We start from the raw sequence: 144179 nt of genomic DNA, 5'->3' as shown, positions 1-144179 counted from the left end.
CAAAACAAAAGAAGATAATATGAAAGAACCCTGCAACTTGAAGACCAGAGATTTAAACAAGCAGCAAAGTAGCTGTTTAAACAGCAAATAGCTCCCATTCTTAAATTCTTTACCTTAGAAGGAGGAGTTTTGCTTTTTCCCACCAGCCAAGGAGGGCGTGGAGGAGAAAGCACAGAAATAGGATGTCTGAATCCAGACTGCCCCCGGAGGCCTAATTTATCTCAACATATCAGTGGAGGCTCAAGGAATTTTCAAATTCCAGGGCCCTCCTGGAAGCTTCATTCCAATGCAGATGAGATTCCCCAGTTCCCTCTGGGGAAATCCCTGGTAATAGACCGGCAGCACAGTTGGCTCTGGGTCTGCAGGAAGAGAAGAAACCATTTACCTGGAGGTTTTCTTGCCCCTCAGCACCTCGTAGAGCCACCCGATCTGATTACATGGCAGAAATACCATTGAGCACAATACTGGAGAAAAATCCAAAGTGCATAAAAGAAAACCTATTGTAAGTGGAAAGGGCCATTGTTGCCACCTCCCTTTGGCATTTCCTACCACTGAATCATAACCTGACTGATACAGGAAGTAGGGAAACATGGTTCTATGAGAAACCAGCTGCCCTCAACAACTAGACTTAATATACTGACTTTGGCAATGACTGAATGCCACCTGCTGTATAAGAGGTTAGTGAAAGTGAATTGAATTGAACTTAAGTTTATGTAGATGGAACGGGGTAGGTTAGAACAAAGCTATCATTTTAGCAAACTGTAGAAACCTACCCTCTCCAAATCACTCTTCCTAGCAGACTGCTGAGTGAGTGACTATTTCCTGAAGGCACACCTCAGAGACCTCATATCTAGGAAAACAGGAAATTCAGAGACGAAGCAAATGCCTGTACCCGACTAATGTGCTTACTTTATGTGGAGCAATTGCACTAGATTACCATGGAGACTGGGAGGACAAATGCTTAGTAATAGTCAAAATAGTATGTCATTACTTCCTTCCTTTCTGAGACTCCTGACAACTTACACTCTTTCTACACTATACCTCTAATCATTTGACATTGTTTGGATCTTATTTTAGGGAAATACTTAAGCATCTAATAAAAATAGCATCTCTCTGTGATTGGTGCCCATGTTGCCCATCCATTTCCTGGGAGGAATCATGATTGAGACTGATTTACGGTTTTCAGTTAATACTCTTTTTTTTCCCGGATTTACTTCCAGAAATTTGGCAGTAAATGATAACATTTTGCCAGTCAACCACAATAAACATATAAACAGATTTTATGAAACCAAAATAATGGCCAACTTTAACATCCAAAATGATAGTAATACAGCATTAAACTAGTGTTGAACTACAGATATTTCCGGGTGGAGTTCTATTATTGTAAAGGTCACATTTGTGTCCTAATAGAATCTAGTATCTTAAGAGTTGGAAGAGACATTGTAACTCTAAGCAGCTACCTACCAAATTCAAGAACTTGTTCAAATATTATTTTTTCCATGTCATGTATAAGACCATAGTACCGACTACTGAAATTATAAATGCTAGAATTTGAATTAAATGAGGCAGATGTATTACAGTTGATAAATTACTTTATAGCCCCATAGTTCACATATGGCGTGGGTGTAACTCTTTCCCTTTTACAATTTATAACACATTAGTAAGCCAACTCTTCTGAAATCCTTGTTTGTGATAAAAGTGTTCATTTAATTGCTTATTATTTCAAATTATGTTTTTGGTTTGAGTTAAATGTCAATGACATTTAAATGCTATTGATGAATGCAAGACAATTAAAATGGTTTCTCTGGTAAAAAGTTAGCTGATTTGCAAATCTATAAGCAAACATGATTATGAATTACTTTTGCTGAGAAACTGCAAAGCTTGAGCATAGACTAAATCTTAGCCAGCTTTTCATCTTGAGCAAAACTAGCATAGTGCCTTGCCCATAGTAGACACCCAAATATTTTTTGGAAATAATTGCACATACCTTCAGGGATCATATGTGGCTTAGGAAACTGAATGGAATAGAAAAAAAAAAACAGCACCCAAAAAAGAAATACAAATACAACTTGAGTGTTGCAATTAGGAAGCGATTATTATATAATCTTCATTTTTGCTCCTTAATTTATCCCCAACTTCCACTGCACACACATACAAACACATTGGGGGCCAGGGTGGGGGGAGGGCCGTTTTTTACACAATTTCCCTCCAGATTTCAAATGGCAGAGATTTCTGGGTTTGTTGGGTTTGGGTTTTGTGTGTGTGTGTGTGTGTGTGTGTGTGTGTTTCGTTTTTAGCGTCACCATGAAGCTTTTGTGTTGGCTCAGCTTGGTTTAGTTTTTTCGGCATCTCCCTATCAATCAAATGAGAGGCACCTTTGACACTACCATTGGCAGGTTGGACAAAGAGGGGAGGCCCACCTTTACTTCTCCCAGCCCAGCTCTTTCTTGCCCTTCTCTTTCCCTATTGATCAGTGGGCAGGCCTGACTTGTAGCTTCCCAAGATATACTAAACGGTTAGGCAAACATAAGCCCAAGCTTCCCAGACTTATGTGCTTAGGCAACCAACGTGAACATTGGCAAGAAACCAGGCAAGGAAGAGTTCACAAAAGAAAGCCCTCTTTTTCAATCACAGGCAGATCCTCTCCCGCTTCCTTTCCTCTGGTCACCAACATGCAGCTGTCTCCAGCAAGACGATCGTTCACTTTACTAGTAAAGAGAATTGCTGACGGAAGAAAGAAATATTAGGAGACCCTGAGACCAATTATTCCGTCTACTGTGGCCATGTGATTCTGGGTGAGTCATTCTTCTTCAGGAAATCAAAGGAATGTCAAGTATGTGGAGGTTACTGAGGATGGCCGTGGAGCAGAATGTAGATCTTCCAGTAACTTCAAGTTGTCTTCCTGTCTCGTGGCAGGAGCACACACCCCAGGTACAATGAGTTTGAGGGAGGACGGTTGGTCAGGGAGAGGGAATGGGTTTCAAGGGGTGTGTTAACTTTACCTGGCCAGTAAGTTGATGTAGGGAGATTTCATTATCTTAATCTAAAGACTTGACTAATGAATTTGAAGTAATCTACAAAGGCTGAGCTATTTACTCTCATCAGTCAGAGGAAGAAATGTGAGGAAAATGATATGGGGAAAATTTTCTTCTCAATGTTTCCTAGTTCATATAATAAAAACAGAGGATAATTCAGTGGGAAAATACCTCAGTCAGTACTTCCTGTTATCTTAATGCCATGCCGGAATGAGGCATATCAAAAAGCAAATTATTCACAAACATCCAAAAATCCTTGAAATTCCCCAAGGTTCATATTAAGTGCCCCCTTATTAAATAAACTGCAATGAGCAAGGAGGGTGAGGACAATGAAGGAAGAGACAGCGAGAGCATGGGATCAAGAAAGTAGGGAGCAGTGGCTAGAACAGCTTGCTCACACTACGGGGACTTCAGCTCGAGGCAGAAGGGCCACCATCGCTTTGAGAGTAACCCTGCTGTATTAGTTTGCTAGGGCCACCATAACGAAATAGCACAGCTCGGGTAGCTTAACAGCAGGAATTTAGTTTCTCTCGGTTCTCTGGCTAGAAGTCCGAGATCAAGGTGCTAGTAGGCTTGGGTTCTCCTGAGATCTCTCTCCTCGGATTGCAGATAATTGCCTTCTGTGTCTTCACGTGGTCCTTCCCCGTGCGTTCACATCCTTGGTGTCTTTTTGTGCGTCCAAACTCCCTCTTCTTATGAGGACACCAGTCAGATCAGATTAGGGCCCGCCTTAATGGCCTCATAAACTTCAGCACCCTCTTTAAGGGCCTTATCTCCAGAGACAGTCACATGCTGAGGTACTAGGGGTTAGGGCTTCAACATAGGAATTTTGTGGGGACAAAATTGGGCTGTTATGTCAGCCCATAACACTCCCCCTGCAACATGGCAGAGTCTAGTTAATATATGTACCCTTTAACGTGGCTATTCCTCAAGAAGTTTATCTTAGAAAAATAACTAGTATATACGCCAAGACGGTATTTACGTAAGGATGTTTGTTGTAACACAGTTGAAACCGCAAAAAATAGTAAATAACCTAATTTTCCATTAATAGGATGTTTGTATCATAAATTAAAGTCTGACTATACAAATAGAATCCTAGGTCTGGCAAGATGTCCATGATATTACATCAAAAACTCAAGTCACAGAACATCATGTACAGTGCAAACTCGTGTTTAGAAATTATATCATGTATTTGCACAGGCCTAGAAAAAGGTCTGAAAGGATATATATTGAACTGTTAACAGTGGTTACCTCTAAGGTATCGGCTCTGAAGTAGGACGTTTCGCTTTTTATTTATATACTTATGTAATTTCAATTTTTGCAGCAGATGTGTTTGCTCTTAAAATTAAGAATGAAACCATTAATTTTTTTCATTATTCCTGAGGAACATGGGATAGACAAGTTTAAAGCCTATAAAGTTTGATGAGCATTCTAATAAATAATAAAAACTACCTACCTTTATTGGGCATCTATTATTTATGCGTTCAACAAATATTTCTGATCCCTTGTGTCCCAGGCATTGTTAGGTAGTTTGCATATATTACACCTAATCCTCGCAAAAACTTTTCAAGGCAAGTTTTACTATTTTGATCTTATCAGTGCAGAAAACAAGGCTCAAAGATGTCAAGTAATTTGTAAAACCTGCACTGCTGATAAGCAACAAAGCTTTATCATGCTGCCTTGTAAAATTACTTACTTCACTTGTATACACAGGATACAGAAAACTACAATCCAGCTTGATGTTATCTTAGAATCACATTTACAGGTCATCACTGTATTCTCTTAGCAAATAAATTACTACCTCTAAATCTAAGTCTAAATCAATATCTATCTATCTATCTATCTATCTATCTATCTATCTATCTATCTATCTATATTTCATAACCACTAATCTCAAGTATTTGCCAGAACAATTTTGAACCTACAAGTGATTTGGTAAGTAGAGAAGATTCCATGATTTGAGCCCTCATTGTATGATGATCAGGTGATGTGGATGGGGGTGACCAGGAGAGCCTCTCTTGTTTATTTTGTTTATTGCAGGGTAGGGCAGTACTGGTGTTTGGAATGCTAATAAAGCTGTGTCTAGGTCTATAACTTCAGTTATCAAAAGAAAGAGGCTCGGATGGATTATGCCCATTGATTACCATCTCTGGGAGAAGCACACACATATGTATTTTTCCCTGTGAAAATGAGAACTTTGTACAGATAGGCTGGTACAGTGGTGTGAAAAGTACTTCAAGAGAATCTCTGAAGTGGCAGGACTCTTGATGACCTCATCTCCTGAAATTCCTATCATTTCTCTTCAGATAGCTGTAGGATCAATTCCAGATAGCAATAGGATCAATTTGAATTGATCCTTTGCTCTCTACAACCTATCTACAAGTGTGATTAAGGAGAATTCGGCATGTCTTCCAAATTCTTCCTAGCTCCTGCCTCTGTAGGTAACTTCATTCCTCTAAACACCTGCTCTTTGTTTAAAAGCAGTAGGTCCCCCGAAACACCGTGCTTTCATCTATCAGACATGTATTACTTGGTGTGAATAAAGGTGAAGAGCATGAGGACAATAAGCCCCTCCTCAAGGATTGGGGAAGAAACAGGTAAAACTGGGGAGGCTGGGGGCACAAAGACAAACCTGCCAATTTCCCTTTGTTGCCTGAGACCTAACACTGGGACTAACCAGAACCCTGTCAGTCAAGAGTCACTGGAAGTTGAGTGGAGCGTAGAGATAGCTGCCTGATGCCTTCTGTGAGCAGTCTCTTAGACTCATGTGGTCTTCTGAGCTATCGCCCTCGGTGAGCCTGACAAGCCTTTGCCCCAGTCCCTGTAGGTACCGTGGAGGGACAGAAAGGCTGTAGGCTTTCAGTCAGAGTAGAGTTAGGTTCAAATACAACTCATCCGCTTACAGATCATCTGACCTTAGGCAAATCGCCCTATCTCACAGGGCTGTCATGAGGATGAAATGAGATTATATAAATAAAGAGCTTTGCACAGGGTCAGCTACACAAAAGGGATCCACTACCCAATCTGTCCTTTCTAGGGCCCTGTGGAGAACTCCACCAGGACCAAAGCCCAGGCTTGAACCTAAGCCCAGTGAGCCAAGTACTTCTGGCTTTCCCAAATTCTGCCGAATCCTTTCTCTAGGCTTGCACCGTTTTCACATCCTTTCTAGCATCGGGATGCAACTTCAAACACATAGCTTGCCTTCCTTACACTCACCAACTACACTCCATGGATGGTAGGGCCAGCTTCAGTCAGACTAGAGTCTGCTCTGGTCCCTCTGAGACCTGGTGATGTAGACCAGGGCTTCTCAATCCTTCCTGAGACCTCCCCAGACCTGAACTCCTTTGTATGCAAAGCCTGGAGATCTGCATTTTTTAAAAGTTCCCCTCCCCTCATTGCAAGGGCCACATCACAAGTCTTCAGCCATTCTTGCTTACGTGCAGAAGTTCGCAGGATGCTGTGTTACAGAGACCTTGGCATCTACTCTGCAGATAGTGGGTGCTTAAAAAATGTTTATTGAGCAAATGAAGGCTTTTTTTTTTGAGTGTTACTTTTTTCCTTACAAAGATAGTTAGCCATGGAGTTTTAAAATAACTTTAAAGTAATGGCACATGCTAGTTGTTCAATAAAGATTGGCTCCTGAATGATTAAAGCCTGTTTTCTTTTGGGATGGATTTTGGGAGGGCAGTTATCTGGGAGAATGTCTGTGAGTACAGAAATTCCACGGAAGTAAATGAAATGACAGCACATGAAAGAGTTTTATGAAGTGTGAAGGACTATGTGGAATAATAATGATGGTATATCATCCAAATCTCAGTGCCAGTATATTCTGATTTGTTCTGGAGTAAAAGAAACTAGGGTAAACCACTACTTGAAGGTTATAGTGTATGTCAGCTGGAAGGAGAAAAGCAAGAAAGGCATCTCATTACTCCCAGCTATATATGCACACTAAAGACACTTGTCTTCTTTTTTCTCGTTTTCCTTTTACTTTTTTATTATGAAAAATTTCAAACATACCAAGTAGAGAGAAGTGTATCCTAAATTCTCATTTCTGTCACACAGCTTCAACAACGATTTACATTTTGTCTATACTGGACCAACCTATGTGATACAACATAGTGCTTCTGAATTTACTTTAAAGACTATTTGAAAAGAATGTGTAAGTAAATGCTTTAAGACTAGGTCAACATTCTTTGGGGAGATGTAGAGATAGCATGTACTCCCGGAGCCCATTTACATATATTTTTCAACATCTGGCTAACAATTCCTCTTTGAGTTAGAGGATTACAACATCCCAAACTCTGAACAATCTCCTGGTGAGTGTATATAATAGAGTCACTGTACTTGTCTCTAAAAAAACAACTTATTTATTTTTAGAACTTTAGAAAACTGTGGCTGTGTCCCCATCTGGGGTACAAAGGCCCAGTGAGCCCAGTTTGCTGTGGTTCTTGCATTCGATGGCTCCAAATGTGCCACCACCAAGCTAGTCTAATGACAATCCGGAGGGAGATGCGGTGAGACGGGCTGCAGGTCTGGGGTCACCGACGGTAGAAAGCGTTTCTGGAGAAGGATGGTGACCAGGTTGACCGGACACTCTAAACTGTATTCCTTCCAATTGGGGAATTCAACAACACTGGGGATTCTTTTTCTCGCCTCTCATCAATTCAATCTTAAATACACAGAGCTGTTGTTCCAGACTTCGGCACTCCTGTTGGCTTTCTACACCTCCCTCTGCCCTCTTTTGCTACCTGCTTATGAGGAGCTGGAGGTCATCTGCTCTGAATCCTATATAAATTCCATTTTGTCTAAATTATTACCCATTCCCTTTATCTTCTCTCTAGTCTCTGAAGAATTTTCCTGATTTCCTTCTAAAGCCAGGGTTTCCATCTTTCCTCCCTCTCCCATGTCCTCCTTGACTTTACTCCCCTTCATCTATTCCTTTTCCATTTTCTGGGTCTCCCTCCCTGCTCATCTCACCCCCTAACCCCCTTGATACGTAACACATCTTTTCTCTCCTGGCCTACTACTCTCCCTTGATTCTAATTTTCTAATTTCTGTTAATGGTGTTTCTGTCTCTCTCCTGCTTTTTCATCTATAGACTTTATCCACATTGGTTTCTTCTCCTTCTTGATCCTCAGCACCATCAGCCTACCCAAAGTTCTAAAGCCGAAACCTCTTTATAGACCTTCTGCTCAAACTGTCTTCGGCAGAATTTGATATTACTATACTTTCCTTACTAGAACTTTCATTTCCACCAGAGCCCATGGGACATTCTTCTGGCTTTCCTCCCTCCTGGACGGCTTCTGTTCGGTTTCCTTCCAGGATTTTTTACCCCTTCCCCTTTCTCTTGAAACAAACCCTTTAAATATAAGCTTTCGGAAGATTCAGTCTCCAGCACTCTGTTTTAACTCTTGACAATCTCTTGGTAATCTCATCTATCTTACAGCTCTGTCTATCCAGCTCTTCCTGTTATGAGAATGACTCCTAGCCCTACACTTTAACCCTCATCCATCTTCCTCTAATCAGACCCTGTCCTTCACTATACTCTGAGCATCCCACACCGATGTGTTGCAGACATCCTAAACTCCGATCTAAATCAAACTCATCACTTTTCACTCCTATGTCTTTGTTCTTGGCTAATCAATTCAGTGGTCTTCTTCCATCATTATCTTTCAAATCAGTCTTCTGTTCACTATCCTTCTTCAGAACTCATTAACTCTTGCTTGGACCACTGCATATTTTCCTAAATGGTCTCCCTGGCTTTCAGTTTGTTTTCCCTCTGTTTAGTGGAAAAATAGCAAATCAAATTTGTTACTTCACATCTTAAAGCTTTTGCATTTTGAAAGACTCTGTCCCATTCTTTGGCTCATTTAATGGTTTTTCCCACCAATATTTTTTTTTTTAAAGATTTTATTTATTCATTCATGAGAGACAGAGGGATAGAGAGAGAGAGAGAGAGAGAGAGAGAAGCAGAGGGAGAAGCAGGCTCCCAAGGAGCAGGGAGCCCGATGCGGGACTCGATCCCAGGACCCTGGGATCATGACCTGAGCCGAAGGCAGACGCTTAACCATCTGAGCCACCCAGGCGCCCTTTCCCACCAATATCTTTAATGTTGGCTTTTTTGGACACTGCCAGAGTCATCTTCCAAAGGTTTAGATCTGGGTGTGTCCCTTTGAGCTCAAAGACTTTCCTTTCCTAACACTGCCTTCTATAGTCAAAGCCCTCCATGATTTGGTCCAAATCCATTACTGTAGCCTTATCTCCCACTCGACTCTTGCAGCCTGGTCTGTGACAAGTTCTCCTGTGCTCAGTTCCTTTTTCTTAAACTATGTATTACCTCTGTCAGGTGCCCTTCCTTCCAGATCAGCTCTTGTAAGTTATCTGTTCTTCAAAGCTCACTTCAAATCATTCTCCAAAATGCTCTCTCCCTACAACCAAAGTCAGAATCTAAGAGCCTCCCCACATTATTAAATACTTGGATGATATCTGTAACACAGAATTTTCCACGATCTTTCTTGGCATCAGACAGTTTGTTGCTCCTCTCCATTAGACCATACACTTAGAGGAGAGGGACAGTCTAATTCATTTTTGTATCCAACCCAACGACCGAGGAGCACTCCCATAGTAGGTGATTTCTCATTTATTGAATTGTCGAATTCGATAGCAAGAGTTGCCTTGATTTAATCTGTAGAATTAAGAACAAAATTCAGGGGACGCCTGGGTGGCTCAGTCGGTTGGGCATCTGCCTTGGGCTCAAGTCATGATCCCAGGACCCAGGGATCGAGTCAAACACCAGGCTCCTTGCTCTGCCCCTCCCCCTCTTGTATTCTCTCTCTCTCTATCTCTCTGACAAATAAATAAATAAGATCTTTTTTTAAAAAAAAAGAATAAAATTCAGCTTATTTGGGAAAGCAAGACTTTGATTTTGTTTTCCTCAATAATTTGGTCTTTATTATAATATAATTTTTTCCATTTATATAGAACTTCTATAGTAGGAATTATTCAATGGACAAAAAATTCGTGATATTCATCATATAAAAGCAAGTCACTGACTAATATAAGAAATAATAACATGTTATAGGAAGGTACAGTGCAGATGAAAGAACATATGCGAATATCAGGGGAGTTTCTGATTGTAGTTAAAAGAAAAAATGTATGGGCGCCTGGGTGGCTCAGTTGGTTAAGCGACTGCCTTCGGCTCAGGTCATGATCCGGGGGTCCCGGGATCGAGCTCCACATCAGGCTCCCTGCTCGGTGGGGAGTCTGCTTCTGCCTCTGACCCTCTTCCCTCTCGTGTTCTCTATCTGTCATTCTCTCTCTCTCAAATAAATAAATAAAATCTTTAAAGAAAGAAAGAAAGAAAGGAAGGAAGAAAAAAATGTATGTGCAGTGCTTACTCTTTTTCTGGGACAGAGTAAGCACTTGGTAAATGTTACTTAATATTATTATACAGCAAATAAAGTAGCTGGAAAAAAATAATTTCCTTTATCCCATAGTTTTGTGTGACAGCTGATATTAACTTTGAAATGCATTCAGTTTTAAGTCTGTCAGAGATGTGTTTTCAGGATAATTTCAAAAGCAAATAGCAAAGAATAAGGCATGTGAGGAGATAGCATGATGTAATTAACCACGTGCACTATTGATGAGGACTTGGCTTCCCTCTGTACCACTTGATATTCAGTGAAATAAATAATGGTGATAATTGTCACATTCCTAACAAAGACATCTGCTAAACCAGGCAACTCAAGCAAAGCTGTTTGCTACTGACAGCTTGCTTCAAATGTGAATGTTGCCATTAAGAAAAAATAGAGTTTCTGTATTTATCACATTACCTAATATGTTGTGTTGGCAATGCTTCATCTGGGGACCAAAAGATTTAGGCCTGATAATTAAATTCAACATTCAAACTTCTATATTTGCTTAGGAAACCATTAGAAGATCTTTATTTTTGTTGCTGTTGTTCAAATGTAAATGCAATATATCTACATGATAGAAACTAAAAATCCAACAGTTAAGAATGGTATCAACTGAAGAGTAAGTCTACTCCATTATCCCTATCCCCCATTCGACCTCTCTAGAGATAGTCTTTTGAATCACATACTATGTAAAAACTGTACTAAATCATACAAATCAACCAACTCCACTTTATTTTATACATGACCTTGAATTTCAGAAAATCCCAGTGTTGCACAATGCCCAAAGACAAATCATTATATCTTTTGATTTTTCTCTATTGGTCAGTATCATCATAACAAAAATCTCCATTTCAAGGTGATGTTTTTAAGGACCCAGAAGACTGAAAGCTTTACTCTTTATTCCCTCATCTGATGATTAATCACTAAGAAATATCTGAAACAGTTTCACCTTTAGGCCAGGATGAGAAAAGCCCCTGACTCTGGACCCCAAACTTTTGAGGGCCCTATTCTTGCTTTCCTTTGGCCATGCCTCTCCCCATGAGGTGAGGGGTCTGTGTTGCCAAGGGGACATGCCTACTCAGAGCCTATATGCCCTCTACCAGACCCATATTTGGGGTAGCCTGGACAGAGGAATTCCAAGCTCACATGGTCCAAAGAACATCTGTGGCTTCTTCCCGACCTCTATCCTCACAAGGCTGGGCAAGCCATAGGTTGGGACTACAACCTAGCTGTCCTCTTCCTTCCTGCTGGTTTCTGGCATGGAACTCTGAACATCAGTTTGAGAAATCTGAATTCAGATTTAATCATTTAGGTTGTTATGAAGATGCCAAGGTAGGAGGATTTAAATATTTATTTAACATTTTGCTAGCTTGATCTATAACTTTAAAATATTTAGATATATACGTGTTCAATTTAATATGTACTTTTGCCCTGGACCTCCTCATATGTTAGAAGGCAGACCTGATTTAAGGATAATGTCATTGTGAATCTCATATAATTAAATGCCTTTCCATTTGGATTGGGTTTCTAACTGCTCTCTGAAATAAATGCAAAATGAATCTTACTCTTTAAGTCACTGTTTTTTAAATGAATAACTTCCAATTTCAAATTATTCTGTCCCTCATATATCTGCTGTTGAAATATTTAGTGAAGAACTTCCTTTGTTAATCTCTTACTAGAGGTAGAACTTCACTTTGTTAGTCTCTTTAGAAAATAACAAACTTCCATAGCTTGCTCTTCATTTCAAGTAGTTTTTTTATGGATCTGCCATTCTGCACTCGCCCCCTTTTTTTTTCCCTATCCATAAATTATCTCTCTTTCAATCAATCACACAAGTTTCTCAAAACAGAAACTTTGACTTAAAGTTACCCTCACTTTACAGAAAAAGAAACGGAGGATACTACAGAAGACGGTAGCATGATCTTTTAGGCAAAACCATTCAGGAGTTTGGGTCCATACAAGTTTGGCAGGCTCAGATCAGTTGGGTTTTCATTTTATACTTATTTTTTAAAATGAATCCACAGAAATGCAGGGTGTAAAAAGATTCATCATTCAGGAGGGGAGATGACTTCTCAACAATAATCACAGTTTACTCAGGAGTCCATCTCATTGCTCATTCATAGAAAGTCCTATAGGCAGCAGCTGACAAAATTAGTTAAATAGGGTATTCCAATTCACATCATTAATGTCTGTGTGTGTGTGTGTGTGTCTGTATTTTTTCTTTCCACCTTGTTCTCCATCCACTCTGTTTTTCCCATTCTACCCCTGACAGATGACCACTGTTATTAGGTACTTGTATGTGCATGCAGTGTTTCTCTAGAAAAATGCAAGTTCTTACACAATTGATTTTTCTCCTTAACAACCTTAGAGATCTTTCCTTATCAGTTCAGACAGAGCTTCTTTATTCTTTCTTGAATGTTGCATAGAAAGCCAAACATTGTATGGCTATGCTATAATTTGTTTTTATCAATAACTTTCATTTCTTAACAAAAGTCATATATTTTTTAAAAAATTGTGAAGATGGTATGGAGAATTCCCATATGCTGGTCTATTATTATTATTTTTTAAAGATTTTATTTATTCATGAGAGACAGAGAGAGAGAGAGAGAGGCAGAGGGAGAAGCAGCTCCCAAGGAGCAGGGAGCCCAATGTGGGACTCGATCCCAGGACCCTGGGATCATGACCTGAGCCGAAGGCAGACGCCCAACCATCTGAGCCACCCAGGCGCCCTATGCTGGTCTATTATTAACATTCTGCTTTAGCTTGGTATACTTGTTACAATTATTGAACCAATACTGATACATTATTAACTAAAGTCTATACTTTGTTCGGATTTCTTTAGTTTTACTGTTTCTCTTTCAGAAGATCATATCACATTTAGTCCGTCCTGTCTCCTGAGGCTCCTTTTGGCTATGACAGATTCTTAGACTTTCCTTGGTTTTGTTGACCTTGACGGTTTTGAGGAGCACTGGTTAGGCATTTTGCAGAATGTTTTTCAACTGAGATTTATATAATTTAGTTTTGTACAAATACATTTTTTACAAAAAATCTTTTGATGAATGCTTGATTCCTTCCCCCACCCCCAAACGTTGGCCATTACAATGCTGCAACGAGTGACAGTGCACATCAGCCACTTCCCATGGCTAGAATAAATTCCTAGAAGTGGCATTGGCAAGTTAAAGAGTAAATGTATTTGTAATTTTGATACTGTTGGCAAATTGCCTTCCACAAGGACTGTGTCAGTTTATACTGTATATATGAGAGTACCTGTTTCCGGACAGCTTTGCCAACATAGGGTGTTCTAAAACTTTTGGATTTTTTTACCCGTCTGATAGAAGAAAATTAGTACCAGCGTGGTATAAAAGTTTTAATAACATTCATTATGACTGAGGGTGGAGAATTTTATGTATGTTATTGCTTGTTAAAAATAGTCTTTGCTTTCATTGTATTTCCTAAGCATTTTTTTCATGCATATGAAAGCTATTGATTTCTGCATAATAATTTGATAAGGTAGAGGTAATTTCAGCTCAGTATCTCAGGGATGCTTGCCATGTACTTCCATGTTAGATCTATGTATATATTGACTCCTGTTCTCAAACGCAATAGTTGACAGCAAGTTGGTTTCTATTTAGACATACTCACATACTCCAGAGAAACTGCTGCTAACCATCTCAAGGGTTGTCCAAAGAAGGTTCATTTCTGACTTCTTGTAAGAATGTTGTTCTGTAGTGTGTTTCCTTTGCATCCCGTACTTTCTTTTCTTTTCTTTTTTTTTTTAATGTAGGTTCCACCCCTAGTGTGGAGCCCAACACAGGTCTTGAACTCACAACCCCCGAGATCAAGACCTGAGCCGAAATCAAGAGTCAGACGCCCAACTGACTGAGCCACCCAGATGCCTCTGGCATCCTGTAAGTTTTAAACTTATTGTCAGCTAGGAGCTGTATTGGCCCATCATCTTTTCCGGAGGGCAGAGATCATCACCCAGGTATAGAAAACTGACCTCAGCTCTACCTCCATCTTTATCAGCAAGCCACAGAAATGCAGCTGTAATGTTTACAGTGGAGGTATCCTCCAGGTTTTGCATTTATTCTGCAAACAAAGAATGACACATTATAATTGCTCTAGGAAGTAAATTAATTCTGAAAGATTTTGAAAGAAAGGATTGCTATCTACTTTTTCATCTTTATAGAGAACCCTCATGTGTGTTTGGGAAGATCTTATAAATGATCTCAAGAAGAAGCTTTTCAAGCACAGGTGATGACAAAATCACAGCTTCAAGGATCAGAGAAAAATCACACAGTTCTTTCTTTTCCTCTAACTTCTGTAATTTCCTTAATTTCGTAATTCAGCCATTTATTATAGGCCTACCATGCTGTTAGAACCTGGTAAGAGCTCTGGGGATATAAACAGGCTATGACACAGTCCCTGCTGTCTTCTATGTTTGTAATTTAAATGAGGGAGATAGATTTGAAGAAAAATAATCATGAATTTATGTGTTAAGTGCTAAAAGAGGTATGCACAATGGAGTGTTACAGAGACTACAAATAATTCTATAGGGCACTGGAGACGGGAATGAGAAGCAAGCAAGGAGGTAGGAGATTCCAGGAGGAGAGATGACACCTAAGAAGTGAGAAGACTGAGAGAGACTGAGCTATTTCATCCTACATAAGCCCTGATTCAGTTGATTCTTTTAGGGTAGGTCCATCTTCCCCAGGGAATGGCATGTTGCCTTGGTCAGTTGTGGGATGTTTTTAGGTGGCACACTGATATGCCTTTAAATTGATTTACTCAGAAAATTATTCTCTTTGAATCCTTCTGATTAAATTAAGGAAAAGTTTTGTTTGTAACTGGTATCCTCTTTTATATCTTTTGACACTTGCATTACTTTTAAAATATAAAGATAGGGGCGCCTTGGTGGCTCAGTTGGTTGGGCATCTGCCTTCGGCTCAGGTCATAATCCCAGAGTCCTGGGATCGAGTCCCGCATCAGGCTTCCCTGCTCAGTGGGGAGTCTGCTTCTCCCTCTCCCTCTGCCTGCCACTCCCCCCCGCTCATGATCTCTCTCTCTCTCTCTGTCAAGTGGATAAATAAAATCTTAAAAAAATGTAGAGAGATATTAAGCCTCAGTTTCAAAGCATTCAGGAAGCAACAGCATTTAATAATACCGTGTGATTTGCATTGTATTTATTTTGAAGATTACTTTCTATTCCTGGCAAATGATGCTGGCTTTCCATTTACAGTTGTGTTGTAAAGGTTTTAATTTATTCATTCAACAAATGCTTATTGAATACCTTCTGTGTGCCAGGCGCTATTCAATGAACTTGTGGTACATAAGTGGATAAAACAAAAATCCCTGTCCTGAGGACCCTGTAGAAGAGCTTATTACTTTGTTTAATTATTGTTTTTTAAGTTTAAAATAAATGGGGTCAATTTTAAAGAAATACTAAGTAAATAATGATACAGGTGATAGCAGTGTTAGGTACAGGGGGAAGGTAGTATGGAGGAGAGAGAGAGCATTTGTGTAGGGGGAGGGGGAATGAGAGAGCCAGAGGGAGAAGCTTTTTTTTTTTTTTAAAGATTTTGTTTATTTATTTAACAGAGAGACACCGCCAGAGGGGGAACACAAGCAGGGGGAGCGGGAGAGGGAGAAGCAGGCTTCCCGCGGAGCAGGGAGCCTGGTGCGGGGCTCGATCCCAGGACCCTGGGATCATGACCCAAGCCTAAGGCAGAAGCCCAATGACTGAGCCACCCAGGCACCCCGCCAGAGGGAGAATCTTAAGCCCAGCACAGAGCCCCACACGGGGCTCCATCTCATGACCCCGACATCATGACCTAAGCCAAAATCAAGAGACAGATGCTTCGCTGACCAAGCCACCCAGGCGCTCCAACATTAACGTTTTATATGACCATGGTACAATGATCAAAACTAAGAAATGAACACCGGCATAATACCATTACTAACTAATCTACAGACTCTATTTGGATTGCCCTGTTTCACCTAACACCCTTTTCTATGGTCCCATCCAGGATTTCACATTGCATTTTAACTGTCCAGTCTCCTTGTTCTCCAACAATGTGGACCATTCCCCAGTCTCTCCTTGTCTTTTGCTACTTCGGTACTTTTGAAGAGTTACTAGTTAGCTTTTTGCAGAATGTGCTTCAATTTTGCTATGTCTGCTGTTTTCTCATGAGTAAATTAAGTTTATGCATTTTTTTTTTTTTACCAGAATACACAGAAGAGACGTGGCCTTTGCAAGACATCATAATCCAGGAGTTCACGATGCTGACATCTTATTACTAGTGATGTTCACTCCCATCACTTGTTTAGGGGGCTATTTCCCAGGTTTCTCTACTGTAAAGTTAATGTTTTTACCTTTGTAATTAAATATTTGGGAGACACTTTGAGATTATGAAAATATTGTTTTTCTATTCCATTGATTTTAGCATCCATTATGATCTTGCTTGCAACAAATACTACTATGGTGTTCTGTTTACGGTTTTCTATTTTTCTCATTTCTTCTGTATTTATTAATTGGGATTTTTATGTGAGATAGACTGTCTCTTCTTTCCCATCTATTTTTAAATTTAATTATTTGTTCATATCAGTATGCTTCATGGATATTTATTTAATTCTATGGATTATAATCCAACGCTATTGTTATTTATTTTTTTTGCTCAGATTGTTTCAGATTTGGCCACTGGGAGCTCTTTCTGGTTGGCCCCTATGTCCTTTTGATATGCTGCCTTTGTTTTTTGAGCACTCCCTTACTTTTTTGGTATCAGAAGATGCTCCAGATTCACCTTGTATTTTTCCTGCCCCAGTGCTGGAGTTAACCATTTCTCAAAAAAAAAAAAAACCTTAAATAAAATAAAATAAAATAAAATAAAATCTTATGGTATGACTATTAAACATAGAAAAAAATAAAACAAAATTTTAATTTAAAAATACAAAATTGTGTATATGTGAATTTTTTTTTTTTCTGGAAAAGTGTCCACATGTTTCATTAGCTACTTTTTACCTTTACTCAAAGGTAAAAAATGAACTTTGTAAACCTGAAGAGGTTAAGAACTTTGACTGGACTTCTTGAATTCTCTGACAACCTGTTTACTTGGAGTGGTTATTATTTGGATGTTTATTTGAAGAGCCATATTGGGGCAATTCTTACCTTGATGGGAAGAGAGCGAAAAATTTTTTTCTTATGATTTTTCAACCATTCACATAAGTGCAACCGCCATATGCCAATCACTCAGCTTTGAAAATGTTCGACATAAAGCCAATCTCATTTCATTGATAATCCCCAAACACACACACTCCCCTTTCAATTATTTTAACAAAACCCAGCATCATTTCATTTCATCTGAAAATACTTGAGATTATCATGTAACTAAATCTTAGTGTAATCCCAGTGTACCCCAGAGAACCATTGTAAAGTCCGTTATTCATTCAATTGCCTATTCAAAATTTTATGACGTGCTGAATATTGTATATTATAAGGCACTATAAATAAGATTTTCAGTAACCTTAAGAAATTAAAGTTTCACATCACTTGGTACCTTTTAAAGTTCCAAGATTTGGGCCACTAGGTGCCTCGAAAATTGCTGAGGACCTGGGGCGCCTGGGTGGCTCAGTCGGTTAAGCGACTGCCTTTGGCTCAGTCCCGGAATTGAGTCCCGCATCGGGTTCCCCGCTCAGCAAGGAGCCTGCTTCTCCCTCTAACCCTCCCCCCTCTCATGTACTCTCTCTCTCTCATTCTCGCTCTCTCAAATAAATAAATAAATCTTTAAAAGAAAAAAAAAGAAAATTGCTGAGGACCCAAAGTCAGGAGTCATCTTCGATTTCTCACCTTTTCTCAGCAACCCCTCCTCCCTGTCAAAGCCATTTGCAAGTCTAATCAGTCACATCTTCAAAACATATACCAAATTTCTCCATTTCTCCTCACCTCATCCTATAGCTAGTCACCACTCGTGTGCTATGAATAAGTCTTCCAAATGGGTTTTGGGTTTCCACTCTTGTCTCTCTATATTCTATTGCCTGCCCAGGGAGATGTGAAGAGAAACATTGAACAGAAACAGAAACATTGAAGACAACAGAAATGCCCATTAACCAAAAATGGATAAATTGTGGTTTTTTAATATAAGAAAACACTAAACAGTCATTAAAAATTAATGAATAAGAACTCTCCATATCAGCCTGGATAAATCTCAAAAAAATATTTAGAGGGGAAAAAAAGCAAACTGTAGAAGAATGTTTACAGTTTGGTACCATTCATATCAAGTTTTAAAGTATGCAATGTTAATTATATCTCAATAAAAAATGTAAGGCAGTGTCACATATATTATTTATGGATATGTATGTGTGTGTGTTAAAAGCACAAAAATATGCGTGGGAATTATGAACATAAAATTCAGAACAAGGTTATCTTTTTTTTTTTTTCAGAGAGAGAGAACATGCAAGTACGTGGTGGGGGGTAAGGGGGAGGACCACAGGGAGAGGGAGAGGGAGAATCTCAGGCAGGTTCCACTCCCAACACAGAGCCCAACGGTGGGCTCCATTTCCTGACCCTGAGATCGTGACCTGAACCGAAATCAAGAATCAGTGGCTTAACTGACTGAGCCACCCACATGCCCCAGAAAGGGGTGTGAATAAGGTAGAGAGGAAAGGGAAGGGAATAAGGTAGAGAAGGGTAACATGGGGATTTCAAGAACACAATTTCTCAAAGTATTCATTTTATTGTTATCTACACATTCTTGGATGCCTGAAATATTTTTTTTAAAAGATTTTATTTATTTATTTATTTGAGAGAGAGAGAGAGAATGAGAGATGGAGAGCACGAGAGGGAAGAGGGTCAGAGGGAGAAGCAGACTCCCTGCTGAGCAGGGAGCCCGATACGGGACTTGATCCTGGGACTCCAGGATCATGACCTGAGCCGAAGGCAGTCGCCCAACCAACTGAGCCACCCAGGCGCCTCGATGCCTGAAATATTTTATAATCAAAAAAACATAAAAATCAGATCAAAGTCACATAAAATTCTCCAATGATTTCTCATTGTTCTTTAAAAGAAATCCAAACCCCTTACCAAGATACAACAGGTCCTATATAATCTAGCCCTCGCTACCTCTCTAGCCTCATCTCTTCCCCTCTCCCCATCAATCACCCTGTTCTGATCTCATTGGCTTTTTTTCTGTTCCTTAAAGAAGTCAAGCTTCTTCCAACCACAGGACCTTTGCACCAGCTTTCACTGTTACCCTTAGTACATTCTCCTGTATATCCATCCATTTGGCTTCTTCTCATTATTCAGGTCTCAGCTGAAGCAAACTTTTCCATGACCATCTTATTTAAAGTGGTTCCCACCTATTTTGTTGTTTTTCTCTACACGTCACCCTTTCATTTCCTTAATAGCATTAATTATCCTTGAAGTTCTCTTCTTTATGTATTTATTGACTGACATTGCTACTAGAACATAAGCTCCTTGTCTGTCTTTCCTACTGTCATATGCCCGGCAATCATAACAGTGCCTCATGCATAGGAGACACTGAATAAATACTTGTTGAATGAGTGAACTTATTCTTATTCTGAATAACAAGAAAAATCTCCCTTGCTTTCTGTTTGTAAAGGAAGAGAGCCTAGAAACTAAACTACTTTTTTGATTTCTTTTCCAGATGTTACAAGTTTTCCTTACAAACATCTGTGTCAAGGGATAATAAATCCAATTTGTATTTTGATGATAGGCATGGATATCAGCTCCTTTTCGTTGTCCCTAATGTGGACTATAAAATTGGGAGATGTGATTAGTCCATCTGGATTTTTATGTATTGTCATGGATCCAATGCTGAGCCGTGTTGCACTATATGATCCTTACTCTCAAACACTAATCTGGAACCACATAAACCATCAGTTCCTTCCTAGAACATAAGAGTAATCTCAAGGGCATTTTGCCACATTCCTACTTGTCAGAAGTAGAATTAGGAATAATTATTAATATCGTAGAATGGTCTTAAGACATACAGTGCTTAGTGAATTCAACTTTGACCGTTCATAGCCCATGGGGATTCTTTTATCAGGAATGGTCCCTGGATTAACAGTGACTTCTCTGAGGAGTGGCTCTGCTTGGCAGAGGCCGCCCTGAGACAATAGCTCACTCAGTTAATTTTCCTGTGGAAGTTACTTCAAATTTTAATTTTTCTAATAAAGGTATTTTTTTTCTCATTTGAATCCACGCTGCACATTTCTTGACTTCATCACTTAATTCAATAGGAATTAAAAAAAAAAAATCTTCCAAAGGTGATAAGTTTGATCTTTGGGTTCATATATGAACCCAAAACATATATGCTTTTCTTCTTTCTGCCTCGGCCTAGCTCTCCAGCTAAGAAACAGAGCATATGTCTTACATTAGAGAACCTTATCAGGCTCAGAAGATGTACTCCCATTTCCTGTTCATACCACGCTTGTGTGCTGCGGAGCTAAATTATAATCATCACCGCTGTGCTATTTTTAAAATGCAGTTACAGTTTGAGTTCCTGGCTCCCTTTTAGAACCAGGACCATGCTGCCACTTTCTTCTCATTGGCGCTATTTTGCAGTATTTACGTGGCTGAAAGAAGAAACATCTTTATGCTAACATCCTTCTGGAAACCAATAAACCTTGCTACCTCTTGCTGGGAAGTTTATTTGGTAAACGAGATGTATAAGACGTTTCTTTGAAAGCTGAATAAAGTGATTTGATGTCTAAGTTACATTCGTTTGTTTATCCTCAAGACGGGGGTGGTGGTGGGAATTACTCTTTCGAGCTAATCAAGAAACAACCTTGTTTTGGAATTGAACCACCCTGATATATCCTTCAAACCAAGTAAAGAGGGATTCGGCCTTTATCTGTTACCTATTTACTCTGGGGGAAAAAAGTAGCTTGTAAAGTGTAGTTTGCTTATTTTTTTAAAAAAGATTTTATTTATTTATTTGAGAGAGATAGAATGAGAGTTAGAGAGCACAAGAGGGAAGAGGGTCAGAGGGAGAAGCAGACTCCCCGCTGAGCAGGGAGCCCGATGTGGGACTCGATCCCAGGACTCCAGGATCATGACCTGAGCCGAAGGCAGTCGCTTAACCAACTGAGCCACCCAGGCGCCCAAAGTGCAGTTTGCTTATTTATTGTCGGTGGGAGTCGGTGTTGGTTGGTTCTTGTTTGCTTGCTCGAAATACCTGATTTGGCTGCTTACAAGGACGACATTAGCTAGATAATTCTGTGCTGCGTAGGTTCAACCGGAACGTGTTACTGGTTTTCGTATGTGAAAGTTTAGGGATAAGTAATGTTCAGAAGGGTCCTCCTGGTTTCATAATTCAGTTTAGAGGCAGAGTGCTCAAAGGAGAAAGGAGATCCAAGTCAGATCTAGAAAAGAGGCTTGCATTTCAGTTATTAATATTTCCATTTGACAGAAATTTTTCTTGCTGAGAATATAAATGGGCACAGATAAAAGGGTAGGGTCAGCAAGCCACAGAATAAATCTCTTTCAACTGTTGCCTGGAGAAGAGTTACTGACGTTGTTCTTCATATGTTACAATTCTAAGTTGCTCTTCAGAGCCCTAATTTTGGCATCATGAAGTTGGATCATTTGGGTTCAAACATCTGTTGTTTCTGGATGGCTTTAAAATTCCATTGCAAGCTCAAAAATGCTCAAATTGCAAAGCATGTCCTTATGAGAAGCATCTACTTGGTGTATGTTTGTCCTCCCTCACAAATCTTCCACAAACACTTCCTCTGGGCCTACAATTTCTGTTCTGTTTCTCTACATGTAGCGGTAACATAAAGTGTTTCTTTGACTAAGACTCAATTTGGGGCATGGAATGCCTTTCCCTGTTCAGTTTATCCTTTATGTGCTTGGAATGTGCTGGAATGTATGTAAATACTTTTCAAAGTCCGGACTCGCTGTTTTTTTTTCCCCTCCTGGACTTGCCATTGCCTGACTGCTTCATTCCAATTTCTGTTAGAACTTTGCAAGTTCCAGCAAGTTTTTTTTTTTTTTTTTGGAAAGATAATTGCAATCAGATAACCCTCAAAGGGCGAATGTAGTAGAAACAAACTGATTTTTTTCCTGAGGAATGGTTGCATTACGGCTTTTTTACCATTCCACGCAGCACCCCAACTAAGAGAGAGGATTGCGGGCAGAAAACGAGTTAGTAGAATAAATGCCTTTGTATTGAAAAAATAGAGTCCCTGATGACCATGTGTTGAAGAGGGTCACATTGTTGTGATTCTCCCACCAAACTACTGAACTCCTCACCTCTGCAATCTTTCAAAAATGTTTAAATATGTTTTAAAGTCAAAATGGATAGACCTTATGAAAAGTAGAATTTCGGTGGGGGAGGCCACTCCCTTGCCAATGTGACTGGGGTTTGGAATCATTTTAAAACTTTTGGAGTTTAGACAACGCTTCAAAAATGAATCTTGGCATTGATTCTCCCCCACACAGCCGTGCATCTAAAGAAAACAATTTGGGGAATTCTTTTTTTTCTTTTGTATACAAACTCTGGGTTTTCTCTCAACTCGATAATGCTCACAAATTGGTACAGGGTGTCCTGCCCTAAGAACTACAGTATGAAGTAAATGATTTATAGCAAAGTAAAATAAACAAGAAAAAGTCTTGACCTTCAAAGGCCTTCCAGTGTTAGCGGCTAATTCTTAAATGCTCAGGGTCTGCGCTATTCTGATGGTAAGAGCCAGTATCAGGGGTGACTGCCATGTGGGTCATTAACTCTCATCTTTCCTGGCCCTTCTGACTCCTTTATCTCCAGATGCACAGAAGTTTTAAGCCCACTCCAGGCCACTGGCTTTCTGGACTTTAACCCCCCAACCCCCAACCCCTGGTCTTAGCTCTGCTTTTCCACAGAAGTAATTGTGATGTTTGGAAGGCAGCCTGTCTCAGAGCATGATCTGTGGTTTCCTCTTTTCTCCAAGCTCTTTAAAAAAGCATTGCACGCAAAGGAAAGGTTTGTTCTTTTTCAGAAATCCTTAGTACTCTGTACCTGTTGGGCCCAGAAGACGATAGTAGACTGTGTTCTGCTCTTTATTATTATACTTGTGAAGCTTTAAAAATCTTTGCTGCTGGATTCCAAGTGCCTTGCTAGGCTGTTTTCCTCTTTGTCTTCTGCAGAGATGGCCCAGTGCTTTTCACTGGGGGCAGAAGGGCTGAGAGCTCAGGCCCTGACAGGCGGCCCACCTCTGTTGGAGAGCTGGCTCAGCCACATACTCCAGGAGTGACAATGGGGCTATTGTTTAACCCTTAAAAGCCCTGGTGAAATCAGATCATGTATGTAAAATCTTAGCATGTGGGGTTTTTTTGGTACAGAGGCACTACTCAAAATGTGAGCTAATAGAAGTATGTATGTATGTGCTGCCTCCAAGGAAGAAGTTCAACCGGTGCTTGGCTAATCTTTTGATCTTCACGATTTCTGGAGTGTGAAGAGTGTTCCTACAGAAGAACCTAAGCAAACCTCTGATGCAAATTATTTATATTGATAGCACATGTTTATACAAATTAGTTGACAAAATTTAAGTGACAGCCACTTCTAAACACTGCTTCTAAAATTAATAATTGCCTTTTTCCAATCCAAGTCTGAAATGCGTGGACAGCCCCAGCGCAGGCAGTCTGTGAGTCTGGGCTGTGCCCAGCAGCTGGGCAATGACCTTGGGCAGTGGCCTGGTGGATGGAATATCAGACATCCTGCTTGGCCTTTTAATCCCAGACCGGCAAGGCACGCTGGCGATGACACTTCTCCAAATTCTAGGTCTCTTGGAGAGTGTGAGGAAAGCTATGCATAGATAAATATATGCGGTAGAAAAGGGAGAGAGAGACAGAGAGAGACACAGATGGAGAGAAGGAGGGGGAGAGAGGGAGAGAGAGAGAAAGAGAAGAAAGAGAAGGCAGAAAGGAGTCAAGAAGACAAAGTGGGAGCAAGAACCAGAGAGAGGGAGTAAGATGTCAGGCTCTGGATCCAAACTGAATAGGTTTTAAATCCTCCTTTGCAAGGTGGGTGATTCTGGGTAAGTTATCCAACTTCTCTCAGTTTCCTTATCTATCAAAAGGAACAACAACAACAAAAGACCACTCATCTCGAAAAGCTTCTGTGAAGATCAAACCAGATAATGCATTTAAAAACAGGTAGTCCAGTGGATGCACTGTCTTAGAGCTTCCTCACTTTATAACATAATGAAGCCCCTTCCTCATACATGGTATTTGTGTTTATTAATTTACTTAGGTATTTGTTTAATTAGAAAAAGGCATCACTAGGGCATCTGGGTGGCTCAGATGGTTAAGCGTCTGCCTTTGGCTCAGGTCATGATCCCAGGGTCCTGGGATCGAGTCCCGCATCAGGCTCCCTGCTCCTTGGGAGCCTGCTTCTCCCTCTGCCTCTCTCTCTCTCTCTCTCTCTCTCTCTGTCTCTCATGAATAAATAAATAAATAATCTTTAAAAAAATAAAAATAAAACCATAACCAACCCTTTAAAAAAAAAAAAAGAAAAAGGCATCACTAGCACCAAATGCATAGGGTCCCTTGTCAACCTGGAGCACGAAATTTTTTTTCATTAAGCGTCTGCAATCTTCAATTGCAGATAAGTGATGCCGTGGCGGGGGGGGGGGGGGGGGGGGGGGGCTTTTTTTCCTCTTCCGGAGGGGCCGACCATACCATTTTAAGAAATACTGAATTAATGGTTCAAACACCAAAATGGGAGTCGCAAGTTATCATTCATTCATTCTTTCATTCAGCCAGAGTTCACTAGGGGTCAGGCTGAGCGCGGAGTTAGGTAGGCACTGGAGTGTGCAAGTGGAGGGGGACACATGGTGGGGGGACTAAGCAGAGTGCCTGTCCTGACCGACTCCCGGGATCTGCCTCCTTGCTCTGCCCATCTGATGGGTAGGGGGACGCTTCTCCTATTGTACCAGAGTGCAATGCCAGGGCTTCCTAAGTTGTTATATAGCCAGAGGGGGCAAGGAGATAGAAAAGGAGCCCCAAAGTAGATTCTGGGCTGCATTTCTGCCTCTTCTGTTCCAGTTTCACGTCATCGTATGCTGCCTCTGACTCACCGACTCATGCCTTGCTCTTCGGTTCTCACGTTGGTAAAATGGAAGGATACTGATTGTGACTCCTTTCCTCCAGGGACTGCTGGGACTGGTAAAAATTAACAAGTTAGACTCAGTAAGCATTTTAATCTCACAACTGAAAAGCAGAGAAGGGGTTCAAAGTATAATTCATATATTCATTACATTTGGTAATTTGCTTTCAGATTGTGTTCTTCAAAATGGGCATAGATGTTTTTAACTTAATGGTTCAACTCAACTATATTTATTGATCACCTATTACAAAAAAGATAAAAGACAACGAAGACTTCACCTTTGCCCCTCAGTTGGTAAACTGAACTACTTTCAGATTGTATTTGTGTACTCCCAAAGGGACCTGTTTGTCTGATTGAATATATAAATGAACATTTGTATCACCAATTGGATCCTTACCTCTTCTCCCATGTATACCCCAAAGAAGGGTTAGAAAGAAATTCAATTCTTAGCATCTGATTTTAGTTTAGTAAAGACTTCTGAATACAGGGTATATCTGACAGAAAGGGGGATCTTCATTTATCCTATTTGCTAGCCAATAACTGGAGTAAAATGGGAGAGGGAGAAAGGAGCTTGTAGAGAGGATGGTCTATTGAGTCTTGGAGAGCTAATGTTACCAGCAAGAAGTCAATAATATCTCACATTCTTCCTTCTCTTTGGCTATAGGCTCACCTAAGCTTTTGCTGGGATTTGAAGGCTATCCTATTATTTATTATTATTTTTTTTATTTTTAAAGACTTTATTTGAGAGAGAGAGAGAGAGCACGAATGTGGGGAGATGGACAGAGGGAGAGGGACAAGCAGATGTCCCGCTGAGCCAGGAGCCCGACCCGGGGGCGGGGGGGGCTGGATCCCAGGACCCTGGGACCATGACCCGAGCCGAAGGCAGGCGTCTAACCGACTGAGCCACCCAGGTGCCCCGACCCCGGCCTGTCTTATTATTTAAAGATTGAAATCAGGATATAAGGATGGGGCATTGTGTTTACTTTTAGCTTCAGCCTCTAATAAGGTTTAAACTGTTTAGCTAGAGATAGTCTCCAATAGGATACTTTCGCAACATTTCACTAGTGTGCTCCAAATCTCCACGCAGGGTTGCAAACCTCGTTTAGCTGGCTCCATTTTCCTCTGGGGCAGATAAAGCGGAGATTTTAACATCACAAGCAGTTCAACCAATCATTATGTATAAACCTCAGCCCATTTATATAATGCAACCCTTCTGGCAGTAATGACACGAAAGATGCAAATAGGGAAGATCACAAGGCTGCCAGTGTCCCGAATCATCTGTGGCAACAGGGCCGCAGCATCCCTCTCTCTCCTTGGAAGTAAAATAGTTGCTCTAATAGTAACCAAATACCCTCCTTCGGGAGAGTAGTTCAAGAAGGGTGGAGTATACATGTATTGTACAAACATACAGCAGCCCTTTAGAAGACAATTATCAATAGCATGCTGGGAAGCTGCAACACAGAAAGATTTGAGTACCGTCTAGAAGCCGGCCGTGACAAATCTCAGGGGAAACAGTCAGGGTCCAGGCCCGGGATCCCTTATCTTGGCCATGAGATAGCACAGCCTATGTGAGGAAAGGACTGGTGAGCTTTCCAGCATAACATGGTATTTTATTTCACCATAGTAGACTGCTGGGAAATCTCTGGAGTCCCTGGCAGCTGCATCTCGTCTTTAATATGAGGCCTGGGGGGAATAGAAAGAAAGAGAGAGACTCATAATTCATAAAAAGCACAGCCATAAGAAAGCCATTCTGAGTAACTGAATCAGACACAGAGGGGGAGCTGCTATTCCATTCCTAAGTCAAGAATGCTTTTTGTCTTTCCTTTTCTTACCGGCCGTGTCCTCATGAAAAGATCATTTATGCGTGGTGGAATGAGTGCATGAGGGCCAGCTTCTGTTTCTTTCCTGTTCTTCCCTCATTGCTGCTGTCCGGTAAAAAAGATACTTTGTTAAAGACTGAAACAGCAGATGCAACTCAGATATTATCTGAAATAATTTGGGTGGGGGCGGAGGGAATATTTTATCTTGAATTGGTCCAACACCATTTTAGTGTTGGAAATAGTTCTACTGTGATGCAAGTATCCCAGAAAGTGGAGAGACCCAAAGAAGTACGTTAAAATAATGTATCTTTAAAATAATGTAAGGTATGTAGATAATGCCAATGAAATGATTCACGGAAAAAATGGACATAAAATGGCATCATGGGGCGTGCCTGGGTGGCTCATCCGGTTAAGCATCTGCCTTCGGCTCAGGTCACGACCCCAGAGTCCTGGGATCAAGCCCTGCTCAGTGGAGAGTCTGCTTCTCCCTCTCCATCTGCCCCTCCCTGCTGCTGGTGCTCTCTCTCTCTCACTCTTGAGCGCGCTCTCTCTCTCTCTCAAATAAGTAAATAAAAATCTTTTTTAAAAATGGCATCATGGCTGGAGGGAATGGGGGGGGGCTATTGGAAGTGGTAGGATGAATAAAAAGTGCCTAGTAAAGTATGAGTGAAGGCACAGAGCTAGGGATGGACTCAGCGGGTGCAAAAGTTAAGACTTGTTTATTAAGTATGTAGAGTTAGAAGTCGGTAGAAGGCAAAGGTGGTGAGGTCCTGCAGAGACTAAAAACCAGGCTTAAGATTTTAGACTGTTTCCATAACAATTAGTTGCTATCCATGTTCTTATTTGTGGAAAATGTTTCAAATATAGATAATAAACAGGAAAATCATTTACAGTCCCGTCAATCATAGAATAGTGATGGTGAACATTCTAGTGCATTTTCTTTCACTTTTTTTTTTTTTTTTTTTTGCAAATTTATTGTCTCAGTTTAGGTTCCCTAGAGGCAGGTCCTGAGACAAGGATTCAAGTGTAAGTAGTTTATTTAGGAGATGATTCCAGGAAACACTGACACGGGGGCAGAAGTAGTAAGACAGGGAAGGAAAGGAACCCAAAAAGAGGGCATGTTCTCAAATGAGTCTGCTGGAATGTAGTCATGCTGGGGAACTCGGAGCTGCCCTGCTGAGGGGCAAGGAAGCTCGCGCATTTGGCCGCTAACTCCTGTTGGTTGAGAGTTGATTCGGGGGCCTTAACTCTCTGCATGGGTCTCCCTGGGCCTAAGCAGAGAGTTGCAGGTATTTGCAGTAAAAAGTCTTCAGTATGTAGTAGGAATATGGGTGCTACCGGAATATATACAAATTGTATTTTTATTTATAAAATAGATTTCTGTGCATCGGGCTTTGTACTACATGTTTTGCTTGCATTAACTCATATAATTCTCACAGAAGCCCTTGTAAGGTAGGTGATACTTTTATCCCCTGAGGGTTAGAGACTGGCATTTGGGGTTGGTAGAAGTAGACACGAGAGTCATCCTTCTAGAGATCAAATACCTGAAATCACAAAGAGATGATGCACTCTTCCAACGAGTTTTTTGGGTTGGTTTGTTTGCTTGTTTTGAGAGACAGAGAGAAAGTACACACGGGAGCTGGGGTTGGGGGAGAGGGAGAATCTTAAGCAGGCTCCATCTCACAACCCTGAGTTGACCTGAGTTGAAATCAAGAGTTGGACGCTTAACCAACTGAGCCACCCCGGCGACCCTCTTCCAAAGAATTTTAATGTCAGCCTTATTTACCCATCTCCTGTCTTGTGCATATTTTCTCCTCTTTCTGTCAACAAAATTTTTTCTTTGCAATTATAAAAGTCTCTGTTTTCAGAGACATTTGTTGGAAAACAAAGCAAGACCTTGAGGCATAAAGGATCTGTAATGGACACCTGTCAGCTGTGCCTGTCAGCATCCCCTCCCCCATCTTCTTTTGACACAATGCCTTATCTCGTTTGGGGTAAGGTGATCCCACACCTTCTCCTTGTAGTTTTAATGGGCTGCCAAACCAGTTCAGAGGTTTGAGATCCAGACGGGGCCAACCATAGCCTTCCTCCACCTGGCCACAGTGATTGGCTAGAAACGTGCTTAGGCCTTGGGCTGAGCCAATTTGTCTTTCCCTGGGACTTTACATCCAGCTTTGGAGAAGGAAGTTGGTGTCACTAGACTGAGATGATATAACCAAGAACCGTCTGAACCATGCTCCATTTCCTCTCTGCAGAAGGTAGAGCAAGCCCATCTGCAGAGCAGAGAGAAGAAAAGAAAAGGAGAGAGATCTTCCTGTATTGCTAAATGCCTGTAATCCTCTGAGGTCGGCTTCTCCTGGACTTCCCATTGCAAGAAGCAAATAAATAATAAACCAATAAATAATAAGCCCACTCCTTCTTTCCACCCTTCCTTCTTTTTTCTTTCTTTTTTTAAAGATTTTATTTATTTATTTGACAGAGGGAAACACAGCGAGAGAGGGAACACAAGCAGGGGGAGTGGGAGAGGGAGAAGCAGGCTTCTCGCCGAGCAGGGAGCCCGATGCGGGGCTTGATCCCAGGACCCTGGGATCATGACCCGAGCCGAAGGCAGACGCCCAATGACTGAGCCACCCAGGTGCCCCTTCTTTTTTCTTTCATCTGTGTTTACTTGTTTGTTTGTTTATAGCTCGTTTGATTCAGGTTTCAGTTTCTTGCAACCACACAGAGCTTTGACTAATTCAGGATCAAGTACATTTTGACCAGGAAGTGTGTTTGTGACCCTTCATTCATATATTGGTGTAAGAGAGCAGTGGGTGGAGAGAATCAAATTATGACTGGACAGACTGACCTTTTTCCATCCTTCACAACTTTACTTGCCTCCATGATTCCCAGGCTGATTCCAACTCTCTGAGGCATGAAAGCGGCCTCTGCCTTCAGGAAATATTGAATTGCAACAGCAACAGGGCACACGGTTTCCTATTGACTCCTGCCTTTGCCTGCAGCTCTTGATGGAATTCTTCAATAGGCATCTAACTGACAGGGATGAGCTGGTTTTCCCCTCCTACTCTTGCAACTCAAGGACATGGAGAACTCTGGTTTTAGGGGAACTAAACTGATGGTTCTGTGAATTCTAACCCTGGTTCGAGCAGATTTGGCTTGTATGATCCTCCAGAGACTCAACAGATCTAAAATCTCAACATGCTATTATTACACTGGAAGCTGTAAGACATCCTTGAAATCACAGCTGCCATTTATAAAACACCAAATGCTGGCTCCATACACTTGGGCTTTGTGTATTCTATTGTAATATCATCCACACAGAAGCCTGCAAAGTAGGTATGAAGCCAGTTTGGTTCTCCAGGAAGAGGATGTTGAGAGTTATGAGTGCAAGCAAATATTTTATTGGTGAGTGACATTTGTGAAAGAGAAAGGGAGAAAGCGGAGTTGGGCTGCTGGAGTTGCCAGGTGATACAGATCCCGCAATGTCTCTGTCAGATCAATGGGGGAGCTTCAGAGCCAAGATGGCCTCTTAGAAGTTCTTGTATTGGGTGAAAATGGCCGACCCTTTGTACACCAGCTTTGCTCACTCACTGGCCGGGGCGTTTCTGGAGAAGAGTGTGACCTCCACTGGAAAGCTGAGGGAGATTCTGAGGAGTCTCAGCTAGCCACATTCCTCCCATCTGGACAGATGGGGTCCTTTCTTGAAGGGGATAACCAAGCAGGACATTTCCATGCCTGCCACATCATACATCCCAAATCTTACAATGGGGCATTGCCCTGGGCTATAAAAACCTCCCCTGTGAACCAATCAGGTAGTACCCTGGAATACTGGTTTGGGGGTCTCATCCATCTGTCAGTGCCATGAAATAGGGACTGCTCTAGATCAGCGTTTCTCAACCTTTTTTTATTTCAATTATTGTTCATCTCTTGTCCCCCCTCCCCTGCTTTTTAGACATTTTTTCCTAACTGTCCCCTCCACCGTGAAAGTTTAATATCATAGGCATACTGTGTATATGTTTATGTATTCTATGTGTATCTTTACTTTGTACACAAAAAAAGTAAGGTTTTTTTTTTCATCCCCCAAGAGTTCATTTTCACTCCCTTGGGAACCATATCACTCCTACTACAGTGCATGTTCTATGAGAAGAGACAAGGGATGTGTAACAAGCAGCTGGAATACATGGTCCAGGGTTGAATCCTGGGTTGGATAAATCAGTCATAAAGGGTATTTGTTAGGCATGTCAGAAATTTTAATATGGACTAGACGCTTTTGTTAGGGGTAATGGTGCAGGGAAAAGGTCTCATTTTTTTGTAGATGTGTATAGAGGTAAAAAACAAGAAAGAAATATTAGTTTGGTGAAGACATCTTTATTTATTACTAATCAAATTTTCTTATGTGCATAGGGCTTCCTTTCTTGGCCCATCTCATACATATTTCTGGTCAGAGTGAAGTTTGGCATTAGAAATAGAATAATGGGCCTTTGTGGGGAAGCTCCGGGTTTGGAGTAGCCGGACAGTGTACGTTAGTGATGCTGATTCTCCTAAAGTTAACTAAAATATCCTTATAAGACAAACAGATATTTTTGAGAAACATTGGATGAAACTGGTTTATAAAATTTTTATATGATTTCTTTAAGATGTGGGGTGTTTCATTCATTGGGGAGTTAAAACCTATTTTGTCAAATAGTGTGAAATATTTCTCCCCGTTACAATCTACCATTATCTTATGATGAAAAATTTTATATGACAACTGAAAATATGCAGGGAGTTACACAGTTTTTAAACAATTCTTTGGGGGGGTTATGTAAGCAATATATTTACAGATTCTTGGGCAAAGAGAATACATTTCAAGGAGGGGAACCTGGGTGCCTCAGCCGGTTAGGCATCTGCCTTCGGCTCAGGTCATGGTCCCAGGGTCCTGGGATCGAGCCCTGTGGCAGGCTCCCTGCTCAGCTGGGAGTCTGCTTGTCCCTCTGCCCCTCCCGCTGCTTGTGCTCTCTCTCTCTCAAATAAATAAAATCTTTAAAAAATGTATATTTCAAGGAAAGGAGGCCCTCTCTTTTGCATCTCTTTGGTCTCTCCTGGAAGCCAATGGCTAATTATAGGCTCACGGTACACGCACCAGGATTCCAGGCAAGATGGCAGTCCTTTGCTTTTTTCAGTGAGAACCAAGCTTATCTCAATAATGTTTTCTTTTCTTTTTTCTCAGCGGTCGATTTCCACCGTCACACAGCCATGAGCACATCGATAGGACTCAAGAATCTTATATAAAGCTGCAACTGCTTCCTGCAAATTTTCTCCCTGCGGTTTACAAACCCCACTCCCCAGGTTCCACAGACTCCCTTCCTGCTGGTTGGTGGGTGAATGAGAAATCACTCCAAACGGCAAAGAGTTGGCTTTTCTTATTTCCAATCAGTGTTTGACTGAAAAGTCCAACGTGAGGGTCTGTACGTTTTTTCAGACACAATGAATCATTGGCATGTTGCTTTTTTGAAAGGTGTCTAAATCACTTCATGTAGCACGCCTTTAAACAAAAGGCCTCCCATAAGGCCGAAGCATCTGGCATGATATATGTTCTTCCAGATTTCTCGAGAGTCTCAGCTTCCCGAGGCATGTTGTGCCCCACCTTTCAGGGCTTTTTTTTTTTTTTCCTACTTAATTTGCTGGCATGTCTCCCCGTCAGGTCCTGCATATCATTCTCATTACTGCTGACTCTGATTGTCTAGTCTTGGCCTAAGCTTGGAAAATTCCAAAGAGGAATGTTCTACTTGTTTTCGGGCCAGAAGTAAAATTCTAACAAGATCTGTTTGTTGCTCGCAGATGGAGTCTGGGAGGCTCGGGAGATGATGACAATCAGCTGTTGGGATTTAGACGGCTCTGTGCTTCAAATCTCAAATCTCACTCTTAACTCCAAGCCTACATTTCCAACTATTCACTGAGCGTGTTCTTTTTGAAAGCCCCCCATGAAGTCAACCTCAAGATGTCTGGGCGAGAACTGTCATCTCTTCCCTTTAATACTCCCTGCATGGGTTGCTCTACCAGACTAAGTGTCCTCTAGTGCTATTTTGATCCTTTCACACCTACTTGCTCAAAAGCCTTTGGTGGTTCACCATTGTCCCTAACATAAAATACAAATTCTTTTCCTGATACTCCAGTTGGATTGGTCCATTTAGTACTGCCCAAGGGAGTCTGTTACTTGATTCTATCGGGTTTTTGGTCAAATGTTCCCACATTCTGGAATGTTTTTTCTACTTCTTTTCATTTATTTTTCCTACTGATATTTCTATTGCTCTTAAAATTTACACCAGAGGTCTGTGTGATTTTCCCCTTGTTTCCTTCCAGTCTCTGTTCCAATGTCACCGTGAGTAAGGCTTTTCTTTAACACTCAAAGTAATATTACGAGTCACTCCCCCACCCCCACCTGGACATCCAATCCCCATTCCCTGCTTTATTTTTCTGGATGGCACTCTGTATAAACCATGCATTATTTATTCATGTATTATCCATCTGCCTCCACAGGGACAGGGATTTTGGTTTTGTTCATTGTTGTATCGTCAGCAACTAGAACAGGGACTGGCACATGACAAATATTTATAGATTCCATACGTGAATGAAGGAACCCTGAAAGTATCTGAGGGTACTTAGCATGCGTCTGTCACCCTCCAAGGCTCTGAAAATGGGGGTATGAACCAAATGGGGTTCTTTTAGAAACCCACAATCTTGCGGGGGGAAATGTGAAGTGCAAAAGTGGAAGTGCTTACCAAGTTCAAATGGAGCATGTTTTAGGAAAGAGAATTAATATTACTGAGCCCCTGTTCTGTGTGAGCTGTATTCACATATCTGGTTTCATTGGAGCCTCACAGTGAGGCAATCTGGAAAGTTCTATTCTTCCCAATTTTGCAGATAAGAACACTGAAGCTCTGGAAAGTTAAGTAATTTCTCCCAAAATTTTATTCTAATAGGTGGTTAAAAATCAGAAGAAATTTAAACTCAGATCTTCTCATGTGAAAATCAGTACACTTTGCCCAATACTGGATTGCTTCTCAGGTTATTAGGGAGCAAATATATTTAGCTTAATCTGATTTAGGCATCATCAAGTCGGTACTGTTTGAGTGATTAATGAGAAGTACATCAAAGTGGAGAGAAGTTGGCAGGATAGTGACCCTCTGTATAAACTGCTCAGCCTGCTATAGCCCACAGGCTCTTTCCCTTGTGACCACTCATTCCCTTCTGTAATATTAATTTATTCAATAAACACTTGTTAAATATCTGCTATGTGCCAAGCAATGTTTTGTACTCTGATGCTATAGTAGTGAATAAAACAGATTCCCTGTTTCCATGGAGCTTTCATTCCCTAAATATTTTGTGTGATATTGGGAGAAAACAGGGTATTTCAAATTTAGACAGTTCAGATTAGAGTTATGGCTTCATCATAGTCTAGCTGAGGACCTTGGAAAGGTCGTTTAAACTTTCTGAATCTCAATTTCTGTATTTGGAATAGAAATAACTACCTATCTCACCAAAATATGGTGTGAGACTCAAATAAGATGAAAATATTTTGAACCGCAAAGTAGAAGTGTTTTGTTAAATCTAACATACACCACTGAATGAAGAAACACTATTATTTTGTGTACCATTAAGAAAGAAAAAAATCAGGGGCACCTGGGTGGCTCAGTTGGTTAAGCGACTGCCTTTGGCTCAGGTCATGATCCTGGAGTCCCGGGATCGAGTCCCGCATCGGGCTCCCTGCTCAGCAGGGAGTCTGCTTCTCCCTCTGACCCTCTTCCCTCTCGTGCTCTCTATCTCTCATTCTCTCTCAAATAAATAAATAAAATCTTTAAAAAAAAAAGAAAGAAAGAAAAAAATCAGGCGCCTGGGTGGCTCAGTCTGTTAAGCGTCTGCCTTGGGCTCAGGTCATGATTCCAGGGTCCTGGGATTGAGTCCTGCCTTGGGCTCCCTGCTCAGTGGGGAGTCTGCTTCCCCCTGCTCGTGCTCTATCTCTCAGGCTCACACACACTCTCTCAAATAAATAAATAAAATCTTAAAAAAAAAAAGAAAGAAAAAAATCCCAATTACAATATGCCATTGATTTTAAGACCTATCCTGATTTCAGAGGTGCCAAAATGTGGGGAAAAAATTATACATCTTAGAATTGTTGAAATATGGCACAAAAAAGTTATTATTATCATTCTCTATGGTACGTAGCATATGGTACATGTTCAGAGAGAAATGGATTTAGCAAGATACATTGGAGTAGATCAATGAGACAAGTGTTAGAATATTTCCTAGAGATTTTCAAGGGTATTTACATTTTTGGATACAATTTTTTTTTTCCTGGATAAAATCATCACAGCCATTTCCTAAGTTACTGAATTGTGGAGCCCCAATCACCTATTTTCCCTTGAATAGAGCTACCATACTAGTCTCAGAACACTACCTATAGATTATTATGTATGAGAGAGAAATGAATTTCTTGCTTGTTTAAGAAATAAAGTCTCTGAGCCTTGTTCTTACACTACCTAATAGAACCACATTGCATAGTGCCCTCTTGATGAAAACTTGTATCAGGAAAAGTGGTGCTGTACTAGAACAATTTTTTAAAAATCAGGGGTGCCTGGGTGGCTCAGTCTGCTAAGCGTCTGACTCTTGATCTCAGCTCAGGTCTGGATCTCAGGGTCATGATTTCAAGCCCCACACTGGGCTCCACGCTGGGCATGGAGCCTACTTAAAAAAAAAGTCTTATGGGCATTGCTAATTATATAACTGATCCTGTGTGCTCTCTCTCTCTCTCTCTCTCTCTTCCCTCCCTCCTCCTCCCTCTTCCACTTTCTCTCCTGCCTTCACCCTTTCTTTTGCTTTGGCTCTTAGGAAGCTCAAAGACAGATCTGTAGTTCTTTATGATGTTCTAACTTCAGTTTCATCCTTTTTGTCTGACCTGCATTTTTCCTTTCTCTTAAATCCTAACCTACTGTTTTTCCAAAATTTTATTATTAATTTTATTACAAAAATTTTCAAATATCTAGAAAAGATGACAGAATTTTATAGTTATCTGGATTCCCTAATTAAGTTTTTAATTGTCCTTGTTTTAGCACATATTATCTAGGTATCCATCCCTCTTTCAATTATTTTTTCAAAGTAAATAGCAAACATCTATACACTTAACCCCTAAACATGTTAGTATGCATATCATTAACTAAAGCTCAATATTTGGTTATGGTTTTTCTTTGTTTTTTTTTTTTTATTAAGTTAAAATTTACATCCAACAAAATGCACTCACCTCAAGTGTACCATCCAGTGATTTTTTATTTTATTTTATTTATTTATTTGACAGAGAGAGACACAGCGAGAGAGGGAACACAAGCAGGGGGAGTGGGAGAGGGAGAAGCAGGCTTCCCGCGGAGCAGGCAGCCCGATATGGGACTCGATCCCAGGACCCTGGGATCATGACCTGAGCCAAAGGCAGTCGCTTAACATCTGAGCCACCCAGGTGCCCCCATCCCGTGATTTTTGACAAAGGAACACACTTGCCTAACAAATCCTTATCAAGATATAGAATATTCCCATCAGGCCGGCAAGATTACTATGTCCTTCTTTCATCCCCACAAGCTCAGAGGCAACTACTGTTCTGAGATTTTTTCCCTGTTTTACAACTTCATATAAATGGAATCACCCAGCAAGTACTCTTATATAATAAGCCTTCTTTCACTCAGCACAATGTTTTAAGGACTCATCCGCACTGTTAGGCTATCAGAATTTGTTTCTTTATATTGCTGATTAGTATTCCATTGTGTGAATATACCTCAGTTTGCTTAGCAATTAAAGCTGCTGGGAATGTTTTTGTACAAGTCTCTTTGTGGAAATGCTTTCCTAACTCTTGGCTGCATACCTAGGAGTGCATTGCCGGGTCATTGGGTAGGTGCATGTTTAGTTTCGTAAGAAACTGTCAGACCTTTTCCCCAAAGTGGTTTGTCACGAGGAGCGTTTGAGAGTTCAGGTTGTTCTATGTTCTCCCAATGTTTAGTGTTGGCAGTCATTTTTATTTTAGCCATTCATGTGAATAGTAGTTTTTCACTGTGTCTTTAATTTGTATTTCTCTGATGAATAATGATATTGAGAATTTTTAAAATTGCTTTTGAGCCATTAATGTCTCTTCCCTTGCGAAGTGTCTATTCAAATCAATACAAATTGAGTTGTTTGGTTTTTTAAATTTTTTTATTTTTGAGGTATAGGAGTTCTTTACATATTCCAGTACTAATTCTTTGTCAGATATATGTTTTTAGAAATATTTTATGTCAGCCTTTGGATTGCTTCTGTAGTTAACACTATCTGTTTAGGAGCAAAAGTTTTAAATTTTGGTATAATCGGATTTATCACTTTTTAAATGGTTCTTGCTTTTTGCCTCTTATCTAAGAAATCTTTGTTTATCCCTATTTGTGAAGATATTCTCCTCTGTTCTCTTCCAGAAGTTTTAGTTTTTACTTTTACATTTAGGTCTGTGAGCCTTCTTGAATTAATTGTGTATGGTGTAGGGTAGGAGTCAAGGTTCATTGTCTTTCTATTTGGGTATGCAGTTCCAGTACCTAAATTATTTTTTCCTTGTTTTTTATTTTATTTTAATTTCAGTATAGTTAACATAAAATTTTTTGTATTATGTACATCTTTGTAAGACCCATCAAATATTTTTTGGAACAAGCAATCAATAGATTCTGCCTAAAGATCAGAGAATGCCCTCACGAATCCCTTGCAGCACCATGATGGGTAATGTTCCCCCAACGTAGTCTTATTTAAATACGATCCCTTATCCCTCCAATAAAAGGTGCCCTGTGTTCCTTTAGCCCTGGTCTTGGGATTCACCTTCCTGCCTCTTCAAAAGTGGTGAAAAGGCTGTTGTATCCTCACTTGCCTGTGATGGTTAGCTTGTTCCTACCTGGTCTTTGGAGACGAGGCAGGAAGATGCACAGGATTGTCTGCTGGGTCTGGAGTGGTCTCCATGGGTTTTTATTGGCCTCTGGGGCTCATGTTCACCACTTTGGAAGGACACTTGTGTTAGGGAACATTTTGAAGCTGAAGATGTTCGACAGTGGTGAGATCTAGAGACAGAGCAAAGCTGTGCTCTGGTCTTTTTGGTAGAGTTGATTCTGGTTCCTTACTTCTGAACTGGTGCCTGTGGCCAAGAGGAGCCTTTCCTTTCTTCCCTTCTAAATTATTTTCCCTGTCTTCCCCGCCACCCCCCCCCCACCGCCCCACCTTTGCTCAGCAAAGAGGAGGCTTTGGAATCAGACCTTGTATATAGTATATATTTATATATTCATAAAAGTATTTTTTCTGGTTACAAAAATAGCTCATTGTTAAAAAACTTTGATAATGCAAACAACGTATAAGAAAGCAAGTACAAACCAGCTCTAACCTAACACCTAGAGATAGACCATGGTGACATTTCCGGTCAACTCTGATTTGGAATCTCCGCTCTCTTACCAGCTTGACACTTCTTGAGTGTCATCTTCCACCTGGGAAAGGGGGAGAATGAACTTCCTTCCCTGACAAACTGTAAAACTGAAAGATGATGTACTTAAAATCTTTAGCAAATAATAGATCCTCAATAAACCTAAGTTCACTAAATGATGCTATTAATGGGTATAGGAAGTGAGTGGATGGTAGGGAAAAAAACTCTCAGTTCCCTTTCTCCCCCATTTTAAGTTCTGTTACTAAATTCCTTTAAAGCGGGCAAACTTAGAGTGACAGAAGAACAGAACAGTGGCTGCCGGTAGCTAAGGGTGAGGGAGGGATTGATTACCAAGGGGCAAGTGGGAATTTAGAGATGATGAAACTATTCTATCTCTTGATTGTGGTGGTAACTACACACCCTATGTGATGTTTAAGACTCATAGAACTTTACACTAAGAAGGTAAATTTTAGGGGCGCGTAGGTAGCTCAGTCGTTAAGCATCGCCTTTGGCTCAAGTCATGATCCCAGAGTCCTGGGATCGAGCCCCTCATCATCATCATCATCATCATCATCATCATCATCATCATCATCATCATCAGGCTCCCTGCTCAGCGGGAAGCCTGGTTCTCTCTCTCTCCCACTCCCCCTGCTTGTGTTCCCTTCTCTTGTTCTCTCTCTCTCTGTCAAATAAATAAATAAAATCTTTAAAAAAAGAAGGTAAATTTTATAGCATATAAATTATACTTTAATAAACTCAACTTGTAAAAATATGCCTTTAGAACAAAGTCTTAAATTTCTTCATTGATTTTAAATTGGTCCTTCCAGCTCCTCTCAGCCTTGTCCCTCCAGTTTATCTTTTTTCTAGACTCTTGAGGCTTCTTACCTTCCTGATGGCACTCTGAATGCTTGTTTAGCCCTCCTTTCAATTGTCATACTGGATTCTTTGTTCCCTGTCCCCAACTTTGCTGCATATTTTATTTCCCTCTTTTGAATCGACACTCTGTTGAGTTAGGCTCAGCTGCGCTTCACAAACAAAATGTATGGCTGTCTCACTTGTTCTTTTTGTGCCAGGAGAGGTCTCATCAGGGTAGCTAATTAATTACAGTGAGTGAGATAAGAGAAAAGCGGATCCTGAGTCCTTGTGTCAACAGTTAAACAGAAATCCCTTAAATCTTCTAGATTGTTCCTTCCACTGTGAACAAAGGACTTGCAACAATTTTTATGCTACAAAATAAGGATAACACAAGCTCACGGTGGAACTGGCTATAGCTCTTTTCAAACCGAGTCAGCTGTTTGAGGTGTATGCCAATCGTATATCCTGAATTTTCCAGGACAGTGTGGAGTTTGAACATTCCATGCCACATTCTCTCCAAGACATTCATGCTCTGTGGAAGAGACGATGTGTCTTGATTTTGGTTCATAAACTACAGTTTTCAGACTCATACATTAAATTTTTTTCTTTTGTTTTTTGCCCATTTTTCCGTTCTGCAAGTATTTGCCACACACCTACCACCGACTGCCCAGATCTCCAGCAGGCTCTGCAGAAACAGAAACAAATAAAATCTTTCTTGAGAAGCTAATATTGTTCAGTCTGGGGGATGCACCAGCTAACAAATGAGTTCAGTTTCTCCTTTGTCATCACAGGACAACTGCAAACAGGGAAAGGCCAGAGAAAATGCAAGTCTTGCACAATGTAATTTATTGAGAAAAATTTTCAACTTTATCGTATATGTGTATATATTTTAATTGCGTAGATAACATAGACTTGTTTCCCAACACTGCTGGTAGGAAGATTTCATTAGACGGCTCTCTATAAAAATGTGCTCTTCACATAAATATATATGATATTGCTCATATTTCTTCTTCTTTTTTTTTAATAGGAGAGATTGCACTATATTCCCAGTGCTTTTGCTAGCGTTACTTCTGGTTGGAAATCTTCCCCTGACCAGCTTGCCTACACTGCAGTCACTTCCAATAGTAGCTGGTGTGTCCCGAGTTCTGCCAAATGCCAGGTAATTTGCGCACCCCTTTCTGTCGCTCATTAACTCCGCGCAGGAGGCATTGTTCTCCCCACGTTACGGAGTGGGTGGAGAGTGGGTTGTAGAGAGGGCGAGTGACTCGCAAGTGGGTTGGAGAGAGGGTGAGTGACTTGCCCGGGCCACCTCCAGTTGACTGGAGGTGGAGGGATGATCTAATTTGCGTCTGCCTGACTGAAGGCAGTGTGTTCTCCAAGCCACACAGCACTTCATTGTCGGGTGCTTTGAACTGAGTATCTGGCAGGCATTTATTTAAATCTCTGTGGCTACCGGAAAGGAAAGTGAGAAAGGGGGACATAATTAGGATGCAGCTACTGTCAAAGCAACCCTCGTAATCCAATATTCTCGCTGCAGCCAGAGCCGTCCATTTAATGCCAACCGGACAACGTCTCTGCACTCCTCAGAAACTTCTGGGGCTCCCGTTGGTTTTAGGCACACCAGCGCATTGCTATATTTCCAGCCCCATGTATCCATACTCTCTCCTGTCCTCCGTTGGAGCTGCCTCAGCCATGCTGGCTTCTTTTTGTCTTTTTCTCCCTCCTACATCCCCCCCACCCCACCCCTGGAGGTCTTTTTTCCTGCAGCTCCTTTTGCCTAGGAGACTCCCACAAGCCCTGCCACCTCCTCACTCATGGGTTAATTTGCCTCTGGTTCTCAGCACACTGTGGCCTCTCCTGAAAGTCTGTCCTGGGGCACCAACCCTCTTCAAGTATGCTCACTGGCGCACCTGCCGCGCTCCTTCAGAGAGGCCATCGCTGGGTTGTCAGTAAGGATAGATGCAATTTGATTCTGTGATAATGTTTCATTCAGGGGACGGTTCTAGAAAGGCAGGGATACCACAGCTTTTTTGCTCACCCTTATCCTGGCCCTTAGCATTGTGTGGATATAGAGTAGGCAGCCCCCAAAATTGTTGAAAGAATGAATCCTTCAGTCTTTCCTGTTAGAACCCTAGATTAGGATCACTTGTCCATATTCTCAGTGGAACGCCCTCTAGTCCTTGACTTGACTGATTATTTGATTATTGGTCTCCTCCCCTGAAGGCCCCTTACAATCAGAGTTCACGGTTGTACCCGCATGGGGTATGCCCTCAATAATTTTTTGTTGAATAGACAAGTTTGGGTCCTATTGACTTAAAGTGGAGTGATTCAGAAGTCTGAGAGTAAAGGCTACACGCTTTTAGCGTGGCTCATTTTCTACTAATTCAGATTTGTATCAATTTAATAAATCATCTAGTAGTGCTACTAGCAGTTTCCAAGCTGAGTAAAAAACATCACCACTGCAAACAATTCCCAAGGAAACTTCACACTGGCCCAAAGCTCCTTCCTATGATGGAATCAGCTCTCTGGCCAGTGAAGGTAAATTGCTTCGGTTCCAGGCAGAGACAGATTTTCCATGAGAAGCTAAAGCTTCAGGAGCCCTCACTCATAGCACACCCTCAAGGGCCCTGGGAGGGGTCCGAGCAATGTGCGTATGCACAGGGCCAGATGTTTTTGTAAAATTAGCAAAAGTAAGATATTTTAAATCACAGTTAGTTAAGGTCCTGCGTCTCTCCACTCTGACTTCACTTCTGTCACCTTGTCAGGGGGATGAGAGTGGCCCTGGGTATCTTAACCTCCGGATGAGGGAAAGTTGAGCCAGGGACGTGATGAATTTGGCTTTAGTGGCATATATTCCTGTGATTTGCAGACATTTCTATGTTACGTCGTGTCTAGTTGGGTCACGATGCTTAGTTATGTCACGGCTGGTGGTCCTGCTGTCAGAATGCCTTCTGGGAATCCCCCTATTGCCTACTGTGACCATTTACCTGGTATTGAGACACTAAAGTGGTGGCTGGTATCAGTGAGGTTCCTTCTGAGAAGCACTTGCTTTGGTGTTGAAGGCTTTGGGGTTATTTGTGATGGTTTCCCTACAATCCCTATACTTCTTGATTCCCCCGAGAGTGGCCTTTTGATCTCTGCTCTCCTGGTCTAGCTCCGGTTGTCAGCCTCTAACTCCCTGCATCAGCGTCCTTTTCGGAATTGCCTAAAACACGGAGAAGGGCTTCTCTTTTCGTGGCTGAATGCTGACCAGGCTACAAAACTCTGCCTGCGGCCTCAGTACAACCTGCATGGCAGAGCCACCTCTCTGGGCACCTTCTGTGCCTGTCACCCCATGTCTGGTCCCACTGATGCGCCCTGTGGAACTGACAGGCCAGGAAGTGCACCGCTCTCTCCCCAAGATGCAAAACCACCCCCCCAAAACTCGGCCCTGGGGGACAGACCATTCGTGAGAAAGTAAGGGCAGAGTGAAGAGGAAGCAGAGAGAGAAGAAAAGAGGAAGAAGATGACAAGCAGGGTGATTGAGGAAGACGATGACGCGGCCAGTAGATGGATGGCTGAGAGAGGGGCAGAAAGGAGAACAAAGCGGAGGTCTTCCCTCACCAGCTACGCATGCGCAGCTTCAGGTCAGTGGGCACTCTTATCCAGAGCCGGTTCGTGACAGGCGCCCAGGTTAGGACGTGGTGTGCTTTCTCTCTCACCTGGATCACTACAGTAGCTTCTCAACCGGTTTCCCAGGAGTGATGCTATTTGAATGCAAGTCAGAGCCTGCCACTCCTTTGCCCTCCTGAGCTCTGACCTCATTTCCCTCCTGTCTCTTCCCACCCTTAGTCGGTTTCAGCCAGATTCACTCACTGTGCTTCAGACCTACTAGACTTGCTTCTGCCTCAGGGCCTCCGCTCAGGCTGTTCCTTCTGCCTGGAAGGAGGGCCCCCGAATGTCCTCTTGCTGCTTAGCTTGCATCTACCAAGTCACCAGCTCGCTCAGGCCCTTCTGGTCATTCCACCTAAAATGGCATCTCTCCCAACGCTCCCTAGCCCCTTTCCTTTCTAACACGATAAAGATTCTTTTTATTTTTGTTGTCTATCTTCTTACTCTAGAAGGTAAGCTCTAGGGCTGGGATTTTTGTTTGTTCACCATTGTATTTCTTTCTTCAAGAACGGTGCCTGGCACACATTAGGGACATTTGAAGTATGTGTTGAAAGAATGACCTCACAAGGTAGGTGCTCTTATGAAGCACATTTATAGAAGATAAAACTTGGGCTCACCAGGGTGAAATCACTGGCCCAAGATCCCATGGTGAAGTGAAAGAGCAAGTGCTACACTCAGACCTGTTTCAGATGCCTGCCTGCGCTCACAAATGCTTCACTGTCATACGGTCTTCCTCTGACCACCAGCTGCCGAGCTCATCTAAGGAAACAGTTTCTTATGTCAGCCTTTCTCCACGTCTAGCCAGACCACAAGGCTGCAGGTGGCTTTCCTGAGTTGCAAGGTTATTGACAGAAGGGGTAAAGCACAAAGTCATAATGCACGGGCTGTGTGGGGAAGTGAAAGCCCAGCTCTCCGTCCATTTGCTTAAGAACAGGAACATGAACTTGTCGAGGCCAACCTCGTCTGGGGTGTCTTGGAGTGGAAAGGGGCTGCCTTGTCAGAGCAGGATCACCCACGACAGGCCACACACGTGCTTGGGGCGTAGGCAAAGCAGGAGCACAACAATAAGGAGAAAAGCATCATCTGAGTCTCGGTTGGCTCTCTGATTTTTCAAAAACATTCGAAAGGTGTTATTGTGGGTAAAGACAGAACTGTGCAGGGCTTCCTTAGAAGCACGTAGTTGTGATATTAAATTATATGTGAGGAGCCTCATTCACTTTTTGGTGCACTGTCTCTGAAGAGACAGGCCCTGCTGATCCTGGCTGATGGGGCCTGTGGGCTGATTTTATCCATCCTTTACTTTTAAACATGTTACACGTATGCGCGGTTTCCATTACATAATGAGAAGTAGATGGGGCAAGAACAGCTGCTCTGTCAATCCTTGAGGGATAATAGTGGTGTTTCAGGGAAGTCTGGTTGAATGCTGTTATTTTAGAGTTGGACTCGGAGGTCTGAGGTGCTCCTATCATTCCTTCTTCATCTTCCATCATGTCACTTTTGTGAGGCCTTCTCAGTCCACTTTCCCAAGCTCCCCACCCTCCAGCGTTACTCTCTCCCTCTTCTGTGCCACAGACATTATTATATTTATCCCGTTGTATCATAATCCGTTGATTCACTTCCCACCCCCGTGAGAGTTAGGACTCCTAGAATTACAAGGCTTACTCTTTATTGTATCTGGTGCATCTTTGTATCCAGCTCAGCTCCTGGAGTGCACTGAAGGTTCTGAAATTTTGCCAAAGGCAACTAAAACCAGACTCTGCAGGCTAGAAGAGTTTCTAAGGAAAAGATCTTCTTGGGTGAATTCCTTCATAAGACACGCCAGGTGCCAAGCATTGTTTATGAAACAGGTCCTATTGGAACAAGTGCTTCTAGACTTCCCCGTGTCTCGTTAGACCTCTGTTTGGCTGCTCCGTGACTCAGCAGCAGTCCCAATGCCTGCAGGAAGAGGAGGCGTTGGTCCTAAGCTGTCTCCCCGACACCTCCGTACCATGCCCCCCAAAACAAAAAAAATGACAGAAAATAGGCTTGAGGTCCTTTGGCTGTGGAGCCCATCATTTCACTTCTTTGTGTTTCGGTTCCTTATTCTGTAAGAGCCAGGAGTTGAAATGAGAGACTTCTGTGCCCTTCCGGTTCTAAAATCTCTGAGTCGTCCAGCCTACTCCTGGGGGAGAATCAGCCCATACGGCTCTTTTCCCACCTGTCTGCAGAGCAGGTCAGCCTGGTTACCTGAGAACAGACCTGTATCCACACCAGTCTTCTGACCTGCCGCTCTGCGACGAGCCTCCCCTTTGGCCGGGAGTGCAGTTCTCCTGGAACACCTCTGCCTTCTGCTGCTTTCCTCTGTGCTCTACTGCTGTAACCTTGATTCTGTGGATCAAGCCTGCTCTCAATGGCCATTTTAAGCAGACTTTATCCCTGCAAAAATGACAGGACAAATTTAGAACACTACATATACCACGATGCTATTTTATGTGCTTTATTTTAAACCACATATGCTGGTCTTTTGTCTGTTTGCTCTCAGATCTATTCTCTACCATCCTCTAACCTGGGCTTAATATCCCTGGGAACTGCTTTCCCCAGGCTCTCTTCCAGAGCCAGCCAAAGAGAGCCAGTGGCAGAACCCTGGAGAACGAGAGGAAGGGAGAAGCCAGGTTATTTCCCCCCTTCTCTCTGTGTCAGGTGGTGTCTGGCAGCATCCTGTCGATTCTCCAGCCCCTGCTCTACAACCCTTTCTCCGTGATTCCAGCCTTAGCCTGGAAGTGCTGCAGTGGTTCCAGATCCTTCCAGGTGGGCCCCGCACCCACCAGGATAACACTGCCTTCTCCCTTGTCCCTCTAGCCCCACGGTTGAGGGTGGCTCCCTGCTCGTCTCTGGTCTCTTCATTCTTCTCTCACCTGTATTAAACAACCTCTGTACTTTCTAGCATAGCTTCTGCCTTCTGATTGGACTCTGGATGTTTGTGTACACCACATATATGCAGGAAAATGTGAATATGTATACAAATGTACGTGTATGAAGACACGTATATGTATGAAAGCACACCGAAGAGGATTTGGAAGTTGACATGTTAACAGTGGTTCTAGGACTGGGAAAAGGAATGGGACTGGGATGGTGTGGAATTGTGGAGAATTGTAGCTTTTTAAAAGTAGCTTTATCGTGGCCTAATTCACATATATAAGACCATGACTTTCATATGTACGTGTATGTGTTCTTTGATTATTTTACAATGAACACGTATTCACATATTGCTTATATAATTTAAAAACAACTTAAAAATATTCAGAGCACGAGGGAAAACACCCATTGCCTTAGCTGAAGCCTTAAGCCATGTAGGGAGAGCTCTCAGATGACACCAGCACTCGCTCATGCAACAGATATTTTGTATTTACTATGTGCCAGGAACTGAGGGTTCATCAGTGAACAGTATGGGCCTGATCCTTGCCTACATTTTCTGCAGTAATTAAATACACAATTCTGTCAGTATTCGTTAATTATGAAGAAGTAAACAGGGTGATGAAAGGCCTAACCTAGTCAGGGGAGGTTTCCCTGAGAAAGTGACTTACCAGCTGAAAGGTGAAGGATGAGTAGAGAAAGCTTCATTGCTGGAGGGAAATGGACAGACAGAATGGGATGGTAAGCTGGGCTGCCACTGAGGGCTTCCCTGGTTCCTGTTCTTAGGGAAACTGATCTAACAATAGAGTTTGCTAGAAGGTGTTTCTCACTGGAATCCACAGCGGGATGTCAGTCAACTGGCAGTGGGCAGAGATTGTGTGGGAGTGTCTCCAGAGCCGTGGCCAGGCCTCCCCCAGTCCGGGACCCACTGTCTGCACCCCAGGTGGCTCTCACTGGGAGGAAAGGAAGCCAATGCCATGTGTCCTGTGGTAGTTGACAAGGCTGGTTTGGAAGTGGTTCAAAACCTAAGGATACCCTGGGGTCAGCAGTGGTACCAAAGGTACTCATGTCCATTAACACCCCATCCTCTGACGAAAACAACTGACAGTTTTTCAGTCGTAAGTAGAGTGGCATGCAATGTCCACAATAGCAAAAATATGGAAAGAGCCCAGATGTCCATCAACAGATGAGTGGATAAAGAAGGTGTGGTGTGTATATATAATGGAATATTACTCAGCCATCGAAAACAATAAAATCTTGCCATTTGCAAGACGTGGATGGAACTAGAGGGTATTGTGCTAAGTGAAATAAGTCAGTCAGAGAAAAACAAATACCATATGTTTTCACTCATATGTGGAATTGAAGAAACAAAACAGATGAACATAAAAAAGGGAAGGAAAAATAAAATAAGATAAAAACAGAGAGGAAGGGCACCTGGGTGGCTCAGTTGTTAAGTGTCTGCCTTTGGCTCAAGTCAATGTCCCAGGGTCCTGGGATCAAGCCCTGCATTGGGCTCCCTGCTCAGCAGGAAGCCTGCTTCTCCCTCTCCCACTCCCCCTGCTTGTGTTCCCTCTCTCGCTTGCTCTCTCTCTGTCAAATAAATAAATAAAATCTTAAAAACAAAACAAAACAATAAACAGAGAGGGAGGCAAACCACAGGAGACTCTTAACTATAGGAAACAATCTGAGGGCTGCTGGAGGGGAGGTGGGTGGGGGGATGGGGTAACTGGGTGATGGGCATTAAGAAGGGCATGTGATGTAATGAGCACTGGGTGTTATATGCAACTGATGAATCATTAAGTTCTATCCCTGAAGCTAATAATATACTATATGTTAACTAAATTGAATTTAAATTAAAAAATTTTTAAAAAAGAAAAATATATCTAAAAAAAAAGTCGAGTGACGTGCCAATGCCAAGGCAGTCCTCCATCCATCTTCCATCCACATTTCTACTGCTATGCTCTTCTTGAAAAGAAATGTTGGAACTCCTGATAATAAGCTATCCATGAAGCAAGTCTCATTCTTTCCAAGCTCTGTGTTTTTCTCTTTTTGCATAACTGAATTCAAAATTTTTGCTTGTTATATTAGTCTTTCTAATTCATAGGCATTTTTGGCAATGGCTATAATCTCCTTATTTTATTGTAAGTCCCCAATCTCATTTTATTGTAAGCCACCAATTATTCTGTGAAATTAGGTTACTTAAAAAGCAGCCCATTAACTGCAATTATAGTTCAGTTACAGCATGTCCAGTTCTCCCAGACTATGTAAAATCAGGCTACGTGTCCTTTTGATGTCCAAATTACAAAGGTAACAACAGGATCTTAGCTTGACCTCAGTGTCCTCCAGCTATTTCAGGGCGTCCCCAACAGGATGTGTCATTCATGCTTACACACCAGCGGCTGCAACCATGCAGATCCACCTGGTCCTCTCCCTCCTGCTCTGGCTCCTCCTGGTCTGCTTCCCGCAGGCTCACTTGGAAAGAGTCAGTGCTGGAGCAGCCCATCATGAAAGCGATGCTGCTGGTGCCAAGTCCACGGCCTCTCCCAGCGCTGCCAAGCCCAGCAGCCTTAGCTTGTTGGAGCAGAGCGACAGTCTGCAAACAAGCAGAGAACACGGCTTCTTGCCTCCCAGCTCTGTGCTCGATACTTTATCCCCTGGGATCTGAAGCAATGATATTTGGGACTGAGAATCATAAAGGTTTCTTCTGAATAGTTCCCCTGCTTCCGGGCCCTTGCCTCTAACTACTGCTGCCTCCAACCAAGTCCAAAAAGCTAGGCAGGAAGAGAATCCATACCATCCCTCATACCTTTTTGGTTCTTAGCCATCCCAGCAGCTGCACTTGGGTCTCCTCCCCAAGTCCCAAAACAAAAGTCCCCAATCACATCAGTAGAGGCAAGCAGATGCTACAGTGTCTCTGGGGGTGGTAGTTGTGCTGATGGGTGTCTGTGTTCACAGTCTAAAATTAGGCTCAGCTGACCAAAATATATTTTATGTAGTACTTGATAATTTTAATCCACTCCACCAGTCGAAATACCTAGTTTTAAATAGATTCTGAAGAGAAATACTCCATGTCATAATGCCATCATCAAGAAAGACTGGACATACGTGAACATTTATATAAAAAAAAGTCATAAGAACTGCAAAGGTGAGAACCTGTTGATCAAGAGAATGAAGCAAGTGCTCCTCCCCAATCTCATGTGTGGCTGGGGTGTGGAGCTGTGGGTTAAGAACAAGGCCTGTGGTCTAGCAATGCTCTTGCCTGTGCGAGGCCCTGTTTCGCTTCAAGACAGCGCTCCTCCCGTTTCCTGGTGAAATTAATAATACGGAGAATGGGCTGGGGTGGGACATTGACCTCTCAAGACATTTAGCATTCTTTCATTTAACACTCATTGCGTCCCTTCCTGTTGGGGATTTTTGGAAAAAAATTTTTTTAAAAAGATTTTACTTTGAGAAGGAGAGAGAGAGAGAGAGAGAGCATGAGGTGGTGGGGGGGAGGTCAGAGGCAGAGGGAGAAGGAGAAGCAGACTTCCGGCTGAGCAGGGAGCCCGACGTGGGGCTCGATCCCAGTACCCTGAGATCATGACCTGAGCCGAAGGCAGCCGCTTAACTGACTGAGCCACCCAGGCACCCCTGGAAAATTTTTTAGAAGTATAAAACATGCTCTTTAGAAGTTTACAGTTTTAAAAGATTAAGTTTTTGAGGGTATTATGCAACGTGAAATAAGTCAGACCAGGAAAGACAGATACTATACAAGCTCACTTTTATGTGGGGTCTAAAAAACAAACTCAGAAACTGGGGCACCTGGGTGGCTCAGTCGTTAAGCATCTACCTTTGGTTCAGGTCATGATCCCGGGGTTCTGGGATCGAGCCCCGAATCGGGCTCCCTGCTCTGCAGAGAGCCTGCTCCTCCCTCTCCCACTCCGCCTGCTTGTGTTCCCTCTCTCGCTGTGTCTCTCTCTGTCAAATAAATAAAATCTTTAAAAAAAAATTTAAAATTAAAAAATAAAAAACAAACTCAGAAACAAAGAATAGATTGGTGGTTGCCAGGGATGGGATGGTGGGAGGGGTGGGGGAAATGGAGGAAAGTGGTCAAATGGTATAAAATTCCAGTTTTAAGATGAATAAGTTCTGGGAATGTATTGTATAGCATGGTGACTATGGTTAACAATACTGTATTGGCTATTTGATAGTCGCTAAGAGAGTAGATTTTAAAAGTTCTCACATACAAAATTGTAACTATGTCAGGGATATGTTAACTAACCTTGTGGTGATCATATATATATATATATATATATATCATAATGTTGTATACTTTATACTTACACAATGGTATATGTCAATTATGTTTCTATAGAGCAGGAAAAAAATTTAATTTTTAGTGAGCCAGGCACTATTTAATTTACACTTAAGGATTCTCTCCCGTAATCCTTACATAATGTAAAAGCTACTACTGGCTTCATTTTAATAATAAGGAAACTGAAACTTGGAGCTGTCAGTGACTTACTCCAGGACACAGCAGAGTCGGGATTTAGACCTGGATAGCCAGATTCCAGAATCTTTGCTCTTATCCAACACATCATTCCTCCCCACCTTCCCTACGCCTGAATACTTCCACTAAAAATCCTAGAACTGTTGCCAATCTGGTCATCACATTCCCCTCAGTACATATTTGATCTGAACATCGTAAAGTCTGTAAGGTGGTATAAATATTTTCTTCATTGATTGGTAAGAATTCTACGAGCAGCCCCACCAAATTACAATGCCCCAGTTTTCTGAGTAGAAATTTGGATTAAAAAGCTTTGTATCCTTAAAAAAGCAATAGAGCCTTTAAAATATCACTACTGGCCATATTTATAACCATTAGAATATAAATACAGACACTTAGAGGAAGTTTTCACTAGATGATTAAGATGTATAAGCATTTTAAGAGTAGTAACTATACATTATTTCTCTAAATTTGATAATATAAAAATCCGTTTCTAATAAAATAATAATAATAGTGACAGATTATGTCCCTGCAGGAAAGGCAATTTAAAAAGGGCACGGCAGTGCTCTGATAATATTAGGACTGGTGTAAATTGTCTGCCAGGGATTGGGTCTGTGAGATGTGATATTAGGATTCCTGCCAGCTGAAGAGACACACACAGCACGGTGCTGAAGAGCATGATGCTGGAGTTCAGATCCCAGTGTTGCCATTTACTAGCTCTATGATGTTGGGCAAATTCCTCAATCCGGCTAGATCTCTGCGTCCTAATCTGAAAAATGAGGAGAACAACATTACCTGCTGTCATGGATTGAATGTGTTCTCCCCAAATTCATGTTGAAGTCCTAATCTCCAGTGTGGCTGTATTTAGGCACAAGGCCTCTAGAGAAATAATGAAGGTTAAATGAGGTCCTGAGGGTGGGGCCCTGATCCAATAAGATTGGTGTCCTTGTAAGAAGAGACACCAGAGTGCTTGCTCACTTTCTCCCTCTGCAGGAGCACAGGGGAAAGGCCATGTGAGTACCCAGCAAGCAGGCGGCCCCATCTGCCCAACACAAGAGCTCTTCCCAGATACCAACCCTGCTGCTGGCTCCTTGATCTCTGGACTTCTAGTCTCTACAACTGTGAGAAATTAAATGTCTATTGTTTAAGCCACTAGTTTACGGCATTCTGTGACCGGCAATCTGAGCGGACTAAGACACTTCCCTTGCAAGGTTGCTGAAGGATTAGATGAGCTGATACGTGTGAAGAGATTTGCGCAGTGTCCGGCACTTGGGAGGCTCTGTATGAGGGTTAGCAGGCCTTGCTGACCGCAGATCTGTGGACTTGGGTTTTGAGAACTTGTGATGTTGTGCACAAATGTGGCATACACAATTGTACGTGGGTGTACTGAGTTCTGGAGAACATATTTAAGAAACTAATTTTAAAAATTAATTAAGTGGGAAGACATTTTTATTCTCAAGTAAACTCGATCAGGCAAAAGTAAACATGCCAGCCTAGGTTGAAGGCTGACATCTCATGCTGTTCTCTGCCTCTCCCCAAGTTTGTCTAAAATGGCTTCTTTCCCCTTACCCCCCCAAACAGAATCTGAAATCAACAGTAAGTAAGTTGTTATGGGTCTCTGGGGAAAGAGAAAATGGGACAGGAAATGTCTGTGTAGATAAAAGAAGCCTGCAAACCACAGATGATGGTTGTAGTTTCAGGAATTCTAACATGAATTGCATCAAGTCAAACTTATAATTTTAAAATAATAGAGGCCAGAATGCTTAAATGTTAGTACTTAAATGTTTTTTTCCCTTTTAATGTACTAAATTTACATATAATTCTTTAGTCTTCAGGGAATTATTATGAAAGTCACCTTGGGAGAGAAGAATCATTTTCTATGAAAGGCCAGAGAATCCTATGAAGAAGAGATAATTGCTTTCAATAAATCTTGAAGTATACTTTCAGTTCCAAAGCGTCCCCTTTACTGGGGAGGAGGAAGAAGAGCTGGGGAAATGGGAGAGAAAGAGGGAATGACAAGAATAAACAGAGGAAGGGGAAGGAAGAAATGTAGAAGGAAGAAAAAGGAGGAAAAAGAAAATAGAAGCAGAGGAATAAAGAGGATTGTGAAAAATTTGGTTCTGTAGGTTTTGAGGGGCTATCTGTCAAGGTCATTTGTAAAGTTCCTCTAGGGGGAGAGGAACAACAGTCTTCCCCATCCTTTCAAAGTTTAGATGAGCTCACTATTCAGCTCACACAGTTTCCACTGCCCAGAACTTGGAAAGAACAGCCTTTGGCCTGCAGGACGCCAGGCCCTCCAGGTCTGCAGACCTAGCACTGAGGTCTAATTCCAGCGCCAAGATTTAGACCCTGTAAGTAATAGTCCCCCACCCCCACTCCTTACTCAAGTGCATCATTGGAGAAGGTCTTCCTGAGCTGGGCAGTTCCATCTTGTCCACCATTTCCCGCTTTAGGACTGGGGTTTTGCAAGTGGATGTCCTGATAGAAGACCACAAATGCCGGGGGGTATGACGGAGAATGACTGAAACAGCTATCTTCTGCTCCCTTCCTTTCTTCTTGAGGCCATGTCCAGAAAGAACATACCCTTCTAGCCTTTCATAATTTGAAAGTTCACAAGGAAATTTTTGGTTAATTAAACGAGCATTTACATGTATTATGTGATAGGCGTTGGGAATACAGATAGGCACTGGGGAAGATGTCTGGTCTCTGCCTCCTTGAGGCTGACATTGCTGGCAGGGAGGCAGTAAAAGTCTGTCATTTGCCCCGTATTTTGTACCCCTCCAACCCTACCAAATATGGGCACATCTTCAAATACACACGCTGCCTCCTGTTCCCTCCGAGTCTCCTGGCACCAACTCCAGAAGTAAGAGTCTCTCCTTGTCTCTGGTTGGTCTTCATGTCCCTCAAACCCCGCCTCTAGTTCCAAGGAGTTTTATACGACACACCGATTAAGCAAGGACTCAGTGACAAATACTGCATTGGGTGCTATACTTGTAGGTCAGAAATCAAAAAGGAAATCTCTGATGACCAAGAAATCAACCATCTGGAAGGCAGCTGTTGCCATTTCCTCACTTTTAAAATAGTTTTATTTAAAAAAAAAATAACGCTTATACATTATCTTCCTTTAACTCAACCCTCACTCAAGCAAAATAAAACAAAGCGAAAAAATTGCTCACCTTTAAACCCAGGACAGGATCTTTAATGACAAGGATAGCCCTGCCAGCTCCTGGGAGGAGGTTCATTCTCTGGGTTTCTGCTACGGCCGGCCTCTTTCCCTTGCTCTCCTCCTAGTTTTGAGTTCCCCAGACTTGTGCATGATGAGCTGGACTCATCATTTTCCTTGGTGTAGAATCAGGAATTGGCCATAAAAGTATGTTCTTTCCAGTTGTTCTGGGTGCTAGAAGGTGCCTGCTCCAACTTCATCACTTTCTGAGCCTACCTCAAAACTTTCTAGGAGATTCAATGGCTGTACTATTGAAAAATGCTTGGAATCTTCTAGGATAACTCTCAGTCCACATTGTTGTGGCTCCTTGGTAATGGGTTGCCTATCCATCGCCCATCCACCCCCCCTGGCTCTTACTCATTGGCGGAGTGCTGGTTTTTTTCAGATGTAACCATCTCCTACCACCAGGGACTACATCTAGGTAAAATTATCCCCCTGGTCAGTGATTCATGTAGGGAAGTGCTTGTGACTTAATCCTGGTCAATAAGAATAAGTAAGTGAAGCAAGTGGTAGAAAGATCCACAAATGTTTCCTTACTCTTAACATGAAACTTAAGAAAATGATATGGTATGGTATGATAGTGGCTATTTGCTAACGAAGCTCATCTAAGGACAAAATTAACATGTGGCAGGTGGTAGGGCAGAAAGATGGAAAGAATGTGGGTCCTTGATTGATGATGGTGAGCTACTGAATCCAACTGACCATGGGACTACCCTACTCTAGACTTTTTATTATATAACACACCGCGTTTTTCTTATTGCTTAAGTCAGCTGGGTCAGCATTATCTATTACTTATACCTGAAGGCTTCCTGATACACCTGCCTATGTCCATTAATATGAACACCAAAGAACCTCAGCTGGTAGTCATAGGTAAGTTTTTGTTTGACCATTCTGTGATTTCAGGAGGAAAAGGACAGAATGAGGAATTCACGCCAGGGACTTATTTATTTAATTATGATCAAATTTTTAAAGATAACTGTAGAGCCACATGCAGTAGGAAAAACTAATACAGGGAGACCTGGTATATACCCTTCCACCAGTTTTCCCCAGTTGCACCATCTTACAGAGCTATCACACAGTATCACAACCAGAAAATTGACATTGATACAACCCACTGATCTTCAGATTTCACAGGTTTTATATGTCCTTGTTTGTGTATGAGCCTATTTTGTTGTATGCAATTTTATTCCATGTGTAGGTTTGTGTATTCACCATCATAGTCAAGCTACAGAACAGCTGGCCTTTAGTTTTTCAAGAAACTTCTAAACTTTTTTACCCTTTTGGCATTTCTCACAGTGCTTTTCAAACAGTGTTCCTTGGGATCCTTGAGGATCCACCTCACTTCAGTTGGAGCAGGTCCACATATGTGTATTTTATATTCTGAGCTTCATTACAAGCCTTCATCTGGGGAGTAAGTTCTTAGCTTAAAAACAAACAACAACAACAAAAAATGGAACTGATAATCTATGGTAAATACACCTTTGATATCCAAATAATATTACTTGGAGAGAGCATTTCAAGGCCCTTGATTATGTGACAGCTCTAATTATGTGACTAAACCAATGAACTCATGAAACAAACATGTATGTGATCAATGGTTGTGGGAGGCTTAATGTAGGCATGGTCCACAGGAGCTGAGCAGTTAGAGAAGGAACCCTGGAATTCCATGGCACAAACTCCTCACTCCTCTGCTGGGAAGTTAGCACTGACCCCCTGAAGTGTTTCCCAACTCCCTCCCTTGGTCAGGTCCCACCAGAACTGAACATTAAATCCTTTGTGTCAAAGGACAGGATTTGTTAGGGAACAGGTGATTTCAGCATGGTGCTGAGTAGCATTACAGAAGCTGGGAAGCATTGTTCTATAAGATGGATGCTTTCAGGTTCATCACCTGTCATGCAACAAGGTTCGTGATGAATTCCATGAGATCTCAAAGGCTTTACTGGGGAAATTTACAAAGCAAGAATGAACGAGAGAACAGAAGAGATGGACCATAATTCTCTGCTGGACACACCATGGGTGGACATTCCAGGGAAGGGAACTTGTTCCCTCGCTGCTCTCTTTATTGGGCAAGAGTGAGAATGACCTAGATGGTGGGGGGATAATCAAACTTCTTGGATATCATCCAGTCTGGGGTTAGATACTATGTCTTTATGGGAGCTGCCTGGGAAAACCAGTTGTCCAACACTTGAGGACCTTGGTTCTATGGAAGGGAGAAACTGGTTCCATTATAAGTTTGGGTGCAATCCCTTCTGTGGGAAGTGAGGAGCCCAGGTCCCAGCTGGCTCGTCCAAGCAACCCAGAATGAGGTCAGTTTTTGATAACCCTGCTTGTGGCACTGTGAGTCTTATTCATCTTTCCCCAGGACTTAGCACGGAGCCTGGCAAAGGATGGGTACGTGAGCAACGCATGGTGCGTTAATGAATAAATACACTTTGGTGCCAACTGAAAACAACGGATTTTGTTCTCACCGATGAAATGAGAGGAGATCAAATAAGAAACGTTGTTGCCCCCATTTCTTGAATCTGGGTAAGTCCATATGCATGCTCTGCCTCTGCTTTGGTAAAATCTCTTTGAAGAATCCCTAACGTTATGAGAAGGCTGCCTGGCAGCAAGGTCTACTTCTACTGAATTTCTATCATTTCCTTGCAACTCTGGCAAATCAGACCGTGGGATCTGGATCTGAGTGTCTGGGATCTGAGACACAGAGTAAAGGAAGTCTCCACAGGCGGCAGCAGCTCTGGAATTTCCCACAGCCACTCCTCCAACAAGCTTTGTAAATCTTCAGTGCTTTGATTGAATGAGATGCAAGCATAATGGGAAATAAGCCACTGTTTGCAAAATGTTTATGAAAACAACTTGAAAATTTACATCCCTAAAACAGTTTTCTGTAGGACAGTGTTTTCTAATCTCTTCCCCACTGAAAACCCCCTTTAATGTGATTTCCCCCACAGAATCCCTGCTTTGACAAGAAGCAAACACATTTGTTAAGTAACAATGAATTTATCTTCCCAAAAGGAAATCAAGGAATCAAGAGGTTTTTATTTTTTTCCAACTAAAAGTCATCCTTGAGGCTTTAAGTAAACAATTACTTTGAAGCCTCCTGAAAAACTGAAAGTAGCAGGAGGAATTCTCCCCTGCCCCCTCAGACTGCAGTTATTACGTTCTGAAACGGCTAAGCTTCTAGGTTTGACACTAGCGTTCCGGATGGCACCAGGCAGATGGCTCAAAATTAACACAAACCTGTGACTTGTAGGTTTTTTGCTATCAGTTTGTCCTCGTGCTGCACTGTGGGAGTTATTCCCGCCCCAAGTTCTCCCTGTCTAGGCGTCCTGCCGGGTGGGGACAGTTTTGTCTGCCAAGACTTTCGCCCCAGCTTTCTGTTAATGTGATACCTCGATGTCCAAAAAGCAAACTGGAGTATCCGATGCCTTTTACCTAAGGAGCTGTGCCTTTGAGATGCAGAATAAGTCACATGTCTCCCTAGATGAACCTTTTTTGTGGTACAAAGTTGTTACTTTAGGATGGGGAAAAAATTCTCAAGTAAGAGCATAATAAAGCAGTAAGCAATACCATTTTCTCAAAGAAAAAAATAATTATTATCTTCATAAATTGCCATAGCACTTTTTTGGGGGAAAAATTAGAATAAATAGGAGCTTGGAAATCTGACCTTGGCTGGTGTAAGGATAGAGAGAATCTGGTAGTTCTTAATTTCCCATTTAGGTTCTCAGTGTTCCAGGAAGCGGTTTGCTCAAGTTTCTTTTCTCCATTTAGCTCTCCTGAATGCCCAGCTTCAGTGCCTGGGCATTGCTGCCAAGGATCCTGCTGGTGCATTCAGCTGCCATTCAAGGAAACAGCCCTCCACACCGCCTCGTACTTGGAAGTCTGTCTTACAGCATAAAACAGGTGGAAGGACATTCTGCCTTTGGAGTTCTACTGGCATGTCTTGCTACTTCTATTGCTCAATGCCAAGAATGACAAAAATCTTTTGTGTATGTTTGGGGGTGGGAAAGACCAGATAGTACTGTGAATAACAGTTAACTTGCTGTTTGCGCAAGATTCCCAGGGCAGCTGTTGTAACTCAGGCGGCAATAACTCTAACACTTGGCTCTGTTGCTAGGATGGATTGATAGAAACTTTGGACAAATCATTTTAAAAATTATGCTCCTGTGATATGTTGAATATATCACTGATCAACTCAAAAGCTGAATATTTGTTAGTATCATATTAAGGAAGTACAGTGAGCATGTTCATCAACGGGGGTTGTGTTTACACTTCCATTTCCATTCTAATTTTCTGCTTTCAGTAAAGTCACTGGCATCTGTTGGTAAAAATTTGAACTGACCCAAGATTTGCAATCTGTAGTTACAACTGAGACCGGATTACCTTTTTGATATGCTGACAATCTTATTTACACTAACAAGTTAGTTAACTTCACAATGGAATTATAAATTCTAACTTGTGAATTTGCCAATCGTTTTTCTTAGCTAAAGGCTTTAACCTACGTTTAATTTTTAGTCTTGATGCATACATGTGCACATACATAAATGTTCTTTTATTTTTTGTGTAAGGAGAAAGATTATGTTAGTATTCAAATGGTAGATATTTACACTAAATTAAACTTAACACTTTAGTGTAAGATAAAAATGTGACCAACTGAAATAAATTATTTCTGGAAAATGTATTCTTGACATAAAGTTACATGAATCTCAACATTGTCAAGTTAAATCTCCTCAAGAGATTAATTAATGAGCATCAGTTTTAAAAATAGCTGCATGGTGGGGTGCCTGGGTGGCTCAGTAGGTTGAATGTCTGACTCTTGGTTTTGGCTCAGGTCATGACCTCAGGGTCTTGAGACTGAGCCAGGCCTCAGGCAAATTCTCTCTGCCTCTTCCTTTGCCCCTCCCCCACTGCTTGTGCATGTGTGCACTCTCTCTCTCTAAAAATAAATTAAAAAAATAAATAAAATAGTTGCACGGTTTTGCCTTCATCATTTCCTTTTTGTTGAACACATCCAGACCAACAATAAAGGATACAATTGCCCCTATTTCAGAATGGGTTTAGCATGGGCATTATTGATGCAGTTAATGATCCTGTATCACCAGCAAAGCATAGAATTCAAATTGACCTTGACCTAAAGTGACTTACATTTTAATTCGGTTATTTGATCACAGCTGGAAAATTGGACACATAGTAACAGCCATCCGGCCTGCCCTATGTCTGTTCATGCTGGCCACTCGCTACCTTGGCTTACCTATTTGGTCTCTTCTACTTTCTCATATTTGCCTCAACCTCCCTGATCCAAGCCTAGCATGGCCTCGGCTGTGGCACTGGCCAAGCTGGTTTGTCCTGCCCAGTAGCTGCCGTTCACCTGTGCCAGCCTTTCTCTCATTCCTGGTGCCTGATCGGCCCAGCAGCCTCTGCCGGTTTTGCCAGCTGCTTCCTAAGCTGGGCCTCAACAACTCCTGGGGTGGGCTCCTCCACCCTCACGCTTTCCCTTACACGCTTGATTTCTGCCTATGTTGGCAGCTATCAGCTCAGCTGCTGGTACTTGCGTGTGAGTGCGCCCGAGTACTGATAAAGCCAAAGCACAAGCTAAACTCTTGGCTCTCCCACACCGACTTTGGTCCTTCCCCCAACCTGTGGGACGTGGCACTGGTACTTGATCTTCCTGGGATTCTAATCTTGGTTTTCCACTTTTTCTTCGAGAATTCCTTCCCCCTTGCTGCCCCCTCCTTCCTGCTCTCAGCAATTACAGTAACGGTGAGGCCTCCTTCGTGTTGCCGTCTCGTTAATGCCTGCGAGTGGCCCAGCCCGGCGGGTCCCCAGGCCTGGCTCAGATTCACTTGGATGCTCTTGCTACCACCTGCTTATCTACCCTCCATAATTGCAGCGCTTCTTGGACAGGTTGATAGTGTTGCCTCTGTTCACCTGCCTAGGGTTTAAGGCAAAATATGCCTACAGATCAGAGCAGATGCGGCTAAATGTAGGTGGGAAAAGTGAAACTTACTGAGAGGAAGGAGTTATGGGAAAGGAGGTGGGATGCGAGAATCTAAGTGGAGGTATTGGTAGGAGCAAGAACGAAGAGCAGTGAAATGGAAGACCGTGGGAGTGAGGAGGCACTAGAAGGAGATTGTGAGTATTAAGAGAGCTATACTTGACCATGAAATCTTACCCATTCAGAGCCCTGGCATTTGACGATAGCATGCCCTACACACTTAATGGACACACTTTAATAGACCAATCCTCTTTAATTAATCAATGTCCTAGAAGATTTAATGAGAATAAAATGAAGAAAGGAAGTTCTCTTATTCCTTAAACGTAATTTGTGAATTCTCTGGGAGTAAGGCTGTTAGGTAGAGCAGTAAAGGAAATCTGCAGCTTTAACATGAGTTTTTAACGTAATTTTATCATATCCCCAAGAGATGATGTAATTGCTATTCGAGTGCAAAAATCCTGGGAAAAAAATGGACCAAAACATTATGTGATGAGGATGGTTTTCCACAAAATTAGATGGTTTCTTTCTGAAACAAGACAAAATAGGGCAATTCCCCATAGCAATAAGTGAGGGATGCTTCCATACTAAAAAGGAGTGGGAAACAGGTTGTTCAAAGGCAAATCATCATTATAATCTGTTATTCATGAAAATTTATATTTTTTAAACACAGTATTGGTGGACAAGTTATTAGATACTTGGGCAATCATCAAGATTTATTTTCACACTCTTAGCACCTATGTTGTTTCTATCCCTGATCACACTTTTTAAATTTACTTCAAGGTAAATGGTGGTTTAAAAGAATTTTCTTTTTTAAAGATTTTATTTATTTATCTGACAGAGAGAGAAACAGAGAGAGGGAACACAAGCAGGGGGAGTGGGAGAGGGAGAAGCAGACTCCCCGCTGAGCAGGGAGCCCGATGCGGGGCTCGATCCCAGGACCCTGAGATCATGACCTGAGCTGAAGGCAGACACATAACGACTGAGCCACCCAGGCGCCCCTTAAAAGGATTTTCTCGTGTCTCTTTTGAAATTGTGGACAGGAGTTGGTAGGAGTGGGAGGATGAGGGAGATAGAGGGGTGGCATTTTTGTGTTACTATAAAGCTTCCAGTGTTATAAGATTATATTTTTTATTATGCTCGGCCATTTTCCAGACTGATAGTTATTGATATCTACAATCAGAAATTCAAAAATCCTCTAACATGACTTATTTTATTTTCCTGATAAAGGATTGAGGGAGGATTCTACAGGTTGCAGCTTTAATAAAAGACCTTACTCTTATATTTGAAGGGTCCAGGAAGAGTAACTGAAACTGCCAAATATCTGCAGGTGATTCTAATACTATACACTCCCATCTGCAGTCCTTACAATTTGCCTACATATAGATTACAGATGTGAACAAAGTATGTCATGAAGTCAAAATTTTAACTATACACCTACATACTAATTTAAATAGTTAAATACACTCTATGTCCTAAAAAATGGGTATTCATACATTATGCAGTTTCCTTATCAAAGGACTGTAATAAAATTTTATTTCAGACAGAAAATGAAATTCTAAAGCACAGCACTTAAAATAAATTTTAAGCCTTTATAATTTTTATTTAACTATTTCACAGATCATTGAAATTCGTGCCCAGAGGATCTGGTCCAACTGATTCATTTTATAGATGAGAAAATTGAGAGCCCAGAGGACTATAGATAAAGTGCTGAAGACAGTAGAGTCAGGACAAGACTGTAAGACCACTAACTCCCAGGGACAAGAACTCTCCACTCTACCATACAGCCCAACAGCTCCAAAATGCATTTATTGGTGTTCATTACACATAGAAAAACTTTTGGGGGTATGAATTACCTGAATAGCCTAGGTCATCTTTGGAAACTACATGAAAAAGACTGAAAACAGACCATTTTTCTTAGTCTGTTTTTCCATGGTAAACAGATAAGATTAAAATCATGGCTGTTTCAAAAATTGTTTCCTCCACTAAATGGTAAACTTCTGTAAGGCCAAACTGCCTAATGAATAAGCAAAATCAGAGAGAACTGAGCTGCAGGTCTAAATTAGAACAAATGAAGACTGATGGTAAATGTAGCAAAATGGAGAAATCATTTATCTATATTTTTTTAATTTTTAAGATTTTTACAATTTATTTATCTGAATGAGAGAGAGCGCGAGCGAGCGTGCATGCGAGAGCATGAGCAGGGGGGAGAGGGAGAAGCAGGCTCCCCGCTAAGCTGGGAGCCTGGCATGGGGCTCAATCCCAGGACTCCAAGATCATAACCTGGGCTGAAGGCAGACGCTTAACCGGCTGAGCCCCCCAAGCACCCCTATCTATTTTTAATTCCAGCCTAATTAACATACAATGAGTGTTATATTAGTTTCAGGTGTACAATATAGTGATTTGACAATTCTCTACATTACTCAGCACTCATCACAGTAAGTGTGCTCTTAATCCCCATCACCTATTTCACTCATCTTCTCACCTACCTCCCCTCTAGTAACCATCAGTTTATTCTCTGTAGTTAGGAGTTTTTTTGGTTTGTCTTCTTTTTTTGTTTGCTTGTTTTGTTTCTTAAATTCCACATATGAACGAAATCATGGCATTTGTCTTTCTCTGACTTATTTCACTTAGCATTATACCCTCTCAATCCATCCATGTTGTTGCAAATGGCAAGATTTCATTTTTTTATGGCTGAGTAATATTCTCAAAATGGGTAAATCTTAAAAATACAATGTTAAGTAAAAAAAGCAAATTGCAGAAGGCTATATACAATATGGTGCTATTTTTTAGAAAAGGTTAAAATGTTCATTTATATATATTTTATTTAGGAATACATACATATGTTGTCAAGCTATAAAAACATGCATGGGATGATAAACGCCAAATTCTTGGTAGTGGTTACTTGAAGGGAAGGATGATGAGCAGTGGGGTTAGAAGAGATGGTACCAGGGATTTCTTCTGTATCTAAAATATTTTAGTTGTATTAAAAAATTCTTAGGGAAATGCTCAGGCAAATAAGGAAAATGTCAAAAATTGTCTTGGCTCGGGGCGCCTGGGTGGCTCAGTCGTTAAGCGTCTGCCTTCGGCTCAGGTCATGATCCCAGGGTCCTGGGATCGAGCCCCGCATCAGGCTCCCTGCTCGGCAGGAAGCCTGCTTCTCCCTCTCTCTCTGCCCCTGCTTGTGTTCCCTCTCTCGATGTCTTTCTCTCTCTGTCAAATAAATAAATAAAATATTAAAAAAAAAATTGTCTTGGCTGTATAATGGGCACCTGGAAGTTCATCTTATGATTCTTTATAATTTTCTATATCCTGGAAACATCTCATTATTAAAAAGGAATAATAATGGACTCAGGTTGCAGCAAGAGGAAACTGAATATTTGCACAAATGAGACATTTAGGAATATTTAAAAACATTTTTGATCTAAAACTTTGTTGACACAAGTCTATTTATGGATGAAGAATGTTATAGATTTAGCCCCATTTAAGAGTTGTAATTCAAATATAAACTGGTGTTCCATGAGATTCAGCCACTGCAGAGTTTCATTCAAAAAATATGTCTAATCCCAGAAGACATGGGAAATAATGAAGCCTCTAGGGTGGGTGTGGTTGCTGCCATTTGGCTCCCACACTACGCAAATACGCTTGTTTTTGACTGGGGAGATAGTACTATTGACATATGTGACAGCCAGCATAGGGATTTGACCCACCCTTGGGATGTATGACATGACTGGGCTTCTAGGGTTTTGTGTGCATTTATCTTCTCTGGGTAGGATGATAGCTGTGATTTATTCTCTCCCTGATCACCAATCAGATTCCTTATTTCTCTCCCCTTTTACAGAGAACTCTATGAATTATACAAGATTAAATCATTCCCAAACCTGGGATCCAAGATCCTACATTAGTTCTTCTTCCTTATCTATTTGAACATGTTTAAAACGGTGTATTCTCTAAGTCATGACTGTATTTTTTTCCTGATAAGGTGAACTTGTTTAATTTCTACTTTCTCGCTTGGAGTTCTGTAGTCCACACCAAGTTCTGTTTTTAGTTACTCTATAGTGTGTAGAATCAAAAATATGTTCTCTAATTTCGCTGCTGTTTGAATTCAAATTTTTTTTATCTGATCCCATCATTCATTAGTTTTCCCAAGCAGATTAGTAAATCAGTTATACAGCTAATTTATTAAATAGCAGTGATTACTAACTCAAGTATTCACGTAATTGTGTTCACATTTAGGGACATCTGAGACTCTGAACCATTTATGTTAGATTTCTAGAATTCCTTTCCCCTGAAGGAATGATTCAGGGCTAAAGTAGAATTTTTAAAACAATGACTCTCATTCAAAAATTATATGCTCGACCTAGCAAATGAAAAGGGACAGCAAAAAAGAAAAAGATGGGGATAGGAAATTGAAAAGGAACCAAGAACACAGAAGAAAGTGATAGGTTTAGGGTTGAAAAATTAGACTAAAAGAGAGGATGGAGAAAAAGCTTATCATCAATGCATGAAATGCAAATGTAATGGCATCGAGAAATAAAAATTGAGGTCAGGTTTCTCAATTATGATTAGACTCAAGGTACAGATCTGTGATTCCAGGGAGATTTAGCCTTAAGGATCCCTTATTCAGAGGCTAACACTGCATCTCTGGGGTTTATTTCTATCTTCTATTCACGAGTCCTTACCAGAACACAATGACATTTTTTCAGAGGCAGAAGTTACCTTTCCAAAAGAGGTAGCTTTCTACTTTTCCAAAAGAAGATACTAAGTTCCTGTCTAGTGGTAACTTTCTTTGTTTTTACTGGTATTATTTTATTATAGGACTCTGAAAATGATAGCTATGAAAATAGCTAAGATGTCACAAATGAAGAATTTTTGGTTCTGATTAAAAAATTGGAATAGGAAATGATGAAACGTTAAGGAAAAAAAGGAAAAAAAGCTTCTCCTTTCCTTTTCTCGGCAGATCAAATGCCGTTATCAAAGAACACAAGAAAATACTGCATACACAAGCAGAACTGTTTCTAAATAAAATGTTGAGAATGTAAATGCTGCATCAGTTCCTAATTAAGCATTCTGTAAATAAAGCCTTACTCTTCATCTTTGGTTTTATTGGAAACTTCCACTGGCAGAGATAGTGAATGGAGTGAAACAGTAGAGCCACCCAGTGGCTAATGTGGTTAACCACAGCAATAGTGCATTTCATGGTTCATTCTGTTTCCTGTTCTACAGATGAGTATATTTCCTCATGAAAATACGACACTAAGTACCTCTAAGAATAAATTTAATAATGTGATAGTAAATATGAAATCCGTAACTTGAATATAACTCTCAAATTAGGTCTTCATCTAAAATTCTGAAGAATTTGTGAGCAAATTTTTAAAATAAAAATATCATTCAATCCTGCTTACTCTCCAAAAAAAAGTAGTTTTTTAAACCACCAAAGTAGGTTACTTTTTTAGTATCAGTTTTGATTTTAGAAAATGTTCCTTATAGAGATTAAAACTTAAAACATGAAATTAACTTAAAGCCTCATGTCTGACTCCATCCAGATTGTCAATAAACAAAATACATTAGTATTTTAAAATATAAGCATTTAGGGCGCCTGGGTGGCTCAGTCATTAAGCGTCTGCCTTCGGCTCAGGTCATGATCCCAGGGTCCTGGGATCGAGTCCCACATCGGGCTCCCTGCTCAGCGGGAAGCCTGCTTCTCCCTCTCCCACTCCCCCTGCTTGTGTTCCTGCTCTCACTGTCTCTCTCTGTCAAATAGATAAATAAAATCTTAAAATATAAGCATTTATTTTTTTAAGATTTTATTTATCTATTTGACAGAGAGAGAGAGAGAGCGCACATAGGCAGGGGGAGTGGCAGGCAGAGAGGGAGGGAGAAGCAGGCTCCCTGCTGAGCAGGGAGCCTCACGACCCCAGCTGAAGACAGATGCTTAACCAACTGAGCCATCCAGGTGCCCCAAAATATAAGGGTTTATGAAAAGAACTGGTTGTCCTTGTAAAATGTATATTTTATTTAAAAATAAGAAAGGCCAAAACTGAGAATAATGCCAACACGGCTTGCTGCTGAATCAAGTGATAAGTGAGCTTTTGGGCGCGTGGGTGGCTCAGTTGGTTAAGTGATAAGTGAGCTTTTACAAGTTAAAAATTACTTTTTTCTTATCAAAATAGTAAAACAAATTTATTTAGAAAAATTAGAAAACATGGATAGGCAGAAAGAAGTATGGATAGTAGAAAACATGGATAGAAAACATGGATATGCAGAATTCACCACAATTCCACTATTGATATTTTGGTTAACGTATTTCCAGAAATTGTCTGTCATATATGGATTATATAATTTTCAAATGAAAAGGGGTTTTGCCAAACATAATCTTTGCAGTTTGTTTTTTACCTTATGCCATGAACCACTTCTATCTCAGTACATATTTATCTGTACGTAATTTTAAAAAAGCTGTATAATATTGCAGTATATGGTTATGCTATGCTTTATTTAACCAAACCCTCAGTACTGGATTTTTAGTTTTCATTTTTTGCTATTTTAAACAATGATCTAGAATATTCCTACATTCTTTTTAAACTATGGAATCATTATTTAAAGTGAATAGCCAAATAGGTATATTTTGCGACAATTTTTAAAAAAAATTATTTATTTTTTAAAATATTTATCTGAGAGAGAGAGAGCACATGAGAGGGGGGAGAGTCAGAGGGAGAAGCAGACTCCCCGCCGAGCAGAGAGCCCAATGTGGGACTTGATCCAGGGACTCCAGGATCATGACCTGAGCCCAAGGCAGTTGCTTAACCAACTGAGCCACCCAGGCGCCCCTGTAACAATTTTTAAATTGTGAAATATAACATAGAGAAAAAATACAATCGACTTACATACTTTAACCAACAGTTATAAAGTAAACAAGTGTATCTACCACCCAAGTCAAGAAATTGAATATTACTGGCCCTCAGAATACATCCCTACCCCTTCCTGATTACAGTCCTCTTTTACAATTTTGATATGCATTACCAAATTGTGCCCCAGAAATGTAGAATTCATTTACACTCCTGCAAGCAGTACATCAGGTGTCCACCTGAGAGAACAGTCATGAAGTAGCTGCAATCTGTTGGTCTATGAACCCAATAGTAAAAACTCATGGAATTATATCACATGTCACATTGGCAATGCTTATATTGTATGTTTGATTCCTATACAGTATTTGGAAATATAGCTCAGGTTTGAATTTTAGCTCACTTCTACCGTGATATTTCATACACACATCTTGGGCCTTTACTGACCTCTGAGGGAAGCTGCACCTACCCAAGTAGGAGTCTAATACAAGTGCAACACAGTTTGGGTACAGGAATGGGCTGTGGTTCAAACCGTTTTCTCAGTTTCCTGTCCTTTCCCTTGGGTTGATCACTCCTCAGTGTCAGACTGATACAGCACTGGACTTTGAAGTGGTTTTAAGATGAAAAGGGCCCATGAGAGGAAGACAGCCTACTTTTATTGGTATGGGGCCTGGATCTCCAAACCATATGTGTGAATGTATGTAGATATATAGTGTGTATGTACGTTTGTGTGTGTATACGTACATACCTCATACACTTAGAATTCACTACCCTTTGTCAACCTGTATATTATCAACTGAATAGGAAGTTAATCTTTTCCTATAGAAAAAAACAGTCCGATACCTGTTTGGGTCGGCTTTGGTAATTAAAGTATAATAACAAATAATGGCATGAAATAAATGAGTGAAATCTGTACCTCCAAGATTTTTATGAAAATATATTTTAAGCATATGGTAATGACAAAAGTCTTTTGAAATGAACACATTTTCAATTTCCCTTTCTGAATCTGGTAGATTAACAAGTTGCTTCCAAGGGAAAGAAAAATGGGTATAATTATTTGATGTCTTGGTATAGGCTTCTTTTGTGATTACCCTGTGATAATGATAAGTGAATGGCTCTAGCAACTGAATAGCTAAAAATGACATAACAGTTTTATTTGAAAATAAAACTATTTATAAAATGCCAGGAATAATATCTTTTTTTTAACTATTTAAACTCATGATGAAAAACTTTAGATGTCAGCTTAAAAATGCATGAGGGGTTTCACAGTTTAAAAAAATTATTTTGGAGCTGTAAGAACAAAAATTTTTGAAGATTACTATTTTAGGCCCTAAGACCCACCTGTAGCCAAATGAAAAGGAGGTTTCTTTATAATTTGGCCTTTTGGGTCAGAAGATGATGTCCTCTTTCTTCTTCTTTCTCTTTCCTTCCTCTTTTCCTTTCCTCTCCTTCCCCTCTTGCTTCTTCCTGTCTTTCTCCTCCTCCCCCTTCTTCTTCCTCCCCCTCCTCCTTCTTCCTCCCCCTCCTCCTCCTCCTTCTTCATCATCAACATCAAGCAATTCTCATTTATTGAGGTCTTACTATGTGCCAGGCACTGAACTAAGCAGTCTGCAGGCTTTATCTCTTTTAATCCTCACAGCACCCATGAGGTAGAAATTATTATCCTTATTTTATATTCAAAAGTACTAACACTCCCAGAGGTTAACTCACTTGCCCAAGATCATATAGATAAGTGATAGAGCCACATTTGAGCACAGGTTGGTCTGACTCCAGAGCCTAAGCTCTTAACTACTTCTACTGTGTTGCACAATAGTGTCATGGGAATAGAGAGCATGTATTGGCTAGCCTTTCCTTCTACATGTGTATTTTCTCTGGGGACTAGCTGAATGGACAGAATTCAAGGGTGAGATCCTGGGTCCCAGGCAGCTCTTGCATCCTTTTCACCAAAGATATGACTAGTTATCTAAATGGGGAAAAAAGGGGCACCTGGGTGGCTCAGTAGGTTAAGCATCTGCCTTCAGTTCAGGTCATGATCCCAGGGTCCTGGGATCGAGCCCCACATTAGGCTCCCTGCTCAGCGGGGAGTCTGCTTCTCCCTCTGCACCCTCTCCCCCAGTTCGTGCTTACTCTCTCTCTCTCTTTCAAATAAAATATTTAAAAAAATAAAGGGGGGGGGGACGGCGTCCGTAGGCATTCAGAATGGTCCAGCGTTTGACCTACCGTCGTAGGCTGTCCTATAATACAGCCTCTAACAAAACTAGGCTGTCCCGAACCCCTGGTAATAGAATCGTTTACCTTTATACCAAGAAGGTTGGGAAAGCACCAAAATCTGCATGTGGCGTGTGCCCAGGCCGACTTCGAGGAGTTCGTGCTGCGAGACCTAAAGTCCTTATGAGGTTGTCCAAAACGAAAAAACACGTCAGCAGGGCCTGTGGTGGTTCCATGTGTGCTAAGTGTGTTCGTGACAGGATCAAGCGTGCTTTTCTTATCGAGGAGCAGAAAATCGTTGTGAAAGTGTTGAAGGCCCAAGCACAGAGTGAGAAAGCTAAATAAAAAAATGAAGCTTTTTTGAGTAATAAAAAAAAAATCAGAAGGCTTGAAAAAAAAAATAAAGGGGGAAAAATGAATTCGTAGTATAAGGGGAGTATCTAAAGGTGCTCAGATGTCCCTCCTCTCCTGAAAATTCTGCCTTTCTTACTCCTTTCTGATTGTCCTCAATTAAAAACAAACCAACTTTTGGGGCACCTGGGTGGCTCAGTCATTAAGCATCTGCCTTCAGCTCAGGTCATGATCCCAGGGTCCTAGGATCGAGCCCCACACCGGGCTCCCTGTTCCGCGGGATGCCTGCTTCTCCCTCTCCCACTCCCCCTGCTTGTGTTCCCTCTCTCGCTGTGTCTCTCTCTAATAAATAAATAAAATCTTAAAAAAAAATAAAAACAAACCAACTTTAAAAAAGATAGGAATTTGAAACCTGGGTCTTAATTTCATTTTTCAGTTTGTTTTCAACTCTGCTAACTGAAAGTAGGTTTTGACAGGAAACAGGTTAGAAAGAACATTAGGTCACTGGACAGTGGAGGGTAGGTCTGAGAGAAAGGAGAAAGAAGCATGCAGTAAAGGGGAGATAAGAGAGAAAGTAAAAATTCTTCACAATCTTAAATAGGTCAAGTTTACATTTACATTTATAAATTTAAAGAAGTTTAAATACAATATAAGTCATACATATGATGGATATGTTGTTTTTGTCTACCAATAGCCCCTCTGAGAAAATCACCTCTCCAAATCCATGGCTCCTAGGAGGGCTGTCAGTCACGGTGCCTTGTTCCCACCACCCCCCCTCCAACAACAAGAGACCAAGATGGACCAATAAGAGTACTACATCTTCATGGATATAATGATTGGTCCAGGGTAGGCATCAGAGCCAAGCAAGGATAATCAGAATCTTTAATGAGATCTGATATATGGAAGTCATAAGTCTTAAAGATGTAGGCCATCTTTTCTACTGTGAGAATGCCCACTAAGGAATGATACCAATATATCATTGGGTAAACAAAGAATGGGAAAGAGAACTGAATCCAGCCATGCCTTTTTGATAGTTAGCTAGTATCGCTTGCAACAAAATAGACAAAATGGCATATTTTCAGAGAATTTCAAAATGTTGATGACTACACATTTTATACTACAGCTGAATTAAAGCAAGTTAAAAATAAAATAATGCCAAATTCTTACTTTCATTTCAAGCTTTACTTCAAGTGATTTAAAAATATAATGATCAATGAGTATCAAGAGTGACAAAATGCTCAGTTCCTTTGACTTAGTAATCATTCTCCTAGCAATATGTTTCAAGAATAAGGGCTAAGCACACCAACATATTTATAGGAGTATTATTTTTATTAATGAAAAATTGTGAACTCACCTATCACTTGAGAAACAACTAAATAAAATTATGGCATGTTAATACAGCATTATATTTTGAAACTCCAGCACTGATAATACGATTTTGTAAAATATAAAAGTAATCAAATAGAAATAAAAAGAATTTACAAAAACACCTCATAAGTGAAAAAAGTCATTTCTAAAATAGTGTATGTATACTATACTATTATTACAGCCTTATAAAACTATACATATACATGGATTCATTATAAATATGCATACATACATAATGAAAATTGGAACATAAAAGATAATGATAGTTGCTAACAGTGAGATTATAAAAATCCAACTAAAATTTCTTATAAAGTTAAAAAATAAGCTTTTAATAAAAAAATCATAGCTGATTTGTTTTTTTCCTATGATATTTCTATAAAATAGCAATCTAAAAATGGTTTCTATTAATAATAAGTCAAAATGAAATCATGTACCCAAATGGAGGCTTCTAAAGGAATTTTGAAAAAACTGGAGAACAAATACATAACTGGTGGGGAGCAGAGATCATGTCTCACGTGAATCTGAGAAAAAGTACCAAACTATGCAGAACACTCTCTTCCTTCTTTAAGTTTATTTATTTTCATTAATTCCTTGGCATCCTCACAAATGTGGGTGGTTTTTAGGGAGTGCCTCAAACTTTTCCCTTCCCGAAGCGTTACTCTGTAAGCTGTACTTTGGGGTGAGAGTGAACCGAAGATTGTTGTGTTAACCAAGGAATGGCTTTCATAGACACAAGATAAAAAGGCTACAAGCATATAATAACTATAGGAGATTCCAGTTACATGTAAAATAACAAATAACAAATTAAAATATTGAGTTTGGCAGGGGAGTTATCAGAAAAATGCCTGTGGTCTGGTCAATCATTAAATGACAGAAGGAAGTGTACAGGAGATAAGAATTAGGTATAATGCTGAAATTCCTGTGGTTGTTCGCTCTGTTTTTCTGGGTAGATAACAAACAAGTTTATAGTTAATCAGGGATGCTGCTTTTAGCTCCCTCAGATTCTCAGCAGATGTATGAAGAGTCACATCCCTGCATCACTTCTGAACTTTGTCTCTGTGACAATTCTGTAGTCTTTTTGCTAATCTCATGGTATAGATCCTTACTGACCCAGATATCTATCCTGTAGTTCTACCAGACACTCTATTGTCTATTATCACACACATGAAAGAGCATATGGATAGTTACACAAAAATCCTACAGAATCAGAAGCTAGAAGTGGTATTAAATAGGAACAAATAGGAAGTGCCATAAAATTAATGGACTTTTTTTTATCAACGGCTCTATCAATTATTAACTGGGTGACTTTGGGCAAATTACTTAGCTTCTCTAGAGCTCTTTTCCCTTCTCTGTAAAATGAGTTTTATCATTTAGTTGATAATATTTATTGTTGTTATACAATAGGAATTGTGCTGGGCAACAGTGATAAAAAATGGTTACGGCAGAATATCTAGCCTCAGGGAGCTCACAGTCAAGAGAAAGAACACACTTATCAAGAGATAATTGTCACATGGTAAATGTGATAGATTTCACATGGAAGCACAAAAAAAGCATCTAAGAATGGGGCAAGTTTGAAAATGGGGACTCAGTGTTTATCTTGAGGGGATTCAAGGAGATCACTGTACAAAAGCACCTAGCACACTCCACATTTGTAATAGACACTCTACCAAAGGTAAGTTGCCTTATTTTCATTCTTAAGTGATTTTAGTTACAAAGTCTTGCAACAGAACTGAGCATTTTGCACTGGGCAACATCAAAGTTGTGAAACATAAATCCCATCAGGGAGATAAAATCCTGCATTCTTTAAGAATGAGTGTTACATAGACTATACTCAAGAAGCTGTCCTATACTCTGTAAGCCTGGAATTTAACAAATTTTCTTAAAGCTAGCTTATTGTTTCAAAGACTCCACCACCTAGTTGACAAGCCATAGGGAGTCATGAAGAGAAATGCACAAAGAAACTAAGAAGGGTAAAAAATAGGAATTCAGCCAAGATTTTTCTCAAGAACTATGGCCTTTCCCCTGACCACTTTTTTTTTTTAAAGATTTTATTTATTTATTTATTTATTTGAGAGATAGAATGAGAGATAGAGAGCACGAGAGGGAAGAGGGTCAGAGGGAGAAGCCGACTCCCTGCCGAGCAGGGAGCCCAATGTGGGACTCAATCCCGGGACTCCAGGATCATGACCTGAGCCGAAGGCAGTCGCTTAACCGACTGAGCCACGCAGGAGCCCTATTTTTTTAAGATTTATTTTAGAGAGAGAGTGTGCGTGTGAGCCAGGGGAGGGGCAGAGGGAGAGGGAGACAAGCAGACTCCCTGATGAGCCTGAAATCAGGACCTGACCCGAAATCAAGAGTCAGATGCTTAACTGACTGAGCTACCCAAGCACCCCACCCCTGACCACTTTTATAACCATTTAAAAACTGTTATACATGTTTTTGGAACTACTTTTCAAGATAAGAAGTACAAAATCTTTGGAGTGTGAAAAGGCATAGAATGAATGAATGAATGAGTGAATGAAATGGGTTTCTAGTGTATAGTGTTTGAAATACTTGACTTAGCTGCCATACCCTCTTTCTCTTAGTCAAACCAATCAATTATTCTGCTGATCCTAGATCTGGCCTCAGAATCTTAACACAATTAACTAGGAAGTCACTACCAACAGAATGAAATTGCCATACTTACTGGAAGTGAAATGGGAGAGATGGTAGAGTGTGAAGAAAGGGGTTGAGGTCGTCCTTAAGAATGGCACAGTGAAAAAGAGGCATTAATAAGAGGGAGGTAGGCATGCATGCCTGGTAGTGTGGGGTCCACCTTCTCAGCTCCCTAGTGGCTGAACTGAAACAGTCTCAGTTGGGCCTGGGGAAAGACAGTGGATGGGGTTTTAATGAACACATAATCTGGGGGAAATGGGAGGAAAAGTTGGAAAAGGCCGAGGAAAGGAAAAAATCATGTCAAATTACTGTTTGCCTTTTGCAAATTGCCCCCGGCCCACTTTGATATAACAGATCACATATATTCCCTTCCTTTCCTCTTCTGCTTTTGGCTGAGGCATGAACTGGCTGGGGTGCAGAAGGGCCTGGGGCACCCCCTTACTTATTGTGTCTTATAGACATTTGTGTGCTTCTTGTTTTTTCCGACTAAGTTGCAAACTCCTCGAAGGCGAGTACATCTTACTATTCTTGCGAGTCCTCTGTAATAGTGACTAGCACAATTATTATTATGTAAATGGTGGACATTAAGTATCTTTGCAGTTGAGCTAAGAATCCACGTGCCTCTCTGCATATAATGGTCTCTGATTCAAACCATACTGTGTCCTAGAAAACATTCCCATCCTTTCAGGGTGCTGTCTCCCATCTGGCACCATAACTAGGGAGTTCATCTCAGTAGCAGCACCCCTTTCAGCCATACTTGCTCTACAAACAAGAGCAACCACAGAGCTTTACAAGCATGTGGGTGCTCCTCTCAGTAATGTGTTTCTCAATACCTTAGTGAAGTGCGTGCCTTCTGGGTCTTCTCATGGAACGTCGGAGGAGGTGGGTGGGTGTGAAGGTAACACAGGATAGAGTTTAACATTCCTATCTCCCTAGGCCCTTGGATTTCTTTATCTACATCATGCCAGGAAAGCTCTCGTATCTCAGCTGTATTAAATGTATGTCATGGTTGAGTCCAAATTTCAGTCAGTCAATCAATAAATTGTGAGAGCCACCTTCAGTTTAATGAACTAGCACATTAACTCTGGAATCTCTAGTAAGTACACTCATATTGAATAATTTGTCCCAATCTAGTATTATATTTCACCCCTCTCAGTCTAACACTCTTAGAATATACTGCCATGCGTGTTCCCAATTTCTGCTGATACAGGTTACCAAAGGCTTGCCATTATTTTGGTGTGTAAGCTATTTCTTCCTGGGTCATGGTGTGTACCTGTCCCCATGAAACATGCTGAGATTTAACTCTAGTTGTAAGTCTAGAGGATACAATAGGCAATAGCGGATGGTTATGGTGGGCCTTGAGGAGAATAAACATCCTCCAGATGAGATTACCATAGAGTTTTTAAGCAATGAGGCTAGTCTCCTGAGGGCAGGCTACTTTCACTAACCGAGGAGCCTTAGAATGACTTGTAGTTTCACAGTTTCATCTGGGTCTGAGCAGATGTCCCCATTCCAACTGCAGGATCCCGTTCGATACACTAACTTTAAAGTGAAAAATTTGATGTGAATTCAATTATTGCTATAATTTAGCAACTCTTAAAATTTTGTGCTTGATTTTCATCAGTATCATCCCTGTGTCTGCAAGAACTAAAAGATTCTTCTATAGCTTTCATGGAAGCATTCTGGTCTTCTACTGTGACTGGAACTGGGAGTTCAAAGATGAGTTTGTCATTTTCTTTTGATAAGTGCTAAAGTGCCCTCAGAAGAATCATACCACTGTCCTGATGGTCATCTTAACTGCCATAATGGTCAAGTGCATCAACACTTGAGCAATCCCTTGCTACAGTTGGCATGTCATCACAATCAATCACAAGTGATAGTTTAATTGTAATGCCCTTATCTCATTTCCCACTGGGAGGAGCTCCCCCAAAGGGCATGACCAAAGCAATTCCTAAATTCTTTGGATGTTTATCTCCTGGGACCACTACTGATGCCAATTCTGTATATCAGGGTCCAATCAAGAGAGAAATCAAACAATATTTTGAACATGGAAGGTTAAATATAAAGAATTATTCCTTATAACAGGGAATTGGAATGATAAAAAGTTGGTTAGTAGGAGCGAAGAGAATTCTAAAGAATATAGGAAGACCAGATACAGGGATTGTCTAACTGCTTAGGCTTGAGATTGACCCTTGTTAAAGAAGTCCAGTGACTGTGGCTCATTTGAGTTCAAAGCGGTTTGCTGAAGGTGCAAGGCTGCCTAAGGGGTGTGAGGGGCAGTTGTTTCTAGATGGTGTTGTATTGGTGGTCTCCACTGGGAGGCTGCTTGTGAAGCTGTTCATGAGGGTTACCTGCAAAGTTGTCGGAGAGGGCTCGTGGGGACTGCTACACAGCGCAGGCCTCTGGGCACTGTGGGAACCCAGAGCTGCAGAAGTCAGGTGTGCCGCGAGAGCCTACCTAAAGGAACATACGACACTACACAGATAGATAGCTCTTCTTCCTCCAGTGTCCCTCCGGTGCCCCCTACTGACAAAGCTTAGTTTCCTGACAGCTAGAGAAGGAGAACTATTTACAGGGTTTATCTCTATTATCACAAAGCAGGGAGTGAAGAGTATGTTTGGATTTTTGAGGCAAAAACTTGATAATTGGTTCAATAACCCATTTCCTTTAACCGGAAAAAAACTTACAATGAGGACTGGATTTTATTGGGGGCTCTGAAAGGCACTATAAATGGCCCCTTTGAGGAGCTGATAAAAACCATGGACTCTTCGTCTGGATGAATGCACACGTGTACATAAGTGCATGGTTCTGTAGACGATTCAAGGTATATCTCTGAACCCAGATTAAGAGATTAGGCCACGGGTAAGGCCTAATGACTATTCTCCAGTTCAATTTAGTGATTATTCTTAACTTTGTTTGAATGTAGAATAGTAAATGTAATATCCCCAAATTCAACTATGTTTGCTTTTAGTAACAAAGATACACACTTATAAACATTTGAGAAATAGAGCCAATAGTGTTAAGGATGGTTCTAATTTGGGAGTGAGGAAATTGGTGAAAGATCTCCAGGGAGAGAGAGAATGTCAGAGGAAAGGCAAGCAGTTGTGAAACAACAAGACTATGATTGGGATTTGGACTTGGATGGTTGTATATAGAAGGAATGGGGTGTCTATTATGACCTGTTATGCTTTGGTAAGGTACATTACGGTAGCTGGCTTCTAATATGAGACTGATGGTCCTTACCTCCTGGTATTCATGCTTGTATGTACTCTCCTCCCACGCTGACTCAGGGCTGGTTTCTGTGACCAAGAGAGCACCATGGAGGTGACAAGGTGTGATGTCCAAGATGAAAGGCATTCCTGCTTCTGCCTTTGTCTCTTGGACCTCTCATTCTGGGGGAATCCTGCTGCCATGTTGTGAGGACACTCAAGCAATGCCATGAAGAGACCTACATGGGTAGGAAGTGAGATTTCACATTAAGAACCAGTCCAGCTTGTCAGCCTTACAAGTGAGCCACTTTGGAAGAAGGACCTCCAGTCAGTCCCAACATTGCCTTCAGATAACTGAATGCCAGCTGAAATCTTGGCTACAATTTCATGAGAGACTCAAACTAAAACCACTAGCTAACCTATTCCCAAAATTCTGACCCATGGTTTTGGGTGTATATTGTTTTGCAGCAATAGAAAATCCATACATTTAGGTCAAAATTCTCTAAAGGTGAAAAGTATAAGGGATTTGCCCCTTCCTGCTTCTCTGATCACCTAAACAAGTCAGTGAGATGTTATTTGGCTACAATTTTCTCCAAGGACTGTCATAAGTAAGTCACAAGATTGAATTATCAGAGAGAGACTTCAGTCTCAGTCAAATGGTCACTCTAAGTATTGACTAAATATATAGTTTCTGAAAAGCAGAAATCCAACTGCTAAACCAGCTTATGAAGATTTCTACTAATATACAAATTAATAGAAATACAGATGTGTCCTTATGAAGACTGTTCTAGGGAAATCATGTGTCTAAATGCTTATTGCAGTCACCATAATTGATGAGGGGTATACAAACTACTGTGTCCAAAGGTGAGTTAGTATTCTGGGTGATCTGGAAACTATTCTTAAGGATGATTGAAGGATCTGGGACTTTTTAGTCTGGAGAAATCATAGAGAGCATTTATTCATTTGAAGGGCTGGCATGTGATATAAAAGTAAACATATTTTAGATTCATCAAGAGGAGAAAAGTTGCTTAATGACAAATAATAGGAAGGCATATTTTAATTCGCTTATAATAACTATGGCTGTTTCACAACAGGTCATGCTGTTGTAAAAACAACAGTGTTCCTTCTCCTTGGAATGGTTCAAGTCAAAGTTGGCTGACTATCCTTCAGAGATACGGTGATTCTGGCAGTAGCTGGAAAACTGATCTAGATAACTTCTAAGATGTTGTTCCTGAAAGCCTTCTCCCCCTGAATGTGTCTTGGTATGTATGAATATATTTAAATAAGAAAGTTCAGTGTAGTGGGAAGAGTCTGCATTATAGAGGAATCAGAACTAGCTGTGCGACTTTGGGCAAGACATTTAGCATTTCTGCGCTTCACTGTCCTCACTACCTCTCAGGGCTGTTCTGAGAACTCATTAGATGACACATCCCTCAAATCACCCATTTGGCATTTAATGCATGTGTGGTTTTCTTCCTTCCATTTCCACAATATGGTTTATAATCAAACATCTGGGACCCATTAAGATTTTGAAAGTGTAGTGTTGAAACGAGCTAATTTTCCTAGGCTTTAAGTGTAGGATTTCATTGTTTTTAAACAATGAACTTGATTAAGATTTGATTAGATACTGTGTGGCACAGCATTTAAAAAAAAAAAAAAGACAAGTTTGGTGTAAGTAGAAATAGAAGGAATCAGAAACCAGATGGCCAACATCATCTTTGAAATTTGCAAATGCAAGATCATCACTTGACTAAAGTCTTTCCTCTCAAGATTATTTAAAAAAAACAACAAAATACCAAAACACCACAAACTATATTATTCAACATCAGAAAGCATTTTACCTTCCTGGAAGATATTCCAAATTTCAGTTAAGAAAAGTTCAGTAACAAGCACTTTATTTTCTTTAGATTTTTAGAAGAAATTGGAATCTCACAGAACGAATCAATATACGCTTTTCTAGCTATCCTCCTTCCCACCCCAAAGATGAAAAGAATTGGAAAAAGTCCCACAAATACTGGAAATCAACTCATATGATTTACAAATAATTTTCTTTTAGATTTGCTTTACTTTGTTAACAAAGCTACCTCATTGGCAGAAGTCACCCTGAACTACCGAATTAGCTACTAGAATTATGTGTATTGAATAGTTAATATTGTTCAAGTAGATTTAGTCTTAACCACCACAAATCCTTTATTATCTATTAGCATCACACCCTTAAGTATTCTCATTGGAGACTGTCTTTAAGCAATAATGGCAACTGAGATGTGCAATTGTTCTTTCACATTTTCATTTATCTGTAACATGTACAATGATCTAAATAGGCAGCTCAATGCTCATAGAAGCCTTTAAGTAACTGCAATGTTGCTTCTCCTCAGTACTAACAATTTTTTCTACCCCAAATTCCAAGGTAAACACTATCCATATTTTGGGGACCACCCTTTCATATGATGTTCTATACACACATATACTTAACAAAAAGGGGATCACATTCTAGTATCATTTATTACAGCCAAATTCAACAGCATCAAAAGCATTTCTAGGGGCGCCTGGGTGGCTCAGTTGGCTAAGCATCTGCCTTCAGCTCAGGTCATGATCCCAGGGTCCTGGGATCAAGCCCGGCATCGGGCTCCCTGCTCGGCGGGAGGCCTGCTTCTCCCTCTCCCACTCCCCCTGCTTGTGTTCCCTCTCTCACTGTGTCTCTCTCTGTCAAATAAATAAATAAAATCTTAAAAAAAAGGCATTTCTAGGCACTTAAATCAGGTGGCTGCGAAATTAAAAAAAAACATTTTTCTCTATATCATCTTTATAACTATATATTTCAGTCTCTTGAATGTTCATTACATTTTTAAATGTTTTTGTCCATACTAGTGAACCTCTGCTTTAAATAGTGAAATGCACATTCTGCCTTAATATTAGTAATTATTAATATATATCTCACTAAAAATGTACACTTCACAGTACCAAGTGAGATGACCACATTAGTCAGTCTGAGTCACAAGCATAAGTGACAAGAGTTGTAGGGTTAGGTGGTGGTGGCTGTGGAAACTTCCAGGCTCAAACAGGAAATGGACAAAAAAGAAGTCTTAGGGCAGACAGCTTAGGACTTACATGGTCGCAAAATGATGCCATAAAGGATCTAGCCTCTTTCAATTGTTCTGCTCTGCCAGCCTTGGAATGCAGGCCTCTGTTCTGTTTGTTGCTTCATGACTGAACTATGGCTGCTGCACCTCTGGCATATTCCTCAAGCAAGAACAACAGGTGTACGACAGGATGAGCTCTGGCCTGCAGAACATGTGGCTGTCCTTTCTTGAAAGGGCCAGTAGCAACTTCAACTTTTGTCTTATTGTCTGGAACTGGGTCAAACAGGCTACCCCTAGATGTATAGGAGTCTGAAAAACTATTTTTAGCTAGAATTAAGTTAAAGTTCCATTAGGATGACTAAATACTAGGTAGAAAAAGACCTGGGTCTGCTATGGAAAACCCAAGTCATAGCAAGCTGTCCTCAGTACAAGACAAAAAAATAAAGGGGGCCTCACTCTTATTTCTGAAGAGCATTTAGAGGATATGGCTCAGATATAGATGCCCTACCACAAAGAAGGAGGTGAAAGTCAGGGTGTAAGGGATCCTGCTGCATTAGCTATAGAGAGGAAGAATTTCCCCTTGGTCACTAACTCAATGGTAGCTAACATTCACTAACCCTTCTGAAGGCAAGAGGGAAAAAGACTAGCTCTCTATATTACCTGCTTGCCTTCTCCTGTAAGTGGAAGCCCGTGAAAATGCACGTCTAACTTGCTGTACTGACCCCCAAACCCGTGCAGAAAATGGAGAATAGAATAAGTGAGTTTTGGGCAGTGGACATAACCTTTACGTTCTATGCCTAAGCCGTAAAACAGAAAAATAACTCTGCCATCCCTCTTCATCTCCCACTGAACTAAACACACAGTAGGGGCTCAGTAAGCACTTGCCGACTTCTGTGAAGACTAAGGGGAAAGAGATGGAAATTAACATTTGAGAGACTGTCATATGCCTGAACTGTACCAGATGGCTTACATACGTGGCTCATTTGCTCATCAACACGCAGTTAGCCATTACCGTTTGGAGAACTAAACTGAGGATCAGAAAGGATAGCCAGGGTCACACGGAAAGTAGAGGCAGATCTCAGGTCTCACTGAAAGCCTTTGCTCCTTACGCAGTGTATCCCATGGTCTCTCGGCCAAAGCTCCTGGTACCGTGCTTTGCAGACACTCGACACAAGACATTTGGAGCGGAAGTTTGATTCCGCATCTGGAAGGACACTAACTTTTGCAGAGAAACTCTTAGGATGGAGAAACACTTCTCAAATCTTTAGGGTGTGGTCAAAACAGGATGTGCTAGCGCCAGCTCAGCTAGTGGTGAGGCCTGAGCGCCGCTGCGGGACGGGACCGAGCGAGCGGTCAGGCCAGGGGGGCTCCAGCACAGGCCAGCGGCTTCGGGGCGACCCGGAACTCAGCCGGCTGTCCCCCGGGCGGTCAAGGCGAGGCGGTCGGCTCCTGCTGGACCGCCTGAGCCGGGCGCCGGGGCGGGCCGCGCGTGACGCACTTCCGTCCTGCGCCTTCCGGCTTAAAGGGGACCCAGACCGCCCTCATAACAACAACAAAACGAGCGCGCTCGCGCCGGGCGCCTGGGCTTCTAGTCCCCGCCCTCCTGCCACCTGCCGCCGCCTCGGCCGCGCCCTGTCCTGCGCCGCGCTGCCGTGTCCTGCCCGAGGGGTCAGGCGGAAAGCGGGCCGCACCCTTTGGCCAACTTGTCTGGCGGCCACCGCGCCGCCTCGCGAGACCCGAGGCCGGGCCGTGGCTGCCGCCGAGCAGCAGGAAAGGAGCGGCCGCCGCGGAGGACGCCCGGCAGGACTGTGCGGTCGGCGGCCCTACCCGGGCGCGGAGGGCGGCGGTGGCGGGCCCCGCGGCCCTCTTTCAGGTACCCCTGCCCCGGCGGGTCGCCCTGAGCGGCTCGGCCCCTTCTCTGGCCCGCTTGGCAGGGCCGTCGCGTAGGGGCCTTGTTGCGTTTCAGCTTGGGGGTCGCGGCGGGGGCGGGGCGGTGACTCCCTCCCTTATCATTGCTTTCTCTCTTTTCCTCCCGGCCTCTCTCCGCAGTCCGGAGCCCGGCGGAGCCCGGACCTGGCGGGGAAAGCTGCACCCACGGCCGGGTCCCCGGACCCCGCCGCCGCCACAGTCCATCATCCTTGGTACCGGCAATGGCCCTTGTATTGCCCGATGCACTTGTGACTGACTTGGACACGGAATATTAAGAACCTACTTGCTGCCGTCACTGTACCAGTCGCGCCGGCAGTCACCACCTCGGCTCATTTGGGCTGCTCCTCTTGACTCTGTTCAACTCGGGGGCACCATGGACCAAAATGGGATGGAGATTCCTGTGACCCTCATCATTAAAGCACCGAATCAGAAATACAGTGACCAGACTATTAGCTGCTTCTTGAACTGGACCGTGGGGAAACTAAAAACACATCTATCTAACGTGTACCCTAGCAAACCAGTAAGTGTCTAAAAGCTGGGCGCAGCTGCTCTGGTCAGCAACTTTTCGTGCCATGCACTCCCGTCTCTCTGTTCATCCCCTCCCCTCTTGAATCAAATAGGTCTCTTGCTAGACTGCGAAGTATTTTGAGTTCCGAGGTGTGTGTGTGTCTCTTGAGTGTCTCAACCATCATTAATATCTTCCTCATGAGGTTCAGTTAATTAGTAAGAGTACTGTCTACAAAAATATCAAGGGACATAATAATTGATAGGCATAAAAAAGGACCATTTTCATTGGACTTAAGTCATCGGCCTAATATGGGAGAGACAGATGGATCCTTAAAAAAAGATAAACACTGCAACCCATATTAAAGCTTTTATTGCTTTAGTTAGGCATTGAGACTTCTAGAAGAACTAAAGAAATAGGGCAGTTATTGCAAAAACAGGAGGTTTGGAAATGCAACTCTTAGTTGGCCTTATTTGTTTGTCAGTACTTTTGATACAAATATTTTTAGTAGAGGAACTAAAAACTCTGAGGTATTTAAGTACTTGGAACAAACTAGATGGAAGCCTCATTTTTTTCAGATCTTTGGTTTGAAAGTTAAGATTTACACAAGGGGTAACAAATTTGTTTTAAAGTTTTCTCCTTCACAGAAGATTTCCTATTGCATACGATTCATTTTACACATTTTCAAGGTGGAAAATAGCTTTTTGGAATAATCAGAATTGAAAGTCATAGACTTCCATAGTACTGTTTATAACATAGCCGGATTACCATTCCTAAGTATATGAGTATATACTTGAGCATATATCTAAGTGTGTGTGTGTCTCTCTATATAACGTGTGTTTATACATTTACATTTAGATATATGCTCAAGTATGTGCTTATGTGAGATCTTTATATTGTATGATTAAAAGGGACTTGGTTTGCAGTATGTTAGACCAAGAGTTACCACTTTTCTAAAACTTTTTCTTTTTCAAAAAGTATCTAAGAGAAGAGTGGTGTGAAACCCATTTGCCTTACCTGCACCCAGAAAAAGCCAGTTTTTGGCAGGAGTTCTGCCCTCCTAGTACTAATCTCTAGTACCCATATGGATCACTTGGCTGCTGGAGGATAGATCAGTTGCAAACTTTTCTACACTGTGTCTCCCTGACCCACCTGCTGCTTGTACACACTCTTCCAGGTTTAACTGTGGCAAACCTGACTTTTCTCTTCTCTTCCAGCAAGTCATTTCCAAGTGAATTGTATTTTTTTTAAAGATTTTATTTATTTATCTGACAGAGGGAGAGAGAGTGTGTGCACAAGCAGGAGGTGCTGCAGAGGGAGAGGGAGAAGCAGATTCCCCACTGAGCAGAGAACCCAATGAGGGGCTCGATCCCAGGACCCTGGGATCATGACCCGAGCTGAAGGCAGATGCTTAACCCACTGAGCCACCCAGGCACCACTCCAAGTGAATTGTAATATTGAAGTTTATTTCTGGTTAGAGTGGGTGGAACTGGGGGGTGAGGACCATGTGTTTGTTGTCTTAGAACTTCACTGAAAACTTCCTGTGGTTATTAGATTTGACAGGCTTACATTCTAACTTATTTATCACATGAGAACTGATTTGTAGTGTTTTAGTTTTTGAACACACCGACTGTTTCATGATACCCCACAGGTAGTCTTCAGTATGGGAATTGGAGTACTAAAAGATGGTTATTTAGAACAGAGAACATTTTGTAATATAGGCAATATTATATTAATATATTATGAGGGAAATTTGGGTTCTTATGAGCACCCACAAAGACTGCTTAACACTAATTCTGTGTTTAGGTGTCTTAAGTGCTATTTGGTGTTTAACAGGGATTATTTCTTTTTTTTTTTTTTTTTTAAAAATCTTTTTTTTTTAAAGATTTTATTTATTTATTTGAGAAAGCGAGACAGAGAGAGAGCACATGAGAGGGGGGAGGGTCAGAGGGAGAAGCAGACTCCCCGCTGAGCAGGGAACCCCATGCGGGACTCGATCCCGGGACTCCAGGATCATGACCTGAGCCGAAGGCAGTCGCTTAACCAACTGAGCCACCCAGGCGCCCTAACAGGGATTATTTCTTATGCCTGATTCTTTGCACATCTGCCTGGTGGAGGTGGATGATTTGGAAGCAGAGTACGGTTCCAGTGCCTTGTAGAAGCAAGTGTTCTCCAGTAAGGAGTAGAAAAGTGATGGCTCTGGTCAGTACTGCTCTAACTGGGTCTGATGGGCCAAGGGCGGGTGAAGGGCCTTGGTGCCTGTGGGCAGTGGCTTCTAGGAAAGTAAATAGGAGCTGCTGGAGGGAAAGAATGGAGATTTGAAGTTGTCCTTTTAGGATCTCTAAAATAGGTCACATGTCTACTGCTGTTAACAGAATTCTGGCTAAACTCTGCAAGAGTGTGTATAGTCTTAAGACTTTAGCTTTATGGTCAGATACTGATTTGACTTAATCACAGATAATCTCCACATGAATATTTTAAATTCAATTTTCCATCTGTCAATAAACCCACAGCAAATATACCCTTTCCCACCAAAGCATATTTTCTTGGGCTTCATTTATTTATTTAATTAGTATTTTATTGACCTGGCGTTTGGGTGTCTATATGTTACGCATGAAGGTGATGATGATTCCTTTGCTCTTCTGAAGCTCAGGTCTAGCGGGGCATACAGATATGTAAGTAAAAAGCTGTAATATTATGTGACTAGTGTTACACAAGAGGGATGTACTGAATGCTGTAGGAGCATAGGGAGGGAATGGTCATCTCTGAAGGGAAGGTAAGGGAATGTGTAGCTGTTTTAAGAAAAGGTTCACAGTGACAGTGACATTTTTCTTTCTTTTTTTTTTTTTAAGATTTTGTTATTAGAGAGAGAGAGAATGAGAGAGAGCAGGAGAGGGGGAGGGTCAGAGGGAGAAGCAGACTCCCCGCTGAGCAGGGAGCCCGATGCTATGCGGGACTCCTGATCATGACCTGAGCGGAAGGTGCTTAACCAACTGAGCCACCCAGGCGCCTCTGGGGACATTTTTCTTAAAGAGTTGATAACAGTTTTAAGCAGACAAGATGATAGCCGCTTTTTTTTTTTTTTATTAAAACCTATTATTTCAGAGGTAATGTTGCTTTGATGATTCTCAACGTAATATAGTACTTTTAAAAAGATTACAGATCCATAATGGGCTACGGAGGGGAAGGTGTCTTCCAGTTAGGAAATAGGGCAGTTGCCATATTTATGCAAACTTCACAGTGCCATCACCAAAAACCTCAGATGTGGAATTGAACTCTTTTGGAGTTTTGTTTAACTTTGAATGGTATTGATAATTGGTTTAGGACTTGGTGTAGGAACTGGAACGTGCATCAGTTCATGTTGATAGTGTATATAGATAATTGTGAATTATGTTCTGATATGCCATTTGTCATCACTTCATGACTTTACATTTTCAGATCCTGAAATTGGCCTGTAGTGTGAAATAATTATTCTCTAATTTGGGTAATTGCCCCGGGGGCGTGAAGATACCTGTCAAGAAGGCTACTTTTACTTGAGTAGTTTCAGACTTTGATCTAGTTTAGGTTTATTTGCTAGAGATGTAAATATCAAAATAGTTGAACTTTTTATTTTTATTTTTTATTTTTTTAAACATTTTATTTATTTATTTGACAGAGACAGCAAAAGAAGGAACACAAGCAGGGGGAGTGGGAGAGGGAGAAGCAGGCTTCCTGTGGAGCAGGGAGCCCGATGTGGGGCTCGATCCCAGGAACCCAAGATCATGACCTGAGCCGAAGGCAGACACTTAATGACTGAGCCACCCAGGCGCCCCTCAAAATAGTTGAACTTAATGTTATTCAGTAGAATGGACTATCCCAGAGAAAACTTAAAAAGTAAGGATCTCTAAGTCTGATTAGGCATCTTTCTCGTTATTGCTTCTTTCTTACTCTCCTCATACAAACAATAACTAAGATGGACCTGACTCACCGTGAATTCAGTTTTGAAGATAAACCTTTCTGGGGCTTGCCTTGGCTCCTCAGTTTTCAGTCCTGTGGTCAAAATGCCTGTTGAACATGTCCCTCAGCTCTGGGTAGATTCCCTTTGTCTGGGTGCTTTCTATCGTTAAACTAAAGCAGTTAGTATCGTTACTTATGTCTTCTAGCTCTCTTGCTCAGCTAGGAAGTTTGTTCTGCTTTTTCAAATTGCTCTGCGATTCCGTTAGAATTAAAGAAATAGAAATAGAACCAGTTGAATAGGTTCTGTTCTGAGAATATAACATTCCATAACCAAATTGCCTACAGTTCAGATGGAAGTCTTAATTTTATTAGCAGTGGAAATAGCTTGAATAATATAATTTGAGGTTTATATCTGCCTCATTTTTGTAATTCCCTATTACCTTACTCAGGCAGGTCATTTTTAAAACTTACTTAACTATCTCAGAACTGTTGATTTCAAGGTGCTTATAATGCATATATATAAATAATTTTTGCTTTATAAGACTTGTCTTTACAATTTTAGTGCATATGTTTAAGAGGGTTTCATGTCACGTAGCAATATAGTTCATATTTTTAAAACTCTTTGAACAAAGGATATTATTAAATTGAATGTGAAGATTGATGAAAAGTTAAGTTTTGAATGAGTGCTGATTAAATTTGTTTTATTTTTAATTTTTTTATTTTTTAAAAAAATTTATTTGTCAGAGAGAGGGGGAGGGAGAGAGGGAACACACAAGCAGGGCGAGCTAGGGAGAAGCAGGATCCCTGCTGAGGAAGGAGCCTGATGCGGGACTTGATCCCAGGACCCCAGGACCCCGGGATCATGACCTGAGCTGAAGACAGACGCTTAACCAGCTGAGCCACCCAGGCATCCCTAAATTTGTTTATTTAACTCCTTTGTAGCTTTTCCTAATGTATTCTTTTGGAAAATAACAGTACTATGTTTTATTTAATCATGCATCAGTTTTTAAAATAGGATTTATCTAGAACTTTAAGTTTCTCACCTCTGCATTACAAATAGTGATTTCATGGTCTCAAATGCTTTTATTTAACTGTCATAGTTGGTGCTCAAATTTTAAACTTCCATTTACTAAGTGGTTGCCATGTATATTAGGCATTCTACTAAGTACTTTATATGTTTGATCACATTGATTCCTCATAGACACCTTATGATGTAAGTTTTATTTATTAGCTCTATTTTATAAATAGGAAACTGAGGCTTGATGATAGAACTCCTTAAGTAGTAGAATTGGAATTTGAACCCAGGTTGGTCTGACTTTCAAGCCTTGGTGCTTAAACCATTAATTCACATTGTATATATGGTTATATGTAATAAGATAAAGGCATTTACGGACCTGGCCATCTTAGCTATATGCTTGCAAACTGAAAAGAAGTGAACTATAAAAAGAGGTGTATGTGTTTAAGTGGTTTGTCATTTAAAGGCTGTAGATGAATGGATAACATAGCTTTAATAGTGTTCTAATGCATGTCATGTTAGTGTGTGCTATTTGTTTATTTTGATATATTTTAGGGAAGATATGGGAACCTAGTATCTTAAGACCTCAAAGCACATTGCTTTGCTTTATCGTTTTACATTCTTGCTTGTTTTTATGAACCATAGCAGTCACGTATTTTGGCATTCTCTGTTGTATGTATACCTGATTTGCAAATGGCCCGTGAGTGGAAACAGCTAAGCTGGGGATGTCCCTTTGGAGTTCTAGAGAAAATTATTTTTTAAGCTCCTGTTTGCTGCTTTTGTTTACTGTTGTTGCAAGGAGATAAGGGGTAGAGGCAGTTTGGGTAAACCATGCTTCCATTTACAGTGCTTCTGAATTCTCTGGAGCTTTATTTATTTATTTTGTTTAAAGATTTTATTTATTTGAGAGAGAGAATGAGAGACAGAGAGCACGAGAGGGAAGAGGGTCAGAGGGAAAAGCAGACCCCCCGCTGAGCAGGGAGCCCGATGTGGGACTCGATCCTGGCACTCCAGGATCATGACCTGAGCCGAAGGCAGTCGCTTAACCAACTGAGCCACCCAGGTGCCCTCTCTGGAGCTTTAAATTGGGTGAATTTAGTGGGAGTGGGAGGAAGATATGTTGCAGTACAAATTCATAGAATTCATTTCCTACAGAAACGATATGTTGTGCACCTTCTGGGAACCACCTCTTTAAAGCTATTTGGCACTTGTGACTGAGCTATATGTAAGTACTGAAATACTAATAATTACCACTTTCAAAGGACTTGGGTTCTAGTTCTTTGAACTAACATGTAAGTTGAAGATTTTTTACTAAGCTATTTGATTGTGTTGATGTCAGATAGAACATGATTTTTTTAAGCCATCCATAATGAGAGACTGTATTTAGTTCCTCATATACAAAATTTAAGCTTTTGATACCAGCGAGGTGACTTTCTAGAAATATGAAACTGTTGTTGGCTTTTTTGTAAACTCATCTATCAGACTCTTGTGAATATTTTAAATGCACAAGGGATGCATAGTATTTTGTCTGTTTTTGATATCTGATGAAATAGTAAAAAGTCAGATACTTTAGATAGTATATGTAAACCTTTTAGGAAGAAAAAAATCTCCCCATTTTATGATTTATTTTTGCATGTTATACTAGCCGATGAACTTTCCTCACCTTGGTTTTTAGCAATGTCTGTTAAGTGAGTGGCAGAATTTTTGGGGCCAGCTAGTTAAGCAGGTATTTATTTGGAGTGGCCTAGTTCTGTCTCTCGGAGTACCATCCTTGGAGTACCATCAGGATGTTTCTAACTTGGTAATTTAGCTGCCTCTACTCTACCATATAATACCAGGTACCATGTATCACTAGGCTTTGTTTAGTGGTAAGCAGTGGAGGCAGTGAAAGTAGCATTATCTGATAGGATTTGCTGGCTATTGGATGTAGGGTGTGAGCAACAAGAAGAATGGTGATGTTAACATAGATGGTCAAGTATATATGTATCTGTGTAGCCAGTATCTTAACGGTAGACTTTTAATTGACAATTTAATTAGTACTGTTTTAGATTTACCAATCCTGAGTCTTCTGGATTTTTATATTGAAAGGGTACGATGTGATGGTTTTTTTTTTTTTTAATTGAGAGAGAAACAAATTTATGTTAAGCTACTGAGATTATGGAGTTTGTTATAGCAGGTAGCATTACTTAATTTAAAACAAATGGATTTTTCAATCAAGATAAATGATACTGTTATTAGCAGGTCTGGATAAATAAAATTGTGTCACTTTTATTAGTGAAGTTGAATTTGAATTGAGATCTCAAAATCTGTGTTTTTCCTAATACTCTAGTTTATGATCCAAAATGGCTTGTTGAAAGTTCGGTCAGTTGATTACTGTGTTGTTTGTTATCATGTCTAACTACTGGTTTTCCAGATAGTTAAATTAATTTATTGATATTTAAAGTGAAGAGGCAATTTATTTAGTGACATAGAAGAATTTTCAGATCTTCTCACCTAAGTTAGGCACATGAAAATTCCTTTTTCCCTGTTTTTCAGTCACAGTAAAATTAAAGAATTCCTTTCTCCTTTTAAAATTTCTGATTATTTGAAGGCATTTGAATAATTTCAAGAAACAATTTTACTTGAGATATAATTCACACACTGTAAAACTTGCTCTTTAACATGTACAACTCAGTGGTTAATTCACAAAGTTGTGTAGTTATTATAACTGTCTAATTTCAGAACATTTTTGTTACCTCAAAAAAGAAAACTTATACTCACTAGAAGTCACTGTCTGTTCTTGGTAACTACTGATCTACTTTCTGTCTATAGATTTGCCTATTCTGGAAATTTCATATAAATAGAATCCTAGTATATGTGGTCTTTTTTGTCTGGCTCCTTTCATTTAGCACAATGTTTACAAGATTCACCTGCATTATAGCATGCATCAGTTCTTCATTACTTTTTATGGGCGAGTAGTATTTATTATATGTATTATGTTTTGTTTATTCATTCATCAGTTGATGGACACTGGGGTTGTTTCTACTTTTTGGCTATTATGACTAATGTTATGGACATTCTTATGCAAGTTATTATGTGGAAGTATGTTTTCAGTTTTCTTTGGTATCTAGGAGTGGAATTGGGCATATCCTGAGTCATTGGGTAACTTTTTTTCTTTTAAGATTTATTTTATTTATTTATTTTTAAAGATTTTATTTATTTGACAGAGAGAGACACAGTGAGAGGGGGAACACAAGCAGGGGGAGTAGGAGAGGGAGAAGCAGGCTTCCCGCTAAGCAGGGAGCCCGATGCGGGGCTCGATCCCAGGACCCTGGGATCATGACCTGAGCCAAAGGCTGACGCTTGATGACTGAGCCACCCAGATGCCCCAAGATTTATTTATTTTAGAGAGAGAGCATGAGCAGGGGGAAAGGCAGAGGGAGAGGGAGAGAGAATCTCAGGCGGACTCAGCTGAGTGTGGAGGCCCCCGTGGGGCTTGATCTCACGACCCTGAGATTGTGATCTGAGCCGAAACCGAGAGTCAGCCGCTTAACTGATCGAGCCACATAGGTGCCCCCCAGTAACTCTTTGTTTAACTCTCTGAGGAACTGCCAAACTTTTTCATAGAGGCTGTTCCATTTTGTGTTTCTACCAGCAGTGTGTGAGGGTTCCGATTTCTCCACATCCTCATCCATACTTGTTTTTGCTTCATGTACTTTGTGGGGGGTGTGCCATGTAATTTTGTTATTTTATTGTATTCTGCCTTTTTGAAAATTGATGTTCCCTTGTTGTGGAAAGATAAAAGTTTATTCAAAGTTGACCCAATTGATATTTATTTTGTTGACTGTGGTAACATTGCAGTTATTTGAAACAAAAACAACAAACCGACCCCAAAACCTGTTCCAGATACATGCTGTTTTTACAGGTGAGAAGAAATGATGTGTGATATTTGTTTTAAAATTCTCTTTCCCCTCAAAAAGGCAGTGGGGGATAGATGAAACAAGAACAGCAAAATATTGATAATTGTTGGAGTTGAGTATTTGGGAGTTCTTGAAGATGGTAGTTTGGGGTTTGTTTTGTTCTCTCCACCTTGTGTATGTTTGAGAATTTTCATAGTAAAGTAAAAAAAAAAATTCGTAAGACTGATGTCCTTTATGCAGAATGTTATGACATAGAAGTATCTATTAAATGTTTGGACTGATGGAAAAATAATAGTTTATGATGACTGTATTTATCAAAGAAACTTTTTTAGTTTCCAGCTAAATTAATAAGTATATTATGGAAACTTATAAAGCATTATAGAATTCATTTTGTCCAAGGGTTAAATCAATTATTATCTACTTAGCTTTTAACTTATGTTATATAATTCACTATTTGTTCCCCACTCAATATTTATGTGTATTGATTGAAATTTCAAGATTTGTGATATGTATTTAAAAAAAAAACAAAACACCTCTTGTGTTAATTTGGTTGTTTATATACAGGAATTTGAACTTGTGCATTTTAGGAATGGCACACTCAAAAATACTTCCAGGGAAGCTAGATTATGCCTAACAGCTAAGTATCTTGGAAAGACAGCTATACCTTTCTCTTCATCTTGGGTACCTAAGAAACCCTGAACCACAGATCTTACTCAGTATGACAGTTTCTATTATGGTTATTTTTAATGTAAGACCCTTTTTAGTAGCCATGCTGTATACATATATTCTGTTTGAAAATTGTTACAGTTATTGCTTGGATTTGGCATATTTAACAATTGTTGATATAGCTAATATTTAATTGTTTTAATAGAATTCGTGGAACATCTGCTTATTTAGGAGGTCTTATGGGGACTGTACATAAATACTTTGATTTTAAAAACTTTAATACTAGCAGTGTGAGCACTTAGCAGATTTATCATATATACAAAATAGGGCAGAAGTAACCAGAATGTATTTCCTATTCTCGGTTTCATATAGAGATGGCAGCTGAATCTCTATGCACTTGAGTTGATTTTTCTTTAACCTTGTGTTTTTGAAAAACATATAGAGGTATTTGTGAGAATGGCAGATAAAATAAAAACTAGAAGTTACATAAAACTGTAACTAAATTCAAATGACTCTTGAATTAAAACCAGTAAATCGTTCTGTATGATATTAGTAAAGAAGAAAATAAATGTTGTATATTCTTTTAGATTATAAATACTGAGAAAACAATTCGAAATAACTGTGGTGACCTTGAAATTTTATCCCATTGTTGACTATTACTACTAGAAGGCCAGCCATCTTCTCATTTATAGTTTTAAAGGTTTTTAATGATAGTCACACATGCATTGCATTATGGCTGAAAAGGCAAACTTCCAGTGTACCTTTTTTTCCTGTTTTTTAAAAAAATGGTAATTATCTGTATTTTATTATATCTACAATAGACAGACTACCATTTACTGAGCTCTTAATGTCTTAAGTAGAATTTGGAAAAAAAGGTCTTAAATTATGTCAGTTTTCTGCTTATCTGTGCCTAAAGGGAGTTTTACTTTGCTCATTTTTAGGCATATTATTCCCAGCTTCCAATTTGTATAATTAGAAAAAGTTGAATTCTTTTCTTTGTCCCATTTCTTAGTTGACGAAGGATCAGAGATTGGTGTATTCGGGCAGACTGCTTCCCGATCATCTGCAGCTGAAAGACATTCTCAGAAAAGTAAGCTTTTCTAACCACTATTTTATAACAGATACATTTAGAGTGTGAGAAGAGAGATGTTCTGAAGTTTTATCGATATCCAACTAGTTCAGTTTTTAGATACTTAAGATCAACCCTTTTGGGTAGCATAATGGGTAAACATGAATTAGAAAGTAAAGAACATAATGATAGATTCTAGTTAGTTTAGGTAATAGTTTTGTATATCCATCTGATAGCTAAATATAAAATAGGATTATATGTTTCTGTTCAGTTATTTGTTACCTTATATAAGAAAGCAGTATTGACTTATCAGTAGTGCAGGAGTAGAGTGTTCAAGTAGTGGTGAGGGACTTTCATTGATAATCTCTTCTCTCTTAAAGCCCCTTTTGACCAAACTGCATGATGTTTTAATACAAGTTGCTTGAGGTAGGAGTTTAATTTCAGGACAGGAAATGAAAAGGAAGTCCAATTGCTTGATCAGTTGGCAAACTTTGAATGTTGGTGCTATGAGCTAAAATATATTTCAGTGTAGTTTTTGACAGTCAGCTTGAATGCTAGTTATCGTAATGGCAGCTCTTTTAGCTCATGTTCATTTGTGGAATTAAACTTGTAGAACTTTTCTGCATTTGAGTTGCTGCTTTTTGTTTGTGAATGTAGCAGAATCAAATACATAGCTCTTATGTTTCTTAACTCTTTGACTTAACTCTTAATGTTCTTTTGGATATCCCTAATCTCATTTAGAAGATCTGTGTCCTCTCCTCTATGTTTATGGTCACCTGTGGGAAACTTTAAAAAATCTTATACTGGTATATTTCTTCTGTTTAGATAGTTGAAATTTTAGCTTTGCCAGTGTGACTTCTTGCTGTCATTTTCATTTTAATCAGGTAGTTTCAGGTTGCCAAAGTGGTTTAACAGCCTCTCTTCCCTGGCCCCCCTCGAAAATAGTGGCATTGCGGCAGATTTTTTCCCTCTTTCTTTGATAGACGACTTTTTTTTTTTTTTTTTTAATGTAAGCCCTTACGTCCCGCCCGATGTGGGGTTTGAGTTCATGATCCTGAGATCAAAAGTTGCATGCTCTACCTACTGACCCAGCCAGATGCCCTGATAGACTTGAGTTTTTGGAGCAGTTTTATGTTCACAGCACAATAGAGCAGAAGGTATAGAGATTCTCCATATACCCCATGTCTCTACACATCCCTAGGCTACCCCACTGACAAAATTCCACATCAGAGTGGTATATTTGTTGCAATTGACATTGTACACAGTGTACTGCATTGATGCAGCATTATCAGAAGTCCATAGTTTACATTAGGGTTCACCCTTGGTGTGGTACAATTTTGGATTTTCACAAATAATGACATGTATCCACCATGTCATCCACTGAAGAATAGTTTCACTAGCCTAGAAGTCCTCTGTGCTCCACCTTTTCATCTTTCCCCCTGTGTTTATGCTTAAAAACGTTTCTGCTTTATGCTCTTTGAAATACAAAATTTATTATTTTAATCCCAAGGATGGCTAGAGTATGCATATGAATACTTTTTAAAAGGTTTTTGCTTCTATAAATGATTTCTGACTGGAAGAGTTAAAATAAAAATGCTTTGAAGGACTGTTGTGCCCTTTATATAAAACATTTTGAACAATATTTTTATATTTTGAATAGATCTTTAAAGCGTTTTTGTTAAAGTCAGTTACCCCTTTACTTTTTTTCAGGTAGATGCTGCCATTAGCTTTACCTGTTAGTTATAAAATGTTTTGCAGAAACATTCTCCAAAGGTGAATGAAAACTATTAGTTAATTGTGATTAATATGACCTTTGAAACTAGGTTTCTAAGGATAAACATCTTATACTTGAATGCTTTTTAGTATTCTGAAGCTAAGAGGACATTAAATCAGGTGTGCTTTCTACCTACCTTGCTAGGCATAGCTCATGTCCTGCTGTCTCTGGGAATGCCTTTTCCCTAGCATTCTAACCCTATTAACTCCTTAAGCAATTATAATTTGTGCTTCTCAGTTTTGTGCAAAGACTGTTTTATATATTCCCTAATTGTGTTCTAATGTGGTATACTGATCTTTTAACGATATCATGAGCCTCTTTAGGCGAGGGGCTGACTCTTACCCTTTTTTTGGATTCACCTCAGAATTAAGCACAATTCCAGGTTTATGGGAGGCAGTTGATAAATCTTAGTTTCTGGTAGCTTTGTTTCTCTTCCTCACAAGTGGGAATCTTTCTTTTTTCCTTCCCCCTTTTCTTTATCATTCTTTTGTTTTCTTTTCTTTCTTTCTTTTAAGTTGCTGAGCCATCCTTTGTTCTTCTCTGCTCTCCTTTATTTTCTCTCCTTTCTCCATCTTATATACTAGCTTTATGCCTGACTATAAATATACTCATGAAATCAGTGAGCTTAAATGCCAATCCTAATCCTTATTAGAATATTTTCCTTTAGGCATAGTTGTAAGTTTATGGAAACACATGGAATATGTACAGAATGTAGTTCAAATATACACTTTAAATCTGTGTATAATTGTTATAGGTAAAACTAGTTTTTGAATTAAAAAAATTAAAAAAACTATACATCACCTTGCTAGAATTAAGGCAAATGAGAGTAGGTGCAGTTGAGTTTCTTTATTACAGCTGCGAAGTCTCAAGTAATGGAAATATTTTCACTACTCCCAGTTTGTAGGCCTAAGCTTCAATGTGACTGTTACATAGTTTTGATATTAAGGTGCTAGATGTCTCTATGTTGAAGTAATAGATTGCATTGATGCAACTTCACAGCACTGATTGCTTCAAGACTCCTTGATATACAAAGTAATCATTTTTTCATATAGTAGGTACTGAGTATTTAGACAGTTTTCTACCCGTGGAGTGTATTGAATTCAGAAGGGCCCCAGATACTAAAAGGATACATTACCGTACCTTCAAATGGCAACAATTTACTAATAAAATGTCTATGCCCGAAAGGAACTTAAAATTTGAGTTAAATATTTCAGCTTAGGTACTGACTTTTTGAACTATTTATTTTCCAGTACTACGCTTTCAATGTAATCTTCTTTAATTTTAGCAAGATGAATATCATATGGTTCATCTAGTATGTACTTCTCGGACTCCTCCCAGTTCTCCAAAATCCAGCACCACTAGAGAAAGTCATGAAGCATTGGCATCCAACAGCAATTCTGTGAGTTGTTTGTGGAGGAGTAAATGTTGAAATTTTTTGATTAGCCTTTTAAGTGAAAAACAGAACAATTGGAGCTTGGGGGTTGTGAGATTGTGTTTTGAACAGCTTGAGTTACGCGTTTAAACTTGCTTTTTAGAGATCCAGTGCCTAGTGTTATCCCTGGAAACTTGAGTTATTTGTTATTGAAGATCCAATCTTCAGGGGTGAAATACTAAAATACTCAGAAAACAAAGTGAAGATATGATTACATAATTTAAAATCTAGGACCAGTAAAGTTTCAGAAATATTAAAGATACTTGATATACTGTATTTTATTCAAGATGGATTAAATTATTTAAATTTTGAGTATGCTAAATCTTAAAGTAGATTGCTTGGTCAAGAATTTTATTTTTTAAAATGACTGGACTTGGGCATACATTTCAACTTCAGGAAGAAAAATTACTTCACTTAGTCAGTTCTTTCAGACTTCATTTTTCCCTTCTTATTTTTCCATCTGCCTAAACTTCGGAATTTTTAAAATGTTGAACTTTTCAATTTAGATGTAAAGTTTTAAAGACAAATTATGCTAAATTATTTTCAGTTTCCCATTAAAGTTTTATATGACACCTTTGGAGGTGAGAGAAAAGGATTGGATGAGTGGAAGGTTGCTTTAAGACTCTTGGGCAAAGAACTTACATACTGCTAAGTATACGTTCCTTCTTGTGAAGAATCTAGCCAAAACTTGAAGGAGGGGATGGATGGCAGAGGTGATAACTAGTTGAAGGATCTTTCAGTAATTATTAGTTAACTGCTTCTTTAAGAAACTAGACCCTTTAGTTGCTATATTTAATTAGTATGGCCTCAGTGGTAAGTATTTTCCAGCAGTAGCTATGGGAATTTAGCTTTCATTAAACTGAAGTGTGGTTTATCAGTAAACCCAAGGGTCTCTCTACGTTTCCTACCTCTCCTAAGAAGGGACAAAACATTAGCATTCAGGATATAGTCTTTGGACACAGTTGTGTTGCTTCAGTTTTTATTAAGAAAGACCCCTCCTGACTTGTCTCGTGGTTCCTCAGCCATGATTTCATGTCATTAGTATATATATTCAGTTTTTTCAAGCTGTGTTATGAAAATCTGACAAGTATCAAGGGAAAATTAAGTTGAATTACCCTTCGTTTTTTATGGCTGAGAAATTTCAGTGGGATTTGAGAAGGTCTTAAAAATCTAGTCATGAAAGAGTTATCTAATAAGGTCAGAAAAAAATTAGTTCTAACAAAATTAGGCTGTGCTGCCAAATGGCTATGCCTTTCTTCTGTTAATTTTCTTAAAAAATGAATACCATATTATGCTGGTCCATTTAATGAGAAATCTTGACAAAAAGGAAGCTTTTTCCAGTTTATATCCCTAAGAGTCAAACTCCCTAGTCTGATTAGGTAGATACCTACTTGGTGTCTACTTTATGTGGAATAACCTCTTAAAGAAAGCTTTGTTAGTTTTGCAAAAGACCAGTGTCCTTGGCAGGCACCTTTTACATGGCATGACTTAGGAAGATAGTCATACAAAAAGACATCCAGTCAAAAGGAAGGCAGTACAGGAAAAATAATAATTTTAATGAAGTTGGAAGGATGTTAAAATTATTGGGGTGGTCTTCAAGTGGTTATATTATTTAAAGTTATTGAATCTGTGAGTTAATGACATCATCAGAACATGAGAATTTTAAAATCCTGATTGGTATCTTGTTAATTTTGTAAAGAAATGTATTTGTTGATTTTCTGAACTCTTACTCTCATCAGAATTAAAATATCAGCCTATTATGCTGGGCACAAGATTCAAATCAGTATATTTCTAAAATTCACTTTTTGCAGAGGGATTTCATAAATACATTTTTAACAATGTGTCTCTAATCTCATGATTGCAATGAATTAAATTTCCTTGAAGAAATAATTACATTTTTTTTTTTGTATAGAGTTCAGATCACTCAGGATCAACAACGCCATCATCCAGTCAAGAAACCTTGTCTTTAGCTGCTAGTTCTTCCTCAGAAGGATTGAGGCAACGTACGCTTCCACAAGCACAAACCGACCCAGCACAGAGTCATCAGTTCCCCTATGTAATGCAAGGGTGAGTGAAGTTGTAGTTGTGGGCCTCTTAAAAATCTGTTACTCCTGACTTTCAGGGTAGCCCCTCTGTAATAATCAAAGTACCTTGGAAATTTATTCATATTCTTCCTTATACATTTTGAGAACTAGGGGGTTAAGTAGAGCAGTGCTTTTGAAAGCTGGCCATACCTCAGAATCATCTAGGGCAGTGCTTTTCAGTCTTTAATGTTTGTGCTAATCACCTGGGGATCTTGTTAAGCTGCAAGTATGATTCAGTAAGTCTGATGGGCCTGAGATTCTGCATTTCTAGCAAGCTCCCAGGTGATGCTGATGCTTCTGATGCTTTGACCACACTTCGAATAGCAAGGATCTAGGTAGCTAAAAAAATTCTTTTAGTTTCACCATGGATCTACTCAAATTAGCTTTCTGGGAAGCTGATGGGTAAGTGAGGGTGTTCTTGGAAGAGTATAAGGCCCAGTAATCTGTTTTTAAAAAGCTCCACAGGTGTTTCTGATCAGCCAGACTTGGTAATAACTGATGTAGGGTAAAACTGTGGTGTATTATAAAGATAGGTTAACCGTTGCTAGGGTCTTTATTAGAGGAGTTTACTCAAGAGGCTTGCTATGGCTACGTTATATTTAGCAATTATAGCAGGCCTTTTGGTTAGGCAGTCCTAGGGGGAAATGCAGCCAACAGCCACAGCACATCTTTCAGACAGCTCAAACAGTAGGATCCTGGAAAATACGGTTTGGACCTTGGTTATGTATGAAACCAAGGTATTTAACTGGGGTACTATTATTTGTTACTTTTGAAGTAAAGGAAACATGAGTAATAGGTAGTGAGATCGTTTTGTATTGCATAGCATGCTATGGTCCTGCAGTGTGTGGCAGTGCTCTAGATCTATGCTTGTGAGGCTAGAAACAAGGAAATAGCTAGGACCTCAGAATGGTAGAAGTGACATGACCAAGGAGTAGCCATTGACGGCTATGTTAAACAGGATCAAAAAACATTCAGATACTTTTTACTTAGAACTTTAAACTTAATTCAGTACTTTTTCTTTTATATTGAATTATATTTGACATAAAACTATATAATTAAGGTATACAGCAAAACTCAATTCTTTTTTTTTGTTATGTTAATCACCATACATTACATCATTAGTTTTTGATGTAGTGTTCCATGATTCATTGTGTATAATACCCAGGGCTCCATGCAGAATGTGCCCTCTTTAATACCCATCACAAGGCTAACCTAACCCATCCTCCCACCCCCTCCCCTCTAGAACCCTCATTTTGCAAAACTCAATTCTTAATGTTGAAAAACAAAGCTGAGTATATAGCTTAAAATATTTTCTATCTATGACAGTAATTCATTTCCTCTCTTTTTTTGCAGAATAAGACAGTTTCAGTTTCTCTCAATTTGTACAGTGATTTTACTTATTTTATTTGGTGGTAGTGCTGGAAAGTGAGAGTATAATGCGTATAATAAACCTGAAAGAATATATAATGACATGTTAATGATAATAAGATTTTTAAGTCTTTCTCATACTTATAGTGAATATATTTTGTAATAAAACAAAACTTATAAGTTACATGTCTTCATAATAAGACCATAGATACCTTGAGAAAAGATTAATAATTTCTCTAAGATTAATTATTTCTCTAATAATTTCTGTTGAGGAAATCAACATGAGATGAAAGCATTCAGCTCTTAGCAATGTATTAAACAGGTCAGAAAATTCTGGAATAGTGTTTATTTTGCCAAATGTAAGTTTTAAAATGATGAACAATAAAATCTTTAAAGATATTACAGCTTTACTTAGGGAATCTATTACTAGATGAATAATGTTTGGTTTCAAATCAGGAAGGTGGTATAGCTTAGTGACTGTACAGATTCTGGAGCCAGCTTGCCTTGGTTTGAATCTGTCTGTTGACTACTAGCTTGCGCAAGTCTTTTCCCTGCTTTGCTTCAGTTTGCTCATTATCTGGAGATAGTAGTACTTACCATACAGGATTCCAGTGTGGATTAAAAGAGTTCATGTATGTAAAGCGTTTAGTGATGTGTTAGCAATTACTTACAAATTTGTTCATACTTACAAGAGAATGTTGTACATTTATTCAGCAAACGGATTTGAATGAATGAATGCCAGTACTAGGTGCTGGAAAATAAATATATTTGGGAAGAGCATTTTGTGATATACAAAGCAATTTACTGAAAGTTTAATAGATTATTCAGTTTAATAATGAATATAATTTAACTTAATCTCATAGGTGTAATTTTTTGCTAATGAAGACTTTAAATCTGTCTTTAAGTAGATTTTATTTAACATAGGCCTTAGCCTTAAATGTGCAAGAGCAGTAATTTAGTGACCTTGATGAACTCACCAACAAAATATAAGCTGTGCATTCCTTTTTCAAAATTCAGTACAGCTTACATTTAACTAGTCACAAGCTTTTCACCATGTAGGTTAGTGTTCTCAGTCTTTAGTGAGCTTGTTAAAACGCCTAAATCCTGGTCCCTACTCCCTGAGATTTTGAATCACTAGGTCTGGAGTGGTGCTCAGGAATTTGCCAACTTAATACTCTGGGAAACTCACTTTGAGAAATCCTAATACAGGTGATTATTTGCCCCTATCTATGTCTTGAGGAAATATGGGAAGACCAAAGCAGTATGTGCACATCATCACATTGGCTGTCCATTTATAATGTCACATTTATAAATCCTAACTGACTGCTTTGGACTTTGTCGTGCTGTCACATTTATTTACTTTAACTCCAAAAATTACCAGTTGGGTTGTAGAATACCCACTGTTTTGTACATCAGTTTTTTTCCCCCTGAAATATTAACAGCTTTGTTTTATAATTAACAAAAACAAAACCTACTCATTGTACCCTTCCATATTGTCTGTTTTTTTTTAAAGTAAAAATTGCTGGGGTGCCTGGATGGCTTAGTTGGTTAAGCGTTTGATTCTTAATTTTGGCTCAGGTCATGATCTTAGGGTTGTAAGATGTAGCCCTTTGTTGGCCTCTGTGCTGGGCATGGAGCCTGCTTAAGATTCTCTCTCCCTCTGCACCCCCTCAAAAGTAAAAATTGCTTGTAGCTCATCACCTAGAAATAACTATTACTAATATTTTTGTAATATCTTTTCACTTTTCTAAGTAAACTATTATTTTTTTATTTTTTTTTAAAGATTTTATTTATTTATTCACGAGAGACACAGAGAGAGAGAGAGGCAGAGGCAGAGGGAGAAGCAGGCTCCCTGGAAAGCAGGGAGCCCGATGCGGGTCTCGATCCCAGGACCCTGGGATCATGACCTGAGCCGAAGGCAGATGCTTAACTGACTGAGCCACTCAGGTGCCCTAAGTAAACTTTTTAAATAAAAAATAATACTATTATATTTTGTAAACCTTTTTTAAAAATATAATTTAACCAGGACATATTTCCAGTTCAAATATAAATCTACCACATTTGAAGTCTTGAGACACGTGGCATTCTGGATGAGTTCTTAAATTCACACCAGTGTTTTTTAGACTTTGGTTCAGCATTCATTTAGGGTGATTTAGCTCTGGAGTAGAGTTGGGGGTGGGGATAAAGAGCAGGGAGAAAGACTGTTAGAGCCAGTGCCCAAACAGCAAAATAAAAGCCCTGCAGGTAACCAGGAAGTTCAAAGACCAAGTATTGTTATTTGAACATGAACATGCTTACAAGGCCCTTAATCCCCTTCCCACCACTCTAAGCAGCTTATCGAAATACGTGTAGTTCTCCCGAGAGAAGATCCAAGAAGTACAAGTTTCTCTAGTTGTTTATGTTCCGGTAGTGCCTTAGTTTAATATCCTGGTTGGCTACCCCTTAGTCGTCTTCTTTACCCACCTCTTGTTTGAAACAGCCTTTGTTCAGAACTTTGCCAATCATATTGTTATTATGCACCACCCAATTCAAAGCCCATTCTTTCCAGGGAGACTACTCTGATGCACACAGGACATTTTCTTTTCCCAGCATTATCTCTGTATGTCTCAGCATCTGGTGTCCCTTTATTTAAGAAAGTTTAAGATTTTTCATTATGTGGATATGCCAGTTTGCTCACTCCTCTATTGATGAAGAATGTCATTAGTTGGTTTTACTACATAATGACCTCAAAATCTCAGTGCCTTACAACAACACACTTCATTTTTCTTGTTCACGAATCTTGTTAGTCACTTGGGACAGCTCTGCTTCAGGCTGTAGGTTGAGTTCTGGTCTGTTTCATGTTTCTCATTCTTTGGACTAGAAACTCCCTAGGACAGGTTCTTATGACAAATGACAGGAACATGAGAGGGGAAACTAACCCCTGAGCACACGTACAACCTCTTCATGTGTCACATTCACTAACATTCCATTAGCCAAAACAAGTCACATGGCCATGCTCAATAGCATTGAGGTATTGCCAGGTTACCAGTGGTAAATGCTTTTCCCACGGGGAGGGGGAATAAAGCTGATTTGTAGCATTTGCTGATTTGTCTGGTGTTAAGTACTTTCACCATGGCTGATTTCAAGATACCAAGGGTGGCTCACAAAATTCCTGAACTTGAGCAGTTAGTTTTGTGAGTCAATATTAGCTAGCAGAAGCCAGCTTTGCCACTGTATGCCAGACAGTATGCATGTATAATCCTGTTATAGAAGAGTGAAGAATTGAGGCAATATTCTATCATAAGTGTTTGGGTTGTTTAATTTCTTCCCACTAAACCTCACTACAATCAGTATTCTTAAATACACTAACATGTTAGCAGTTATTCTTTTAGGTTAAGTTGTAAGAAGGGGAATTCCTGGGTCAAAGTGTTTCTTAAGACTTTTTGAGACTCTTAAAGACTATTGCAAAATTGCAGTAAAGAAAAGTTGTACCAGTTTATTCTCCCAATAACAGTTGTTAAAGAGTCTGATACCCCATACAAATATGTACTTGCCAATGTGATAAATTGGAATGTTCCTGTTTTAATTTGAGTCATGATAAAGAGACATTCTTTTTGTTTTGTGAAATACTTATTTGTTGGTGTGTTGCTGTTTTCTGAAATTCATTTGTGACAGTTCTTTATCTAAAAGAATATTAATAATACTTATAGAGCACTTAGCACAAGCTAGGCATTGTGTTAAACACACATGCTATAATTCAGTGCTATACATTGACTTTTACATCAACTCTGTGGTCTAGGTACTTTTTTCTCCCATTTTATAGACGAGAAGGAGGTTTAAAGGCTCTGAGCTTGCCTAAGTTCACAGAAGTGATCAGCAGCAGAACTAGAACTCAAATCCATATCTCACTTGAAAGTCTGTGTTCTTAACAGTCTTGTTGAAGTGACTATTTTGTCATTTGTTTTAGTAGGTTGCCATTTGTATTTTGACTTCATTTATAATGGCGTTTCTCTCCTCTCTGCCCTCCCATTTAAAACTTTATTCTAGTCAGATCTACTGATCAGATTTTAAGTATTGGCGACCGAGTAAGCAAATCTGTTTCTTTGAGGACCTTGTGACTTTCTTCAGTAAAAGTTTACCTTATAATTTGTTATATGCTGGACACTGAAGACAGGAAGATGAATTATGTACTTGCCCTCAATGGAAGTAGGTCAGATAGACAAATTACCATCTGCTGATGTGTTATCATGGTCTTGAAAAAAGTTTTGCAGGAGCCTGGAGAAGTAAATGACTGTCTCTGCTTAGAGGAGTGGGGAGGGCTTCATAGATGGTAATGTTTGAGCTAATTTTAAGGGAAGTTCAGCAGGTAGACCAAAGCAAGTGTGGAGAGTCTTGAGAAGGCATATTCTGGGAGTAAGGTGGGGTTTCCCTGCAGTTGGTGCATCTTGGTATGGAGTGGTAAGGGAAATGGGGCTGACTTCACAGGTTTTTTTTGAAAGAATTTGTTCCTGAATTTTGAAGTTTCCAGTTCCTTTTATCTTCTCTCCTTTGTAATTCCTAACTTTAAAAAACGTACTAATGAGTGTTTCTTGGTATAGCTCTCAAGTATTTGTGAATGACAGTCTTTCAAGTTCTTGGTTTTTGTCATGATCTCTGTTGTACTCAACCATTTCCATGTGTTCCTGTGAATTTCCCTCACCCCTTTTTTCTGTTGTTTAGTTTTTATCAAATAGTACTAACTGGTATAGTCTGTCTGAAAAGGAAAACAAAGCTGTTAGAACTTGTGCCATTAAATGATTTCCTCCCACAGGTATATAACCGCAGTTTCCTCACCGAATTTGCTTATACTTTTTAAACATTAACAAGTACAGAAAATATTATAATGAACCCCCATTTACCTAACACCCAGCTTCAACAACTGTTAACCATTCTTTATCTATTCCCTCTTGTTACTCCTTTTTTTTCTTGGGCTCGAGTATTTTCAAAGCAAAACCTAGATACCCTCTCATTTCATCTGTAAATACTGGGTATCTGTCACAGATAGGACAGATATGGACTATAAGAAAATGTTAATCAAAATACCAGTAGAATACTCAGAAATTCTTTAATATCATCAAATACCCTATTCATATTCAGTTTTTCCTGATTATCTCAAATGTCTTTTCTGGTTTTCTTGATTGAATCAGTATTCAGAGAGGGTGACAGATTACATTTAGTTGATGTTTCTTAAAGCTCTTCTAATCCTTACTCCCTCCTTCCCCTCTTTTTTAAAAAATTTAATGTTTATTTTTTATTTTATAGCTAATAGTTGCTATGTTTTTAACAATATTGCTAATATAAAATATCATTTGTGTAGGGCAGAGATGTGAAATTTTTCCCCATATTTTGTATTTCTCAGTAATTCTCAGAAGCTGAATTACTTGGGCGGTTGGGTAAAAGTGAACATTTTTAAAGGTATTTAATTTTGTAAAATTGTTTTTTAAAGCCTTATTCCAGTTCATCCTGTTAGCAGTGAAATCAGTTATTGCCAATTGTACATTAACAGTCTTTTGAATATCATATTAAAAATTCATGAAGTTGTTATTGATTCTTGTCTCATTCTGGTTAGACCCAGCTTATATCAGCTAAAGATAAAATTCAAGTAATATGAAGAAAAGGAAAGTTAGCAAGTACACGAATTCTGCATTTACAGAATGGATATGTTTATTCCTGTGGTTGTCTTGATATATGTGAATTTCTACAAATCTCACATCGCACACTTTGGAGTTGTATTCAGATTTAGGGATAAAGGACAGTAAAAATAAAAATAGCTAACATTTATTAAGTACAGACTAACAGTCTTATGAGGAAGAGTCTATTAGCCCCATTTTATTTTATTTTATTTATTTATTTTTAAAGATTTATTTATTTGAGAGAGAGAGTAAATGAGAGGGGGGAGGTTCAGAGGGCGAAGCAGACTCCCCGCTGAGCAGGGAGCCCGATGCGGGACCCGATCCAGGGACTCCAGGGTCATGACCTGAGCCGAAGGCAGTCGCCCAACCAACCGAGCCACCCAGGCGCCCCATTAGCCCCATTTTAGAGGCAAGGAAACAGGCATAGAGAACTTAAGTATGACCTTCCACAAATTTTATTGAGTTAATAGACATTTAACCTACTTTAAGAATGCATGTATAAATATGTTCTGCCAATCTTGGTTTTTTAACAAAAAAAATATTTTACGGATTTTTATAATGTTTTTTATTTTATAGCTAATAGATGCTATGTTTTTAATAATATTACTAATATAAAATATCATTTTGGTAGGCTCCCCATTCCTCAAAATATTTTGTCGTGAAGTATATTTTAGGGCTTTTGGTTCTTAAGGAGAATGTACTTAAAATGTAATTAAAAGTATTTTTGGCCTTTTCTGCTGAAATGGGAAGATAGCAAAATGTTCAGGCTTGCCACACATTTTGTGGGTGACTTGCTTTATTTTCTTATTAAGATTGGGCTGAAATGTTAGTTGTTCTATAATTTGGGGCCTGGGTCATCCTGTATAAACCATAATATCTTATTTGAAGAATGTTGAAAAATAAGTATTTTTCTTTTCAGTATGATTTAGTATATTTTGTCAATGGGTGGCTTATACTTAAGACGTGAAAATTCCAAGAAATGCTTTCAACTTCTAGAGCACGAAAAGACATTTCTTAATCTCTGTATTGCAGAAATGTGGACAACCAGCTTCCTGGGCAAGCTATTCCAGCTGGATTCCCCGTGTACCCCGCTTTCAGCCCCCTGCAGATGCTGTGGTGGCAACAGATGTATGCTCATCAGTATTACATGCAATAGTAAGTTAATTTGAGTTCGTTTTTTTTTTTTTTTTTTGCTTAGTGTGCTACTTGCTTTATTTTCTTTTTCATCCTAGGTAAGTTTGATGTGGGATTCTATTTGCTGATGTGTTTTATTGGTTTTTAAAAATTACTATGAGAATGAATTTGCCAACATTTCAGCAGATAAATTTCTTTTAAATGATTTGGCTAAAGAGAGAGGGGTTCACATCCAGTTCACATCAGCTAAACCTATTCTTTGTTTCTCCCTCTCTCCCCTAATTACATTTAGCAGTATTGTTTTCTTTAATATAACATTTTATCTACTTAAGAGGAGAAAACTTAGGAAAGTTTCACTGGAAGGCAGCAAATCTACATGAAGAGATAGGATGCTAAATGAAAGGGAATCCTATGTCAGGGAGATTCATGTTGACATAAGGCTAATAATATGCTTTCTGGACTGTCAGCATTTTAGTAAGTCTTGCTTCTGGTCAGCATGGATTGTAGCACCGAGCACAGCTTCTCAGCCTTCATTCTTCTGGACTTCTATGTATTCATTTAACATTTCTAGCTTCTCTTTAATGTTCTCTTGTTTCTGTGATTTTGTTATCCTCTTCATTTTTTCTGTTTTTCTGATCACTCATTTTGTGTTCTTGATGGCTCATTTTTTCCCTTCTTCTAAATGGTAACATTGCTTGTTTAGTTAGACAGATATTTGTGTACTTGCCATGTACCTTATGACAATCTGGTAATGAAGACAGGATTCAGTCCTAGGCCAGTCCTCTTGAATTTTTTTCTTCTGGGGTCTTAGTCATTAGCTCTCTGTGGATGACCCCTTTTCTTTATCTCCTGTGCTTCATCCTGGTTGCTGGAAGATTTCCTTAGGGAAATTTGCCTTTCCTTTAAATTCAGGATGTCTCAAATTTGACATCACCATCCTCTTAAATGTGTTCTCCTTCCTGACTTGTCAGTGACACAGTCTCCTGTTATTCATCCTCCAGGCTCTTAACCTTAATCAGCTTTGACTCTGCCTTCAGTTATCCCTGAACCCAACAATTTACCAAAATGAGTTAATATGTCATTTCTAACTTTTGTTCTTCCCCTATATCTTCCTTGCAATATTTTGCCCAGATCTTTTCTCATTTTGGACCTACTTTACTGCAATTGTTCTTTTTCCTTTTGGATTCTTTACTATATTTCATCCTGCTGCTGCCAGGTTAATGTGCTTAATACAAAATTGAGCCAGTCATTCCCCATCCTCCCAAATACTTGATGGTTCCCTTGCCTACAGTGTGAAGTCTGTATCCTTATCCTTACTCCAGACCTTAACCCCATAAAGCTGATGTGCTTTTTGAACCTCATATCCTAATGTTCTCTTGCATGATCCCTTGGCTGCAGACAGGCTATTTGTACCTTACCTATTGCTGTGGTAATAGTTACCATCTGAGTGACTGCTTTGTGCTCAGTACCGTGCTAGATGCTAGATGCTTTACACCCCTTGTCTCATTTATAACTCCTGAGAACTGTGTAAGATAAGTGGGGCTTATTGTAGCTTGTTATAAATCATACATTATTATGTACATTATTTAACTTCTGAGCCTCAAGTTCTCTCCTTTAATGAAATATAACTCACCTATGAATCAGAATATCTGTGAAGTAGGATGTGTTTTGGAAACTAAAAAGCCCCCTACAGATACAAGGTATTAGCATACTGAATTAAATGGGCTTTTGTAGCCTGGGAAACTTCTGTTTTGCTATCCTGATTTTTAAACATTTTATTGTAAAAAAATTTCAGCATGCGAAAAGATAGAATAGTGAAATGAATCCCTGTGTACTCATCACCCAGCCTCATCATTTATCAAATCATGGCATTCTTGTTCTAGAACTTGCCCCTCCTGTGCTGGATAATTTAAAGCAAATCCCAGATATATTATCTTTTTACTGGAAGCCTCATATAGGCAAATTTATTCTTTCAAGCAATCGAATTATAAGCAAACTTCAGGAACACAATTCTTCATAGGTTTATGAGTACCTATTGCAGTGGTTCCCAGTTGGAGTTCCCAAAAGTCAGGATTGGGGTTGAGGGGTTGTTTTCTGGGATCTAGTTAATATCTTAAAACACAAATACAAATCATTTATCACTGACAATGGACACACAGGGTAATGATCAATTTAAATTTTTAAACATATTTTTCAAAAAATGGCTCTAAGGGAGAGGTGGTGGGTGTGGTGGTAGTCATCCCACGTAGAAAAACAAAAGGGGCCATTAGTGAAAAGATTTGGAAAAAGATTTGGTCATTATGTTATAAAGTAATTTAATGAAAGAGAGAAAAGATAATGATTACCATGGCCTTCTTATCTCTTCCACCTCTCCCCTACCATCTTAGACTGTGAGGCTAAGGGAGCATCCTTTCCTGAGCTACTCTCTCCTTCCATCAGTCTTGACCCCACTTTTCCACTGGGATTCATGCTTACCTAAGAAATGTGGTACCGGAGTTGTGATATTCCATATTAGGTTTATGAAAAATACATATGGCTCCCCAAGGAAGTTTTACAAAATACAATAGAGTATGATAAAGTTTTTTTTTCTTCTTAATATTTATTTTGGTGAATATTTCAGTCAAGCTGCAGTTTCAGCTCAGGCCACATCAAATGCCAACCCAGCCCAGCCTGCTGCTTCACAGCCTCTAAATCTGGCACATGTTCCCGGAGAAGAACCCCCACCAGCTCCAAACCTAGTGGCCCAAGAAAATCGACCCATGAATGAGAATGTTCAAATGAATGCACAGGGAGGTCCAGTGCTAAATGAAGAAGACTTCAACCGAGACTGGCTGGACTGGATGTACACGTTCTCACGAGCTGCAATTCTCCTTAGCATTGTATACTTCTATTCTTCTTTTAGTCGGTTTATCATGGTAATGGGAGCCATGCTACTGGTTTATTTGTGAGTGATGCTCGTTAACTTTTTGTGGTTTCTTTTAATTACTTTCTAAAAATGTTCACAGAATTTGGCATATAGTAGTCTGTCATGACTGTTGAGTGAAGGAATAGGAGTTTTGGACTCCAGATATCTAGCACCAAAAGCAAAGTAGGTTATGTTGAATAAATATGTTTATCAGAACTGTCTACAAGCAGATTTTTCTTTTACTGTCTTTCATAATAAAAAATTATTAATTCATTTAGACATGCTCTATCAGTTATTTAGAACTTGAAGTGTCTGATGCACTGTTGCATAAGGATATTCTTTTTAGTTATAGTTATCATTAGTAAGACCTATAGGAATAGGTCAGACTTTTTCTTGCCCCCCTTTACCCCAAGAGGCAAAGAAATATGTAGTTGAATTTCATTTTGAAAAATAGCGGAAAAAATGTTATGACTCTCAATATGTTAGGACATTAAGATAGCTAAGTTAGATCTTAAGATAGCTAGCATAGAACCAGCAAAGCCCATGATAGATTTTTAGACTTAAGTCAATTCCTGTTTTGCTGTCATTGCTTTGAGAGGGGCAGTTCTTGGCCCTAAGTAGGAAATTTGGTCTTTTTATTTATTACAGTTGAAATAATTATTCTGTTGTAGGACACTAATGTTTTAAAAGCGTTACAAATAAAAACAGTTGCAACTTCTTTTCTTTTCTCTTTATTTTACTGCATAGACACCAAGCTGGATGGTTTCCTTTTAGGCAAGAAGGAGGTCAGCAACAGGCTCCCAACAATAATGCCGAAGTTAACAATGATGGGCAAAATGCAAACAACCTAGAACTTGAAGAAATGGTATGCTAATGAGGCTTTTGTATACTTCAAATATAGATAGATGTTCCTCAGCAGTGTAAGAAACCAACATGATAAAAGAATCTTGGGGCATTCCACAAGTTTTTGTGGAATGGCACGTGAAGAAAAGTTAACATATAAATTGTGTGATTTTATCTGGGAGAACTTAAAATATAATACTGAGTCAGTCATATATTTGAATTAAGTAGGGGGCACGTGGGTGGCTTTGTCAGTTAAGTGTCCGACTTTTGATTTTGGCCCATGTCATGATCTCAGGGTCGTGAAATAGAGCCCTGTGTTGGGCTGTGCACTCTGCGGGGAGCCTGCCTAAGATTCTCTCTCTCTCTCTCTCTCTCTCTCTCTCTCTCTCTCTCCCCCCCCTCTCCCCCCCCTGCTCCCCCATGCTTGTGCTCTCTCTCAAAAAAAAACCCAAAAAACAAAAAAACACAAAAAGAATTAAGCAGGAAGAATTAACATTATTCTTCCTGAAAATAGCCTAGAAAGAAAATTATGCACACGGTGAGAATTTATTGTATTAAATTGGCAGTTATCCCTTTGAATTTGAACACTGAGGAATTTATCAATTTTGGATTTAACAAAGATTTCTAATGACCAGATATGTACCACTTCCTTATTACATGCTCATATTCCTTTTCTGTAGGGAAGAATTTAATTCTGTCTTTTTCTGTCATGCATTAATGCCTACCTCAAATCCCTTAGGAGTATGTTTCTTGTTTTATTTGAAAGGAGCGTCTTATGGATGATGGGCTTGAAGATGAGAGTGGAGAAGATGCAGGTGAAGATGCCGGTGCAGTTCAAAGGCCTGGATTAATTGCGTCAGCTTGGTCTTTTATCACCACCTTCTTTACTTCACTGATACCAGAGGGGCCTCCCCAGGTTGCCAATTAGACCTAAAAAACTGTGCCAGCTACAAAGGAGGGTCTGACTTTAGGAAAGTGTTTTAAATAACAGTGCAATTTCAAAAAAATTTATTACTTTCTTTTCATCATCATGTACAGAGGTGTTTTTTTCTTTAAGCTTCTCATGCATATGAATATTTTAAGCACAAATGGACTACTAAATGTGTGATTTCTTTTTTAAGATCCTAACAGAACATAGTATAACAATATTGATCTTCCAGGTTTTGTTAATTTCAATTATGTGTATTATATCAAGGCAGATCTATTTGTGTGTCTTATTTCTTTAAAGAGCTGCTTCACATATAAATGTCTGTAGCCAACAGCCCAGCCCTTCAGTATATAATTTGAATAAATATATCTATTTTCTGTGAATTATCCTGAAAGTTTTAAACAGAATGACCTCATAGTTTTTAATAAAGAATATTATTTACCTAAAATGTGCTAGCAGCATCTTGCCCAGCCATAAAGCAATAAACTTCTCAATAATCTTAATTTTAACATTTGGATAAATAATGGAAACTTTCTATTTTAAGGGCATGTATCCCATCAATTGGAATTAGTACCTTAAAAAAAAAGGCAGCTCTTCAATGGAATTAATAGTGATATAAATGTTTGATACAGGCAGTACTTTTATAAAATATGCTGGAAATTGCTCCCTGTAATTTTTTTAAATAAAAGGTCAATTATGGTAAACTGTCTTATGGGTTATTTGTTCAGACCTTTCAGTAATGTACCCATTACATGTAAAAATCTATGTACATTTCAATAGTTGTTGGAAAATCTTGCTGAAGTCTTCCAAGTCATTTTCACCTCTTTGTGTTCCAGATGGATATCTCTTAGTTCTCAGTCTGAAACCTTGATAGTCTATTTAAAAATCCCTGTGAAAGCCAATTCAGTATTTTGTAAGAAAAGAGTAAGTTTCTCACAGGGTAGCTAAAAATTAAAATTGGACAAATGAGGATAGGAGAACTTAGTGTGCAAGAACTTTATCTCACATGAAGTGTATTATAAAGTTATATGTGGTACTGGTCTGGTAATATATGATTAGATAATAGAACAAAACAGAAGATTAAGAAAACATGATTTTCTAAGTTGTTTACTTATAATGATAAAAGTGACATTTCAAGGGATAACTGGTTAACTCTTTGAAAAGTAAAATTAGGTTTGTTTATAGATGTCAATCAAGATATCATGATTTAGTATGAGCAACTGAACATGCAACTACTAACAGAAAATATAGATGAATACTTCTATAGGGGTGACAAAATGCCTTTATGGCAGAATCCCTAAAAGAAAAGGTTGCTATGTATATAATATTTTGACATACATAATTAAAAGGCAAACAATTAGGGGAAAAAAGATTAAAAAGATAATAATAAGTCCTAAATTTTGTTAAAAGAAGACAATATCCCAGTAGGAAATGGGCAGGATAATCTCTAGTCAGGTTGGGCTGGGTGACTTACACAACAAACATTTATTTCTCCCAGTTTTTGAGGCTGAGAAGTCCAAGATCAAGGTGCTGGCAGATTCTATGTCAGGTGAAGGCCCTTTTCTTGGCTTGTAGATGGTCATCTTGCTGTATTCTCACATGGCAGAGAACAGAGCAGAAGCATGCTCTCTCTCATCTCTTCTTACAAGGGCACTGATCCTGTTCCTGAGAGCTCTACCCTCATGCCCTAATTACCTCCCAAAGACCCCACCTCCTAATACTATCACATTGGGGGCTGGGATTTCAACATGAATTTGGGGTTGGAGAGACACACAAACATTATGTCTGTAACATACAAATATGGGCAATAAATATGAAAACAGATGTAATGAGTCCCAAGGTTAAAACTATCAAATTATTAAAATAATACTCAATGTAGGTGAAGCTGTAGGGGAATATAAAATAGTATATAGCCTTTCCAGCAAGTATCAAATTTTCAAAGTGTGCACAGAATCATTCAGTGTCATCCTATTGTTCTTGGAATAAAGATCAGATTCCTTAACATGTTTACAAAGTTCTGAAAGGTTGCCTTGCACCCCTTCAATCTCTGCTCACCATTAATGCCTCTCTTTTAGCTAGGCTGGTCTTCCAATTCCAGTACTCTCTCCGTCCAACCCCAGGACTTTTTTTTAAAATTGTTCTTTTTGCTTGGAAAACAGAGACTCTTCCTTTTTTTTTTTTTTTTGCCTTGTTAACATTTACTAATCATTCATGAGATCTCGGCTAATGGCCAGTTCTGTAGAGAAGCTTTTCCCTGGTAGCACTGTTCTTTGCAGATTATACCATTGCAGTTTACATTTCTTTCCTTTTGTCTCTCCCACAAGATACGAGGGCTATGAGGTTGGGGACATATTTATGCTCATTATAATATCCCTAGTCCTAGAAGAGTGCCCAGTAATTAGTTCAATACTGAATGAGTGATTGAAAATGTACATGTCCTTTGAATCAGCAAAAGTTTGAAAGGGTATGGTGCATGTGTGAGATTTAGCTTTTAAGATATTCATTGTTTTAACAGGAAAGAATTAGAACTGATAGATGTTCAACTGGGTGAGCTTTGGTACATTTGTATACTGTTTGGATCACAGTTAGGGATGGCTTGTTTCAGGGCTGATGGAGTGAGTGCATCCAGAGGGAGGGTCTGGATTTTAACCTGGGAGCTAAATAAATAAACTGTCAAAGCTGTAAGAAATGCTTCATGGGTCATATTCTAAACCAGAATGGGTGGGTAGGGTAAGAATGCAGAGATAATTATGAGACAGATTAATCTTTCTTCTTTTGGGAGCTAGAGATGGGAGAATTGGAGCCATAGAATTCATAGAGGGGAACAGCATTGTAGGGGACACCCATGTGGAAGAAATGAACAGGTCTCTGTATCCTAGCCGCAGATAGGGGCTAAGGAGAAAAATGTTAGTCATAGACGCCCCCTCTAAAGATTCTAAGAACAGTGGAATGTGTTGCTGGATTTTAATGATTTTCACTACATTATTAATTCCCTCATGTTAGGCTCACTTTTGGTAAGACTTTGTCAAAACCTACAGCCCAGTGTCAGCTGTGCTTTAAAGGATTAAGGGAGGAGCTGTGTCCATATTGGGGCCAGATGGTGCCTAGGGGGCTATGGTAGCTTGGAGATGGTTTCCAGATGGCAAAAGAGCAGCACAGAAGCCCAGACACTGGTCTGTAGGCCAAATGCTGACTAGCAACAGCCAGGATGGATTTGTGGGATATAAACACTTCCTAGGACTTCTGTTCCTTACACATCACAATAAAGACTAGAATTTGTACAGCCAGGCAGTATGGGTGAGAGGGTCAGATTATGTTAGGGGGGTAAAAGGAAAGGGAGGGTGATCCTCAGGACTGGAGAGTTGGAGACAGTTCTCTCCATAGTTTGGTGGCATTGTTCAATGCCACCATCCATCATTATTCTAACTGGTTTTTCTGGCTCCATCATCACTATTGAAATTTGGCTTTTCAAATGAGGGGAGAAAAGACCATGTTTGGATCCTCATTTGTACAATCCCAGTGGCTATTTTTGCTTCATTGTGGAAAGACGAAGGTGTGCCAATTTATCGATCAGCTTTCGATAAGTCTGGTATAAATCAGACCGTCAGGCCTGTCATATCTGGAATTGTGTTGCTGGGTCTGCAAAACTGCACCAGGCTCTGGAATGTGGTGTTCTCAATGACAGAGTCTTTCCTGGAGTCCCAGCGTGGCTGGACTCACCACCCCATGTGGCATCATGTGCTCTAACTGTAACCCCGGAAAGTGAAATAAACTGGCCACGTGGTAAGTACAAAACATGCTTCTGGTATTTTATATCTTACATAAATATAGTTTGGATGTTTCAATATTTCAACAATTAAAAGTACTTTAAACATTTTTTGAAAATTTTTTATGTGGTAGGAACATCGAACGTGAGATCTCTATTAACAGATTTTTAAGTGTACAATACAGTAACATTTAAAAACATTTAAGACATTTAAAATGATGCTTCTTGAATTTAAGTGTTGCCTCTTATTAAAATACTATGGAATCTTTGAAATAAAGGCTTTTCTTACAAAGATAGCCCAGAATAATTAGGGTTCTTGTTCCTTAGCACCTGGAGCGTCTCTGTGTCCAGGAGTCATAGTAAGCAGAAAGCTTTTCCCAGCATAATGAGGGCTCAGCCCTAATACTGGGAGGGCAGCAAAAGATCTATCTCCCTTTTCCAGAGCAAACCTTGGTGGTTACTGTCTCTCATTACACTTAGATACACCCTTGAGGCCATAGCCTAGGAGGGCTAATTTCATGAGTCTTCTTGCCAAAGCTTACTTTCTTGATCCTGCTGCTAAATTCTGACTCTCTTAGTCTACTTTCCAAAATGAACACACGAATACCTGTGTAAACTATTTCATGCGGTGCAGTGAGCCATTCTATCCAAGGGTTCCAAAGCCATAGCTATGAAAGTTGGAAAAATTAAGATCTGTGTTGGGTCTTTAGCAGTTACCACCCCTCACAGAGGGTGCTGTTTTATGTTAATTTACATAATTAATGATAAAAATTATTATAGTACTTTGAAAACTGTTATCACTAACATTTGAGTAACATTTCAGTATTTGCTACATTCCTGGCACTGTGCTCTACCTGCATCTAAAAAAAATCCTTAAAACAACTCAAGGTAGGTGCTATTGTTACTTCTGTTTTTCCAGATGAGGACACCAAGACTCAAGGAAGTTAAATAGCTCACCTAAGTTCACATAGCTAGTAAGTGAGAGAGTCAAGATTTGAACTTGTCTATTTTCTTTCAGAACTTGAACTCTTTACAATTAATTATTCAAGTAAGGCGTGTGGAGTATTCAGCTTCCAGCAGTGGGTGATTAGCTTGTTTTGCACCAACCCTTCTGCTGAGAAAACTAAAAGTCAGAACATGTGTATCTATTAAGACATCAGAGAGCAATCAAGAAAACAAAGGCCAGTATTCCAGACAGGTGCGACCTACATTTGGTGCCACTTTTTCCCACCTCAAAGACTTGTTCATTCAAGCGTAGTGGCTGGGAAGCTGCGCAAAAATTTTGGGGAGACTCATAGGTAACAAAAATTAGAGTCCAGGATGCACTGAGTGGAAGCGCTTTTGAACACCTCAGGCTTTCTGCTGGGACCCAAAAGGGCTACCTACCCCTCCAGTACACAAACTGGAAATGGGCCTGTTCTCACAGGGACCGAAGCCCACTCTCAAATCACCTCAGCCCCTAACTGAATGAGGCAATTGGGACCAAACCTAATAATATCCAGAAGCAAAAATAAATCCCGACAGAAGATAACATCATGCAGTTTCTCTAATTTCTCTATAGTTCTTTTTTGAATTCTGTTCATTAATAAAAGGTAACTAAGAACACAGAAACACAGGATTTGACCAAAATGAGAAAGTGAATAGAAACAGACCCTCAGAAAATTCAGATGTTTAGCATTACATAACAGACCTTAACGACAGCTAGGATTAAAATGTTCAAGGAAGTAAAGGTTCCGGCCCAAGATGGCAACCTAGGAAGAGCCCGAACTCACGAGCACTCCACCGGAGGCGCCAAATTTCAAACCGAGGGCCCGCTGAACAGCTTCGGCACAGCAAAAGATAGAAGACAAAAGGGAACAGCGAGAGAGACGGAGACAAGGTAAGGAGGGAAGCTCGCTCCGACGGCGCTGCGGAGGGCGCTGGGGAGGGCTAGGACTGAGGGACTGGGGGCAGACCTCTCTGTCCTGGGGCACAGGGAAAAAGGAGTTTAAAAGAGCGACTAGCATATGAAAGTCAGCTCTGGGACTCCGCCGACAGGCCGGGGAGCTGCCGGACTGCTCAGGGGTGGGAGGGGCTGTCCGGGGGGTCCACATTCCCTCTCCACCCTGAAGGTGCAGACTAGTGCACAGGCTGGGCGCCCTAACCCGCCTGCCGCCTCCGTGAACCCCGGGGCCCCAGCCTGCACCAGCCCCAGCCTTGCTCTAGGGCGGCCCCAGGGCGCTGCACACTGGGACACCCCTGATTAGCGCTCGCTACAGCTCCAGCCTTCCTGCCAAGGTGACAGAGGCGCCGGGCACCCCGGAGCGCCCCAGCCCCACACCACTTCGGCTTCAGATGGCTTGCTAGAGCAACACCTGCCCAGAGCGCTCAAGAACCTGCCGGCTGACGTCTCCTTCAGATCTAGCTGCTTTGCCAGTGTGCCCCCAGAGCCACGTGCTTGGGAACCCCCAGCCGGTGCCTACATCAGTTCCAGCCCCCTTGCCAGGGCACCCTCTGTGCAGAGCATCCCCGAACACTCCCCACCTGCACTGGCTTTGGCTCCAGTCGTCAGACCAGGACTCTCCCTGAGCTGAGCACACCGGGACACACTGGCTTGCACCCAGTTCAGCTTCAGCTGTCCCACCAGGTCGCCTTCAGTATGGAGAGCCCCAGAACAGTTCCCTTGCAACCACTTCAGCTTCAGCCGTCTTCCTAGGGCACATTTTGCACAGAGCCCAGGGACCTGTGCCCTCCTTAGCCTTAGCTGTCCTGCCAGGTCTTCCCCTGAGCAGAGTGCCCAGTACCCTCTGGCCTGGGCCCTGCCTTGGCTCCAGTCACCCCTCCAGGGCACTCTCTGTGTGAAGAGTCCTATAATACCCCAGTTTACACTCATTTCAGCTTCAGCTATCTTGCTGAAGTGCCCTCTGTGCACAGAGCCCTGGATTCCCCTGGCTGGCACCCACTTTAGTTTCAGCTATCCTGCCAGGGCACCCTCTGTGCAGAAGGTCCAGGGACCTCCCAGCCTACACACTACTTCAGCTCCGGCTGCCTCACCAGGGTACCCCTGCAGAGAGTGCCCACAGCCCCTGGCTTGTGCCAGTTCAGCTTCAGCTGCCCCTCAGAGTGCCCTGAGTGCAGAGTGCCGTGGGATACCCTGGATTGCACCCACTTCAGGTTTAGCTGTTTTGCCTGTACCCACCGTGCAGAAAGGTCCAGGACCTCCTGACCTACACCTTGGCTCAATTCCAGCTAGTCTGCCAGGGCACCCTCTACCTGGAGAGCCCCAGGACACCCCAGATAACACCCACTTCAGCTTCAGCTATCGTGCCAAGGTGCTCTCTGTATGTAGAGCCTCAGAACAACCCGGCTTGCACTCACTTTAGCCTTAGCTTCCCAGCAGGGCACCTGCTGCATGGAGAGCCCTGGGACCCCTAGCCCATGCCAGCGGTAGCTCCAGCCAGCCAGCACATTCACCGAGCACACATAGTCTACTCAGGAGATGACCACACACAAGACCATTCCTTCAGGTTTAGGAGAAGTAGCTCTTCTATGTAATCCATAGAAACAAGCACAGAAAGTCAAGCAAAATGGGGAGACATAAGAATATGCTCCAAAAGAAAGAACAAGACACGGCCTCAGAAAAAGAACTAAATGAAATGGAGATAAGCAATATGCCTGATAAAGAATTTAAATTAATGATTGTAAAGATACTCACTGGGCTAGAGAGGAGTGGAAGAACTCAGCGACTTTCAGCAAAGAGATAGAAAATATAAAAATGAATCAGAATTGAAGACTACAAAACTGAAATAAAAAATACACTAGAGGGAATCAGCAGCAGATTAGCAGATGTAGAAGAATGGATTAGCAATCTGGAAGACAAGGTAATGAAAAGCACCCAAGCTAAACAACAAAAAGAGAAAAGAATAAAAAACATAAGGATAGGTTAAGGCATCTCTTGGACAACATCAAGTGAACAAACATTCACGTTATAGGGGTCCCAGAAAGAGAAGAAAGAGAGAAAAGGGCAGAAAACTTATTTGAAGGAATAATACCTGAAAATTTCCCTAACCTAGGTAAGGAAACCATCAATAAAACAAAAGACAATCTACTGAATGAGAGAATATATTTGCAAATGATATATCTGATAAGGGGTTAATATCCTAAATACATAAAGAACTCATACAATGCAACACTAAAAAACAAACAATCCAGTTAAAAAAATGGGCAGAGGGCTTGAATAGACATATTTCTAAAGAAAACATCCAGATGGCCAACAGACACATGAAAAGATGTTCAACATCACTAATCATCAGGGAAATGCAAAGCAAAATCACCTGTCAGATCATACCTGTCAGAATGGCTAAAATAAAAAACACAAGAAACAACATCTGTTGGTGAGGATGTGGAGAAAAAGGAACCTTGGTACACTGCTGGTGGGAATGCAAATTGGTGTAACCACTGTGGAAGACAGTATGGAGCCTCCTCAAAAAATTAAAAATAGAAATACCAAATGATCCAATAATTGAGTATTTATCCAAAGAGAATGGAAACACTAATTTGAAAAGATACATGCACCCCTATGTTTATTGCAACATTATTTATAATAGGGAAGATATGGAAGCAACCTAAGTGTCCATTGATAGACAAAAGGATATGGAAGATGTGCGTGCGCATGCACACACACAGGAATGTTATGCAGCAATAAGAAGGATGACATCTTGCCATTTGTGACAACATGGATGGACCTAGAGGCTATTATGCTAAGTGAAATAAGTCAGACTGAGAAAGATATATGATTTCACTTATATGTGGAATATAAAAAAAACCATGAATAAGCAAACAAAAAGAATCGGACCTATGAATGCAGAGAACAAACTGATGGTTACCAAAGTGGAGGTGGTAAAGTCATGGGCAAAAGGAGCGAAAGGGAGTGGGAGATACAGGCTTCCAGTTATAGAATGAATAAATTATGAGAATAAGAGGCACAACATAGGGAATTTAGTCAATGGTTTTGTACTAATGTCATGTGACAATGGTAGCTACACTGTGGTGAGCAGAGCAAAATGTATAGAGAAGTGGAATCACTATGCTGTACACCTGAAACTAATGTAACATTGCGTGTCAACTCTACTCATACAAAAACATTTAAAAATAAAATAAAAAAGTTCAAGGAATTGACAAGAAGGAGAAATTTCAGCAGAGACCTGGAAATCACATAAAAAGGAAATTCTAGGATTGAAGAATAATATAGCTAAAGTTTAAAAATTGGTAGATGGCTTTGATGGTCACAGTTTAAGAGAGAGTTAGTGAACTGAAAGGTCAGCAAATATCCAGACTGATGGAGAGGGAATAGGAGATTAGAGCAGACACAGTATTTGAAAAGACAATGGCTAAGAATTTTCCAAAAGTGATGAAAGATAATGAGCTACAGATGGAAGAAATGCTATTGACCTCCAAGCAAGATAAATACAAAGGAAATCACACCAATTACTTCCTAGTAAAACTGCTGAAAAAAAGACAAATTTTAGAAGTAGCCAGAGAAAAACTTTCAAAGAAGCAGCAGTAAGTAAGCCTAATAGGTGATATTTTCAAAGAGCTTAAAGAAAACAACAGCCAACCTGGGAGAGGATATGCAACAAAAATATCCCTCAAAAGACATTTTCAGGCCAATGAAGATAGACTTTGTCACCATCTGAAAGTACCGTAAGTATCAAAAGAAAATACTAATGGGTGTTTGAACATAAGGAGAACAGCCACTGACCACTTGGAGGTGCAGAAAGGAATAAAAAAGCAATGGAAAGGTAAATATGTGTATAAATCTAAAAAGATAATGCCATAAAATAGGAATTTGTTGCTTTATGGGGTCTTACACGTATAACGAACTACAAAAGTAGCCTATACATCTGATGGGAGGTAAATGGAATTGAATATCCCGAGGACCTTAAATTGTCTTGGAAATGGAAATGTTGAAGGCACTAATTTATATTAGGAATTAATAAAGCAGGGTGCACATTTCAATTTCTATGGTATTTACTAAAAGAATAATTAAAATGTAAACCAAACAGATAATGGAAGGGGAATATGGCATTTTAAAAATTTGAAAGAAGGCAAGAAAGGAGAAAAAAGGAGCATAGCACAGATGGGAACAAATGGAGCAAACAGTAAGAAGGTAGATTTAAGCCTGAATAATGCATCAATATTTACATCATAAGTGGACTAAATATTACGATTTAAAGTCAACATTGCCAACCTGGATAAAGAACAAAGCCTAGTCCTATGAGACTTAAAAACAACAAACCCGAAGTATAAGGATATGGGAAGGTTGAAAGTAAAAGAGTGTTTGAAAAAGGCTTCCCATGTAGTCATGAACCAAAAGGAAGCTGGTTTATTTAGTATCCGAAGCAGACTTTAAGGTAGGAAGCATTACTTGAGTAAGAAGGATATTTCATAGTGATTGAAGAGTCAAGGAAGGTGCAACTCTCTGAGGCGTTCGGGCTGTTGATGAAGCCCAGATAGGCTGCCCAGGCCCTGCTGCATCGTGGTCTGGCCCAGGAAGCTAACAGTCCAGGAGCACCAGACTCAAAGTAACTCTTTGAAGATAGAGTGCAGGTGTGTGTGTGTTTTAGGGGAAAACACAAGGGATGGAGTAGCAGCATTCAAAAGGACAAGAAATGTAACATGTAACATTTTCTTTTTATAAATCAAATAAATGCTGGCTCTGAGCCTCCCCACTCCCAGCCCTGCATTTTTGGGTCAGCAACATTAAGAAATATTATTAATACTAGATCACACTCATCAAATGTTGACTCTTCTAAGTGCCTTGCAGGTATTCATTTATTTAATTTTCATAACAACCCTAGGATGTAGGTATGTTTACCACGTTTCTATTTTAGAGATGGAAAAACCAGCAACCGGCAGAGCTGGTCTTCAAAACAAGGCAGTCCCCTGTCACAGTCTCTGCTCTAAGCACTCTGCAGTATGCCTTCGGGGTTTTAAAGCGTGTCTGGCTTTTTGGATAAATGTTATCATAGGTCTCATGAACTGTCTTCCATTTCAATGACTCAAGGTTTTCATGGAAATTGTACCCAAGGGGCTAGAGAGGAACATGAAAGGGAATACATATTTATTGGGGGCCTACTATGAACCCAGTGCTCATCGAGGTATTTTATAACAAGCTTAAATGTAACTATGATTAGCCTCACTTTAAATATGAGGAAAATAAGGGTCAGCGACTCTCGGAGGCTGAACAAGACGTTGAATATGAACAGAGAAGGGATTCTCTCCTGGTCCATCTGACTCCAAAGTCTCTCTGCCCAATAAACCACATTGACTTGTCATGCCGAAATTAGTCAACTGATCAAATCCTGACATGTTGCTTCTTCTAAGTTGTCAACCTCTGCTGAATAAGTAGTTTTATGCCCGCACTAACAGGGACCAGAGAGGCAGGGAGAGCATTGTTGCACTTTCTTATTTCAGCACTAGATGGCGATGTCCCACCGCATATCTCTACTGCTGTGGTTCCTAGAGGAAGGTTGCTCAGAGCTTGAGGGCACTGCTGGGCAGAATGCTACGGTCACAGTAGCATGAGAAAGCATGCAAGAGAGAAACCTCTCTCTTGGCCCTGACAGTCTGGTCTTTTATGCTAAACTTGGGGAAGGCTGGAGGCTGTGGCCCCCAGTTAGCTCCAGGATGCACGGTACTGACAGCCTGGTCCTCTCTCAGACAGTTTTGGGTTGAACTCCTCCACCAAGCCCTGGTGAGTGGACTTGGGCACACATTTACCCACAGTGGGCCCCCCCACCTCAGAAATTCCTGCAAATGAGGTGAGATTTCTGGGCTTCTAGGAGCTTGGCACTGTGGTAGAGGCTCAGGAGACCTTAGAGTTAAAAACTGAGCGCAGGACAATCCTGCCCGTGCTCAGCGACTTCCTTATTCTCCTCTTGCTCCTTCTGGGGATTTGCTTGAGGCGACAGAATCATCTCAGATTGGAACTCATATCACAGCTCTTCCCCGATATGCTGGCAATGATCTGAAGAACTGCCTTCAATAAAACTGTTTTGGGAGATTGCCATAAACTCCAGGGGTTTGTTTTACTCTGTTCAAAAGTGTTAAGGATAAGAAAGACAAAGACAGGGGAACTGCCCCAGACTGGAGACGTGGCCACTAAATGCAGTGTGTGATCCTGGACCAGAAAAAAGGGCATTAGTGGGGCAGCTGGTGACATTTGAAGATTATTTGTAGATTAATTAATAGTATTCCTTCAAAGTTAGTGTCTTGGTTTTGATCATTGTTCTATGGCTATGTAAAATGTTAACATTTAGGGAAGCTGGGTGAAGGGTGTACTATTTTTGCAGTTTGTTGCCTGGAATTACTTCAAGATTGAAGGTTCAATAGGAAAAAAAATCTAGAAAAACATGACCTTAATGTTATTATGGAATATTTCAAACATTCAGAAAAAAATTCAGAGAATAATAACCACTTGTGCAGGTGCCTCAAGGGTGCTGTGGGGGGGGTGCTGGAGAGGCGAGTGGTTCCCGGGGAACTAAGCATTGTTGTCTCACTATCTTCCTGTGTCCAGAGTTGACTCCTGGTGGTTGAATCAGACCATTATTTTTCAGGCGAGAGTCATTTAAATTTTTGACAGCCTTTACTTTGGACAAATTCACAGAAACCCCACCATTAAGACCGCAGTTTTTGGTGGTGAGATAACACCCTCTGCCTCATGCCTTACATCACAGTTCCCTTGGGAGACACTTTTCTTCAGTCCTCAGCTCTTATTACAGGGGTTTAATTATTACTGTCTAAAACTCAAGCATATAGATAAAAGTGGCCACAATTGCTTGATGTTTCTTTTGATCTTTTCCTTTAGCTTCTTTAACTTGAGAAAATGAGTGTTTAATTTTAGAACAGTTTTAGATTTACAGAAAAAATTGCAAAGATAGTGCAGAGAGTTCCCATGTACCCTGTACCCAGTTTCACCTGTTGTTAACAGCTGACGCTAGTATGGTACATTTATTGCAATTAACAAACCAATATTGATAGGTTGTTATTCACTAAAATCCATACTTTATTCAGATTTCCTTAATATTTACCTAATGTCCCTTTTCTATTCCGGAATCCTCTGTAGGATATCACATTACATTTAGTTGTCACGTCTGCTTAAACTAGGCTTTGACAGTTTCTCAAGACTTCACTTGTTTTTGATGACCTTGACAGTTGGAGGAGTACTGGTCAGGTATTTTGTAGGATGTCCCTCATTTGGGATTTATCTGATATTTTTCTCATTAGACTAGGGTCATGAGTGTTTCTGGGGATGATCACAGAGGTAAATTGTCCTTTTCTTCACATCATATCAAGAATACATACTATCAACATGACTTATCACTCTTGACGTTAACCGTGATCACCTGGTTGAGGTAGTGTTTGTCAGATTTCTTCACTGTAAAGTTACTCCCTTTCCATACTCTGCTCTTTGTAAGAAGTCACCATGTACAGCTCACACTTAAGTGGTAGGGAGTTCTGCTCTACCACTTTGCAGATAGAGTATACTACAGAAATTATTTAGAATTCTTCCATATGGAAGATTTGTCTCTTCTCTCCCATTTACTTTTTCCAATCATTTATTTATGTCTGTTGGACTCATGGATCTTTACCTATTTTGTACTTTGGGTTTTAATCCAATGCTAATTTATTCAGTTGCTCAAATTGTTCCAGCTTTGGCCATTATGAGTGCTTTTAGTTGGCTCCTGTGTCCCTTTGAAATACTCCCATCACTGGGATTTTTCTTTTGAACTGGGATTTTTCTTTTCTTTCTTCCCTTACTTCCTGGCATAACAAGGTGCTCCAGGCTCATCTTGTATATGTCCTGCCCCAGCTCTAGAATTAGCTATTTCTCCCAGGAGCTCTTGGGAGATATTTACTTCCTTGATTACAGTTAGAATTTTCTCATGAGGGAAGTTTGCTGATGGACTGATGGAGCCAAGGACTATGTGATATCATGAAAATTAATTGCAACTTTCCTTCTAGATTTTGCATACAGAAGGCACTAATTTAAGAAAAATGATGAAAGAAGGAATGCATCTGAGAATTCAATCAACAATAGACTGTCTAGAATGAATATGATTTTGTGTTCTTCTCTCACACAATTAGGTTTGTGCTTCCTAGGCAATTTGTTTTTAACTATAAAGAAAAGCAAGGGAGTCATTAACACGGAAGTCAGGAAGGGGTTGTCTCTTGGAGAAGGGTGCTGTTGCGGAGGCTGTATGTGATGGGCAACGCCGTTTGGATATAAAGAAAGGCTGCATCTGCCAACCTCCTTTACAATAAAGTTGAGGCCATGTGGCAGTTCTCACAAAGAAAGCAGAGATGTGTCACTTCTTGAGAGAGGCAGTTAAAAGCAGATGTGAGTTCTCCATGCTGTCTCTCTTCTTTGTCATACTTGACTAGAGGCAGAAAAAAAAGTCCAAGATGGCAAAATTGTAAGATGGAAATGCCCCAAAATTACATCAAGGAGAGTTCCTTAGGCTGCATGGGCTGTGATGTGAATGAAATATAAATGTATGTGTCTGTATATGAATTTTAAGCTAATGACATTATGAGATCTGTCTGTAGGTACCACAATATACGAAGGGGGCTTCTAAGGTATTCATAATATTCTATTTCTTAAACTGGGTGATGAGTACATGAGCGTTAACTTTATTATTATTCTTTAAACTTCGTGTATGTTATATATTTTTCTGTATGTAAGATACCTTTCACAATAAACATTTAAAGTCACCCTCTTCTGTACATTGTTGACCACCTTGAATTGAAAATTAATTGATCCTGTTAATTTGGATAGGATATGTAGGAGTATAAATTGGAGTAGTGTTTTGGGAAAGTTTTTCACAATATATCTCAACAACCTAAATATTATCCTTTAATTCAGTAGTTACACTTCTAAGAGTTGAACCTATAGAAATAATACTCAATTTTGGAAAAGTTTTATGCAGAAAGGTGTTGCTCATTGCAATATTATTAACAATCATGAAAAATGGAAAGAAAAGAGCATGGTTCGTTAAAGTAGAGTGTGCCCACCCGAAGGACTGTCACTCAGCTTTTCTAAATGGTGGTTGGAAAGCCTATGTGTAACTTCAAAAATGCTATGATATGCTAGGTCAAAAAGGACGGAACACAAAATCTTGTCTATTGGATGAATATAGTTATATTAAAAAACCGTGAAACAAAAAACTCTGTGCCTAGTATCTGCCAAGTCCGTTTTATGCCTAAGTGTTTTTTAGACCATTACTGTGAAAACAATGATAATTTAGTCATCATCCAATGTGTATACCTTATGTTTAGGAGGAAAATAGAAAGAGTATGTGTTTGAAGTTGGAGATGAGATCCTTTTCCTTCTCTTCTAGAGCAGTTAGAAAAATTCAAACACGGATTTAATAAATCTGATTCAGTTCAGCAATACAGCTGGAAGAATTGAACACATTTGTGTGTGAGGTTGGAGGAGGGAAGAGTGGAAAGGCAGGGTTGTGAAGGGGATGGGGACAAGGTTCATTATGGTCCAGTGGCTAGAACTATAACAGATGGCAGCATTCAGCTCTTTGTCAAATGAGTGGAAGATGACCTCTAAAGTTTTTCCCATTGTGTCTATGACCTTGCATTCCATCATCTGAAAAGAAATTACAAGCCTTTATTATGTTTCTTTTTTCCCAAGGCTTTTCGACCGTCAAGGTTTTCTCGTGAAGGCAGAAGACTCATGGATGAAAAAGTGAGTTTTTAAGAAGATGGCTAAGCATACCTACCCTACGCCCCTTGTTTCCCACCGAAAGAGCAAACTACCCTGCCTTACCATGGTAGGTTTAGTTTTTCACTATCTCTTGTTCACTCTCTCAGTTAAGCCACTATGTTCAAAAACGGTAAGACATTTGGCCTCTTCTCAAAGGTCTTTAAATGCCTTCCAACTCTTCCTCTTTGGAAGGCTGCTGGGGTGATGGAGTCTCCGATCACAGACACAGATAAGGATGGACAAAGAAAGAAAAGATACAAGAAGGAGGTAAGAATGTCCATAATGAACTCACGCATCTTGACGAAACCTCTAATCTAATGAGAATGGATTTTGTTGAGAAGATTGTACATGAACAATTAATTATTCATGGCAGAGACGTCATTAGGATTTCATTTTGTTTAAAGGCCTCTAAGTGACTCATGCAATTGGGTTAAGCTGGAGAAGAATTTCAAGAATGAGACAAGGGAAAGCTTTTCATTATATTGACTTTTCATAATATTTTCGAGATAGTTATTATGACTTGGCACATAAATTACACTCCAACTAAAAACGTGCAATGGTTTGCCTGGGCAAGAGTGTCCGCGTGGGCGGATCATGGACCAGTATGGTGAGATGGAAACAGACCGGTGGGAATTTCTGAAAGGATTAGGAGATTTATTCCAGAATTCCATAATAATTCAATTTGGCTTTTTGGTTCCTTTGGGAGTGTGAGGAGTCTCCTTGAAGTGACAACGAGATTTGTACAACCCGTGATATTTACACTCAATGATTCTTTCCCCAAGGCCGTATGGGAGGTGAGCACCTGTTCATTTACAGAAAGTGTGAAGTAAGATATTTTAACAAAAATTCTAGAGATCTGGAGTATTATGGGCCCTACTGTCTGCTTATCTTAAAGGCAAACATCAGAAATTAGTGTCAGTTTGAGATTTTAATGTGGGATTGATTGTAAGCATAGAGTTAGACATATAGGGTAAATTTATAGAGAGGCATTGCATATAGGATCATCTTCAATGGGTTAAGAAATACTAGTTGAATTAATTCAAGAGTTTTTGTCTACTTTGTCTGTTTATATCCCAAGCACCCAGGACAGTACCTTGTGCTATGGGGGGGTGTTCAATAAGTATTAGTTGTTGAAAAAGTTTGAGGTTGAAATAGTAAGTCAGGGCACATGGAGAACATCATGCCAACCTGGGATCATGGTTGCAGGGAGGGGTTGATAAAAGGGATAGCCTTCTCCCTGCTTGGGGACTGAATCACCCTATAATTCCTTTAGGGTAATGAAATGTTAGGGTTAGCACCCTAGGCTTGCAGGGTGGAGTGGTAAAGAAAGAGATGCGGATGTGGAGTAGGAAACCCTGGGGTTGAGGTTTTAGCTGGGTCCTGGGCCAACAACCACAGTAGTGGCCACAGCCACAATAGGCAAAGGTCTGCATGTTGTAATAGGAGGGAAAGAATCAATAAACAATCAGGGCAACAAGTAAGTGAATTATATACTAGAAGGTTGTAAGTGCTATAGAAAAATTTTTTAAATAGTGGTATGCCTAGTCTGACTTCACTTATAAAATACTTTCCACATTTTCAGAAACCTGTCAAGTGGAAAAACAAGGTAATCCCTTATCTTTTCATATTTCCAGTGACAAATCATTATAACCGCGGCTTAACTGATGATGATATCAAGCCAAAATGTCTATGGCTTTTATACAATGGTAGCTCTAATTTTTCAGCAGCAGAAAAGTTCTCCAAGTGGCTCCCTTATTTGAATATCACAATGAACAATGTTCTGTATGTGTTTATCTATCTCAGCCTCTCTGTACCTCTGTGTAACGCAGAGTGGCAAGATGGCATGTTGCCTTCTTAGCTTGACACATACCACAGCTAGAATTCCATGGCACCGTTTACACATTTTACAGTTAAATGTTTAGGCCTTGAGAACAGGCCCTCCTCTTTGGAGATCAAATACTTTGCTTTCAACACTGCTTCCTTCATGCATGGTGAAGAGAAGTCTCACTCCTGAGGGGGGCCCCAGGGCCCTGGCCCTGAGTGAATCATAAGCACTGGATAAAGCAGGGGCTGGGGTCAAAGGAAATGTTTCTTCTGTGAGCTTTGTTAGCAGTCAAATGGAAAGAATTTGTTTTCCTACCAACCAGTCACGTCAGAGGGTATGGAAAGGGAGACCAGTGTTTGTGATGGGGTCTCAAGACTCTTCTACACTGACCTGGTTTCTTTTAGCTTATTAGTAATGCCTCAAAAGTCCTAAGAATTTTAGGAGTCTGGCACCCAGTAGTTTATGGTAAAGATTTGGGCTTTTGTTTTTTTGATGCTTTGTTGGGAAAAATAGAATTAGTTGAGTTGCCTTTCTTCCTTTATCTCTATCTCATACAATCCTTCCTAACTTCCATGGTTTAGAATGAAGTTAGCTATAGTTTTGTTTTTTTTTCCCCCTCCTTTACTCATTTGAATCAGGGAAGCGCATTAGTCAGGGGCCTGAACACTAAAGCTCTTTTCTCTGAACCACAGCGGAATAAGCTAGAGGTTTCATGCATTGTTTCCTTCACCAATGGCATTCCGTTATTCCCGGAAAGAAAATGTATGATAATAAACCTGGATGGAAGGGGGATCAGTGCAATATGGATTCCTTGGAAATGTGTGAGTGGTGTGCATTAGATGCTGGTTTCCATCTCGTGTCTCTTCTGCTTGAATGCAGTACAAGTGAGTCACCTGCAGAGGTGCTGGGGGAGGAGACCCTGGCCAGTGACTCCAGATGCCGCTTCCTCATTTGGATTACTATTAGGCATGGGGCCAAAGGCTCATCTTCTAATTACTGAGATTTGTCAATCTGTGGGAGAAAAAGGAAAATTAGTCAAAACAATGGTGTAGTTTTAATTTCCCCTCTGAGAAAAATGATGTCAGTCAAACATACCTTTAAGCCAGGCTGACTTGTCCAAACACCATGAGAAAAGTTGGCAAATAGGCACACAGTGGGTGTGTCAGCTGAATGGGCTCAATTTTTGAATGCTTAATTCCATTTCCATCCCAGTTATACTTGGCTTTTGCCACTGGTTTGGTCTCACAGCGTCAGCCCTACTTTTGCTGCATGGATTTTGTGTTTGAACTTTGTTCCCTCAATTTTGACTCTCAGATGGCCTAAGAACCCAAGTTCTGGCCTTCTTCCCCTCCTGATTGCTTCAAGTAGACTGAACCTAGGGTCTAAGGATCAAATACCCACCAGGGCTCTGGTCAGACCACCTTATTTGGATTTCAAACAATAAGAGCAATGCTGATTCCCAACCACCATGACTATGGTCATCAATGAAGGTTTTCGGAGTATGCTGAGAAGTCTTGTTCATTACCTGCAGCCTGAGGCTGCAGACTCCAGCCTTCTTTTGAAGTTTGAAAACCAGCCTATAGGTTGGAAGGGTCATCATTTTCTTAGAAGTGAGATCAAATTTTTCTTACCCCCTGTGGTAGGCAGAATAGTGGCTCTCCAAAAATGTCCACAGCTGAATTCCCAGAACCTCTCATTATCTTATGTTACATAGCAAGGGAGAATTAAGGTTACAGAAAGAATTAAGTTGCCAGTCAGCTGACCTAAAAATTGGGACATTATTCTGGATTATGGAAATGAACTTGATGCAAATATAAGGGTCCTTTAAAGTGGAAGAGGGAGGCAGAAGAGGAGGTCAGAATCACAGAGAGAGTTGAAATTAATGAGCTACTGGCTTTGAAGATGGGGGGAGAGGCTATGAGTCAAATGTCAGAAATGTAGACATCATACATGTAGGAGGTCTGTAGAAGCTAGAAAAGGCAAGGAAATGGATTTCCTCCTAGAGTGTCCAGACAGAGCACAGCCCTGCTGATATCTTGATTTTAGCCCAGTGAGATCCATTTCTTACTTCCACCCTCCATTTATTTAAAATAATAAGTTTTTGTTGTTTTAAGCCACAAGTTTGTGGTAAACAGTTATGGCAGCAGTAGGGAATGAATACACTGCTCAACAACAGGAAAGTGTCTTTTTATTTCATGATGAATTTTTGTAATCTAAAAAAAAATTTCATTCTGGAACATGTAAGTTTAAACAGCCAGTTAAAATGCCTGGACTACTTTTGGGGCACCTGGGTGGCTCAGCTCATTAAGTGACTGACTCTTGATTTCAGCTCAAGTCATGATCTTGTGGGTCATGAGATTGAGCCCCGAGTCAGGCTCCATGCTCAGTGTGGAGTCTGCTTGAGATTCTCTCCCTCTGCTCCTCCCCCAATTTGCACTCTCTCTCTCTAAAATAAACAAACACATCCTAAAAAAAAAAAAAAGAAAGAAAGAAAATGCCTGGACTACTGAATATACACACAGTTTTGTGCACATCCTTAATTAAATCCCTAAATCAAAAGTTTAAATATGAAAGTGCTTTCTCAAAGTGTATGGGCATTTCAGGCTTTTGAGACAAATGTTATGATAAAATGCAGAATCTCTCCAGAAGTGCATGGAGTGCTGTTTCTGTGAGCCCTTGCCAATTTCTATTTTTAAATCTTTGCCAATTGTTAGACGAAAAATTGTTCTTCATGTATACAATAAATATTCATTGAATAGTCACTTTGTGCCAAGTACTACATTGAGCATCATGTTACTTTAATTCGAAAACATTGAGGTGCTTGTTGACATTGAGCAATTTTTTGTAAACTCAGTATTACGTATACATATATATTTCCTATTTGTAAAGTGCCCTCTGGCTGTGGTGGGACAAACGGGCCGTGGGAGGGGCCTGGGGGCCACAGCTGAGGTCCAGAGGCTGTGGCAATAGGGGCAGGCGGTAGCTAAGGATGGCTGGGCTTGGTGTGTGCAGTGGACATGATGACATATGGTCAGGTTTGAGACATGCTCTGAGGTGGAGCTAAGGAGGCCTGCTGATGGATTGCTTGGAGGCTGCAAGGGAAGGGAAAAAACTATGGAGTTGATGTGTCAAACAAAGGCAACCGTGTGAAATTTCTTTCTGGCACACATCTAATTGCAATTAATAATTGCAATTTCTACTTCCAATTTCTTCTGTTTCTCCGTCATTGGATTATTTTGGGGTCAAAGGATTCAGTGTAGCTCTTGGTGTTAACACTGTCTGGAGCCAAAGTTCCCTAAGAACATATCTGTGGGGGAACAGATTTGCCTGTGTGACTTGCTACGACAGAGAACACCAGGAAACAACTCAGGATCGGAGCCTGTGTTAGGTGATTTCATGACGTGTTCAAAGAAGCAGAGTACTCTTCCGGATTGGATACTGTAAGGAAGTCAAATTAAATCTACGCTTGGATAACTTAATACTTTTTATCTAGGAGGTGGGAGAAATGGAGTGGAGCTAAAGAGGAGATTGGCAAAAAGGCCGTGGTCACTCATGTTAGCTGAAAAGAGGGAGACATTTGATTATTTTCATGGTTTTCCCAGTATCCTTTTTCTTGTCTGTGCTCAGAAATAATTTCAAAGGAGTCTCACTTTTATCTCACTGATATGATCCCAGAGTGACCTCATCTGATGTTGGTGTTCCGTGAAATTGTTTATCTTCGGTAGGACCTCATGGTCTTGCTGTTAGTGCCGGCTGTTGGCTTTCAGAGATTTATTTGTCTAGTTCTCATTCTGGTCAAAGGTGGATAAAATGAGGCCACAGGACATTAGTTCACAATACTGATTTTCACTATTCCCGAGATTCTGTTTATCAGGAGGTTGTCCAGAAAATGTTATTTGTACTTGGACAAATTAGTCCTTCTTGTTCCTTTTATTGCAGGATGCATTGTTGACTGATCTGATCTGACAGTGTTCGTGCATTTTTGACAGTACAGAATGCACCAGTCTAGTGGGATACAGGCAGTTATGAAAGAACATTAGTTTTTGTAATAAGCTGTAAAGTCAGGGCCAGATGACTAATCCCAGGCCAAGAAAACATGCCCCAAAGTCCAGGTGGGTCTGCTCCAGAGATCCAGGTCATGCTTCTTGTTTTTTAGTCTAATTATAGACTGTTCCATTTATCCAACTGTATTCATGCTGGCAAAGTAAGAGGTATTTACCTTAGCATAAATTCCCCCTTAGCTAGTAAACTTAACTAGTTTCCTTGGGTTTTCAGAGTAGAGATAATATGTACATAAAAGTAATATTGTAAGGGGCACAGACCTTATTGAATAACAAAACTCTACTTCTAGTTTTACTCATTTTATAAATTCCTCATGTAATAATTTACAGTGAAGGATTTATTAATAACCTTTCATGACTGTATTTAGATATATACAGATATACAAATATAAAAATGATAAATATAAATATGTTAACTATAGCTTTAAAATATAACTATTGGTATATTTTAAAACAATATTTATATTATATTGGGTTTATCTGAAACATTTTTCCTATCATTCATACATATTTAAATGATTATTTCATCAGTGAGTGAAATAGCACGAAACTTAAATGATTTATCTTAAATGATAATACATCTGCTTCTGACACTTAAATTAGAAAACTTATTTCTTGCATGGTTGAGAGTAAGCCAGAAGTCATTATAATTTTGGATTTATCATCTGAATATACTCATTTTCATAAGCAAATTATTAAATCATATCCACTGAGGAGGCATCACAGGCTCCAAGTAAGTCAGGAAAGGACCCTAAACTAGGGTCCATTGTGGCCAGTTGACACAGAGAGGTGGGTGTTGAAGCCTAATGTGAGCATGGAAGGGGGCGTGACACCATGCAACCCACCCGCAGAGGGGCTGTGATTGGAAATGTAAACAGTTAGAAGAGGGAATAAACAAAGGAAAGGGTTTGGTTTGGTAAAAGTATGTAAAGCCAAGTTTAATTATAGAGGGAACTTCTGGGGCAATGAGTCCTGTCCTCTGCTGATGCTGTTCAACTTACTGTGGGTGGAAAGTCATGTAGCTCTCGCTCTGTCTTTCCACCATCACTGCAAGGAGGAGACCGTGAACCAGAAATAGGCTTACTCTCTAGTGCCCTGGGTGAGCTGACCTTGGGCAGCTGCGCCACTGAGGTCATTAACTCTCACAGCAACTGTGGAGTTGTAGATACTGTTGTGATCTTGATATTTCATGGGAGAAACCTGAATGTTGGAGTAGTTGGTATCTTGCCCACATTCACAAAGCTCATGAGCTATCTCCCCAACAGTGAACTCAGGTCATCCATACTCATAACCCCCAGGCTATCAGGGTCCCTCCTGTTCTGGGTCTTCCCCCTAAATCTTTTTTTTTTCTTTTTGCAAAGGGTCCCATATTAGAGGGGAATCAAGGTTGATTCCAGGGTTTTCATGCTGAACAACTGAGTGGATAATGGTGTCATTTCCTAGGGTGAGGAAGACAGGTGGAGCTGGTCTGGGGTAGGAAATGATGAATCAAGATTTCTGTTACATTTGGGGTGCTTATGAGACAGGCAGTGGAGAACTGAGTCAGCAGTTGGATTTACAAGACTAGAAAGATTAAAGACGGAGTTTTGCAAAACTTATTGCTCCCCCCAAAAAGCTCCTTTCTATTCCATCCATGAGTTTCTAAAGACACACACACACACACACACACACACACACACACAGTCACACAGATTGAGAGAGAGAGAGAGAGGGAGAGAGAGAGAGAAAAGAAAATGGCAAAATGGCAGGACAGTAACATTGAATATAAGAAATAGATACATAGGTGTTCACTGTATTCTTTTACTTTGGTGATGTTTGAAATTTTTTTCTAACAAGCATTACATGTGAATTCTTTATTGACCTGAACTATAGCTGTCTTCACACATCAGCATGCTTTTGCAAATTATGACATTCTGTTCTCCAACTATATGCCATTGTGGTATTTTGTTATGCCCATTTTGCAGATGAGGTAACTGGAGCACAGAGAGATAAGAGAAGTTGTCCAAGTTACATGGGAAGTGGTGGGGCTGGAGTTTGTATCTAGGTCTCTCTGACTCCAAAATCTGTGTTCTGTCTGCTATACTCACACCTGCCAAGCTTTAGGGTGTGTATACCTGATGGTATTCAAATAGACTTTATGTGGCATGTGGATACAATACTAAATTACATTTTCACAGAAAGTTATTCACTTTTCAATTATTTTTATTAATATGTCCATGAAGAAGTCTCAGGTTTGTCCCATATTGAATGCCATTCAGCTTTTTACCATGTTCTTTTTTATTTTAATTAATTAATTAATTTTTTATGTTTCGAGTTTTTATTTAAATTCTAGTTAGTTAACATATGGTCTCTATGGTGTTCTTATTTCACTTCTTAGTAAAGAAAGATCAGGCCTCAGGCTCAGAGCCTTCAGATAACAGTATCTCTAGTATATACATATATATTATCCAAGGCTGGGGAGCTTTGAAGGATATGTGTGCGTGTGTGTGTGTGTGTGTGTGTGTGTGTATGTATATATATGTGTGTGTGTTTATGCACACGTATTTATTTAAATGTGTGCAGTTCCTTTTAAAATACATTTACTTAAATAGAAAAGGAAAAAGAGTAAATTTCCCAAAGTAAAACAACCAGTACACTAGTTGTATGATAATACAGGCAAAGAGTGTAGCCCAAATTGTGAATTTGGTATGTGAATTACTAAAGTTTCGGAATGCTTTTCTCAACCAGGGTGTTTTTCACTAGACAAATCACTCCCCATAAGAAAACATGTTTTATCCATAGCTTTAGTGAATGAGGTCCACTAAAATATTAATTATCTGAGCATTCTTAAGCATAACTGAATCAGCTTCAATTTGCTTAGATAGATAGACATTTTAGTGGTTCATAGCAAAATATAATAAACGGAATAACTGTAGGCTTTAATGTAATCTCACACAATCCTATTACATCCCAATTACTTTTTTGACCTTTTTAGGGTATTCCTTCCCTTAAAAACACACACAATCTGTAGTTCTAAATGTCTCCCCCGTACTATGCCAAGCAAATCAATAGATCAGAAAGAATGACTATCTTGCCATCTCTTCCATTTGTTATAATGCTGTCCCAGGAAAGGCATAATGTATGCCTCCCAGGCATTATAAATGTAACATTATAAATATTTACTTGTTTGTTAAAAGCTCCCCATTTTTCATTCCCATAAATTTTAGGACCTTGATAACATCTTTTATTTCCCTTAAACTAATAAACAAATTTAGGATCAGTCTTATTGCTGCATCAGAAAAGGTGGGAGATTGGCTGAGTTAGACATAGATTTGATGCATGAAAGAAACTCCTCTTTTTTTTTTTAAGATTCCATTTATTTATTTGACAGAGAGAGACACAGTGAGAGAGGGAACACAAGCAGGGGGAGTGGGAGAGGGAGAAGCAGGCTTCCCGCGGAGCAGGGAGCCCGATGTGGGGCTCGATCCCAGGACCCTGGGATCATGACCCGAGCCGAAGGCAGAGGCTTAATGACTGAGCCACCCAGGTGCCCTGAAACTCCTCTTGAAAGTAAGTTTGTAATGCACATAGAGGTGAATGGCTGAGTCAGTTACACAGATAGAATATCTGTGTAATCTATATCTATATCTATATCTATATATATCTATACATATATATATATAATATAGAATATAGTTACATAGATAGAATATCCAGGCTCTACATAGAACAATCCACATAAAGTCCAGTTGTCTCCAGCCACTTCCACATAAACAATGAGTTTGCTGAATGATAATGATATTAATAAGTTAATGCACTCATTCAAAATTAAATAATTAAACTGTCATTTATTGAACATCTGTGTATGTCAGGTTCAAAGCTATCCTTGGAGTGAACAAAGCTGTGTGAGACATGCTGACTGCCCTCGGGAGACTCGTGGTTTGGTAAGGAGGAAAGCTAGACCAAGTAAATCCCAGTACAGTGAGATGGAGCAAAGACAGAGGAGAGTGCCAGGTATGGTGGTGGCACAGAGGAGGCTATGATCGGCTTTACCTGGAAGAGTCTGAGAGCATTTCTGCAGCAGTAGGGGGATGAGCAGGGTCTTGAATGCAGAGGAGGAGTCAGAGGAGCACTAAATAAGGTGAGGGAAGTCATCTCAAAGTGGAAACAGATTCTAAGGAGGAGGATTAATTCTAAAGCATACTGAAGTACATTCTACAATCATTACTATTTGGGAAAGATAACTTTTAAGGGTTATTATGGCTGCATTCTTTTGCAGCACATAGAAAGCCCAATTAGTGCTTTAATTGGGCAAGGATTTATTTGTTTCAAGCAACAAGAGTGTGGTGTAGACCAGCTGGGTCTGGGATGATGGTTTGGGGATGAATTTGCAAATCAGGTTCCTTTCATATTTTGCTAGCGTTAGCTTATGGCCTTAGTCTTCATGTTTGTGCCTCATGGTCACATGCTGTGGCTCCAGACTCACAGCCACATCCAAGCAGGAAGGTAGAAGAGAGATGAAAGGATGAAGTCTATTCTTTCTAAAAAGCTAACTTGGAATTTCCTATTAGAGGCTTCAACTAACACCACTGGCCAGAGCTAGCTTACATGGCCATCCCATCTAAGTGCAAGGGAGTCTGGGGATCCAGATGTTAGCTTTCCAGCCCATGGCTGAGGAAGGCAAGTGAAAAGGGGGCTGTGGATAACATGTGAAGAGCCAGTGCACAAAGTCTAGAGCAGAGGTCTTGCAGGTGAGACAGTTCTAAGCCCAAATTGCATAATTTTAGCACTAACGGAGGTTTAAACATCTAAAGGAGGAGAAAACATCTCCTCTAAGCTCCTTATTTTGTAGACGAGACAACTCAGGTCCAGAGAGGCCAAGGACTTGCTTGGGATCACACCAGTAGCATGACAGAGCTGAACTAGACCTCAGATCCCTTGGTTTCCAGCCTGTGGACACTGAGCCGACATGCTGAATGTGGACTATAGTTTACACTGATCTTGAATCGAACTGTAATACAAAATATTGAAAATTTCTGTAATTATTATAATCAGAACAGAAAAACAATAGTTACAAGCAATAAAAACTCTAGAAGAAACTGAAAACAAGATATATGAGAAAATATTGATAAAATAGCCCAATGTGTACTTGGTATCTCAGTATCTTACTTTTCCCTGGAACGGAGATAAGAGCTGGAAGACCATGATTATACTGGGCAAGAATAAAACCTCCCGCCTTTTGAGGAACAAAACGCCAAAGCAAAGTTCTTTCTTCCAGGAAGAATTCAACAGCCTAGACAGTGATTATCAAATCTTTCTCCTAACCCTTCATCAGATCTTTCAACGCAAGATGATATTCTTCCACAAGAAAGCTATTTTTCAGTGTTGCAGAGCCCATTTCTGATTACAGCACTCCTTCTTATCACACTATGTCTAAGGGTTTGGCAAATGTTAGTTTGCAGAGAGGAGGATAATGGATGGGAAACACATTCTGCAAAGACAGTATTCTTCCCTTTGCAATGAGAAAAGCCTGTTGTCCAATTATTGCCTCTTACCTAAAGGAAGGCCAATGAACATCCATAGTATAATTTAAACCATGTGGCACACAGGTTATTATAACTCATGTGAAGATTGATTTGGAAAAGAAAGTATATGAAAATGTTGTCATGACTTGATAAGGAAGCAAGTATGCCCAGTATTACCTTCCACTTGTAAATATTTTGAGAATGAAACATAATCGATGCAGTCACACCTTATACATGTCTATAAATTCTATCCATCAATACATATTCATGGAAGTGGTTACCCAGATAACCTCGGCTGAAGTCTGTTGTCTTGATGTGAGTCAGGTATGTTGGTGGCTTATGAAATTTTATCTTCAGTGGTTTCTCACATTTTGTGACATTCTGTATTTTCAGTATTTTAAAATTTGTTCAAATTACCTTAATGTCTGCTCCGAATTTCACCATTTTGTACCCCTATAGCAATTAGTGGCCTCCTTTGACCTAGCACTAACTCAGGTAGAACTTTATTAAAATTCCATAGTATAAACAATCATGTTTAATTTTCTTGTGCTTAGCATATGGTAGGTACCCAAATATTGATTAGTTGAATCATCTTATATATATCTTCTCCGCAGTTAAACTGTGTGTGCGTTGTATTGAAATACGATGCTTCATTTTACTGAACCACTATGTAGATTTCCTGCAGACATTGAGTGTGGCCATATTCCCCTCATTTCAGTTAGTCCAAACCATAAATGGGTTGTATATACTATATGGATAACAGCAAGAATAAATGACCTCATTAATCACAATCAGGATCATAGGGATGCAGGTGTGGTGGACAGTTAGTGGTTTTTAGTGAGTTATAAAGTGCCTGAGTATCACAGATTGTGAGTGTTAGTCCTGCAAATAACTAACGTGCATTTAAAAAAATTAGTTTAGGATATTAATCATTGTCATATATTTTTATGTTTGATTTTCCAAGGCTGCACCACTCTGTTCACACACACACACACACACACTGAAACAAAGTTTCACTTAATTGAACTCACCCTTAAAATGTGGGAAGCATGCTGCTCCCTGCCATTCTTTTCTAGTCTCTTCTGTTTTATACTGTCATTAACAAAAAGGTGGTCAGGCCACTAAGCTGATTTTATTACTGATTGTAAACTGCAAATTGAATAACACAGCTATAGGGAACACAAAATTTTGATGGGCTAATATATCTCCAGACGCATAGCACATGCTTAATAACTATTAGTTGGTGTATATGATCTCTTCTCTTCTCTTACAACCATGTAAAGCACACACTGAAAATAAAAATCCTGAACAAGAAGTAATGATATAAATCAGCTAAATAAATGAAGTTGCAAGGCTGTGGTATATGATTAAGAAATGAAAAAGTGGTATGGATGATAAATTTCATGAGTTAAGCTAATAAGGTGTTATTCCTTACAATAGAAACATAAACTATTTTTGTGATTAAAAAACCTGATTCTTGATATCAGTTTTAATTTGGTCTTTGGTTTTGAGACATATATGACATAACTAGACAAATCTCAAGACTTTTTCTTCTTAGAGAACTTTTGGGGTTTATTATTATAAATCCTGTTTTACAGAAGGTTCAAGAGGTGATCCATAGATTAAGGAATCTATGATAGCCAAAACCTACCATCCCTGTGAGGCTTTTCTACACAGCTCTGTTATAAGCAGTGATGGAATACGTTTCTACTTGTGTACCAGCTCCACATGATTGGTGGTGATTTCCTCAAGCACAGCGAGAGAGATTCTGAGGCCAAGTCTACCTTCAGCAGAATGAGTACTGGGCTGCTTATGATGTCCACTACAGATATGGAGGTGAATGTGCAAATATTTATGCCACCTTTTTCCTACCTTGGGTATCAAAGACAGAGCTGGAGATGTAAAGTGAAAAAGGGATAAACGAGAATTCCAGTTCCGCTTCTGTGGTGATTTTAAAATATGTTGCAAATTGTTTGACACAGTTGTCCTAAAAAAGTGGAGTCTATTTTCCCCCCTCTATTGAATATGGGCTGGTCTTAGTGATTTGCTCCTAATAGAATGTTGTCGAAGTGATGCTATGGATAGCCAAGTGGATAATTTCCACTTGGCTGTCTATATTTTGGATTACTCTGAAGGTGGCCACCATGTCATAAGGACACTCAAGCAACCCGTTGAGGGTCCAGCTTGGGGAAGAACAGAGGACTCCCACCCACAATCAGCACCAGCCTACCAGCCATGTCCCAGTCAAGCATTCTGAAGACTGTAGTCCCAGTTGACAGCTTGACTGAAATCTGAAGCCAGAAGCACTCATCCCAACTCTCTCCCAGCTCCTGACCCACAGACACTGTGTGAGATGGTAGGTGTCTATTGTTTTAAGCTAAGTTCTGGGATAATTTATATTATGCAGCAACAAATATAGCTTCTTAGTAGTTTTATTCTCCCAGCTTTGTTTTCCTCATCTATAAGATGGAGATAACAAATATTTCATAATGCTGTTTTTAAGTGAGTTAATAGTAAAACCCACATTAGTTGAATACATTTGAGTACTATTACATAATCTTGCACTGTACCAGCCTGTGAATTATTTCCAGGTGCGACAAAACAAAGCCTTTATAATGCAGGCTGACCCATGCAAGCAATCCCTGAGCATTGTGAAAGGGAGGTATTTTTAGTAATATATGTGCTCTTCTTGCATTGTATAAAGTCTCCTCTTTCTACCAGTCCTTCTTATTATCTTAAGTGGAAAGAAGTCAGACTTCTTGAGGGTTATCGTCCACATATACAGAAATCCTTGCACTGTGAGAGTTCAGAGGAGGTAATCAAGCATTTAGGGAAGGCTGATCACCCATTACTATGAAAACAAGGAACCACTATATGATGACTGTCTGGGGGAGAAGTGGAGGTCGCAGGGTTTCGAGCTTCTTCTCTGAGAGATGAGCCCAAATTTCTTGTGCTGATGCAGAGAAACTTCTTCCTGGTAAGGGGAAGGCTATGTTGTTCAAACTGGAGGTCTTGGTGGTTAACAAAGAGGCAGAGGTATCATCGTGAGTTGCCACCTGGTCACTCAGGTGGGTCTCTTCTCAGATAGGGTCAAGGTTTATAAATCTAGAAACTTCACTCTCCAGGTACATTAAAAACTTTGTTGATTCATATATTTCAACAAATATTTATTGAGAGCTTACCGTACAGCAGCCATGGGACTGAGAGCTGAATAGGAACCAGAATGGTAAATTAGTGACATGTGATGAAAAATATGAGCTTCAACAGGCTAGAGTGTGTCAGGGATGGGCTCCTTTACATAGTTCTGGTTTATTTATCCACTGTGTACTTGGAACAGGTAAAATACATGTCACAAGGAGCAGACTTATCTTCAGTCTGTTATTTTGAGACTACCTCCAGCCAGCTCTTCATTTTCTTATTTCTTTGCTTCTTTTCCTTCTTTTGGCTCTAGACCTTGGTTCCTGGGCTTCTCTGACCCCCAGCATGGACTTGGTTTTGACCTTAGACCCTCCCCCAGGAAGCATTTTGATGTTCACCCTCAAACCATGCAACCCTGGTCAAGGCCTCGTTGGCCTTGAGGGTTGGTTGCAGGTTCCATTGATAGTATATGATTCAAGTTTGTTATGCTTCAATAAAAACTGCAAAAAACATTAGCAGGTACAAAGTGACTAGACTTGGTAGTACAGCTTTGGATACAACTGTCCCATATGACACTAGAATTAAAACATAGGACTGTCTCTACAGAATATGAATATAAAGTTTAGAATGAGGGCAAGTATCCCAGTAATCTAATAAAACTCATTTTTTTGTTTGTTTTTGTCATAGTGACATGATTATTTTAGGAAGAAAGGAATTTTATTCCTCTCTTTGTCCTAGAAGAATTTTTGGTGCAGTCATCATCTCTGACTCAAATTAGTATAATGGTTCAGTGACAGCTAGCTGATCACCCGTATGACCATGTGTGAGCTGTAGTTTCCTCATCTGTCGGATGGCACTATTTATGCCTACTTGGCAGTTTGCAGAGTGGATGTGAGGAGATGTGTTGAGATGCCTGTAACATGCCAGGTATAGTGCTGGAACATGCACGTTCGCAATAGTTTCTTTTCCTTCCCCTCCTTCCCCTGCCCTATTCCTCCTCCTCCCTTCCCTCCTCTTCCTCCTCATTTCCATTCCTGTTTTCTCTCTAAAGGCATCAGTGGGTATGTAGTATGGGTGTGCTGGAAGGAGCGCCCCATTCCAGATAAAGTGGGTAGAGTGCCAGACCAGTGCCTACTGTAGAGTAGATGCCCAATGATATAACAAAGATGATCTCTCCTTGGATTTTCTGCAACAAAAACAATGCACTCCAAAATAAAGAGTTGACTGTGTTTCCACTGCAGCCCCCTTCTCTAGGCAAAGTGACCATTCTCTCCCTCCCTCCCTCCCTCCTCCCTTCTCCCTTCCCCCTTCCCCCTTCCTCCCTCCTCCCTTCTCCTTTCCCCCCTCCCTCCCTCCCTCCCTCCCTCTCTTTTTCACTCTCTCTGTTTCTCTCCCTCTTTCCCCATCTCTTTCTTCCTCCATCTCTTTGATTTTCAAACTCTAACAATGTTTAATGCTTTCTTCCAGAACTTTTTCAAATCTCCTCTTCCATTTCAAGTCTAAACTGGACCCGGAAAATCTAGGGCTGGGTTACAGTATAAATCACAGCAAGGAAAATTGGGAGGAGGGTGTCAATAAACAGAAGTGTGTGAACATGAGCAGGAGAAACTCTGTTGCTTCCGGGGTTACAGGAACAGGGGCCAGTAAGCTGTCGCTGTTGTTGGAGGAGGCCGGCTTCTTCCCAGGACCTGTGGCCTTCACTGGGGCTGGACCCTGTCTCAGGTGCACCACCTCTGGTAACTGGCTGACTTGCTCTGATATCTCCACTCCACCTTTTGGCAACATCACATGTGTAGATCAAATCTAGCAATTCAGTGCTCAATGAAACCACAGAAAACAGGCCATCTCTCTCAACTTCTAAAGGTATTGCCTATTATTATTCTAGGGTAAGATGGAAAAGTCAACAGCACCATTTTGTCTTAAAGAGCTACTTTTCTAATCTGCCAAGGGAAAAATAGGCAACAGATGAAGGGGTGCTGGTGTGACAGTGTCTGTTCTTTGGTCATCTGGCAATGAAGGGGATCAGAAATAAGTCAGCCAACAGAGTGTGCTGGAAAAGCATGGGTGTTGTAGACAGGTAAGCTGGGTTGAGACCCCAGTTCTGTTACTTGCCACCTGTGTCTGTGGTAGACCATTTAGCCTCTCCAAGCTTCTCCTCCCTCATCTATAATAAAATGAGGGTGACAGTCATTCTTTCATGGGCTGCTATGAAGAGTAAGGAGAGGACTGTGCACTGCCCAGCTCTGTGTCTGATACATAGTTGGGGCTCAAATGTGAGTTCCTATTCCTTAGACCTAATCTGAATCTGTATTTCTTCTATCCAGACCATATGTCAGCATGTATTTAGAAAACAAAATCACTTGCTTAATCCTCCAAAAAATATTTACTCTTTCTAAACTCTGTCAGACTATCCAAGGGAGAGTGTTTGGCTAAGTAGGAATTAAGTGCACGATCCTCATTCCGGCTCAGAGGGGCTCTGGAACTGCTCTTTTCCTTGGATAACTTCTGGGTAAAATCAAAACATAGCAGTTCCCCACTGAGAAGGCCTTGCTATTTCTGGAATGAAAGAAATGGAAAGCAGGACAATTCTGTTTCTGCAGCGCCAAAGCTCCATTCCCCTCATTGCTTGGTCATGCTCTGGAGGTCTTGTCAGCCAAGGCCTGTCCGCTCACCAAGGCTGGGCTCTTTGGTGTTGTGCTGGGCCTCTCCAGGCTGCAATGGGAGGCAGTGGCAAGACTTTAAGTCACTTTACTCTTTTCCATTTTGTGTATTTTAAGACCATAATGATTTTGGTAACATAAATTATCATCCCTTACATTTTACATTGCTTTTTAATTTCCAGAATGTCTCAGCCTGAACCATCTCATGATCCTCTTACCACAGCTTCACAATTTTCAGAGATAGGAAAGTATTAGTCCCATTTTACAAGTAAAGAAACAGAGAAGTTAAGAGATAGGCCTTAAATAAGGTTTAATAGCTGGTGATTTTCCCGGTGCTCTTGGCACGTCCTCATCTGAGTTCAGTGGCTAAGAGCAGAGCTGGGCATCCCACAGAACCCTTTAGAACCTTGTTCCAACACAGCTCCACTGCTTGTTGGTTGTGTGACTTTGCTGGGTTAACTTTGCTGAGCCCAAGGTCTAGGGAAGGGGCATTGGGGTGGAGTAATGATGGCGCCTGCTATTTTTGGATGCCTCCAAGGAAGACAAGACATTATCTTTACTCCCCTGGGACCTGAGGAAGGAGGCATCTTAAGCTTTAAAATCCTGGAATTTCTTCAAGGAGGGAGATAGTCTCTGTCTTTATCATATATGCTCACTCTTTCCAGCTTCTAAGGCGTGTTTGCTGTTCAGTCACTTCTGAGCA

The 144179-nt window shown here is 40.2% G+C and overlaps 3 protein-coding genes across 11 annotated transcripts; 2 read left to right on the top strand and 1 right to left on the bottom strand.

Annotated features, from left to right (window-relative positions):
- Positions 1-39499: 39499 nt before the first annotated feature.
- Positions 39500-81013, bottom strand: LOC113911348. 8 transcript variants are annotated; one of them, XM_027573864.2, is made up of 6 exons: positions 80639-81013; positions 79655-79786; positions 76581-76785; positions 48606-48805; positions 45547-45735; positions 39500-40354 (listed from the first exon to the last, which is right to left on the bottom strand). In XM_027573864.2, the coding sequence occupies exons 3-6, from the start codon at positions 76692-76694 to the stop codon at positions 40234-40236; spliced, it is 624 nt and encodes a 207-aa protein (XP_027429665.2). In that variant the 5' UTR covers positions 76695-76785; positions 79655-79786; positions 80639-81013; the 3' UTR covers positions 39500-40233. The 8 variants fall into 8 exon arrangements, 7 of the variants coding, with proteins under 7 accessions (XP_027429665.2, XP_027429666.2, XP_027429668.2 ...); XM_027573865.2 differs by having other exon boundaries at positions 80716-81013; XM_027573867.2 differs by having other exon boundaries at positions 80847-81013.
- LOC113911350 (60S ribosomal protein L34-like) lies at positions 68933-69327 on the top strand. Its single transcript, XM_035723305.1, has one exon. The coding sequence runs from the start codon at positions 68955-68957 to the stop codon at positions 69306-69308; it is 354 nt and encodes a 117-aa protein (XP_035579198.1). The 5' UTR covers positions 68933-68954; the 3' UTR covers positions 69309-69327.
- A 211-nt stretch (positions 81014-81224) lies between the features above and the next one.
- Positions 81225-111468, top strand: HERPUD2 (HERPUD family member 2). Of its 2 annotated transcripts, XM_027573861.2 has the most exons (9): positions 81255-81499; positions 81676-82075; positions 92589-92666; positions 95705-95818; positions 97764-97918; positions 105987-106109; positions 108709-109032; positions 109741-109858; positions 110603-111468. In XM_027573861.2, exons 2-9 carry the CDS (start codon positions 81929-81931, stop codon positions 110762-110764), a joined length of 1221 nt encoding a protein of 406 aa, XP_027429662.1. In that variant the 5' UTR covers positions 81255-81499; positions 81676-81928; the 3' UTR covers positions 110765-111468. The 2 variants fall into 2 exon arrangements, with proteins under 2 accessions (XP_027429663.1, XP_027429662.1); XM_027573862.2 differs by lacking the exon at positions 95705-95818 and having other exon boundaries at positions 81225-81499.
- The last annotated feature ends 32711 nt before the right edge of the window (positions 111469-144179 follow it).

This window comes from Zalophus californianus, chromosome 12 (assembly GCF_009762305.2).
Source record: "Zalophus californianus isolate mZalCal1 chromosome 12, mZalCal1.pri.v2, whole genome shotgun sequence".
Classification (NCBI taxonomy): domain Eukaryota; kingdom Metazoa; phylum Chordata; class Mammalia; order Carnivora; family Otariidae; genus Zalophus; species Zalophus californianus.
This window is presented reverse-complemented; position numbering and strand designations above follow the sequence as displayed.

Excerpts from the sequence above, each read along its gene's own strand:
- LOC113911350 (XM_035723305.1), top strand. The coding sequence starts at position 68,955 with ATGGTCCAGCGTTTGACCTACCGTCGTAGGCTGTCCTATAATACAGCC.
- LOC113911348 (XM_027573863.2), bottom strand. The coding sequence starts at position 76,694 with ATGCCTTTCATCTTGGACATCACACCTTGTCACCTCCATGGTGCTCTC. Across the intron at positions 48,806-76,580 it reads ACAAGCATGAATACCAGGAG|ACTGTCGCTCTGCTCCAACA; the intron begins GTAAGGACCATC and ends GCTTGTTTGCAG. Across the intron at positions 45,736-48,605 it reads CTGCATGGTTGCAGCCGCTG|GGATAAAGTCTGCTTAAAAT; the intron begins GTGTGTAAGCAT and ends TCATTTTTGCAG.
- HERPUD2 (XM_027573861.2), top strand. The coding sequence starts at position 81,929 with ATGGACCAAAATGGGATGGAGATTCCTGTGACCCTCATCATTAAAGCA. Across the intron at positions 82,076-92,588 it reads ACGTGTACCCTAGCAAACCA|TTGACGAAGGATCAGAGATT; the intron begins GTAAGTGTCTAA and ends CCCATTTCTTAG. Across the intron at positions 95,819-97,763 it reads TGGCATCCAACAGCAATTCT|AGTTCAGATCACTCAGGATC; the intron begins GTGAGTTGTTTG and ends TTTTTTGTATAG.